The sequence below is a fragment of the Hippocampus bargibanti genome, linkage group LG12 (genome assembly GCF_051943395.1).
Source record: "Hippocampus bargibanti isolate YZ-2025 linkage group LG12, ASM5194339v1, whole genome shotgun sequence".
Classification (NCBI taxonomy): domain Eukaryota; kingdom Metazoa; phylum Chordata; class Actinopteri; order Syngnathiformes; family Syngnathidae; genus Hippocampus; species Hippocampus bargibanti.
In genome coordinates, this window is record NC_142745.1 from 19662459 (window position 1) to 19806637 (window position 144179).

Consider the following 144179-nt stretch of genomic DNA (forward strand, 5'->3'; position numbering starts at 1 on the left):
TACTCAACCCGAATAACTCAAATGAATAAAAAGCTAGTGAGCTAATAGGTAGTTAATAGCCAGCTAGTTAATCGTTAATAGATAGCCAGCAGGCTCGCCAGCTAATAGACAGCCACCCAGCCAGCTAGCTAATAGATCGCCAGTTTAATGGTGAGTATTGTCAGTTATTTAAAAAAAAATACATTCCGACATTTTGTTGAAATCATGTGCGTGCGTGCGCGCGTGTGGCTCACTTTTTTTCTCATTTGTCATTGTCATCCCTGCAAGGTTGAAAAAAAGACGTCAACTTGGAAAGTCCCTCGTTTGGCAACATCGAGATGGATTTTCCAAAACGCCGGTAGGGGGCAGTCGAACCTTGTTTCATTTTAGCGGATGGCCTCGCAAGTCGGTCTAAAATACCGGACGCGGTAACCTTTCTGCGTTAGCCTCATACAAAAAGTGTAAATGATAGTCTATATGTCGATGAAAAAACACTCGACCGTGTAGAGATCATGTAAGTTTATAAGTCTGCAACCTCCTGGCCAGATTCGTATTAAACGTGATCTGGCATTAACATAAACATGTTTTGTTACAGCCGCCGACACGCCCCCCCCAACACTTGTCGCTTCCCTGTTTAGGCCTGCCCGGCATCCTCTATGCAAATTCCCAATGCCACGAACCCATCTGGCTGACGGGCTCCTTTTTTTAAATACACAAACCTTTTGAAACCTCCTCAGGTGAATGAGCGACAGAACATACAGACCGGGGGGGGGGGGGGGGGGGGCTTCAGCTTCCCACAAAGCCTTTTGTTGTCATTCTGAGACCTCAGCTGAAGGACAGGTGGGCTTTCTAAATTGCATTGACACACGGATTTTTTTTGTTCTTTTGACTTTTGTTTATGTAGTCATTAGTAAGAAATAAGTCTATTCTCTTTGTCTTTTCTGTAATACCGTATCTATGAGCTGTCTATTAGCTAGCTTTCTATCTGAGTTACTTTCGGGTTGAGTGAAGGCCTAGCTAGCTATCTGCCTAGCTAGCTATCTGCCTAGCTAGCTATGTGTTAGCTATCTACAGTATTAGCTAGCTAGCTTTCTATACGAGTTACTGAGCTATCAAATTAGCTGTCTATTAGCTAGCTAGCTTTCTATCTGAGTTACTTCCGGGTTGAGTGAAGGCCTAGCTAGCTATCTGTTAGCTATCTACAGTATTAGCTAGCTAGCTTTCTATCCCACTTACTTTGCTATCAAATTAGCTGTCTATTAGCTCGCTAGCTTTCTATCGGAGTTACTTCCGGGTTGAGTGAAGGCCTAGACCTAGATAGCTATCTGTTAGCTATCTATTAGCTAGCTAGCTTTCTATCCATTTGAGGGAGGCCGGAGCTTGACACGAACCGGCGACCTCTGCACTGTGAAGCCGGTGTGCTAACCACCCGACTACCGGGCCTATTATTATTATTATTACTACTACTACTATTATTATAACATTGATCTGCTCCAAAGTGTACCTTTCGCAGTCCAGGTGGTTTATTTTGTTAATTCCCAGATGGTGTGATTGGCTTGCACCCCAGAACCCCCCCCCCCTCGTCCTCCCCATGCCACTGTGAAATTCAGCCACGAGGTGAGCTTCTTCACTTGTCCCTGTCACAGCCTGTGAACCTTGATGGCTCTTTTGGGGTTACCACAGGGCATTTGGTAAAGTATTTGAATTTCAAGTATGCTGACATGACAACTGTATATTGGAGGCATGCATGTATTTAGACAGAGAACGGTGACATCTTGATGGTTTTTAGCTCGCATAGCAAGACACATCACCTAATTTGGCCTTTTTGCTCTGTAGCAACTTTACCTCACCTTCCCTGTCAACTTCCACTTGACGATTGTTAATAGCATTGTGTTCATTGTGTGAAAAGCATCCTCTATTTGGGTGGTCATCCAGTAACTAGATTTGTTCATTGAATAATATGGAATTCATATGCTGATATAAATTTGGATTTTTGTACTAGTACAAAAATCCAAATTTATATCAGCATGGCCGATAAGTGTCGGGACCCAATGGCTCGCGAGACATATGGCCCTTTTGATGATTGCATCTGGCTCTCAGATAAAACTAAATACATGTACTGTACATTTTCTCGCTTTTTAGCTGTTCATTTCATGTTTGGGCGGCAGTTGGCGAAAAGCACAATTTTGATTGGATGATACTGACCTATGGCTGTTGATGTCGAAACAGGTAAACGCCCCCTTTTAAATAAGCCTGACTAGTATTAAAAAAAAAAAAGACAAATATCTACACTTCAGGTTGAATGGACGAAAGAATTCGCCTTTGTGGAGAGAAAAACAAATTGCCGTGATTCTAATTTGCATTGAAACTGCTTCCATTCGAAACAGAGGACTGTGTTTCTTTGTACTGATGGTTAATTCTTTAATGTGATTTCACACCACCGACACCACCACCGTAGAACTACAAACAAGTATAAAAATATAGCTATTATTTACACATAAACATTTGGACTTTACGTCAATGAAATAAAACTTGTGCAATAAAATCGTACAAACCACTTTGCCCACTTTCCGTCCGAAATGGAAGATTTGAGTTTCATCCTTTTTATCATTTCCTTGCTTAACACTACAGCGATAAAGCATGTCCATTCTCGCCGTCTTTTCAGTGAAAATAAAAGTTAAGTAACGAAGAGCGGAAAGTAAAACCTGTACCGGAAGTGACAACAACCCAACGTAATGTCAAGAAAAATAAAGCACAGCCATCTGCTGGTCAACTATGGGATAGCAGTTATAGACAAACGTATCAACAGCATTTACAGAAACAATATCATGAATGAAACAGTTGAATCTCAGTGGCACTTTGACAAGCCCAATGCTAACGTTAGCATCGATATGCTACTGTGAGAGACGGCAAAAGCAAGCGTGCAAGCTAATGAGCAGTGTGCTGGCTAGCTAGCAGTAGCTTCTTCTATGCATCCGGCAAGTTGACTTACATTCCGATCTTTTGGCTAGATTTTTTTACCCATCACAAGGAATGGAAAACTATTCATATTAATGATGAGTATTATCACAAAGTGATTTTAAATAATATATTCTGACATTTTGTTGAAATCACGCACGTGTGTGCATGCGTGAGTGGCTCTTACTGAAAAACATTTCTAAATATTTTACTTTTATGGCACTCTTAGTCAAAAAGGTTCCAGAACCCTGTACTACATAAATAAGTCGAGATGCCCTCCAACAAATGGAGCTTGATCATTATGCAACTTTATTGTGGAGAGATGAAGGATCCAAAAAAAGCTCAAGATCGAAACCATCCGGCATCACCTGCCAATGTTGTAAATCAGGGGTGTCAAACTATTTTATTTTTTATTTTTTGCCACAGACGGGCCACATTGTGGTTACGGTTTCCTCTCGGGAGGCCGTTACGAATTTGGGGAAGCCGTTAAAGTGCCGTTTGGCTTTTCCCTTCAGGGGTTTCCACAGCAAATCAACTAACCCGGTTTTGTGCATCCTCTTCTCTCACACCAGCTACCTTCATGTCCTCTTGGACCACATCCATAAACCTCCTCTTCGGTCCTCCTCTCGGTCTCCTGCCTGGCAGTTCAAGGCTCAGCATCCTTCTCCTGATATAGTCACTCTCTCTCCTCTGGACATGTCCAAACCATCTCAGTCTGGACTCTCTGACTTTCTCTCCAAAGCCTCTAATATGAGTTGTCCCTCTAATGTATTCATTCCTGATCCTATCCAAACTGGTCAGTCCCAAAGAAAACCTCAACATCTTCAGCTTTGCTACCTCCAGCTCTGCTTCCTGTCTTTTCAGTGGCACTGTCTCCAGTCCAAACATCATGGCTGGTCTGACCATGGTTTTATTCACCTTTCCTTTCATCTGAAAGCCTTCTATCACACTTCACACCTGACATTTTTCTGCAGCCTGCCTGGACACGCTTCTTCACCTCTATCCACAACCTCCATTGCTCTGGACTTACTTAAAAGCTTCCACCTTCTTTATCTATTCTCCCTGTAGCATCACTCTTGCACTTGGATCCCTCTCATTCACACGCATATCTTCTTGCTGTGACTGATTTTCATTCCTCTCCTTCCCAGGCCATACCTCCACCTCTAGTTTCTCCTCCATCTCTTCCCTGCTCTCACTACAGATCAAAATGTCATCTGCAAACATCATCGTCCAAACAGATTCTCATCTCATATAGTCTGTCATCCTGTCCATGTATTATTATTATTATTATTATTATTATTATTATTATTATTATTATTATTATTATTACAAACAGAATGCACAACAAATTACTGCATCACTAGTTTTCAAATCTGAAGTAAAAAATAATGACTGTTGTGGTTTATGTGGGACAACCTTGAGTTTTGAAAGTCACTTAGAAATGAAATGTATTATTATTGTTATTATCTGGCTATGCAGTTGTCTATCCAGCTAGCTAGCTATCTGACTATCTAGCTAGCAAGCTACCTAGATAGATAGCTACTTAGCTAGCTATTTGCTATCTACTTAGCTACCCAGCTAGCTATCTATTTGCTATCTGTCTAGCTGGCTATATATTAGCTGTCTAGCTAGCTATTAGCTATCTATCTGGCTAGCTATCTAGCTGGCTAGCTATTAGCTATATATTAGCTAGCTTTCTGACTATTTGAGTTACAATAAAATTAAGATGAATTAGAATTATGTGGCCTGTACTGTCTATAGCATTTTATGGTGAGTGTTTTCTCAACAGATGACTTTTTTACTTTGTTACTTCCGGGTTGAGTGAACGCTGCACGGGGGGCTGCCGCTGCTCACCCTCGGAAGATTAATGTTCGGTTTAAATTCTTGCTTCTTTCCTGGTTCGGTGTTCAAAGAAGTTCAGTGATAAAAATATCAGTAACGACGATAGATGGTGAACAAAAAACTACTTTATTCTAATGAGACAGAAAAAGCACTTCTCGTCTCGGTAGGGGCGAAGACATGAGCACACGGACAAAGATAGGAACAAAGAGAGCGAGCTCCCGCTCTGACAAGTTTTTGAATGTCCACAGCAGCGATCTGTTGTCCAATCAGCTACGGACAACTCAGTGTTGGGAGGGTCTTAGATTGAAGTTGGAGCCGTTGCTTCTTTGCAATGACTATTGAACTAATAAGATTGATAATGCTATTAGACTGAAATTAAACGTGCAATAATCATAATGTGTACTAAGCTAAACATGAAATAACATAATATGCTTACTAACATGCATAAAACACTCTATCAAAAAGTCTCCTTGAGAGTTTTGAAAGGCGCTTATAAATGAAATGTATTATTTTTATTATTACATTTTGAAATTTGGTTCGGACTTGAGCAAGCACCATGAGAGAATTTCCCAAGTTTGATTTGCTTTCGGTCCAAATGAAATGAGTTGGCGGGGCCAGATTTGGCCCCCGGGCTTTGACTTTGATACCTATGGCGTAAATGGAACTGCCTCACTTGTTATTTGATAGAATGGAACAAGCAGATCCAGCTAAAAGATCAAAAGAAAGAAATGATCATTTTTATCTGCCATTTCACTGGCATGTGTTGCAAATATTTGACTACTTCCAACGGCAATCATAATGAAGCTGGGACTTTGAGTTCAACATAAGAATCCTGTTTGTTTGTTTTTTTTTTATTTCGGCTGAACATAACGTCCCAGCTTGCTTGCAATTGGCGTTGTCGAAATCGACCTGTGCTCACGGCATCATCGTTCTGCGAAATGTTTTATGATGACGGTGTGATTTGGATGAGGACATCAAAGGCGCTTTATGCCGATTTTGATCCTCTAGGCACGTTTTTCATTCTAGGGAAAAAAAAGTAATCAGAAAGTCTAAAAGCTACCCCAAAAAATTGCACAAGTACAGTTATACCTTGGATTCCAAACTTAATTGGTTTACAGACAGTGTGTAAGGCGAAAAGTGTGTATACCAGAAATTAATTTGTCGTGGTCATGTCCGCATTCCTGTGTGGTTTTTCTTCCGGTACTCTGCTTTCCTCCCACATTCTAGAACAGGGGTCGGGAACCTTTTTGACTAAGAGAGCCATAAAAGTAAAATATATAGAAATATTTTTCAGTGAGACACACACACACACGCACATGCACACGCACATGCACACACACACACACGCACACACACACACACACACACACACACACACACACACACACACACACACACACACACACACACGCATGATTTCAACAAAATGTCGCAATATATTATTTAAAATAACTTTGTGATAATACTCACCATTAATATGCATCGTTTTCCGTTCCTTGTGATGGGTAAAAAAATCCAGCCATATGAATATCGGAATAAAAGTCAACTTGCCGGGTCCATAGGCGAAGTTACTGCTAGCTATCCTGCACACGGCTCATTAGCTTGCACGCTTGCTTTCTGCTGTCTCTCACAGGAGTATATTGATGCTAACGTTAGCATGGGGCTTGTCAAAGTGCCACTGATATTCAACTGTTTCATTCATGGTATTGTTTTATTGCAAATTAGAATAAAAAATAATAAAATTTCTCTCCACAAAGGCGAATCCTTCCGTCCATTCAACCTGAAGTGACGATACTCTTTTTTTTTACTCGTCAGGCTTATTTAAAAGGGGGTGTTTACCTATTTCGACATCAACGGCCATAAGTCAGTATCATCCAATCAAAATTGCGCTTTCCGCCAACTGCCACCCAAACAGGAAATGAACAGTGAAAAAGCGAAAATATGTATTTAGTTTTATTAGTCGTCAAAAGATCCAATTATGGCTCGCCAGCCATAGGTTCCCGACACCTGTTCTAGAAACATGGCCGGTAGGTTGACTGAACACTCTCAATTGTCCTTGGCCTTAAGTCTGAGCGCAAAGGCTCCTTCATCTACTGTGCCTCGCGATTGGCTGGCTAATTGTTTGGCGTACACACTCCGCCGACCCCGGGCTTTATTTGTACGAATAAAGCTACCCAGATTAATGACGGATAGATACCACCCACTACTCTGATTGTACAAGAAGTTGTGTCATTGTCCAACTAGTTGTGGAGTGAACCGCATGTACAGTGATAACTTGGCTTACGAACGCTTTAGCTAACAAACTTCTCACCTTACAAAATGTTAAATTCGCGAGAATATAATCTTGGCATACAAACTATTTTTTGGGAAACACACGTAGCGCCACAATGAGTGATGTGTCGTTCGCGAACGAGCCCGTTCTCCGAACAAGGAAATGGCAGCCGACTTTTTTTGTCCTCTATTCCCCGCCCCAAGTCCTCTGTTAAAGCCGCACGTGATTGGTCAAAAACGCAGAAGTGAGAGGGTGTGGGGGGGGGGGGGTGTTACAGAAACAACTTTGGATTTGTTTCAACTTTATTGATAGTTCAAATGCAGAATGTTGACTGCAAGGTTAAAATATCTCAGCAATCAGGCTCCACAAATAACCCACACAAGCCATCTGTACAATTTGAAGAGAAAGGACAACCAAGGGAATCAGCTATTAATGCAGTTTCCTGTGTGTCTGCCTGCATCTGTTGCTGTTGCAATATCACAACTTCCAAGATGTACAACCCAGAGCTCCTTGAGACACTTGATGCAAAAAGCTATCAGCCCAGCTAAACAGAACATGATTGATGATGAAATAGGTAAAATTATCGCAGAGAAAGCACGGTAACTTCACTCGGATATCGTCAAGAGGCAACCTGGAAGTTCGTCATCCATTGATGATTTCAAGGCTAGCCAGGAATTGTTCGAGAACTTTAAGCGTCGTACAGGGATTCATAGTGTCATTCGTCATGGTGAGGCAGCCATTTCTGACGATAAAGCTGCCGAAGCTTACAAGGAATCATTCCTCAAGATGGTGGAAGAAGAAGGCTACGTTCCTCATCAATTGTTTAATGCTGATGAAACCGGCCACTCCATTCCATCAAGCCATCAGCGACCATCACAAAAGTAAATAAAATGACTTTTTTATACAGTACAGTTTATTTCTTTACTTTCAATACCATAGCACATTTATTATACATAAAATAAGGTATATTTTGTGTAGTTTTAAGGCTTAGAAAATTAGAAAGTAGAAAATTATATTTTATCGGGACCTGGGAACGGATTATTCTCATTTTAATGGTTTCTTATGGGAAATTAACGTTTGGAATACACACTTTTCGCCTTACACACACTTTCTGGGAACCAATTAAGTTCGTAAGTATCACTGTACTTTATAGGTCTGTGTAAGCTCTCAGTCGTAGAGGAGTGGTCGATCGCTGAAAAGGTTTCTTCAGCTGTCATCTGTCCTTCTTTGAATGTGTCGGACGTTTCGCTTCTACCAGCAAAAGATTTTAGTTCGCTGACGAAGCCTCTTGGATAAGAAGCGAAACGTCCAACACCTTCAAAGAAGTCCAGATGATGGTTGAAGAAACCTTTTCATCGGTGGACTTTATAGCGCAGTCTTCTATGTTACTCTTGTACTTCCCCGTATCTCCTTGTAAGTCGAGGGAGAGGAGTGGGGTGTGTGTGTTGGGGCTTTCTGTTCTGCATAACTCTTTGTTTTGGACGCTTCGTCTCATTCTTTGGGGCATTTGCTCCTACCCTCCTCCAGCACTGTGTTCCCGAACAAGGACAGCGAGAACCTCACCAATAAACATCCTCACTCATACATACGAATGAGCACAAGCTAGCACAAGAGAGACGCACGCAGGCAAAGTGGGATTGAATGCGTCGTCGCTATTGACGGCTTGACCAAACACTTTGAGCGAATAGCGACTGCGTATGACACGAGGCTCTGTGCGGCGAGGGGTCGCGCCTGGCGGATTTGCCTTGTGCACAGAGTGCCTTTGTCTTCACGGCTGCTTCCACCACTCTGGTGTCACTGTTTGTCCTGGAGCAAAATGATTGTGGCTGCTCGTGTGCCAAAGCTTGAATGACCTTACAGTCAGTGTTTGAAATAACGCCTGCCCGGAGGCCCGGGGCGTCCAACTTTTACGACGGGCGTACAACTATTAAAACGTCTCGGCCCGGGTGGCCGACAACTTCTTCAAGAAAAAAAAGAAAGATTTTTTTCAAAACAAACGTTTGTTTTAGTCAATAAAGCAAAAGCTACAAGCAAACCGCTACAAGCCATGTGGACTCCTCTTTCTAAGCACCTTTCAAAACTTTAAAGTACACTTTACAGTCACGGTATAGTCCGAAGCGCGAAACAGGTTTCTGATTGGCTGCTGTGCCGAGTATGAAATTGCCAAACGAACGTTCGTTTGGCAATTTGTTTTGAAAGGTGCTTAGAAAGAGGAAGTCCACGTGGCCTTTAGCAGACAACGCAACGCAAACATTGCATTGTGCACCATGACGACAAACGACAACTGGAGCAAAATCCTCAACAAGGGATATGTACCATCAATTAAAGGACAAACGACACAATTTTTTTGTTTCCTAACTGACATCAGAAAAACGTTTTATAGCATCTAAAATACCCAAAACATACAGGATGATATTTTTAGTCAAATGCAAAACACCAATAAAAATGACTTAAAGTGTGCTAAAACAATGGCTTCGGATTCGGAGAAGATGCTTGCTTGTTACTCATCCAGTTATGAATATGATTCAAATAGTTCTGAAGAGGAAAGCATAAATGTTTGCAATCGATTAAACAAGTTCTTTCGGGTCATTTTGAGGCGTCAGGAATAATGTGTAGCGTCCCAGAAAATGCAGAAGATGGCGTCCAAGCTCCGTTTGAAATGGGCTGATTTTTCTGCTGGGAATTTGTGTCCGCGAATATCAAATAGTAATCTTGGTGCAACACACAACGATTCAGAATTGCGTTATGTGTTTTCCTTCTCATTTCGCCATCAACACGAAGGTTTCAGACCAAACAAAGTACCGCAAAATGCATTGTGTGTAGCTTTCTCGGTCAGGGGGCGGTCCTGTCATGACGTCACGTCAGGAATCGTCACCAATTCAAAAACAAGGCTTCCTAAATATTCAGAGCGAGTCTTAAAAGGTAAAATATAGCTATATGCGGTGGAATCTTTTTAAAATACGATCAGTAGAAGTCATTTGAAGTGATTTTACATATTATGGACGCAACTTGTCCGGAGGTGTCGGTTGTCCTTTAAGCAAGGGAGCATTTGTGGTAGGTACTTCCTTAATGAAAAAAAAATCCTTTATACTTCGAAACAATGTTGTTGTTTTTTATTGTGTTTCAAGTTGTGAAAAATGGGACAGGCAACTTTATGGCCGGGCAGGCAACTTTTCAGACTTGTCTGCCCTGGTGTCTGCTAACTTTTTGTCATGAGTTTCAGACACTGCTTACAGCCTTGCAAGGACAGACCAGCATAACACTCTGCCTTCCTTTCTTTTTACCTTTTTTGACTACCTTCCGTGGTTTTGAATGGCATTTGTTTCTCATTTACATGGCAGTTGATATCATTTGCATACAGCTCCACAATTTGGAAGCACTCATGCAAATGTTTTGTTGTTTTCCCTCTTCCAGTTGCAAAGGGAGCGACGCGCTCCATATCATTTGTCCATGTTCTGTTTCTGGAGCTTTAATGGCCAACACTTTCCTCCTTGTACTGTTACTATGGCGATGTACCGAATGGACATTGCCATTTTTTTTGCACAGAGCACTTACTGACTTGCCTTCTCAAGGAAGCGAACACTGCATTAAAAAAAAAAAAAAAAAAAAAACACCCACACACAACAGGTCATCTACCGTTGACAGCACAGGTGTCAAAGTCAAGGCCCGGGGGCCGAATCTGGCCCGCCACATCATTTTATTCAGTTCGCGAAAGAAAATCAACCATGTCAAGCGCCATGATGCTTGCTAAAGCTCCAAACAAAATGTAAAAAAATTGTATGTAAATCACAATAACAGTCTGAAACTCATGAGAAAAAGTTAGCGGACACCAGGGCAGGCACCTTTTCAGAGTTGTCGGCCATAAAGTTTTTTTTTTGAAAAACTTTTTTGAAACACAACAAGACATAGACTAATCACAAAAAAAAAAACATTGTTGCAAAGTATTAAGGATTTTTTTTTGGAAGGATGTGCCTACCACAAATGCTCCCTTGCTTAATTTATGGTAAATATCCCTTGTTGATGATTTTGCCCCAGTTGTCGTTTGTCCATACACTGTTCGGCATTTGCACAATGCAAAGTTTGCGTTGCATCGTCTGTTAGAAACCATGTGAACTTCTCTTTCCACGATGCTTTTAATAATAATAATAATAATAATAATAATAATAATAATAATAATAATAATACATTTAATTTACACTTTACAGTCACGAGATAATGTACGTTTAAGTTTTGTAGCGTCATAAATTTTGTTAGCTTCTTTTGAATCTTTCTTGTGGGGCTGAGGTTCTGTGCGTCTACTTTGGAAAATGATAAGCAAATGTACGACCTTATAACGCTCGGGAAAGTCCGGAAGCACGAAGCAGGCTTCTGATTGGCTGCCGTGCCAAGTATGCAAATTGCCGTTTAACTGCCACTGATTGGAACGACCAACACCTGTGAGCACCAGGCGGGGCCGAACAGTGCCACCCGTTGGTCGCCAACCAGATCGTGACAGTTTTGAGTGTGGAGAAGACCTGCGGTCACGCGAAATCAATGAGTCGGTCCTTTCTGAAGGATGGGGACGCTCGTGCCATGAGCCGGCTTTGGGGGAGGCCAATGACGTTGAGGAGGTTGAGGAGGATGCTCTTCCTGCAGGCAGATCAGCTGACTTGTCCAGTACAGTGATACCTCGGTTTACGAACGCCTTGGCTTACGAATGTTTCGGTTTACAAACATTACATTTATGAAAATTTTATCTTGGCGTACGAACTATTTTTCAGGACACACACGGAGCGCCACAATGAGTGATGTGTCGTTCGCGAACGGGCCTGTTCTCCTCACAAGAAAATGGCAGCCGACTGTTTTTATCCTCTACTCCCCGCACCCAGTCTTCGGTGAAAGCCACTTGATTGGTCAAGAACGCAGCTGTGAGGGGGAAGAGGGTGAGACATTAAAGAGACAGGCAGACGACAGAGAGAGAGTGATAAAATGGATAGAAAACAGTGAAATTTGGACTCGTTTCAACTTTGATAGTTCAATAGCAGAGTGTAGACTGCAAGGTTAAAATTCCCATCAATCAGGCTCCACAAATAACCCGCGCAAGCCATCTGTACACTTGATGCAAAAAGCTATCAACCTAGCTAAACAGAACACAATTGATGAGGAACCGAGTAAAATTATCGCAGAGAAAGCACCTACAAGGGATCATTCCTCAAGATGGTGAAAGAAGAAGGCTACGTTACTCATCAAGTGTTTAATGCTGATGAAACCGGTCACTCCATTCCATCAAGCCATCAACGACCATCACAAAGGTAAATAAAACAACTTTATTCTACTGTACAGTTTATTTATTTGATTATAATACAATATCACATTTATTATACATATAATACGTTATATTTTGTGTAGTTTTAAGGCTTAGAAAATTATAGAAAATAGAAAATTATGTCTTCCAGGGACCTGGGAATAGATTATTCTCATTTTAATGGTTTCCTATGGGAAAATAATTTTTGGGATACACAGTTTTCACCTTGCACACTCTGTCTGGGAACCAATTAAGTTCGTAAACCGAGGTATCACTGTATTGTGTACCACAAGATCCCTTCCCAGGCGTGCTCTCACAAAGCTTGTGTGTCATTGAAGAAAAGATACTTTTCTCACCACCCACCACCTCCATGTCATCCTCCCTCTCTCTTTTTTGTTCCCTCTGATCTGTTATTATCGGCGTCAATATTAGGCTGGCTCTTCCCTCGCTACGATGGAGAGGAAGGCCGCCCGCCCACACGGCAGTGCCGAATGAGAGAGGGGATGAAGACAAGAGGCCCAATAAAGTCCATCTAAATATAGACAGCGGGACCCTTTTTTCCTCTTTTCCTTATAAAGAGCTGGTGGTGAATCAGGGTGGACAACCCTCAGTGCACACTGCTCGCTCCCTCCAGAACTGCGTGGAAAGACACTCATACGCAGCAACGCACACAGGCTTACAACATTTTTACGAGTGAGACAGGACAGAGAGCTTCGTGAGAGCCCACCTCCCCACCACCACCAGCACGCCTGGGAGGGGATCTTGTGGTTGCCGGAACATACTAAATTAGGAGAGGTCAGAAGTAAACCCCAGAAAAGAAATGATGAGAATAGTGAGTGATGGGGGGAGCTTCCCGGCCCAAAAAGTCAAGATCAGTGCGAGAGATTAACAAGATTCAAATGACCAAGTGACTAAAATATCCATGGATGAAATTCATGCTAAAACGCTGTCTGACCTCTCTACATAGAGGGATACCCACTCCCACTATTGTTTTAGCTCTCATATAATAATAATAATAATAATAATAATAATAATACATTTGATTTTGAAGCGCCTTTCAAAACTCTCAAGGTCACTTTACAGTCACAGGATCATGCTGTCTCAATAATTGTGTACAGTGATACCTTGGCTTACGAACTTAATTGGTTCCCCGACAGAGTGTGATAGGCGAAAAGTGTGTATCCCAAAAATTAATTCCCCATAGGAAACCATTAAAATGAGAATAATCTGTTCCCAGGTCTTTTTCTAAGCCTTGTAACTACACAAAATATATTTTATTTTATGTATAATAAATGTGCTATGGTATTATAATTAAAGAGATACTGAACTGGATAATAAAGTTAAAGTTAAGATATATATTTTTTTCTCATTTTTTCTGCAAGACCTCACTTTGTCACAGTTTGCAGGGTGGTGATGGCGGGTGCGGATCCCAAAAAACAGGCAGGAGGGAGCAGGAGGTTGTTTGACAAATTGTATTAAAATAAAGGTCAGCAGGAACAAAATGTAATATGAACAGAAAAAAATACAAAGTATCAAAAGAAAATCAAGTGTAAAAGTCCGCCAAGGTTAAACAAACACATGCACAGCATACAATGCATGCGATTGCAGACAAAGCATGCAACAAACAATGAACCGACACCGGATGGTCGTGCCGGGAGTCCTTTTAAGTGTCACTGATTAAAACGACCAGCACCTGCGAGCTGCAGGCAAGGCTGACGTCGCTACCCGTTGGTCGCCAATCCGAACGTGGCAGTCCGCCACTGATCGGGACGACCAGCACCTGTGTAGGAGCAGGCGGGGCCGACAGCGCCACCCGTTGGTCGCCAACCAGATCATGACACACTTCAACCATTTCAACCCTTTCTTGTTGTTTTTGCATTACTACATTACCTCACTTTATATATGTCACTACCTCACTTTACATACGACACTTCCTCACTTTACATTCAGAAATTACATGTATTGTCTGTTGTCAATTGTATGTCTTTTTTAGCCACGTTATTAGTGCCTTGCATGCTGGGTCCGAGAGGACATTAATTTCATCTGTGCTGTATGTCATGCATATTAGCATATTTGACAATAAAGCTAACTTTGACTTTGACTTGACTTAAAGTGGTTTTATTTTTTCCTTTGTAATGATCGTTGTTGATGGCTTGATGGAATGGAGTGGCCCGTTTCATCAGTATTAAACACTTGATGAGGAACGTAGCCTTCTTCTTTCACCATCTTGAGGAATGATTTTGTAGGTGCTTTATCTAGTTCCTCATCAATTGTGTTTTGTTTAGCTGGGTTGATAGCTTTTTACATCAAGTGTACAGATGGCTTGCGCGGGTTGTTTGTGGAGCCTGATTGATGGGATATTTTAACCTTGCAGTCCACACTCTGCCTTTGAACTATCAAAGTTGAAACTCTCTCACTGTTGTCTGCCTGTCTCTTTAATGTTTAAAACACTTCCCCTCACTGCTGCGTTCTTGACCAATCACGTGGCTTTAACCGAAGACTGGGAACAGGGAATAGAGGACAACAACAGTCGACTGCCATTTTGTTGTTAGAAGAACGGGCTCGCGAGTGATGTGTCGTTCACCGAATGACACATCACTCATTGTGGCAGCTTCGTGTGTATCCCAAAAAAGTTTGTATGCCAAGGTAAAGTTTTCATAAATTTAATGTTCGTAAACCGAAAAGTTCGTAAACCAAGGGGTTCGTAAACCGACCTATCACTGTAATTATGCACACAATTACGTGCAACCAGAAGTGAAGAATGATCTTTTGGGGAAGCACATGAGTCTATTAAGAAATAACTAAGGGTGCAGAAAATCCTACTGGACCCTCCGCACCCTGCCTACCACCTTTTCCAGCTACTCCCCTCAGGCAGGCGCTACCGATCCATGTGCACCAAATCCAGCAGACATTTAAACAGCTTCATACCCCATGCCATTAACTCTCTAAACAGTAACCAAAATAGAACTGTGTCGGTAGTGCCTCCATTTTTCTCCATTTCTTTGATGATACTAGTGCAGCGTGTTCTACCGGAGACAAATTCCTTGTGTGTTCTACATACTTGGCAATAAAGATGATTCTAATTGAAGTAACTTATCATAATAATAATAATACATTTCATTTCTAAGCGCCTTTCAAAACTCTCAAGATTATGCCCCTACCAACATGGCCGCAACGTAGGCACGTCGGCAATTGGCCAAATAATTGACCGCGATGATCGTCTCTGCTCCTTCAAAATGAATCGGCCATACCTCGCTTGCTTTTTTCTGACTTGTGTAGCTTGTCACTTCTTCTTTTCCTTTCAAGGGGTCGCCACAGTGAATCAGTGTCCTCCATCTTGAGAGGTTTGATCCGCATGTTTGTTTCGGCCTTTACCTTGGATGCCCTTCCTGACACAACCCTCTGTATTTATCCAGGCTTGAGACCGGCACAAGAAGACTTATGTCCCTTTGTGGCTACAGAACAAGCAATACGCTCAGGAAAAGGCTCCCAAACACAAAATGGTCATCGGCACAGCAACATTCAAAAGAGTACTTTTGCTGAAATACTCACATTTTCAGGTTAGCCATGACACAGTTAGCCAGTTAGACCACGACTGCGCACGTGTCCCTTCACGGAGGCACGTGAAGGGGCACAGCGGTGGCAAAAATTGGTGTTGGTGATTCAATGGCGATGTTTGATTTGCAAAGCAATATATGGCTCGTGGCAGCGGCGCAGTTCGCCATATTGTCTGTACATGGAAGGTTCCTGTTTTCGTTAGATGTTATCCCTCTCATCCTCATTTCCACCTAAGAATGTCTATTTCATTATTTTGCGGATGACACCCGACGTCTCTCTTCCACCTTCTTCCCTTTCACTCTGCCTCTCTGAAATTAAATCTTAGTTTACCCATAACTTCCTCAAACTGAACGGCGAAAAAACAGAAATTCTCTACGTTGGTACCAAATCCACCTTGAGCAGAGCTAATAGTTTCTCTCTCACTATTGACAATTCGACCGTTTCTCCCTCCCATCAGGTCAAAAGCCTAGGTGTCATTCTTGACAGCACACCATCTTTCCACTCCCATATAAATTTACTTAACCCGATCTGCATACTTCCACCTGCGCAATATCAATCGTCGACGCCCGTCTCTCACTCCTCACACCGCTGCTATCCTCGTTCATAGTATTGCAATTCATTCTCCTTGGTGTCCCTCAGAAACTTCTCCACAAACTTCAACTAGTCCAGAATTCTTCAGCCCGGATCATCACCAGAACCACATCCTTTCACCACATCACCCCCGTCCGTCCTCCAAGAGCTCCACTGGCTCCCGGTCAAATATAGAATCTTCTTAATAGAATCTTTTAAATTTGTTTTTATATATTTAAAGCTATCCCTAACCTTGCCCCCCCATACCTATCTGACCTTCTTCAAATTTCTATTCCCCCAGATTCTCTTCCTCCCTCCACCTCTGTATGCCCCCCTGCCCGTCTCAGCACGATGGGGGACAGAGCTTTCAGCCGCTCCGCCCCCAAACTCTGGAACTCACTTCCTCCCAACATTCGTAACATCGATTCTCTTCCCACCTTCAAGTCCCATCTCACAACCCACCTATTTAAAGTGGCATTTTCTGTGTAGCTCTATCTCTTGTTTCTATTTATAATTGTATTTTATTTATTGTATTCTATTTTGTGATTGTGATTGTCAATACGATGTTTTCAGAGGAAAAAAAGTACCCAAAATGCATTGTGTGTCGCTTTCTCGGTCAGGGGCGTTCCAGACGTAACGTCACGTCAGGCATCATCACCAACTCGAAAACAAGACTTCCTGAATATTCAGTGTGGGTCTTAAAACGTAAAATATAGCTACATGCGGTGGAATCTTTGTAAAATGCGCTCAGTAGAAGTCATTTGAAGTGATTGTACAAATTATGAACACAACTTGTCCGGAGGCGTCGGTTGTCCTTTAAATAACTGTGAATGATAGACGGGTCATCTGGCGGTTTCTGTAGTGTCAATGTCTTGGCGGGTCACATGCAAGGCAGCTGTCATCTTTTGCCAGCATCGCTAGCAAAGTTCACGAGTTAACATGTTTTGGCGCACCTGTCGCCCACCCTCCCTGTGGTACGCTGATCACAGATGCTTCTGGGTGGCTTGTTTGACGAAACCGCGCACCCCAGGTGGGCTTTTCTATAACTCGGCGGGTTGGCAGAAAGGGAACTGGAGGGTCGATTGATCATCCACGCGGGACCATTTGGTTGTGCTCACAGCTGAATCGACTTTGCCGTTACGGCGTTAAGCGTTTGTGGTCGTGTGATTGGCTCCGAAAGAGGAAGCTCAGCTGTCAAGAGTCACGGAGCACCTCACTTGCGTCTCAGCTGTTGTTATTGCCTACAACAGCCCCGACCTGGCCCGTTTCCTTTCGTCTCTTTCCTTCTCTTTTCAGACCCTGCCCACAAACCCCCTCCTTTCCCCAACAATGCTGGCTGAGTCTCAGGTTGAGGTGGAGGCCATACTGCATGTTCGCCTGAGATAAGGAAATGAGGCACAGAGCCAACCCCCCTCCCCCTCCCTCCGACATCCAACCCCAACCCGACTTCTGGTGCTGCGTACGACACACATACTGACCAAACAAATGTTTTAGCGAATATTCAGGGAAAGCACTGCAAGTCTAACTGTTTAAATATATATATATATATATACACACACTTGTGCAAATTAATTGCACCACTCTGTTATTTTGGCATAAAATTTTATCACCTCAGCGATGCGTTTTGGCATGAATCGACCACATTTTGACAGTTGTTGATGATGGAAGGGACCCTGTACCAGGTCTTAATTATAGCACAAATTAGAGCTTTTTTGTTGTGCAATCTTGCTTACGCAGACGATTCTTGATTATTATTAATAATAATACATTTCATTTCTAAGCGCCTTTCAAAACTCTCAAGGTCTCTTTACAGTCACATGATTAGTTTTTCTGGGGGTGAGCAGCGGCAGCCACACTCGCCAGCGTTCACTCAACCCAGATGTAACTTAAATCGATAGAAAGCTAGCTAGCTAGCCAATCGATAGCCAATAGTTACCTCGTTAGATAGCTAGCCAGCTACATAGCTAATAGATAGCGACCTAGATAGCTAGCTCGCAAGCCAGATAGCTAATAGATAGCAAAGGATGATGATAATAATAATAATAATAATAATAATAAATGTCATTTATAAGCGCCTTTCAAAACTCTCAAGGTCTCTTTACAGTCACATGATTAGTTTTTCTGCGGGTGAGCAGCGGCAGCCACACGCGCCAGCGTTCACTCAACCCAGAAGTAACTTAAATCGATAGAATGCTAGCTAGCTCGCCAATCAATAGCCAATAGATACCTAGCTAGCTAGATAGCTAGCAAGCCAGCCAGTTTTACATGCCATTCAATTGGCAGACTGGCATGATGCGAATTTAATACGAGACCCAAAAAGCTAATTTTTCTCGTCCTCTTGAGATGCGGGGGAGAGAGTTTGTTGATGATGTGGGAGTGGGAGTGGGAGTGGGAGTGGGAGTGGGTTGACCATCCTTTCATTACAGTTCAACCTCCCCATGGAGTTCTGCTTGAGGGAGACAGACTTCAACTGCGTTCCCACCTTCTGTTCTGGGAAGCTTTTGTTCTTGGAACACGTATGAAAAGAGAAGCGGCTATATGGAGTAGTGATGTGTCGTTTGCAAACGAGCCGGTTCTTACAGACGGATATCGGAAGTGAACGAAGAGAGCCTGTTCCTAACAAGGAGCTGGAAATGGCAGCCAACTTTTTTTGCCCTCTATTCCCCACCCCCAGTCTTCGGTTAAAGCCGCATGTGATTGGTCGATATCCGTGGTAGAGGAGGGAGGGGAGAATTACAGACACACGCAGCTGTGAGGAGAAGGGGGAGGGGGGGCGTTAAGCTAGACAGGTGGACAAATATTATCACATTTTTTGTCCTAGTTGGTATGATGGCATTATTAATATGAACAGCAAATAGTAACAGCTGATCATCAGACCAGAGTAACCACAGGCTCTCTGTGCACATATAAATCAAGCCATATAACTAAAAATATTTGATATAGTGTATTTTTTACATAAATCTTTCATTCTTCACAGAATTGTAGATGATTTTTGGTAGTTAATTAATTTAAGCAACAACAAAACAAACAAACAGCGGAGCCATTTGGGAGCCAAAGAGCCGATTCTTTTTAGTGAGCCAAGCCAAAAGAACCGGCTCTCTGGAAAGAAATGGAATTGCCATCATCAACATGGAGACCTGAGTCAAAAGGTTGCCGGAGTCTCAAACTCGGCCCTTAAATCCAGCTTGTGCATTTTCTGGGCGCTACATTAGAATCCAGACGGCTCGAATTGATACGGAAGAACTTCTTTAATCAATTGCAAACATTTATGTTTTCCTTTTCACAACTACTACTACTACAGTAAAGTCTCGTTATATCGATATCGGATATATCGATAGTCCCGGTTATATCGATACTATTTCTATGCACGCACGGAGAAAATTACATGCAAACAGGGTCGGATATATCGATAGTCCCGGTTATATCGATATTTTTTCGGACTCCCTTGAATATCGATATAACGAGACTTTACTGTATTTGAATCACATTCGTAACTGGATGAGTAGCAAAAAAGCATTTCCTCCAAATCTGAACTCTCTGAAGCCATTGTTTTGATTCTGGAGTAAGGCAAGACGTCCTGGCGTGACGTCACAAACTGGGGGGGGACTTTCTGAAAATCCCCAATTCGCAGCTCGTTTTGTGGCAGTTTCGGGACACTTGTGCAGCGTGTTCTACCGGAAACAAATTCCTTGTGTGTTCTACATACTTGGCAATAAAGATGATTCTGATTCTGATTCTGATTGAAGTCATTTTTATTGGCGTTTTGCATTTGACTAAAAATAACAGCCTGCGTGTTTTGGGTATTTTAGATTCTATAAAACGTTTTTCTGATGTCAGTTAGGAAACAAAAAAATGGTGTTGGGTGTCCTTTCACTGGCGTCTGGCTCTGTCCAGGTTGTTACCATTCAAATGAACTCAAATGGAAGTCTGCACACACTTGCCACCATTTCAAGCGTTTCGAAGCCCAAATGAAGTTCTCACACGGCAGATTTCATTCAATTTGTCACCACCGCAAACTGTTATCGCGTCAACACCAGCATGTGAAGGAGAGAGACTGAAACTGGTAGGCCTCATAGTGACTCAGCATTCAAGGGGGCCTGCACAAGCTTTTTTTTTTTTTTTTTTTTTTTATCAAGCTGACACACTGCCAACTCAACTCGTCTCCTCTTTGGTGCGTCGTCACGCGACGAGCGACGGGTAAGGAGGACGAAGAGAAAGAGAAAACAAAAGGAGATGACTTGAAAGGGTAGACATAATCGGCAATGACGCGTGAGGAGAATCAATGCCGTGCTGGGACAAGTGGAAACGAGTGGCACAAATGTCAAGGAAAGAAAAACACCACTCACTGACAGCGAGTGAGGGAGTACAGCCATGGCACAGCGTAGCAGGAGAGCCAAAGATAACCAGTGACAGAAAGACACCAGTGGGGGTGGGGGTGGGGTGGTATGCTCAGGTAGAACCCGCAGAAACACACTGTCGACCCTGTCCGGATCTGTTTTGCCCACAGGTGTCAAAGTCAAGGCCCGCCACATAGTTAGCTATTTCTTATCTAATTGCTAGCTGTTAGCTATCTATTTGCTAGCTATTACCTGTCTATTCGCTAGTTATTAGCTGTCTATTCACTAGCTGATAGCTGTCTATTTGTTAACTATTAGCTATCTGTTCGCTAGCTATTAGCTATCTATTCACTAGCTAATAGCTATCTATTCGCTAGCTATTAGCTATCTGTTCGCTAGCTATTAGCTATCTATTTGCTAGATAGCTACCTTGCTATCTATTTGAGTTACTTCCGGGTTGAGTGAACGCTGGCGCGTGTGGCTGCCACTACTCACCCACAGAAAAATGTAGCCTGTGACTGTAAAGTGACCTTGAAAGTTTTGAAAGGCGCTTATAAATGACATTTATTATTATTATAATTTTATTCGGCTAGCGAAAGCAAATCAAACTTGTAAAATCCCATGCTCATCGATCAATCTAGCAGGCTAGCTAGCGATCGAGCTAGCTAGCAAGCGAGCTACATAGCCCTACTTTCTTACTCTCAAGGTCACTTTATAGTCACAGGATCAGTTTTTTCTGTGGGTCAGCAGCACTAGCCACACACGCTGATAGAAAGATAGCTGGCTAGCTAATAGACAGCTAATGGACAGCGAGGTAGATAGCCAGCTAGATAGCTAATAGATAGCAAATAGCTAGCTAGCTAGGTAGCCATCTAGATTGCAAGTTGTCTTCCCGTTGCAGGTTTTGCAAGCGCAAATTGAGGTATTCAGCTATCTGGCTAATCCCTTACATCTCAGTGTCAAGTCAAGGCCCGGGGGCCAAATCTGTCCCACCATATCATTTTATTCGGCCCGCAAAAGCAAATCAAGCATGTCAAGTTTGAGGATGCTTTCTCAAGTCTGAACCAAAATTTCAAATTGTCAAATGTAAACCACAATAACAGTCATTATTTTTTACTTCAAATTTGAAATAGTTATTCATTCATATTACTGTCGCGGCTTGGAAATGAAGCAGATTTACGTGGGACAGGAGATGTGAGACAATGTCTTTTCGTCAATGGATGCTACAGCTTCGTGTTTGCTTTCAACATTTAGCTTGTAGTCGTTGTGCACATTCCACCATGACGTCCCTGATCCACTGCTGAAAAGGACGCTTTCATCCTCTCCTCTTTCATCAGAACTGCTTCATGTCATAATGAGGGTATAGCAAGTGCTGAAGAATGAATGACTGTGTCTTTGTGTTGTCATATTATTTATTTAGTGTTTTTTTACTTCAAGATGGCGCCCCCAAGAGTGGCTGCCTTTCCAGCAGCTCCTGTATTTTGTTTTCTACTTCTTTCTTTCCTCTTCCTTTCATAACTTTGCTGCTGTGAAATGTAAATTTCTCCACTGCGAGACGAATAAAGATACAACCAATCCAATCCAATCCAATTATTATGTAATAGGTGGAGGAGAAGACGCATTCGAATGGCTTCCCCAAATTCATAACAAATCGCCATTTTGCCCATTGAATGTTTCGCAGGCAATTTTCAAAACTTTTGTCAGAGAGTGAAATGCTGGTGGCGAGAACACGCAGCAGCATGGCAGGTGTTGGTGTCGAGGACTGATAAGTCCAACTCCGAGGCCTCACACACCCCGACGCAGAGTGTGCGCACACGCACACATTTGACCGGATAACGAACACCCTTAAGTGAACCCCATGACCCCATCTTACCGCCACCAATGATGATGCACTCGTCAAGAGCGTCAACATTCTTTTTTTGTTTTTTTTTGGTGGAGATTTATGGCCCCTTAAGGGACAACCGACACCATTTTTTTGTTTCCTAACTGACATCAGAAAAACGTTTTATAGCATCTAAAATACCCAAAACACACAAACTGATATTTTTAGTCAAATGCAAAACAGCAATAAAAATGACTTAAAGTGTCCCAAAACTACTTCAAAATGACCCCGGAAGTGTCCAGTTTCAGAAGGTCCCGCCCCCTTGTTTGTGACGTCACGCCAGGACATCCTCGCTTTGCTCGAGAATCAAAACAATGGCTTCAGATTCAGAGAAGATGCTTTCTTGTTACTCATCCAGTTATGAATATGATTCAAATAGTTCTGAAGAGGAAAGCATAAATGTTTGCAATCGATAAAAGAAGTAGAAAGGGACCTTGGCTTACGAACTTAATTAATTCCCAGACAGAAAGTGTAAGGCAAAAAGTGTGTATCCCAAAAATTAATTTCCCATAGGAAACCATTAAAATGAGAATAATCCGTTCCCAGGTCCCCATAAAACATAATTTTCTTCTTTCTAATTTTCTAAGCCTTAAAACTACACAAAATATACCTTATTTTATGTATAATAAATGTGCTATAGCATTATGATTAAAGAAATAAACTGTACTGTACAATAAAGTCATTTTATTTACCTTTGTGATGGTCGTTAATGGCTTGATGGAATGGAATGGCCGGTTTCCTCAGCATCAAACAGTTGATGAGGAACATAGGATTATTTCATCATCTTGTAGGTGCTTTCTAGTCTAAATTTCAGTTTTCTATCCATTTTTTTTGTTTTATTCTTTTATTTTTCACTTGTTTTTTGGCTTAAAACTCTGTCATCTCCCTTTCGTGTGTGTGTGTGTGTGTGTGTTTTCTCTCACTCTCTGTCTGTCTGTCACTTTAATGTTTAAACCCCCCCCCCCCCCCCCCACTGCTGGGTTTTTGACCAATCACGTGGCTTTAACCGAAGACGCCATTTTGTTTTTTTGGAGAACGGCATCACTCTCTCTCTGTCTGTAACCCCCTCCCCCACTACTGCGTTCTTGACCGATCCCGTGGCTTTAACCGAATACTGGGGGGTGCGGAATAGAGGACAAAAACATTGGCCACCATTTTCTTGTTAGGGGAACGGGCTCGTTCGTGAACGACACATCACTTATTGTGGCAGCTCTGTGTGTATCCCGAAAAATAGTTCGTATGCCAAGGTAAAATGTTCATAAATTAAACGTTCGTAAACCGAAACGTTTGTAAACCAAGGGGTTCGTAAACCGAAGTATCACTGTACTTCCGTATCAATTGAGCCGTCAGGACTCAGATGTAGCATCCCAGAAAATGCACAACATAGCGCCCAAGCTCCGTTGGAAATGGGCTGATTTGTCTGCTGGGAATTTGTGTCAACTAGTATAAAATAGTAGTCTTGGTGCAACACACAACGATTCCCCATCGCGTTATTTATGTTTTCCTTCTAATTTCGCCATCAACACGGATCAACACGAAGTTTTCAGACCAAAATGCATTGTGTGTGGCTTTCTCGGTCAGGGACATTCCAAACGTGACATCATGTCAGGCATCGTTATCATCTCAAAAAGAAGACTTCCTGAATATCCAGTTCCAGTCTTAAAACGTAAAATATAGCTACGCGGTGGAATGTTTATAAAACGCGGTCAGTAGAAGTCATTTGAAGCGATTTTACAAATTATGGACACAACTTGTCCGGAGACGTCGGTTGTCTTTTAAAAGACTGACGTCAGAAAAACGTTTTATAGCATCTAAAATACCCAAAACATGCAGGCTGATATTTTTAATCAAGCGCAAAACACCAATAAAAATGACTTAAAGTTGTCCAAAACTGCCACTAATGAGCTCAAAACTGGAGATTCAGAAAGCCACGCCCCCCGTTTGTGACATCTCAAATAAATTGTTTTCTGATTCTCATTCGTCAAGATACTGCTTCACAAACTGACTTGCTCCAGAATCAAAACAATGGCGTCAGAGAGTTCAGATTCAGAAAAAGATCCTTTCTTGTTACTCATCCAGTTATTTAGAATTTAATCGCAGGGTGAAGAAAAGCATTCATGTTCGATTCAAAGAAAAGACTGACCGTCGAAATAATACTGTAACGTCCGGTGCTTGTGTTGTGCATGTCGCGCTGAGGGGCATGACAATACGTACCAGGTTTGACTGTCTTCGAAGCGTCCTTTCGGCTACACCAAAGAGCTCGGTCCCCGTTCTGAAGAATGTCAGCATCTTTGGCTTATATACGTTAAACAAAATAATTAAACGAGCTGGTTGATCAGACTCGAGAGGAGTTATCCATCGCTAACTTCGGTTAGCTCCTCGTTGTCCTTCGACTATGGTCTGTTGGAAATGGCTGATTTGTCCGCTGGGAATTTGTGTAAACTTACACCTTCTTGATGCATGTTACCGCAATTGGCTGCCACACAACAATTATTATTCACATTATTTATGTAGTTTTCCTTCTAATTTTGTCTTTTCAGAAGAAAAAAGTACCAAAAATGCATTGTGTATCGCTTTCTCGGTCAGGGGCATTCCCTTTGGCCATCGTCATCAACTCAAAAACAAGACTTCATGAATATTCAGCGCAAATTTTAAAAGGTAAAATATAGCTATATGCTATGGAATCTTTGTAAAATGCGGCCAGTAGAAGTCATTTGAAGTGATTTAACAAATTATGGATGCATCTTGTCCGGAGGTGTCAGTTCTCCTTTAAGTGAACCCCATGACCCCATCTTACCGCCAATTTCACATACCAATGATGACGCACTTGTCAAGAGTGTCAACATTCTTTTTTTGGGGGGGAGGTTGGTGGTCCCTCAAAGGACAACCGACATCACTTTTTTGTTTCCTAACTGACATCAGAAAAATGTTTTGTAGCATCTAAAATGCCCAAATCACGCAGTATGATATTTTTAGTCAAACGCAAAACACCAATAAAAATTACTTGAAGTGTCCAAAATTTGAAAAAAAAAAAGGAACCCGGAAGTGGCCATTTTCAGAAGTCCCGCCCCCTTTTTTGTGGTGTCACCCTAAGAAGTCTTGCCTTGCTGGAGAATCAAAAATATGGCTGTGTAAGTAATTAATCAGCCCGTTTCCACAGGCTGATGAATTCCTTACATGGAGCTTTGTCGCCCTCTTCTGCCTCTTTTTGGTGCAACACGAGGTTTTCAGACCAAAGAAGTACAGCAACATGCATTGACGTGATGGAAGGACTGCTACAATGTGTCTTTTTTCGGTCACCTTCAGTGACGTAACGTGAGGACTTGTCACCAACTCAAAAACAAGACTTCCGGAATATTCAGCGCGAGTCTTAAAACGTAAAATATAGCTATATGCGGTGGTATCTTTGTAAAATACGGTCACTAGAAGTCATTTGAAGCCATTTTACAAATTATGGACACAACTTGTCCGGAGACGTCGGTTGCCAAATCCAGCCCGCCACATCATTTTTTTGTGAAATTCCATGATGCTGGCTAAAATCCTAACCAAAATGTCATATTTTTGGGTGTAAACCACAATAACAGTCATTATTCTTGACTTCAGATTTGAAATCTAGTTTTACATTAATTTGTTGTACGCTCTATATGTACTATGTGGAGGGGATGAAACATTCTAACGGCTTCCCCAAATTCATAACAGCCCTCGAGAGGAAACCATAACTACAATGTGGCCCGGGGCAAAAAATGACTTTGACACCCTTGCTTTGGAGAGTAAAGGGGAACAAAATGGCGGCGCCACGCCCAAGTACAAATTCTTTATTCTCAATTTGTTGTATGGCTTTTTCTCAAAAGGACTAGAAACATCACTGGCTGACACAAGCAGAAAGTGATGTGAAATTAGGCCTCGTCCGGAGCGGCGCTGGCACAAAATGCCCCACCCCACATGGTGACAAAATCCATGCGGGCAGGTGGGCATGCGGGTGCCCGTGTGCTTCTCTGCAGGTTAATTGGCATCAGTGCTACAACTACAGTCAAGAGTAGAAAAAAAGAAAAAAACAAACACTTAAACAAAGTACCTCTTATAAATACCTAGTATATAAATAATGTCAACGTACTTGAGGACTGAAAATGTCTTGAATGCAGTGCTCGGACAAGTGGTGAGAGTGAGACAGGTAGGAGGGGGGCGGGGGGGGCAAAAGACACGAGCCGCTGGCTAGCGGATGCTAGCCGATGGCAACGCACTGCGATTGGTCATTTACCAGCCGCCTAAAACAACCAAGATCGATTGATTCAAAATGGAGACGTTACAAAAATCATCTGCACACCTGGCGAAATAAATTTGGGTGAACAGAGGGGGGGTGCAGGGGGGCAAGGGCAGACTATTCATGAAGTCCTCTTCAATAAAAAGAATAAAATGTCTTCCTGATATTGTTCAGGCAGAAAATAATGCAGCTCCATGTCTTGGATGTTGAGACAAAACATTCTGTCGTCCATTTTGGGAGCCAAAATGGCGTCCAAGGAGGGCGGTGTCCCTCTGCTCCAGCTGAGATACAAATCAAAATGTACCACAGGCGTCCACTGATTAAGCCAAGAGACATGAAAATAACAATGGTTTACAAAGAAACAATGACATCAATAAACATAATAATAAATGGCAATGGAAAGACTAATAATAATAATAATAATAATAATAATACATTTCATTTCTAAGCACCTTTCAAAACTCTCAAGGACACTTTACAGTCACAGGATAGGTTTATCTGCCGGTGAGCAGCCACATGCGCTAGCGTTCACTCATAGAAAGCTAACTAGCAAGCTAATAGATGGCTAATAGCTAGCTTGCTAGCCAGCGAGATGTCTAATAGATAGCTTGGTAGATAGCTAGCGAGCCAGCTACATAGCTGATAGATAGCAAATAGAAAATAATAATAAACAATAACAATAATAATAATAATAAAACTGTGTAAGCTCTTAGTCGTGCAGGAGTGGTCCATCGATGTTTCATCAGCCTTCATCTGTGTCCCTCCTTTCGAAGAAGTACAGATGACGGCTGAAGAAACCTTTTCATCGATGATAATAATAATAATTAATAAAGGGCAATGGTAACACCTGTGGCGTCACACGTGCGCATCGCAGCGCTGACGTGTGTACGCCTTTGAAGTGCGCCTTTCAACCCTTTGATGTGTTTCAAGTGAGCCTGACGCATTCCCACGCCGGCCAAGAGTAGCCAGCGTGGGACAGAGAGATTGGGGGAATCACGGGGCAGAATCATTCGGACTCAGACTCAGACACACACGCAACTCGCAGAGACCCGCTCAGCATCGGACGTTTCACAGCACGACTTGCTCGACTCCACGCCACGATCAAGCTCTGGGATACATCGACGTGTCACTTGTTTGGGAGATCTGACAACGAACCTACTTATGATTAATGAGAAACATCAAACTCTTTAGACGAACAATAATAATGATAGTAAAGTCTGTAGCTGGCTATTTATTAGCTATATGGCTATCTAGCTAGTTAGCTAACTGTCTAACTGGCTATCTATTAGCTATCTGTTAGCAAGCTAGCTAGATTTCTATCTATTTATAGAGTTACTTCTGGGTTGAGTGAACGCCGGCGCGTGTGGCTGCCGTTGCTCACCCACAGAAAAACTGATCATGTGACTGAAAAGTGACCTGGAGAGTTTTGAAAGGGCGATGACAAATGAAAATATTATATTATTATTACAAGCCCTTGGAAGCGACCCTGTACAGTTAAAGCGTCGCAGAAACCCCCCCACCCCACCCTGCCTCCGCCCATGAGCAACGGGGACATCCAGATACTGCGTCGAGTGAAAGAAACCCCCCCACCCCCATTTTCCTGAAAATGCCCTGAACACAGGGCGGCGGCCATTTTGCCATCCTTTTCTCGCCCCACCGCAGCTCATTGCATGCGGTCGGGCTGTATTTGCGGCTGCGGAGCGTAGTGCAGGAAGGCGGCGGCAGCGGCCGGTCCGGCGCCCGAGGGCAGGGCGGCGTGTACGCCGCTGGTCGCCGTGGCGGTAGCGGCCGGCCCTACACCGGCGGCCGGGCTTGCGGCGTAGCTGTAACCCAGGAAGCCAGCGGCGGGCGAGGCGGCGTAGGGGTATTGCTGCTCAAAGGCGGCCTGGGCGTACTGCGTGTAGGCCGCCCCGTAGTCCAGGTACGGGCTGCTGCCCGTCAGTGTCGACGGCAGCACCAGGCTGGGCTGCACGTAGGCTTGCTGGTAGAGGTAAGGCGGGGCCAACCTGCGCACAGCATGGCACAAAAAATAATCATCATAATAATCGTACATTTCATTTATAAGTGCCTTTCAAAACTCTCAAGGTCACTTTACAGGCACGGGATCGTTTTTTTTGTGGGTGAGCAGCGGCAGCCACACGTGCCAGCGTTCACTCAACCCGGAATAACTCAAATAAATAAAAAAACTAGCCAGCTTGCTATTAGAACGCTAATAATAATAATAATAATAATAATAATAGTAATACATTTCATCTATAAGCGCCTTTCAAAACTCAGTCACTTTACAGTCACAGGATCTGTTAATTTGTAGGTGAACAGCGGCAGCCACACGCGCCAGCGTTCATTCAACCCGGAATAGCTCAATTAGATAGAAAGCAAGCTAGCTAGCAAATAGATAGCAGATTGCTATCTATCTACACAGCTATCTAGATAATAGATAGATAGATCGATAGCTAACGAGCCAGCTAGATAGATAATAGATAGCTAGCCCGATAGCTAACGAGCCAGCTAGATAGCTAATAGATAGCAAATAAAGTGCTAGCTAGGTATTAGATAACCATCCAGCAAACTAGCCAGCCACTCGACAGCCAATGGATAGCCATCCAACTAGCTAGCTAGGTAATACAGGTAACATCCGACTTACGACCGAGTTCCGTTCTGACCAAAGGGTCGCAAGTCAAAATCCATTCAAAACGTTGAATAGAGACTCGGAGGCTAAATGACTCACAAACTCACTCTCTTAAAATGTTAAAAATAGGGTCTGGAGGTCGTGGTCGTAAGTACAGGAGGTCGTAAGTCGGATGTTACCTGTAAATAGCCAGCCAGCAAGATAGCTAATAGATAGCCAGACAGCTAGCTAGCTAATAGATATCTCATAGATAGCCAGCTAGCTGGATAGATAGCTAAAAGATAGCTAGCAGGTGAATAGCTTACCAGCAAGCTAGCCAACAGATAGCAAGCATCATGAAATTTCACAACTTTGATTGCGTTCAAAAAGACCAAACAGAGGCCGTTACGCCCTCATGGTCCGTGTTGACGGGAAACAAACGGTGGTGCTCGGGGACGCCAGTGCATGCAGAGGGGGGAGGGGGATGAGGGGATGTCCACTTTGAACGACAGAGTCAGCCGTTACAGGCAGCTTTTTAAGTTCAGGCACCAGCAGCGTAGTGATGGGAATTCCGGCTCTTTTCAGGGAACCGGTTCTTTTGGCTTGCTTGGCTCACTAAAAAGATCGGCTCTTTTGGCTCGCAGATGGCCCCTCAATTTTTTTTGTTGCTTAAATTAATTAACTACCCAAAAAAACCATGTACAATTATGTGAAAAACGAATGTAAAAAATACACTATATCAAATCTTTTTATTTATGGCTTGATTTATATGTGCACAGAGAGCATCCGCTAACTTTGACTTTCCCGGTTAGCCAACCACTCTGGTCTGATGATCAGCTGGCACTAATTTGCTTTTCACACAAGTAATGCTATCATACCAACTAGTAAAAGATATAATAATTGAATAATAATAACAGCATAATGCCGATGTGAAGGTTTCTTCAGCCGTCATCTGTACTTCTTTGAAGGTGTCGGACGTTTCGCTTCTTATCCAAGAGGCTTCGTCAACGAACTAAAATCTTTTGCTGGTAGTTTTAGGCCCTATATATATATCCCTACTGTCCAGACATGGCGGTGGCAGACTCTGCTATAATTGGTCCCTGCGCTCAGGTTGGGGGGAGCAGAGGACTAGTCCCTGCGGCCACACTGATTACTTCTATTGTCCTGACTGATTACTTCTATTGTCCTGCCTGAGTATGGGGTCTACGACTGGCCTGATTGCCCCATTTGATCTTGTATCACTTCATCAGCATAACTAAGCCTATGTTGCCTAAGAAATCAGTTGTAGGAACGATCCAAATTGAACCTCACCCCACCATGGCGATCTTGCTGTTTTATGAAAATAGGTTCTTTTACTCTCCTTTCAAACCATCTAACAGCATAATGTGATAACATTTGTCCACTGTACCTGTCGACACTGATCTCCAGTGACCTGCTCAAATGGCTCCAAAACAGTGCATGCGTCCTGCAGTACCTCACTGCGTGTGTCTGTAATTCTCCCATCCCGCCTCTGCCGCGGATCTTGACCAATCATGTGCGGCTTTAACCGAAGACGGGGGCGCGGAAAAGAGGCTCTTTGTTCACTTGAGAGATCCGGCTCTAAGAACCGGCTCGTTTGCCAACGACACATCACTACAGCAGAGTGTTTAAACAGCTGCCGTGCATGAACGCGCGCACCCCAGCTGCAGGTCGCTTATCAATGCTGCTGTCAGGTGCTGTACTTGCTCTTGGACAGCCGATAAAAGTTGTTTGGTGTGGGGCAGTGGTCCTCAACATTTTTTTGTAACTGTGGACCGCTCAATCCTTGACAATTATACCACAGATGAAGGGGTGGTGTTGTGTGAATCCACTGTATACTGTATTTTTTCATACAATGATACATGTCATTTATAAGCGCCTTTCAAAACTTAGTCACAGGATAAGTTTTTGTGTGGGTGAGCAGCGGCAGCCACACGCGCCAGCGTTCACTCAACACACTCATAGAAAGCCAACTCGCCAGCTAATAGATAGCTAATAGCTAGCTTGCTAGCCAGCCAGATATCTAATATATAGCTCGCTAGATAGCTAGTGAGCCAGCTACATAGCTAATAACTAGCAAATAGCTAGCTAATAAAGTCCCCTCGAGGACACTTAACAGTCACAGACAAGCATAGATACAATCCATCCATCCATTTTCTGTACCGCTTAATCCTCATTAGGGTCGCGGGGGTTGCTGGAGCCTATCTCAGCTGTCTTCGGGCACGAGGCGGGGGACACCCTGAATTGGTTGCCGGCCGATCGCAGGGCACACAAAGACATACAACAGTCACTCTCACTCACACCTAGGGACAATTTGGAGTCTTCAATCTGCCTGCCATGCATGTTTTTGGAATGTGGGAGGAAACCGGAGGACCCGGAGAAAACCCACGCGGGTCCATGGAGAACATGCAAACTCCACACAGGGAGGTCGGAGCGGGACGCGAACCGGCGACCTCTGCACTGTGAAGCCGACGTGTTAAACGGGCCGCTCTGCATAGATACAATAATAAATAAAATACAGTTATAAATAGAAACAAGAGATCAAGCTACACAGAAAACGCAATTTTAAATAGGTGGCTTTTGAGACGGGATTTGGAGGTGCTACGAATGTTGGCAGGAAGTGAGTTCCAGAGTTTGGGGGCAGAGCAGCTGAAAGCTATGTCTGAGACGGGCAGGAGGGGGCACAATGTTATTTTCGACGTAACCGAGAGTAGAATCCGGTCTTTTAAAACAAAGGTAATTTAGTTTAAAAAAACTGAAATAAATACCGGTAATTAAATTTTGTGTCCCGGTCTGCGACTCTGTATTGATTGATCCGCGGACTGGTAACGGTCTGTGGACCGGGGGTTGGGGACCAAAGGTCTCTGAAACCAAGTCCTCCATATGGAAGATGATTAGATCTAATGAGGAAGAAAAACGAGGTTGAAACCTGAAAGCGGGTGCCGAGTGATGGCATTTTCCGCCGCATTTTGTCACCATGATTGGACTGCAGAAAGGCTCAATGAAGCAAAGCTCGTGATGGCCTAAGACGTTTTCATTCCATTTGCTCACTTTTCCCCCCATGAAGAATGTCAAGTGTGCCTTGTAAAAAAAGGTTGCAGAACCCTTTTGCTTTCAAAACTTGACATTTTACTCTTTGAGTTGCTGAGCATTAAAGGAAAAAGCCAATTGGCGCTTGCTACAAATATCATTCACTGAGAAAAAAGAAGAAAAAAGCTTCCATCACATCAGTACAGCGAGGCCGCCGTGGAATCAATCGGGTAAGGCACAGGTGTCAAAGTCAAGACACGGGGGCCAAATATGGCCCGCCACATCATTTTATTCGGCTTGCGAAAACGAATCGAATTTGTGAAATTCTATGATTGCTAAAATCCGAACCCAAATTTCCAATTGCACCATGTAAACCACAACAACAGTCATTATTCTTGATTTTAAAATCTGAAAACTCGTTCTTTATTAATTTGTTGTGCGCTCTATATGCAGGGATGAGAATGACATCTCTCTCTCTCTCTCTCTCTCTCTCTCTCTCTCTCTCTCTCTCTCTCTCTCTCTCTCTCTCTCTCTCTCTCTCTCTCTCTCTCTCTCTCTCTCTCTCTCTCTCTCTCTCTCTCTCTCTCTCTCTCTCTATATATATATATATATATATATATATATATATATATTATTTCAACAAAATGTCAGAATGTATTATTTAAAATAACTTTGTGATCATACTCACCATTAATATGAATGGTTTTCTGTTCCCCATGATTGGCAAAAATCCAGCCAAACTATCGGAATTAAAGTCAACTTGCTGGGTACATACGCAAGGTTACTGCTAGATAGCCTGCACACTGCTCATTAGCTTGCACACTTGCTTTGCTTTCTGCTGCCTCTCACAGAGGTACATATATTGATGCTAACGTTAACATTCGACTGTTTCATCGATGGTATTGTTTCATTGCAAATTAGAATCTAACGCATTAGAACCTGTTCTCTCCACAAAGGCGAATCCTTCGGTCTATTCAACTTGAAGTGTAGATACCCGTCTTTTTTTTTTTTACTTGTCCGCTTATTTAAAAGGGGCGTTTACATGTTTCGACACCAAATCAAGATGATCCAATCAAAATGGTGCTTTCCGCCAACACAAGCCGAAACAGGAAATGAACAGCGAAAAAAAAAGAGTACATATTTAGTTTTATCTGGTCATTTTGGTCTGAAAAGGTCAGAAATCCGCAGATCGGCGGAAAATTCTCATCCCTGTATATGTCATATGTGGAAGGGGTTAAACATTCTAATCGCTTCCCCAAATTCATAACGGCCCCGAGTGGAAACCGTAATGACAATGTGGCCCTCGGCAAAAAAAAAGGACTTTGACACCCTTGGAGTATAAGAGATGGAAGCATGCAAGTATAGAGATGTAATCACGAGCCTGACACGCCCCCCCCCCCTCACCCATCCCCCAGTAACCACTGCAAAGGCCAAAGCATGCCATAATAGGGAAAGAGTCACACCGCAATCAGTGCAACCTCTTCACTTCATATCACTCGCACGCCAAACGGGAAAAGATAAAAAGGCACTCCAATCCGTCACAGCACACCGCACGCCACGCCACTCTCAAGCCATTCACTGGCACCTTGCGGAGAGACGAGATGGCAGGGGGTGGGACATTTGCTTCCTCGGAATAAGTCCTATATTTGGGCTGGGGGCATAAGGGCATGGGGGTCCTCTGATCGTCAGCTGCCAGAAAATTGGACACAATGAGGAATATCAAGAAAAAATACACATATGCCAACGTCAAGGTTTCAAAATCACAAAAACACACTTGATGCCGATGCGGGGGCAAAAATCTCAGAAAGAATCAAATCTGAGGAAGGGATGAAATGGATCCAAAATGGAGAACAAACTAACGACAGTGCTGTTGATACATTTGTCTATAACTGTAATACCATAGTTGACCAGGAAATGGCTGTGCTTTATTTTCTTGACATTCATTACGTTGGTTTGTTGTCACTTCCGGTACATGTTTTACTTTCCGCGCTACTTTTTAGTTTCATTTTCACTGAGAAGAAAGCGAGAATGGACATGCTTGATCGCTGTACTGTTTAGCAAGGAAAAGATAAAAAGGACGAAAATCAAATATTTCATTTCGGAGCGGAAAGCGGGCAAAGTGGTTAGTACGATTTTATTGCATACATTTTATTTCATTGATGTAAAGTCTTAGTGTTTATGTGTAAATAATAGCTATATTTTTATACTAGTTTGTAGTTCTACGGTGGTGACGTTGGTGATTCATGATGCAAGTGAAATCACATTAAAGAATTAACCATCAGTACAAACAACCGGGGTCCTCGCATGTTTCGAATGGAAGCACAGGCAGCCTCGGGACGAGAACGAGAAAATGCATGGAAAACTGAAATTTAGACTTGTTTCAACTTTGATACAAGGTTAAAATATCCCATCAATCAGGCTCCACAAATAACCCGCACGAGCCATCTGTACACTTGAAAAGCTATCAACCCAGCTAAACAGTACACAATTGATGAGGAATTAGGTAGAATTATCGCAGAGAAAGCACAGCAACTTCACTCGGATATCGTCAAGAGGCAACCTGGAACTTCATTATCCATTGATGATGTCAAGGCTAGCCACGAATTGTTCGAGAACTTTAAGCGTCATCAGAATCAGAATCAGAATACCTTTATTCGTCCCGCAATGGGGAAATTTGCAGTCCACAGCAGCAATTGAAGAGGGATGGGGTTGGGGTGGGAGTGAAAGGATAGAAAACAAGATATTCTAAGCATAACAAAATAAAAATGTCAACTGTATACTGTGCAAATGTAGATGTGCAAAAACCGTTCTATAAACAAGACTGTACATAGTGCAGAATCAAGAGATGCATTTAGATATATTGCAACAACCCATATTTACAAGTGTCCAGTTTTTTTTGTTTTTTTCACATGTGATCATTGGGAATTGTGAAGCCTGACAGCAGTCGGTAGGAACGAGCGGCGGTACCTCTCCTTCTTGCAGCGCGGGTGTAATAGTCTCTGGCTAAAGGAGCTACCCAGCGCTGTCAGGATGGGCAGGAGGGGGTGGGAGGGGCTGTCCGTCATAGCTTTTAGTTTAGCTAGCGTCCGTCTGTTGCCCACCTCCTCTAGAGAGTCCAGCGAGCAGCCCACGACAGAACTGGCCCGCTTGACAAAGCGCTCCAGTCTTTTTCTGTCCCGGGTGGTGATGCTGCCTGACCAGCAGACAATGCCATAGTGGATGGCTGATGCCACCACAGAGTCATAGAAAGTCTTTAGGAGTGACCCCTGAACTCCAAAAGACCTCAGTTTCCTGAGGAGGAAGAGGCGACTCTGTCCCTTTTTGATTAGGGCATCCGTGTTTGTTGTCCAGTCCAGTTTATTGTTGAGAGTAACACCCAGGTACTTGTAGGAGGTCACCCTCTCAATGTCCGAACCCTGGATGTTCAATGGTGCAGGAGAGGATTGTTTCCTGCAGAAGTCCACCACCAGCTCCTTGGTTTTGCCGGTGTTGATCTGGAGGTGATTCTGCTGGCACCAGTCCACAAAGTCCTTTGTCAGTCCCCTGTACTCCCTATCGTCTCCCTCTGTAATGAGGCCGACAATAGCTGAGTCGTCAGAGAACTTCTGAAGGTGGCAGGTTGGGGTGTTGTAGTTGAAGTCCGAGGTGTAGAGGGTGAAGAGGGTCTTGAGGAGTCGGGAACTGATGTCATCCGGACCTGCTGCCTTCCTCACCTTCATCCTCCTCAGTTGGTTCCTCACCTGCGCAGTTGTGACAGACAGGCAGGAACCAGGAGGCAGAGTGGCGGCTGAGGGTGTGGCAACGGTTGGGAGGGCAGATGTTGGTTGTGGAAAGCTGGTCGTGAGAGGGGGCAGGGAGGGTAAGGCCACAGTGAGAGTTGGTGCAGGTGCAGCTACAGGTGAAGTTGACGGTGGGCCGGGGGCGGCTGGCGTCTTGTCAAACCGATTGAAAAAGCGGTTGATTTCATCTGCCCAGTCCTTGTCTTTTTCGTTCAATGTCACTGGGCTTTTGTGGCCTGAGATGTTTTTCAGGCCCTTCCAGACACCAGCGACATTGCTGGCTTGCAGCTGCTCCTCCATTTTCATCCTGTAGGCCTTCTTCCCCTCTCTGATCTTCCTCCTCAGTTGGATCTGCACGGCCTTCAGTTCCTCTCTGTTGCCCGACACAAAAGCCCTTTTCTTCTCCTTCAGGAGGACTTTTATGTCGGGATTAATCCATGGTTTGTTGTTGGCAAAACACCGCACAGTCCTGGTGGGTACGGTGTTTTGTTCACAAAAGTTAATGTAGTCTGTGATGGTGTTGGTGAGTGAGTCAATGTCTTCCCCATGAATCTCAGTAAAGAGCTCCCACCTGGTTGAATCAAAACAGTCCCGCAGAGCTTCTTCAGCTTCTGTGGACCATCTTTTGATCGTGCGGGTCACAGCTGGTTGCCTCTGGACAAGGGGTTTGTACACAGGCTGGAGATAAACCATATTGTGGTCTGCTCTTCCGAGAGGGGGGAGGGGGGAGGGTTTGTATGCATCCTTGGCGTTTGAATAAAATAGGTCCAATATGTTATTGTCTCTGGTGGCACAAGTTACATACTGTGTGAATGTTGGGAGGGAGAATTTCAGGGAAATGTGATTGAAGTCCCCTGAGATGATAAACAAGGCGTTGGGGGACTGGGTTTGCAGCTTGTTTACAACAGATATGAGGGCATCGGAGGCAGCGCCGCCATTTGCCGTAGGGGGAATGTAAGTCGTCACGGCTATGACGTGTGAGAATTCCCGTGGCAGGTAATGCGGCCGAAGGCTAACGGCTAGCAGCTCGATGTCCCGAGTGCAAAGTTTTTCCTTCACCGTGATGTGCCCAGGATTGCACCATTTGTCATTCACAAATACAGCAATCCCCCCTCCTTTCTGCTTACCGCTGCCTTCATTTCTGTCCGCTCGTACGAGTTGGAAGCCCTCCAACTCTGCGTGGGCGTCCGGAGTGATTGCCGAAAGCCATGTCTCCGTGACGAGTAGCAAGCTGGCTTCCCGGTACTCCCTCTGATGTCGCGTTAGCGCCGCCAGCTCGTCCATTTTATTTGGGAGCGATCTCACGTTCCCCATGATGACGGACGGGAGAACGTGTCGGTATTTCCTCGTTCTTTTGCGGCGATCTTTCCCGGCCCGACATCCTCGTTTCCTCCTCTTCAATTCATCGGGGATGTCTGGTGCGGCGGCCGCTAGTCCGCTATTAGCCCGCCACGCTAGTAGCTGGTCTCGACTGTAAACAATGGGATTCCGCGTGCGCGTGGATTCCCCGTTCACAGGAGCGATGAAAAAGTAAAAAATAACGGCGATGAGCAAAAGAAAAGATGCCCATCTCCTCTCCGTAGGTTTATGGAACGAGATTAGGCAAAACAAAAACGGAAAAGTAAAGAAGTGAAAAAGTAGACAAGAAAGGGAAAGAGCTGCTGTGGAGGCAGCCACACAGGGGGGCGCCATCTTGAGGTCATACAGGGATTCATAGTGTCATTCGTCCTGGTGAGCCAGCCAGTTCTGACGATAAAGCTGCCGAAGCTTACAAGGAATCATTCCTCAAGATGGTGGAAGAAGAAGGCTACGTTCCTCATCAATTGTTTAATGCTGATGAAACCGGCCACTCCATTCCATCAAGCCATCAACAACCATCACAAAGGTAAATAAAACAACTTTATTATACAGTAAAGTTTATTTTTTTAATTACAATACAATATCACATTTTTATTATGCATAAAAGAAGGTATATTTTGTGTAGTTTTAAGGCTTAGAAAATTAGAAAGTAGAAAAGTATGTTTTATGGGAACCTACACGGGAACTGATTATTCTCATTTTAATGGTTTTCTATGGGAAATTAATGTTTGGGATACACACTTCGCCTTACACACTCTGTCTGGGAACCAATTAAGTTCGTAAGCCAAGGTATCACTGTACCTTACGATGGAATGCGGAGGATAAGACCGCACAAAAGCAACCAGTTCATTCAGACAATGCGGAGGCGTGAGCTTTCATTTTAACTTTTATCGAAAGAGAAAAGCAGCGAGAGGATGCCGGAGGGGTCGGCACAGAACCCGAGCCGGTGACAGGCCAAGGTGGACACGGGCCAGAATATCCGAGGTCGGACGCTTTTGTGCTGATGGCGAGCCAGCCATTTTGACACAATGGCCGCTGTGGGGGGAGCTTTCCTGACGCATACTCCAAGTATCACAAATACGGGCGGGAAAGGTCCAAAGGCTGCCTCACTTATAGGCAGGTCTAAAAGAATCTTTACGGGAAATTAAAAACGCTGAGGCGCCGTTCAACCAAGAAGGAATACAGGTAACATCCGACTTACGACCAGCTCCACTTACGACCTCCTGTACTTACAACCACGACCTCCATTTTAAGGCCGGCAACGTGTTCGACAATTTTGGCCAGCCAGCAAGCATCTCACTCTCGCACAGCAATCGATTTTGTGATGTCACCAGAGGGGGGAGTTTGCGAGTCATTTAGCCTCCGAGTCTCTATTCAACATTTTCAATGAATTTCAACTTACAACCATTTTGACTTACGACTGTTTGGTCGGAACGGAACTCGGTCGTAAGTCGGATGTTACCTGTATTTGATGTCTGTTCGTTTTTGCCTTTAACGCGTGAAAAAAAAAACAGAATAAACAATAAAAGCAAACCTCATTCCTCGCTTTGGTTAGCAAACCAGCCCCCACCTTATCTCCCACACAAAGCGTGTGAAATTTCTCTCTGGTCATAGCTAGGCAAGTGACTGAAAAAATAAATACAGTGATACCTCGGTTTACAAACCCCCTGGCTTACAAACTTTTCGGTTTACGAACGTTTAATTTATGAACATTTTACCTTGGCATACGAACTATTTTTCGGGATACACACGGAGCTGCCACAATGAGTGGTGTGTCGTTCGCGAACAAGCCCGTTCTTCTAACAAGAAAATGGCAGCTGGCTTGTTTTGGTCCTCTATACCCCTCCCCCGATCGTCGGTTAAAGCCACATGATTGGAGCAATGAGGGGAGGTGGTTTAAACATGAAAGAGACAGGCAGACGACAGAGAGAGCGTGACAAAATGGATAGAAAACAGTGAAATTTTGACTTGTTTCAACTTTGATAGTTAAAAGGCAGAGTGTAGCCTGCAAGGTTAACATTCCCATCAATCAGGCTCCACAAATAACCCGCACAAGCACACTTGATGCAAAAAGCTATCAACCCAGCTAAACAGAACACAATTGATGAAGAACTAGGTAAACTTATCGCAGAGAAAGCACCTATTAAGGCTTAGAAAATTAGAAAGTAGAAAACTATGTTTAATGGGGACCTGGGAATGGATTATTCTCATTTTAATGGTTTCCTATGGGAAATTAATTTTTGGGATACACACTTTTCACCTTACACACTGTCTGGGAACCAATTAACTTCATAAGCCAAGGTATCACTGTAACATATTTTCCGGTTTATACGGCGCACCGACCGGCATATAAGGCGCAGAGGGTCATCCTTTTAAGAAAAGCAAGGCTTTTGGGTGCAACTTATAAACAGGAACTACTCTCATTTAAATACAAAGAATACACTTCTAGAAATGAAAAGAAAGTGTGAGCAAATGTGGTGGGACTTGTGGTTATGAAAACAACGACACTTGCCTAAACTCCTCTGATCCTCACAGTCCAAAGCATCTGCTGACCACAGCCATAACACACATACACACACGCACACACACACACACACACACACACACACACACACACACACACACAGCGTATCCAACGCTTCAATTTCTGCTTATGATCCCACTTGAGCTCGCCATATGTTGTCAAGGAGGGGAGAAGAGGCTGAAAGAAAAGCCACTTGTCGGCCGCGCGTCTTAGGGAGGCCCGCGTCTGTCACTCAACATCTCCGAGACTCGGGGGTCCGCAGGACAGGTGCTTGGTGTGGCCTCCCCCCCCCGGGGTGGTGGCTTTGGGTGATTAAAAAGGCCGTAACGGGAGCCGGCACCTGCCGCCGACGTACCTAAAAACCGCACATTTCCTAACCCCGGGGGGGCTTTTGGTGTAGACCGCCATCGCCATGGTAACGGAAGTAGGGACACGAGACTCCAGAACAAGATGGGGCATATTCCCGACGGGTCATTAATACCCAATGTGGGTTGATTTCATGGTACATGAATAGACAATCACCGCCGTTTGAAGACTGGGGGATCGTTTGTTGGGTGGGTGGTATATAATTATTGTCACACACTACAGACACTCCCCAACTTACAAACATTATTGCGAGTATAGGATTGATGGAGGTTAGACAGAATAGAAGTTATCATATTTTATCATGCGGCTATATGCTTAGTGAACATGTGTGACTAGAATACACAATGGAAGCACAGAGAAACCTGGGGTCAATCTGAGGTAATCAGACACAGCCTGTTAACCTGTCATGTTCATCTAGGAGATCTGGCTTTGAACAGAATTTAGGACTTGAGAAATTCCTTCAAAGGATTAATTTAGGACTTGAAACTGCCTCACAGGAAGAGCAACAGTAGGTGTGAATTTATTTTACGACTGTTAGAGCATCTGTGTTTTATACATCCCCATTCAGTGTTTGACTTAAAGGACAACCGACACCCTTTTTTGGTTTCCTAACTGACATCAGAAAACCGTTTTAGTAGTCTTGGTACAACACACAACGATTCACCATTGCGTTATTTATGTATTTGCCTTCTAATTTTGCCATCAACACGGATCAACACAAAGTTTTCAGACCAAACAAAGAACCCGAAATGCATTGTGTGTCGCTTTCTCGGTCAGGGGCGTTCCAGACCTGACGTCAGGCATTGTCATCAACCTGAAAAGAAGACTTTCTGAATATTCAGCGAGAGTCTTAAAACGCAAAAATATAGCTATATGTGGCGGAATCTTTGTAAAATGCGCTCGGTCGAAGTCATTTGAAATGATTTTATAAATTATGGACGCAACTTGTTCGAAGGTGTCGGTTGTCCTTTAAACATACATGCCATCCAAAATATAGCACTGAAGCAACTTACGACAAAATTCACCTTACGAACGACCGCTCAAAACGTATCTCGTTCGTAAGTTGGGAAGCGTCTGTATTCTGGGTCCGCTTGCGGCGGCCGAGTCGACAAGCTTGTGACAAAACTTTGACGAGTCAGTCACGCGCGTACCTCCCCAATGCCCGCCGATTCCCGCCGAGGTGTGAGCGATCCCCCCCCCCCCGGCCTAGAAATTTCAAGTATGCTAATGCGCTCCCCTCTCCGGAGTTGCAAGCAAGTTCACAAACTGACAGATACTTCCCAGAGGGCCCCGTTTGTCCAAGAAACGACGACGGCCTCGTGCCACTGCACAAAAGCCTTTAACACAAGACCCCCACGCACGTAGGCAGCAAGCGCCCCCGCCCACTTTCACTTACCCATACTGCCTTTGGATGAATGCCGGGTGAATGGGCTGAACTCCGATGGATATGCCTGCAAGATACGAGGTGGACGGTCAGCCATTAGCATTTGCAGAGGAGGACCGGAGAACAATACACAGAGAAGACGGCGAGACAGAGCAGGGGCCTGTTCGTCTCTGCGGCCGCAAAACAATGCGCCATACAGTCGCATCGCTGCAATGTTGCCCATTTTCAAGTGAGCGCTTTTCCACGGAAAGGGCTGTCTGTCTCTCATTGTGGAAAGAAAATATGGGCCGCCATCGGTACCAAGCAGAGAAATCGGGACATGATGTAATAATAATAATAATAATAATACATGACATTTTAAAGGACAACCGACACCTCTGCATAAGTTGCGTCCATAATTTGTAAAATCACTTCAAATGACTCCGACTGAGCGCATTTTACAAAGATTCCTCCACATATAGCTATATTTTTGCGTTTTAAGACTCTCGCTGAATATTCAGAAAGTCTTCTTTTCAGGTTGATGACAATGCCTGACGTCAGGTCTGGAACGCCCCTGACCGAGAAAGCGACACACAATGCATTTCGGGTTCTTTGTTTGGTGTGAAAACTTCGTGTTGATGGCAAAATTAGAAGGAAAATACATAAATAACGCAATGGTGAATCATTGTGTGTTGTACCAAGACTACTACAGTAAAGTCTCGTTATATCGATATCGGTTATATCGATAGTACTGCTTATTACGATACTATTTCTATGAACGCAAGGAGAAAATTTACATGCCGCAGGATCGGATATATCGATAGTCCGGTTATATCGATATTTGTTCAGACTCCCGAGAATATCGATATAACGAGACTTTACTGCGTGTTTTGGGTATTTTAGCTGCTATAAAAGTTTTTTCTGATGTCAGTTAGGAAACAAAAAAATGGTGTCGGTTGTCCTTTAAGCGCCTTTCAAAGCTCTAAAGGACACTTTACAGTCACAGACAAGCAAAGGTACTATAAGAAATAAAATACAATCACAAACAGAATACCATATAATATAAATATATATAATATAAATGACCACGCAGTCGATGAGAAGACCAGAAGCAAAACCTGGTCAGGGGAGCAGATTTCATTCAGAGCTGATAATCGCCATCCAATTTGAGCTCATTCAAGTGGAAACGTTTAGACACGGAGCCTTTCCATTCCTTTTCTTAATAATAATAATAATAATAATAATAATAATAATAATAATACATTTCATTTATAAGTGCCTTTCAAAACTCTCAAGGTCACTTTACAGTCACAGGCTACGTTTTTCTGTGAGTGAGGAGCGGCAGCCACATGTGCCAGCGTTCACTCAACCCGGAATAACTCAAATAAACAAAAAAAACTAGCTAGCTAGCTATGAGATAGCTAATAGATAGCCATCTAGCCAGCTAGCTAGCCACTAGACAGTCAATAGATAGCTATAGTTAATGTATTATTATTATAAGTAGCTATCTCTTAGCTAGCTAGCTTTCTATCCATTCGAGTTACTTCCGGATTGAGTGAACGCTGGCGCGTGTGGCTGCCGCTGCTCACCCACAGAAAAACTGATCCTGTGACTGTAAAGTGACCTTGAAAGTTTTCCCTCGTCGTTCATAAACAAGTATGACGAATATTTGGCAAATATTGGCGTGCGAGAGAGTGAGGAATACTTTGCAATGTACAACTCGCACAAGAACTACGTTCACCAAAAAAAGAACAAACACATCCCACCTGTTTGGATGCTGCGAGGTTTGGCACCAAGGTAGGCCAGGTTGACGTTGGCCTTTCTACCGTCGATGATGGGGTTGGGATCCTTGCAGGCTCTCTCAGCTGACCCCCGGTCCGTCATCGTGACCTGACGAGCGACATTGTAAACGGTAACAATCACTTGGTTGAATTTGTGGTCTGTTATCAAATAAATAAATAAATTTCATAAATAAATAAATGCACAAATAAATAAATAAAACGATACCATAAAATAAATAATAAAATACAACAATAAAATGAATAAATAAAAAAATACTAAAATAATACGCACAGTATAATTAAATAATTACACAGTTAAATAATAACAATACCATAAAATAAACAATAAAATAAAACAATGAAATAATAAAATAAAAAAACTAAAATAATATGCACAGTACAAATAAATAAATACGATACCATAAAATAAGTACTAAAATAAAATAAAAGAATAAAAAAATAAAAGAATACTTACATAATATGCACAGTATAAACAAACAAACAAATAAATAAATAAATACCGATACCATAAAATAAATAATAAAATAAAACAAAAACATTAAAAATACAAAAATAATATGCGCAGTATAAATAAATAAATATAATAAATAAATAAAACCTGTCTTTTGGTGGGCTAAAAATGGTCATTTAAGCTGGAACAACTTTACAATATAAAGTGATGGCAATAATGTGATCACAACAAAGCAAGCCAGTCGCTTGCCCCAAATCAACTTGCCAAGTTGTTTTTTTTACAAAACGTTCCCTTCATTCTTTGGCCAAATTGCCCCAACAAAAATTACCTAATGCACTGTCGTTTTTTTCCACTTCACAGTGTATAAACTGAGGACCACGCTTATATATAAAGGTTACATCAGACCTACGACCAGGTTACGTTCTGACTAAACGGTCGTAAGTCAAAATGATCGTAAGTCGAAATTCATTCAAAATGTTGAATAGAGACTCTGAGTCGTAAGTCGAGTCAGTCGTATATCGGACGTTACCAGTATCTGGAAGCTGACATGTTGCCTTGTCCAAAATCTTCCTTTGAGAAAACAAACAACCCAAATCCCACGGCCGTTTGTTTGTTCTCATACACAATAGCAATGTGATTAGGTTTGTATTCATGGTTATCTCTGCCATGTTTTATTTAATTTTTTTAAGTGTAAAAGTGTCTCCATGGTATTACAACAAAGATGTCCACTCTGTCCTCTCAAATATCACAGAGGGTATCCTTTAAGTTTAAAGACACATTTGTGTGCTGTGAAAAATGGTGTGTGCAATTTACTGTTATTGTATTTTATCAAGTGGCTGCGTTCAGAGAATGGATTCAAATATGCTGTTTTTAGTTGCTGTACAGTATAGTCGACTAAAAATTGGACCCAGATCCTTTTACTTAATGGAGGCACTTGATTAAATTAAACGGAGTCAATTCAAAATTTTCCACCGGAATAAAGAATCGAAGCAAATTTACGTTGGACATGAGATTTGAACCCTGACGTTTCTGACCCTCTGCTGAAAGGACACTTTGAATCCCTCTTCGTTCGTCAGGAACTGCTTTGGCTAGCTACCTAGGTAGCTAGCTATTTGCTATATATTAGCTATCTTGCTGGCTGGCAATCTATGAGCTATCTAGGTGGCTGTCTATTAGCTTAATAGCTATCTAGCTAGCTGACTATTTGCTGAATAGCTATATATCTATCTAGGTAGCTATCTATTAGCTCGCTTGTTTTTTATCTGAGTTACTTCCGAGTTGAGTGAACGCACCGAAAGAAAAACTTATCCTGTGGCTGTAAAGTGACCTTGAGAGTTTTGAAAGGCGCTTATAAATTGAATGTATTATTATTATTGTTGTTGTTATTATTACAAACAAAGTCGACGCTTATTTCCCTACGGCGGCGGCAGCGGCACGCCTGTCAAAATATGAATGGAAGCGGGGTCGCCCCCACTCCCTCCTCTCTCACTCATGGCATTAGACGAACCCGCTCGCCCGTTTCGGTTCTGCCGACTCGATTCGGTGGCTTCGGTCAACTCAGCGAGTGGTGAAAAGTGCATTCGAATGAACGGAGGCCACTGCCATTGTTGTTTCTGGAGACAGGCAGGAGGGCATTTTCGACAACAGCAAGGTGAGCAACCCTCCCAACGTCTGGAACGAGGCTTTGTTGACACTCTGGAGCCTCACTGCGGGGGTCCCACTAATTCCCAATCCGACACGTGTTTGGATAAAAGGTGAACTCGGCTTGAGGGCAGCCCCCCTCCCCGTCGCCCCCCTCCCCCGACCAAAGCGAGCCGTTTGTCGGTCAACTAAACGTGCGCGCGGGTGACAGAAGGCGGCACATCCACCCGAACGAGCCTGTTGGACAAGTCTCACCGGTCCCCGCACTTCAACCGTTAGCAACAAGACTAGCAGGGCAGTTTTCGCCAGTTTGGTAACTGACGTGTAAACAACGAGCAATTGTCTCTCACACCGCCTGTAAACATACGGCGCGCGAGTGCGTACGGGCGCGCGCAAAACACTTTTCCATTCCTTCTTTGGCCCGACCAAACTAGCGCCGATGGGTAGTTCCACAGTTCTGGTAAATATTTGCATTGCTCACACGGCTTCTGTGCTTTGTGTCAAAGGGATAACGAAAGGCCGGTTTGATCTAGCAGGCGGGCGAGATAAGTCACCTATTAATTAGCGAGGCCCCAGAGAAGGCAACAAAACACTTTTTTGGTTCTCTGCCCTTTTTAAGCAATCCCACAGTGACTTATGAACGCGTGACGTTTTCGGGAGGCGAGTTAGTGCAAAACAAACATTCACGCGATAAAGACTTTAATTCTCTTCTCCAAAGCGGCCAAGTTGTGTCGTAAATCATGTGAGCAATGCGGGCGCTTCCGTCTGTGACAATGGAGGGCAACGCCGCGCAAGGTCAATCTTCTCCCGTCGCCGCTGCTCCATAGAAAGGAACGAGGGGGCTGCACTTAAGCCCCCCAACCGGCTTGTTCGGGGCTGAGTTTGGGGGGGGGGGTCTAGGGGGCGGACACGTGTGGAAATATAATCTACTTAGTTAACTTGTGTGATCCTCATCCTGGCGAGGATGGAAAGACACTCCAGTTCCGCAAGCGGGGCATAAAGTCGACTTGCGTGGCACAAGGACGAACGTGTTCACGCGGAAAGGCACTAATAAAAGATCCAACAGTATTTGGACGGCAAAAAACAAACGCGTGAAAGTGTGTGGGCGGCACGTGGACTGTTTTCCTTCACGGCGACTCGTCGTATCTCGTTCGTACTTACGAAGCCGTATCCTCGGGACTTGCCAGTCTGCCTGTCGGTGATCACCACGGCCTCGTCGATGTCCCCAAAGGCCTCGAAGTACTTTCGCAGCGAGGCGTCGTTGGTGTGGTAGGGCAGGCCGCCGACGAAGATTTTGGTAAAAGTGGTGTCCTTCTGGAGCGCCGCGGGGTGCTGCATGGCTTCCAGGGCTCCGTTCATAAACTGATGCAGAAGCATTGGCGAGCCGGCCAAACCTCCGGAGGCGCACATCGGCCGAATTGACTTCGCTCCGCTTCAACGGCGGCCCGGCATTCGTCAAAACCTTTTCGGGCGAGCGACGGCACACACACTCGACGTGCCTCGCTCGGGGAAAACCACCTCCAAGCGACGTTCTCGCTGATTTAAAAACGGGCGAGATCCGTCGTTCGCGTGCTCAATTCGTTGCCAGCGATTGGAGGCGAGAGCTGAATTTGTTTTTATATGGCGGAGACGTGGCCCCGCCCCCGAACAACTCTTAGCCAATCACGTTAGCGTCTGCGTGCCAACTCCACCCAGTTTCCGCCTCACGTCGTCCCGCCCACTCGGAACCCCCACTGCACCTGCCTTTGTCCTTCAGACTGGTCTCAGCTGACCCCCCCACACGGTGCCTTGACCCATTCTCCGTGAGGAAGTTACCATGCCCACGCCCCCCCCAAAAAACATTGAAGTTTAAAGTCACCTTCAAAAAACAAAAAGATATAGTTTTGTGAATGCAAAGAATGTTAGAATTACAAAAGGCCTTTTCAAAACAACGATAAGTTGTGAAGGGCCATATTCAGTCTCTTAGAGGACAACCGACGTCTTCAGACAAGTTGTGTCCATAATTTGTAAAATGGCTTCAAATGACTTCTACTGAGTGTATTTTACAAATATTCCACGGCATTAAGCTATATTTTACGTTTTAAGACCCTCACTAAATATTCCGGAAGTCTTGTTTTTAAGTTGGTGACGAGTCCGTACGTGACGTCACTGAAGGAACGCCCCTGACCGAAAAAAAAGGGACACATTGTAGCAGTCCTTCCATCACGTCAATGCATTTTGCTGTGCTTGTTTGGTCTGAAAACGTCATGTTGCACCAAAAAGAGCCAGAAGAGGGCGACCAAGCTCCATATAAGGAATTTATCAGCCTGTGGAAACGGGCTGATTAATTCCTCACAGAGAGCTTGGTCGCCATTTTCTGCCTCTTTTCTGGGACGCTACATTGCAGTCCAGATGCCTCAAAATGACACGGAAGGACTTCTTTAATCAATTGCAAACAGGTATGCTTTCCTCTTCAGAACTATTTGAATCATATTCATAACTGGATGTGTAACAAGAAAGCATATTCTCCGAATCTGAAGCCAATGTTTTGATTCTCCAGCAATGCAAGACGTCTTGGCGTGACGTCACGAAGTGGGGGCGGGACTTTCTAAAATTGCCCAATTCACAGCTAATTTTTTGCAGATTTTGGATACTTTAAGTCATTTTTATTGGTGTTTTGCATTTGAACAAAAATACCATACTGCATGTTTTAGTTGCATGTTTTAGATAAAGAAATAAAAAAGTGATGTCGGTTGTCCTTTAAGGGACAACCGACACCATTTTTTTGTTTCCTAACTGACATCAGTAAAACGTTTTATAGCATCGAAAATACCCAAAATACGCATTTAGTCAAGTGCAAAACAACAATAAAAATGACTTAAAGTGTCCCAAAACTACTTCAAAATGACCTCGGAGATGTCGAGTTTCAGAAGGTCCCGCCCATTGTTCGTGACGTCACTTTTGGTCACACACTGCCTTGCTCTAGAATCAAAACAATGGCTTCAGGTTCGGAGAAGATACTTTCTTGTTACTCATCCAGTTATGAATATGATTCAAATAGTTCTGAAGAGGAAAGCATAAATGTTTGCAATTGATTAAAGAAGTCCTTCCGTATCAATTCGAGCCGTCAGGACTCCAATGTAGCGTCCCAGAAAATGCACAAGATGGCGCCCAAGCTCAGTTGGAAAAGAGCTGATTTGTCTGCTGGGAATTTGTGTCAACTAGTATCCAATAGTAGTCTTGGTGCAACACACAACGATTCACCATCGCAATATTTGTGTTTTCCTTCTAAATTCGCCATCAACACGATGTTTTCAGACCAAACAAAGTACGCAAAATGCATTGTGTGTCTCTTTCTCGGTCAGGGGCGTTCCTGACGTGACATCACCAACTCAAAAACAAGACTTCCTGAATATTCAGCGTGAGTCTTAAAACGTAAAATATAGCTGTATGCGGTGGAATCTTTTTAAAATATGCTCAGTAGAAGTCATTTTTGGACACAACTTGTCCAGGGGCATCGGTTGTCCTTTAATAATAAAAATAATAACATATTTTAGTTCAAGCACATTTCAAAGCTCCCAAGGACACTTTACAGTCACAGACAAGCATAGGTACTATAATAAAATACAATCACAAAATAGAATACAATAAATAAAATACAATTATAAATAGACACAAGAGAAAGAGCTACACATAAAATGCAATTTTAAATAGGTGGGTTTTGAGATGGGATTTGAAGGTGGGAAGAGAATCCATATTACGAATGTTGGAAGTGAGTTCCAGAGTTCGGGGGCAGAGCAGCTGAAAGCTCTGCCCCCATTAGAGATCATTTTGGGAGAGGTGAGAGTCCAGCTGGGAGTACACAACTTTTTCTAGGAATTTAGAAATAAAAGGAAGGTGAGAAATGGGGCGAAGGTTCTTGAAGATGGCATCCCTTGGTACAACAGTTTTTCAGTACTTCAAAGACTTTGCTGAGGATGTTTAACACTAAACAGGCAAGGGATGTAAGAAAATGGATCCACTTGCTGGTGGCTTTTGAGAGGAGATGGTGAAGCGCAGCCGCAGAAAAATCTTCCCGCCCTTGGCCGCTTGGAGTCCCACTGCTAAGTACCAAAGGTCAGACTCACAGCGAGGTGATACACCAAGAACCTCAATAAAAGGGCATTTCAATTCGCGCCTTGCACTCAGTGACCCGGCTCATTTTGCCCCGCAGGGCCTCCATTGCTACCTGTGTGATATCTCTTATAAGCGTGTGGCAACACCCACCCACCCCTACGTGAAAAAAAAAAAACTATATGAAGAATCTTTGATCTCTTGGTCCTTATTAGGTCTTTGACCCGGGCTAACACTTTTGAGTTAAGAGCAAGACAGACAACACGCTCCACCTGCTGGACAACACACACACACACACATGCCTGTTTCAATGGTTTTGTGATGTCCGAATAACTACAGATAAGGAGTGAGGACCGCCGTTTCTGATAAGTTTAGAGAAGAACTAGTGTTACATTTGAATACTAAATGTCACCCATCTCCCACTTCAACTTCTTAAAAAAAATAGAAATAAAAAGTGGACTTTAAAGTGAAATAACAGCAGGAGTGAGGTTTCTGAATGGGTACATTCAAAGTCCTCACCCCTATAGTGAATTTGGTTAAAATATTGTTTTACTTTTTATAGCATGAACTTTTTCCTCTCATTAACCACGCACACACACACATAAAAACACACAGTGAGTCAAAAGTGTGTGTATCCAAGTTAAATGAAAATACACACCAAAAAATTCATTTTCGGTGAATTTGTGAGAAACTTTAACAGATGCATGTATAGGCCCTCTACAAGCCTTTAGAATGAAAAACTTGTGAGGACCGGCCAAAAGGTGCTCACTTGTCAAAAATGTCCACACTACGTATGGTATTAAATGTTAATGGTCCTCACAAGACTAATCATACAAACACACACACACACACACACACACACACACACACACACACACACACACACACACACACACACACACACACACACACACACAAACATTGGGATCAAACCATAGTGGGATTTATGTAGAGGTTAGGTGAACAAAAGCCTCAAACAATTTTTTTGCTGGAGGCCACATTGTAGTTCCGGTTTCCTCTCGAGGGCTGTTATGAACTTTGGGGGAGCCATTAGAATGTTTCTTCCTCTCCACATCTACAGTGCACAAAAAAGTAATGATAAACTAGTTTTCAAATTTGTAGTCAAGAATGACTGTTATTGTGGTTTACATGTAACACTTGTTTTGGAAATTTTGGTTGGGACTTTAGCAAGCATCATGGAATTTCAAAAGTCGGATTTGCTTTGGCGGGCCGAATAAAATCACATGGCGGGCCAGATTTGGCCCCCGGGCCTTGCCTATGACACCTGTGCTCTAAATTGTTCGCAGGTTTGAATGTGAGGCTAAGTGATTGTTCATGGAAACGCCCTCGACGTCTGGGGTAAAGTCGGCCAGGCTACAGGGCACCCGTGACCCCACTGAGGACAAGCTGTGCATAAAATACAAGGCATTCAAATCCAGGAGTCTTCACTTGTTTATTTTACATCAACATCATTCCATTTGGAAACAAACTACAGAGTTGCAGAAATTTAAAATGGACAGTTTTTGGAGAAATGTAAAAAAAGAAAAGCCAACCCAGATGTAAGCGAATGACCAACTTCCAAACGTATGCAAACTTATACAACCATTATTGTGTAGGGCTCTCTGATTGGTCCGTGAACAGGAAGTGGCACCACATCAACTGGTCCAGGTGTCAAAAAAAAGGAGTCTTTCTTAAGCGTCAGGCTGTCTGCGTTTCCCCACATCACATGTGACTTGGCAAGGAGAATCTAAAAAAAATAAGGTGGGGAGGCACTCAAGTGAAACACAACAATTTATTTCTTGAATCAACCATGTCCAATTTCGCACCGCATTAAAGGACAACTGACACCATTTTCTTGATATCAGAAAAATGTTTTATAGCATCTAAAATACCCAAAACACGCAGGCTGATATTTTCAGTCAAATGCAAAACACCAATGAAAATGACTTAAAGACTTAATTAAAGAACCGACGCTTCCAGACAAGTTGTGTCCATAATTTGTAAAATCACTTCAAATGACTTGTACTGAGCGTATTTTACAAAGATTCCACCGCATATAGCCTCACGCTGAATATTCAGGAAGTCTTGTTTTTGAGTTGGTGACGATACTGACCGTGTCGTCACGGTAGGTATCATCACTGACCGAGTAAGCGACACACAATGCATTTTGAGTACTTTGTTTGGTCTGAAACCTTCGTGTTGATGGCGACATTAGAAGTAAAACACATAAATAACGCGATGGTGAATCGTGTGATACTCGCAGACACAAATTCCCATCAGACAAATCAGCCCATTTCCAACGGAGCTTGGGCGCCATCTTGTGCATTTTCTGGGACGCTACATTGGTGTCATTCATTCCTCGAATTGATATGGGAGGACTTCTTTAATCGATTGCAAACATTTATGCTTTCCTCTTCAGAACGATTTGAATCATATTCATAACTGGATGAGTAAGAAGAAAGCATCTTCTCCGAATCTGAAGCCATTGTTTTGATTCTTGAGCAAGGCAGTTCGTGAAGGAGTATCCTGGCTTGACATCACGAACAAGGGGGCGGGACTTTCTGAATCTCAACAGTTCCAAGCTCATTTTGTGGCAGTTTTGGGACACTTTGTCATTTTTATTGGTGTTTTGCGTGTGACTAAAAATATCAGCCTGTGTGTTTTGGGTATTTTAGATGCTATAAAACGTTTTCCTGATGTCAGTTAGGAAACAAAAAAATGGTGTCGGTTGTCCTTTAAGGGGCCACGAATCTCCACCAAAAAAAAGTTAGTTTTGGGACACTAACTCCATCTCCCACTTCAAGTTCTTTAAAAACAAAGAAATAAAAAGTGGACTTGAAACTGAAATAACAGCAAGAGTGAGGTTTCTGAATGAGTACATTCAAAGTCCTCACCCTTATAGTGAATTTGGGTAAAATATTGTTTTACTTTTTGTGGCATGAACTTTTTTATTGGTGGTTTGCATTTGACTAAAAATATTAATCACCATTTTTGTTCCTAACTGACATAAGAAAAACGTTTTATAGCATCTAAAATACCCAAAACACGCAGGCTGATATTATTTGTCACACGCAAAACACCAATAAAAATGACTGAAAGTGTCCCAAAGCTGCCACAAAAGGAGCTCGGAACTGGGCAGATTCAGAAAGTCCCACCCCCTTGTTCGTGACGTCACTATTGGTCACACACTGCCTTGCTCCAGAATCAAAACAATGGCTTCAGAGAGTTCAGATTCGGAGAAGATGCTTTCTTGTTACTCATCAAGTTATGAATATGATTCAAATAGTTATGAAGAGGAAAGCATAAATGTTTGCAATCGATTAAAGAAGTCCTTCCGTATCAATTTGAGCCGTCTGGACTCCAATGTAGCGGCCAGAAAATGCACAAGATGGCGCACAAGCTCTGTTGGAAATGGGCTGATTTGTCCGCTGGGAATTTGTGTCAACTTACACCTTCTTTATGTGTGTTACTGCAATTGGCTGCGACGCCCAATGATTCACCATTGCGTTATTTATGTAGTTTTCCTTCTAATTTCGTGATCAATACAGTGTTTTCAGACGAAAAAAAGTATCCAAAATGCATTGTGTGTCGCTTTCTCGGTCAGGGACGTTCCCTCGTGACGTCACTTAGGGCATCGTCATCAACTCGAAAACAAGACTTCCTGAATAATCAGCGCGAGTCTTAAAAGGTAAAATATAGCTATATGCCGTGGAATCTTTGTAAAATGCGCTCAGTAGAAGTCATTTGAAGTGATTTTACAAATTATGGACGTAACTTGTCCGGAGGTGCCTTTAACAAAGCACTTAAAAGCTTAACAGCAGGATGACAGATCGCACACTACGCTCGGCCCGGCTACAAGGACAATTTTGGAAACCCGAAAGCTCCGCCATCAACCCGCTTTGTTGGAGATGTGCCAAAAGGCAGTTTGTACATGCTACATATGCAGAAAGCATGCAAGCCATCAAAGAGCCCAAGTCACTCGGGTAAAGCGTTTGATCAAACGTCTACTTGTCGAAGATATGCTAACTTCCCTCCACGCACGCCACGGGCTACAGTCCAGGGGTTTCAAACTCCGGTCCTCAAGGGCCGTAATCCTACATGTTTTCCAAGTCTCCCTGTTTCAACGCACCTGAGGCTGTGTTGCAACAGGTGTGTTGCAACAGGGAGACTTGGAAAACATGTAGGATTACGGCCCTCGAGGACCGGAGTTTGACACCCCTGGGCTCCATGGTGGTCGGCGAGGCCCAAACGTCCGTAGAGGAAGTCATGGTCCCAAACGGGCTTCAGCGGCCTCTCACCATTTCTTGTTTCGAGGCTTCAGCTCCTCCGCCGCGTTCCTCAAGAAAATGTAGTTCTTCTTCTGGGGATTGTAGTACTCGTAACCCTGAAGGACCAAGCACCAAAGATGAACACGTTGACAACGTTTTTGGTTGGGGTCATCTTACCTTTGACCAGTCATAGCTGGACGCATAGGCAAAGATGTTGCCGTTGTGGTTGAAGCAGCAGGCGGTGATTGGCTGGTCCAGCTGCTCCGATGTCTTCAACTTGATACGGGCATCTTTGTCCCAAAAACTGAAGCGACCATCCGAGCCGACGGTAGCCAAAGTTCCGTGAACGGGGTGGAAGAAAATGGCGTTGACCTGGTTCAGAAGGAACCACCCCACCCCGACATATTCTTGGTTGTCGTTTCATCTTCGCCACAGTGGTATTTTCAAGTTAAAGGACAACCGACACCTCCGGACAAGATGCGTTCATAATTTGTAAAATCACTTCAAATGCCCCTCCCATGCCCTCCTGCCCACCCTGACAGCACTGGGTAGCTCCCTCAGCCAGAGACTGTTACACCTGTGCTGCAAGGAGAGGTCCCGCCGCTCGTTCCTACCGACTGCTGTCAGGCTTCGCAATTCTTAATAATCACATGTGAAGAAAAAAAAAACCAAACAAACTGGACACTTGTACTGTAAATATGGGTTGATGCAGTACAGCTACATATATCAATATGCCTTTCTTGATACTTGCACTATGTAAAGGTTTTTTATGAAACGGTTTTGCACATTTACAGTATACAGTTGACATTCTCATTTTACTTTGCTTAGAATATCTTGTTTTTCTATCCTTTCACCCTCCCCCACCCCCCCCTTTCAAATTGCTGCTATGGACTGCAAATTTCCCCATTGTGAGACGAATTAATATTTTCTGATCTGATGACTTCTACTGAGTGCATTTTACAAAGATTCCACCGCATTTAGCTATATTTTACATTTAGGACTCGCGCTGAATATTCCGGAAGTCTTGTGTTCGAGTTGGTGACGAGTCCTCACCCTATGTCACTGAAGGAACGCCCCTGACCAAAAAAAGGACACATTGTAGCAGTCCTTCAATCACGTCAGTGCATTTTGCTGTACTTGTTTGGTCTGAAAACTTCGCGTTGCACCAAAAAGAGGCTGAAGAGGGCGACAAAGCTCAGTGTAAGGAATTAATCAGCCTGTGGAAACGGGCTGATTAATTCCTTACACGGAGCTTTGTCACCATTTTCTGCTTCATTTTTAGTGCTACACTCCCCCCCTATTGCCTGAAAATGGGCCGAAATAAATTCTCGATTGCAAACATGTAGGCTTTCCTCTTCAGAACTATTTGAATCATATTCATAACTAGATGAGTAACAAGAAAGCATCTTCTCTGAATCTGAAGCCATTGTTTTGATTCTCCAGCAAGGCAAGACATCTTAGGGTGACGCCACGGACAAGGGGGCGGGACCTTCTGAAACTGGCCACTTCCGGGTTAATTTTTTTTGCAGATTTTGGACACTAAGTCATTTTTAATTGTGTTTTGCATTTGACTAAAAATATCCTACTGCATGTTTTGGGTATTTTAGATGCGATAAAACGTTTTTCTGATGTCAGTTAGGAAACAAACAAGTGATGTCGGTTGTCCCTTTAAGTCATTTTATTGGTGTTTTGCATTTGACTAAAAATATCAGCCTGCGTGTTTTGGGTATTTTAGATGCTATAAAATGTTTTTTTTAATGTCAGTTAGGAAACAAAAAAAATAGTGTCGATTGTCCTTTAAATGGTGGAATGTCAAAATGGAAAACGGAGGCCTTACAGCGTAGATGTCCTGTGGCGTGGCTGTGTTGGTTCCGTTCGACCTGTGGCACTTGAAGGTGAAGTTGTCTTTGGCTCTAAATGACAACGGACAAACACGCGTTAGACGGCGACAGAAATCCAATGAAAGGAAAACGGAAAGATGTTAGCTGTCGTTGAGGAGCTGCTGCTCCAAAACCAAAACAAGAGGTTGATGCTTACGGGTTGGGAGGGTTGATATAGTGGATGGCGACACGTCCCTCAATGCTTCCCAGCGCAAAGCCGGTGGGTTTGTTCTGCTTGTCCTTGAAAATGGCCACGCAGCGGTGCTGCAAGCCGCAGTCGCTAGATTACATTTCCGAGTGGCCGAAAAGTTGCGGGGAGCAAATGCTTTTCTTCATGAAGAAAAGGACTCGCCTGATGCTTCAGAGGTGACTCAAGTCTGCGGAACTCAGAGGGTTGGTTCTCCAACTGGTATACGATCAGGCCTCGCTCCGCCGTGGCCACCACCGCCATGGGATACACCTGCAGGGCCGCATCACACATTTTGAGGTGCTCTCAGAAAAGCCAGACGTTGGCTAAAAAGACAGACATCGATATACAGTGATCCCTTGGCTTACGAATTTAATTTGTTTATATATGATTATTCTCATTTTAATGGTTTCCTGTGGGAAATTAATTTTTGGGATACACACTTTTGGCCTTACACACTGTCTGGGATATATATATAATATATATATATATATGGCTGTGTTGGTATATATATATATATATATATATATATATATATATATATATATATATATATATATATATATATATATATATATATATATATATATATATGAAACGAAGATGAAACGACAAAAGTGTGTATCCCAAAATCTAATTTCCCACAGGAAACCATTAAAATGAGAACAATCCGTTCCCACGTCTCCATAAGACATAATTTTCCACTTTCTAATTATCTAAGCCTTAAAACTACGCAAAATATACCTTATTTTATGTATAATAAATGTGCTATAGTATCAAAATTAAAGAAATAAACTGTACTGTATAATAGTCGTTTTATTGACCTTTGTGGTGGTCGTTGATGGCTTGATGGAGTGGCCGGTTTCATCAGCATTTAACACTTGATGAGGAACGTAGCCTTCTTCTTTCACCACCTTGATGAATGATCCCTTGTAGGTGCTTTCTCTGTGATAATTTTACCTTGTTCATCATCAATTGTGTTTTGTTTAGCTGGGTTGATAGCTTTTTGCATAAAGTGTACAAATGGCTTGTGCGGGTTATTTGTGGAGCCTGATTGGATTGGATATGCCTTTATTAGTCTCACAGTGGAGAAATTTACATTTCACAGCAGCAAAGTGATTGATGTGATATTTCAACCTTGCAGTCTATACTCTGCTGTTGAAATATCAAAGTTAAAACGAGTCCAAATTTCACTGTTTTCTATCCATTTTATCACTCTCTCTCTCTCTCTCTCTATGCCGTCTGCCTGTCTCTTTAATGTTTAACCCTCCCCCCCTCACTGCTGCGTTCTTGACCAATCACGGGGCTTTAACCGAAGACTGGGGGCGGGGAATAGAGGACCAAAACAAGCCGGCTGTCATTTTCTTGTTAGGAGAACGGGCTTGTTCGCGAATGACACATCACTCATTGTGGCAGATCCGTGTGTATCCCGAAAAATAGTTCGGATGCCAAGGTAAAATTTTCATAAATGTAACGTCCGTAAACCGAAAGGTTCGTGAGCCAAGGGCTTTGTAAACCGAGGTATCACTGTATTGCAGAATTCTTCACGTTCACGTACAACATCGGCACAGTAACATCTTTCAGGCATCTGCAGAGACATCATAGGATTGGGAGAGCGGGTGTCCCAAAACTGGAAGGCAAAACGACAACAGGCTTTCATGTAGGAAAGGTTGGATGGAAAATAAATCGAGTGTGTTTTGACATGCAGATGCAGGTTAGCACACCTTTAGTGTTTTGTCCCAGCTCCCGGTCATGACGCAGCTGTAGTTGGGCGCTTTGATCCAGTGAATCGACTTTATCGGGCCATCGTGCTGTTAAGAGCACAGGAGGTGAGTGAGAAAAGAGGACATTTGTGGCTGACTAGACACCAAAGGTCCAGGGGACCAATTCCAATTGAATGCAGATTTGATCCAAATAAAGTGACCTGGGCAATTTGCATCGCTTGATTGCTATTGAGATCCCACATTTTGGCGGTCTTGTCACAGGAAGCAGTGAACACTTTACTCCCATCCTGGATAAAAAATCAAGTATGTTGAACATTTTCCTCTTTGTCTGCAAGTGTACGTTACGTGTGGTTAGACTTACATCACTCCAGCAGGTATCAAGCACAGGACCCGTGTGCATCTGTTGGGCTTTGGGAACAGTTTGACCATTGTCCTGCACCTCCCAGCACCGAACCTCATGGCAAACAATACAAAACATATTTTTCTCTTATTTTCTGTATCACACACTATTGACAGATAAACGGTGCCCGTGGCTAACGTTCGCCTCAAAACACTCTGCAACAGCCGCAGTCACTCACATCATTCGCCCAGGAACCACCGATGAGAAAATTGCCAGGCATGGTTGGGGGGCTGAAAGCCAGACAGCTGATGCTGTCATCGGGTGGGGAAGTCACTTCAACATCCTTAGAAATAAAAATAAAAAAGACATTCTTTGATAGTCGAACAAAACAACGGATAGCCAGTTTATTGTTTACCTTCATAGGATTGTGCGTGTCCGCCGTCGAGCTTCCAAAGACGCCAGTTCCCGTTGTTCCAAAACTGGAATTTGTGCCAAATAAACTCATGGCGCATTACCGTTATCCTTGATCTGGCCTGACCTCGTAAGAAAAGTAAACACAGCCTCTCACCATCCACACTGCAACATTTCCCAAGCAAATAGACTGGAAGCAAAGCCTACGCCTAGTTACATTACAAACTACAATACATAATTAACGATTAGATGACAAAGGACGACGATTCTCACCAAAACTATTCCACCAGTTTTGGGAGCAATAGCACAAAATACGGGTCTGCCGTTACTACTAATCCAATAAGACGATTGAGAGAAGAGGAGACTGCGAAGAGGAGACTGCAAAGTGTAACAAATTCCTGAGCTCGCTAACGTTAGCTTAGTCCATGTTACAAATTTCCCCCTTCAGACCGGTGATCGTTATCGCGAGCAACAGCGGGAAACGTCGAAACGGAATACGGACAGCCCTGAACCGTAACTACACGTACCTCAAATTCGTCACGCTCCGACCCCACCGTGGACTGGAGTTTAACCGAATAGAACGAATTTATTCGGCGCAACAACCCCACAAAATGTGGCGCTTGTTTTGCACCGTGTCGCGGTGTGATGACGTGAGAGTGCAAGGAATCCGGCGCTGCGCCGTGGAGTTTTCACGCCACGGGGGCAGTGTCTGACAAAAACGTGCCTTCTGGTTTGTCGTTGTCTATTCGCAGATGCATTTTGTTTGCCTGTATATGTCAAAACCTTAATTGAGATATTTTCAAAGCGAGATTACCCGTTAAACGTATGCGTTGCTGACATTTAAAAACGCTGGTCACCGAAAAATATCTAGCTGGCTAACTATTTATTAGATACCTATTAGCCAGCTAGCTAGCTTGCCTTCCATCTATTTGAGTTATTCGGGGTTGAGTGAACGCTGGCGCGTGTGGCTGCCGCTGCTCACCCACAGAAAAAAAACAACCTGCGACTGTAAAGTGACCTCGAGAGTTTTGAAATGCAATGTATTATTATTATTATATTTGAAAGTGCTCTTTAAAAATGAGGTCTCAGGGAAAAAAATGAAAGTGTTGCTGATCTTAACCCTTAAAGGACAACCGACACATCCGGACAAGTTGTGTTCATAATTTGTAAAATCACTTAAAATGACTTCTACTGAGCGTATTATGCAAAGATTCCACCGCATATAGCTATATTTTACGTTTTAAGACTTGTGCTGAATATTCAGGAAGTCTTGTTTTCGAGTTGGTGACGATTCCTGACATGACGTCACGTCAGGAACGCACCTGACCGAGAAAACGACACATAATGCATTTTGGGTACTTTGTTTGGTCTGAAAACATCGTGTTGATCCGTGTTGATGGCGAAATTAGAAGGAAAACACATAAATAACGTGAGGGTGAATCTTTGTGTGTTGCACCAAGACTACTATTGCAGTACAGACGCCTCAACGTGATACGGAAGGACTTCTTTAATCAATTGCAAACATTTATGCTTTCCTCTACATAACTATTTGAATCATATTCCTAACTGGATGAGTAAAAAGAGAGCATCTAGAGCAAGGCAAGACGTCCTGGCGTGACGTCACGAAACACTACAACCCAATTTATTAACTGTCTTTCAAATGTGAAAAATATCCCTGAGCAGTTAATAAATTTGTCTCAAGGAATATGCAAGATATGGCATTTACAAACTATTTCGCAGATACTTGGAGGAGGAAATGGAAATAGATTAAAATAACATATGCACTGTGATTTATCAAGATTGCGTCTGTTTTTAAGTTTCCATCGAAGGGGCAAAGAAATCAACATTTATTGAAAAATGGAATCACTTTCAACATTCAAAACATATTATTACACAACGAAATATTCAAGCTCAATAATACCTACTTGTGTTAAATTCCGCCAAATCATAGATGGTTTGTCCTGACCGCGCGCTCAACAAACTCCTCACTGACGCTCTCGCCTTCACGCGCTAACAAAACACGTGTACCGTCGCCGAGCACACAAACATAGACTACCTGCAGTTGAAATTTGCATACTCGGCTCGGCAGCCAATCAGAAGCCTGCTTCTTTCTTCCGGACTTTCGAACAAGGCGGTGGGACCTTCCGAAACTCGCCATTTCCGATGTCATTTTGAAGTAGTTTTGGGACACTAAGTAATTTTTAGTGGTGTTTTGCATTTGACTAAAAATATCCGCTTGCATGTTTTGGGTATTTTAGATGCTATAAAACGTTTTTCTGATGTCAGTTAGGAAACCAAAAAAATGGTGTCGGTTGTCCTTTAATAAATACGACCAAATGCATCCGATGATTATTATTATTACCAGTGAAATCGCCTTTAACGACACCGTACATACGTCGTACACCTTTTGTTGACTTCACGTGGCGTTTTATTTGATGGTTATAAAAAAATCGTCGTTGCACAAATCGCTGGGGCTTTTGTGAAGCAAGTCATTGAAGTGTATTCATGGCGTGTAATAAATAGTGTCTGATCATCCGTTCGAGTAGAACCCCCAAATGGTGAGAGTAGGACCGACCTGGCCGTCTCAGTTTAAAGAAATGTGTGTTGTGTTGAGGGAGATTGTTGGGTGGGGGGTAAAGGGGCCTTCGCCTCTTGAATACAATTCACTAAATTGTCATGACACTGCCGGTTAGCCCCCCTGCGTGGACATCAACGTATAAACACTTCTTTAAAGGACACTGTTAAGTTCATCTCGCCTTTTCACTGTAGTTAGAATGAGCACAGCCCCCCCCGTCCCTCCCCGCTTTACACGGACGGGATCTACAAACGCGCTCCACAATTCCCATAAGAAAGGAACTCGCAGCATTGCAACGCACAGAAGAACACCAAGTTGGATCCGAGCCTCGCAGATATGTTCGAGAAGATTATCGCGTACGATTGATTTTTGATCCGGGAACATTTGCCAAGCGATCAATTCCCTCTACTTTTTCCCGAGACGCGCGTAACAAGATGGTTCGGACCACGACAAGCGCCTTGGGGACAGTGATTTTTTTCCTGACTGGAAATTGCGGCGTCTGGTCCGTCAAGACGTCGTTCGCCAACTTCTCGGTGGAGCACGAGGTGCGCTCCAGCTTCATCCGGGGCCGACTGAAGAGCCAGTATCGTCGGGACATGCAGCAGGAGATCCTCTCCATCCTGGGGCTGCCTCGTCGCCCCCGCCCCGCGCACGTCGGCTCGAGGCTGGACGCCGCGCCGTTGTTCATGCTGGATTTGTACAACACCGCCTTGACGGACGCACCGCCCGCGACCTATTCGAGCGACGACCGCCATCTGCAACCCCAGACTCCCAACCTGCTCAGCCCGCAGGACAACCGCTTCCTGGATGATGCCGATATGGTCATGAGTTTTCTCAATCTGGGTAAATTGACCCTTGAGTCCAACTGCTTTCTTTTCCTGCATTTGCTAGGTTCGTCGTGGCCCTCAACTATGATCCTGTGAAAGTTTGCCTGCCGCAAGATAGCAATAAGATTCTTTGCAAATGTTGATACTGAAGACTGCAGTCGCCATTATTCAATTCACATCAAGGGAATATGCCCCCCTCAATTCATAACATCTAATTTCCGGTATCAGTTTTAGGGCCACTACGAGTCATTTCTTAGTTTTTTTTTTTTGTGTGCGAGGAAACTGGCACAGCGCTCTTTGGCGTTTGACTCAGCATTACTCAGACCAGTTTTTGATTTTACTCCCTGGTGCTTACTCATGGTACAGTGATACTTTGGCTTACGAACTTAATTGGTTCCCAGACAGAGTGTGTAAGGTGAAAAGTGTGTATCCCCAAGATTAATTTCCTATAGGAAACCATTAAAATGAGAATAATCCGTTCCCAGGTCCCCATAAAACATATTTTCTACATTCTAATTTTCTTAAAACTACACAAAATATACCTTATTTTATGTATAATAAATGTGCTACGGTACGATAATTAAAGAAATATACTGTGCTGTATAATAAAGTCATTTTATTTACCTTTGTGATGGTCGTTGATGGCTTGTGAGGGTTATTTGTGGAGCCTGATTGATGGGAATTTTAACCTTGCAGTCTACACTCTGCCTTTGAACTATCAAAGTTGAAACAAGTCCAAATGTCATTGTTTTCTATCCATTTTGTCACTCTCTGTCATCTGCCAGTCTCTTTAATGTTTAAACCACCTCCCCTCACTGCTGCATTCTTGACCAATCATGTGGCTTTAACCGAAGACTGGGGGTGGGGAGATGACCAAAACAAGCCGGCTGCCATTTTCTTGTTAGGAGAACGGCCTTGTTTGCGAATGACACATCACTCATCGTGGCAGCTCCGTGTGCATCCCGAAAAATAGTTCGTATGCCAAGGTAAAATTGTCATAAATTTAACGTTCGTAAACCAAAAAGTTTGTAAGCGTTCGTAAACCGAGGTATCACTGTACAACTACTTTTTTTGTTCTAATTGGGGCCCCTCATTGTGTTGGAGCTGCACATTTGTCCACGGGTGTTGGCTTTCCAGTGTCAAACAGACTACAGTATTTCCTCTGTAAAGATCACAACACATTGCCAATGAAGTTGAATCCTGCAGGTGGACAAAGTGTTTGCTAGTTTTGGGGGGAGTTCTTGGTGTAGTTGCATATTCAAAGTCACAGGTGTCCAAGTCAATGCCCAGGGGCCAAATCTGGCACGCTACCTCATTTAATTGGGTCTGCGAAAGCAAATCAATCATCTCACCTTCTTCAAATTTCTATTCCCTCTCGCCCCCTCAGATCCTCTTCCTCCTTCCACCTCTGTTTGCCCCCCCTGCCTGTCTCAGCACAATGGGGGACAGGGCTTTCAGCAGCTTGTCTGTGACTGTAAAGTGTCCTTGGGAGCTTTGAAAGGCGCTTAAAATGAAATTTATTATTATTATCTCATCTCATTTTCCGTACCGCTTATTCCTCATTAGGGTCGCGGGGGTTGCTGGAGCCTATCTCAGCTGTCTTCGGGCACGAGGCGGGGGACACCCTGAATTGGTTGCCAGCCAATCGCAGGGCACACAAAGACATACAACAGTCACTCTCACACTCACACTTAGGGACAATTTGGAGTGTTCAATCTGCCTGCCATGCATGTTTTTGGAGTGTGGGAGGAAACCGGAGGACCCGGAGAAAACCCACGCAGGTCCGGGGAGAACATGCAAACTCCACACAGGGAGGCCGGACCGGGACACGAACCGGCGACCTCTGCACTGTGAAGCCGTTGTGCTAACCACTCGACTACCGGGCCGCCCTATTATTATTATTATTATTATTATTATTATTATTATTATTATTATTATTATTATTATTATTATTATTATTATTATTATTATTATTATTATTATCAAGTTCCATGATTCTTGCTATAGTCCAAACCAACATTTCAAATTTTCCCATGTAAACCACAATAACAGTCATTATTTTTGACTTTAAATTTGAAAACTAGTTATTTGTTCATTTATTGTTCTGTATGTAATAGGGGATGAAACATTCTCATGGTTTCCCCAAATTCATAACAGCCCCCAAGAGGAAACTGTAACTACAATGTGGCCCGCCGCAAAAAATGACTTTGACACCCCTGCTCAAAGTACTTCTAGGTGGCTTGGGAATGTGTTTTGATTAATATCATGCACCTTGGAGATCTCCACTACACATGTCATTCCGAATCTACACAAGTGCAGTAATGGCATCCAGTTTTTTCTTTTGAGGTGGGGGTTGTTTCGGGATGATGTCAAAGCTCACATAAGGGGGGTTATTTGACGCCACTTACGATTATAATAATAATAATGAGACAGTGATACCTCGGTTTACAAACCTCTTGGCTTACGAACTTTTCGGTTTACGAACGTTAAATGTATGAAAATTTTGCCTTGGCATACAAACTTTACCTTGGCATACGAACATTTTTGTACACGGAGCTGCCTCAATGAGTGATGTGTCGTTCGCGAACAGGCCCGTTCTTCTAACAACAAAATGGCAGCCGACTGTTTTTGTCCTCTATTCCCCGCCCCTAGTCTTCGGTTAAAGCCAACTGATTGGTCAAGAACGCAGCAGTGAGGGGAGGTGGTATAAATATTAAGGAGACAGGCAGACGACAGTGAGAGAGTTTCAACTTTGATAGTTCAAAGACAGAGTGTAGACTGCAAGGTTAAAATAGCTAATCAATCAGGCTCCACAAACAACCCGCACAAGACATCTCTACACTTGATGCAAAAAACTGTCAACCCAGCTAAACAGAACAAAATTGATGAGGAACTAGATAAAATTATCACAGAGAAAGCACCTACAAGGGATCATTGCTCAAGATGGTGAATGAAGGTTACATTCCTCATCAAGTGTTTAATACCAATGAAACCGGCCACTCCATTCCATCAAGCCATCAACGACCATCACAAAGGTAAATAAAATGACTTTATTATACAGTACGGTTTATTTCTTTAATTATAATACCATAGCACATTTATTATACATAGAATAAGGTATATTTTGTGTAGTTTTAAGGCTTAGAAAATTATAAAGTAGAAAATTACGTTTTATGGGGACCTGGGAACGGATTATTCTTATTTTAATGGTTTCCTACGGGAAATTTATTTTTGGGATACACACTTTTCGCCTTACTCTGTCTGGGAACCAATTAAGTTTGTAAGTCAAGGTATCACTGTACATTTTATTTCAAGCACCCTTCAAAGCTCTCAATGACACTTTACAGTCACAGACACAATAATAAATAAAATACAGTTATAAATAGGTACACTCACTGTTGAAATAAGCACATGCAGGTTTCCATGCCTGGTATCGTTTTGTAGATTCAACACGGCGAATGCACCGATTGTCAAACTTCATGAATGTGTGCAAAGTCCTAAAACAACAGGCACCGTCGGAAGCAGAAGGATTCATACGGGGAAGGTTTGTTTTGACAAAGTCCTCTCGGTAACTGTGATAATCTGTAAGAAAACAGTTTGGAGTCTGTGCGCTCGCTGTCCAACTTGTCAACACACGCAGGCCTTAAATGGCGTGATTGGGCCTAAGGTGTTCTCTCTCGAGTAAGAGACGTTGTGAAAAGCTAAGCTTCAAGTGTGTCAGTTGATACTTGAAAGACTAGCTAGCTGTATAGCTAGATAGCTATGTCGCTGGCTAGCTGTATATCTTTGTAGTTGGTTGGCTAGCTATCTAGCTAGTTATCTATTGGCTATCTTTTAGCTAGATAGCTAGTTTTCTATTTGAGTTACTTCCAGGTTGAGTGAACGCTGGCGCATGTGGCTGCCGCTGCTCACCCACAGTAAAAAAACGTATCCTGTGACTGTAAAGAGATTTGGAAGGCGCTTAAAAATGAAATGTATTGTTATTATTATTATTTCCCACTCACGTTTTTGGTCTTTTATTTCGCTACTGCTCTGAAAGACACAAATGCTGTTTCTTCCCCCCGCCCCACAAAAAAAAACAAGTCTCCCCAAAAAATTACAAACTAGTTAATGGAAGCTTCACGTCTGTGGGGCCCCCGCAGTGTCAGGGGCAAAGTAAAGTGTCGAAATCCCTCCCAGAGGGAAGTTTGCATATCTGAGGTCTGATCTTTGCAGCTAATGGTCCCTAACGTAAACACGCCAAGTCCTTACAAGCAATTATTGCTTTCATAAAAATAACTGCCCCCCATTCCCTTCAAGTGTTTAATTGCGGTCACACACAGATGACTAGCAGGGTTCAGAATGCGCAGCTCGAATGAGCGAGTGGGCTGTGTGCGCGTTTGCGGTGTTCAAAGTGTTTTTAAAAAAAGCCCACGTCAATATGTGTGAGGCCTTTCCGGGCTTTGACAATAAAAATTTGCGGTGGCGCAGACTTTTAGGATTGTGACGATAGCGCAAAGCGGCGCAGGCTTTTCAAAGCTGCTGATGACTCGCGCTGAATATTCAGGAGGTCTTGTTTTCGAGTTGATGACGATGCCCTAAGTGACGTCACGGAGGGAACGCCCCTGACCGAGAAAGCGACACACGATGCATTTTAGGTACTTTTTTCATCTGAAAACAACGTGTTTATTGCGACATTAGGAGGAAAACTACATAAATAGCGAGATGGTGAATCGTTGTGTGTCGCAGCCAATTATGGTAATACGCATAAAGATGGTGTAAGCTTACACAAATTCCCAGCGGACAAATCATCCCATTTCCAACAGCGCTTGTGCTCCATCTTGTGGATTTTCTGGGCGCTACATTGGAGTCCAGATGGCTCGAATTGATACGGAAGGATTTCTTTCATCGATTGCAAACATTTATGTTTTCCTATTCAGAACGATTTGAATCATATTCATAACAGGATGGCTTTCTGAAGCCATTGTTTTGATTCTGGAGCCATGCAGTTTGTGAAGGAGTTTGTGAAGGAGTATCCTGGCGTGACGTCACGAACAAGGGGGCTGGACTTTCTGAATCTGTGCAGTTCCGAGCTCATTTTGTGGCAGTTTTGGGACACTTTAAGTCATTTTTATTGGTGTTTTGCATTTGACTAAAAATATCAGCCTGCATGTTTTGGGTATTTTAGATGCTAGACAACGTTTTTCTGATGTCAGTTAGGAAGCAAAAAAATGGTGTCGATTGTCCTTTAATGCTGTGCGAAATTGGACATGCAAAGAATCTTCTCCGAATCTGAACTCTCTGAAGCCATTGTTTTGATTCTGGAGCAAGGCATTGTGTGACCGTGCAAGACAGATCTTCGCCGTAGAGTCTACGGCGAAGATCTGTCGCTGCTCTTTCCAAGGACGAACACGCTGCGTAATGCTGCAAAAAGTCTCAGGAAGCTTTTCTGACCGTCGTTCTTTTGGGAATCCGGAACGGGCTTTCATCTGGCAAGGGAAGAAAAGCCACAAGACCGCCGTCACCACCGCCGAGGCTAACTTGGTGTCCCTCATAAACTTCTCCACAAACTTCAACTCGTCCAGAATTATTCAGCGCGGATCAGCACCAGAACCTCATCCTTTCACCACATCACCCCCATCCTCCAAGAGCTCCACTGGCTCCCGGTCAAATGTAGAATCAACTTTAAAATTCTTCTTTATACATTTAAAGCTATCCATAACCTTGCCCCCTCATACCTATCTGACCTTCAAATTTCTATTCCCTCTCGTTCCCTCAGATTCTGTTCCTCCCTCCACCTGTGTGCCCCCCTGCCCGCCTCAGCACGATGGGTGACAGAGCTTTCAGCCGCTCTGCCCCGAAACTCTGGAACTCACTTCCTCCCAACATTTGTAATATGGATTCTCTTCCCACCTTCAAGTCCCATCTCAAAACCCACCTTTTTAAAATTGCATTTTCTGTGTAGCTCTCTCTCGTTTCTATTTATAATTATAATTTATTTATTATTGTATCTATGCTTGTCTGTGACTGTAAAGTGTCCTTGAGAACTTTGAAAGACGCTTAAAATAAAATATTATTATTATTATTATTATTATTATTATTATTATTATTATTATTATTATGGTGGAACCTCGGTTTTCGAACGACTCATAGTTCGAACAAATCAGAGTCCGAACAAAATATTCGAGAAATTCTTGCTTCGTAGTTCAAACAACAATCGGAGTTCGAACGGCGGTACGACGCGTGAGTGCGTACGCGAGGGTGGGATGCTGAGCGGCGCACGGGTGTATCGCTCTCTTCGTGACCAACTGTTGTCACTAGCGGACGTGCTGTGTTTTGCTCTAGCGTTTAATATAGGTGTACGAAGAGTTTTAGCCCCTAATCACGCCTCCAAAGAAAGTAAGTGCTGCTACAAGTGAAAAAAGAAAAGTAGTGCGTACAACTATTGTATTTAAGAAAGAAATTCTCGTTATATCGATATTCTCTGGAGTTGGAAAAAATATCGATATAACCGGGACTATCGATATATCCGACCCTGCGCGCATGTAATTTTCTCCTTGCGTTCATAGAAATAGTATCGTAATAAGCGGTACTATCGATATAACCGATATCAATATAACGAGACTTTACTGTAATAGCAAAATATGAAGGAGGTGTGCGAGTGTCTGATCTGGCTAGGGCAGGGGTGCTCACATTTTTTTCAGCAAGGGAGCTACTTTTGAAATGACCAAGTCAAAATGATCTCCTCATTATATTTATTGAGAAATATAGTGAAGATTATTGAACTTTATGTTGATGTATATCCGCATATGTTGCACAACACAACATAATTATGTCAATTGTTTGCCATTACCTGAGTTCACTCTGATAACTTGCAGACGAGACAACCGCATTTGAAAATGTCATCGTGAAAAAAAGTCATTGTCTCATTCTGTATGAAAGTGATATGTTTTTTTCTTTTTACTTGGTCCAGCTCTTCCATTTTTTTATACTCTATCTTACGTTTAAGGGGAAAACCGTGTGAAAAATTAGGATGTAACTAACGACATCCTTGTTCGCTTTGCAACGAAGGGGCGTTGTTTGAGCTCGCAGTGAGTCTCTTAATGAGATGTCATTTGATTGGTTCTCCGGTGTATCAATTAAATAAAGGGATGGCTGATTGGCTGACGTAGAGTTTTTTTTTCAAAAGAACTGCACTTGATTTGTTAAACGTCAGTTACTGACAATCTACCAATAGTACCATGGAGATCGATTGGTCGATCCCGATCGACGTATTGAGCATGGCGAAATCTACGATCAGTACGATATTAAAGAATAAGGAGGCTGTGAAATCTAGTGATGTGGCTATGGGAGTGAGAGCAAGTGTCATTGGATAGATATTTGAAGAGAAAAGAACATCCTGTAGCCGAGTCATCCGTAGCAAAGAGATTTAAACGTATGAGCACCCCTCAGAGAGAAGAGCTCCCCAAAGTTTTTATGGAAGTGGACTCTCCTTCCAAACAATAAATTTCCTTCCTCCGTCCACCTGCGCCTTTTTCTGACCACCACAAAGGTAAAAAATCCTATTCATAATTCTTTTCTTTACGAACGTACAATTAGCCTGGGTTACATTTATGTTTGTTATTTCTGTCTCTGCCATTTTGCTTCACATTGTCTGAGATATACATTGCTTTTTATGTGATGGTCAGCATTTTAATGTGCAATTTCATGCCTAAAATAATGTATAAAATACTGTACTAAAAAGGTAAACATTCAGGGTGATGGAACGGATTAAAACGATTTACATTATTTGTAATGGGGAAAATCGTTTCGGTGTTCGAACAAATCGCTTTTTGAACAGGGTTCTAGAACGGATTATGGTCGAGAACCGAGGTATCATTGTATTATTATTATTATTATTATTATTATCCTCAATGATCGGGGATAGTGACAGATGGGAATCGGATCAGGGCGGTGCGGGTGCCGCACAATCTGGCAACGACACCAGTTGTGTGGACTTGGATAGGTCACGCGGACGCGTTTGTAAAAGCAGACTGGCAGCTGTGGTTTTCCGGGCCGGGCCAGCCCTTAATGGGCCTTTTCTTGTGGCGCGCACATGTGGGAGCCAAATTGGGTGCTGGTTGCGTTTTGATCCTTTGTATTGGCACCAAGGACCAACTTCAAGGACAACCAACACCATTTTTTTGTTTCCTAAATGACATCAGAAAAACGTTTTATAGCATCTAAAATACCCCAAACACACAGGCTGATAATTTTAGTCAAATGCAAAACACCAATAAAAAATGACTAAAAGTGTCCCAAAACTGCCACAAAATGAGCTCGGAACTGGGCAGATTCAGAAAGTCCCGCCCCTTGTTTGTGATGTCACTATTGGTCACACACTTCCTTGCTCCATATTCAAAACAATGGCTTCAGAGAGTTCAGATTCGGAGAAGATGCTTTCTTGTTTCTCATCTGGTTATGAATATGATTCAAATATTTCTGAAGAGGAAAGCATAAATGTTTGCAATCGATTGAAGAAGTCCTTCCGTATCAATTTGGGCCGTCTGGACTACAATGTAGCGCCCAGAAAATGCACAAGATGGTGCACAAGCTCTTTTCGAAATGGGCTGATTTGGGAATTTGTGTAAACTTACACCTTCTTTATGCGTGTTACCGCAATTGGCTGCGACACACAACGATTCACCATTGCGTTATTTATGTAGTTTTCCTTCTAATTTCGCGATCAACACGGTGTTTTCAGACAAAAACAAGTATCCAAAATGCATTGTGTGTCGCTTTCTCGGTCAGTGGCGTTCCCTCTATAACGTCACGTAGGGCATCGTTATCAACTCGAAAACAAGACTTCCTGAATAATCAGCACGGGTCTTGACACGTAAAATATAGCTATATGTGGCGGAATCTTTGTAAAATGCGCTCAGTAGAAGTCATTTGAAGTGATTTGACAAATTATGGACGCAACTTGTCCGGAGGTGTCGTGATCCTTCAATCGATGTTTAGTTCAATGGTGTCGCAGACCGAGGCGAGGGTTTTGCTATTTCTGTTGCGGCGTTTCCGAGATGTGGCAAGAGGGCGACGCCCATCAGAGAACTTTGATGGAGTCTCCATTGCTTTGGTTACAACTTGACATCACCGTCTGCTCTCGCACCTCATGGCAGCTCAACTTGTGCTCCCGAGGGGAGAAACGTTTATCTTTGAGTGCCCGACATTGCAGTTTTAAAATCCTAAACCACCAATAATAATAATAATAATAATAATAATAATAATAATAATAATAATAATAATAATAATAATAATAATAATAATAATAATAATAATAATAATACATTTCATTTCTACGTCCCTTTCAAAACTCTCAAGGTCACTTTACAGTCACAGGATCATTTTTTAAAGTGGGTGTGCGGCGGCAGCCACACGCGCTAGCGTTCACTCAACCCGGAAGTAACTCAAATAGATAGAAAGCTAGCTAGCCAATCGTTATCCAACAGATACCTAGCTAGATACTACTACTACTACAACAACAACTACTACTACTACTACTACTACTACTAATAATAATAATAATACATTTCATTTATAAGCACCTTTCAAAACTCTCAAGGACACTTTACAGTCACAGGATATTTGTTCTGTGGGTAAGCAGCGGCAGCCACACGCGCCAGCGTTCACTCAACCCGGAAGTAACTCAAATAGACAAAAAGCTAGCTAGCTAGCTAGCTAATAGATAGCTAATAATAATAATAATAATAATAATAATAATAATAATGCACATTTTTATCTTATATTTTGTAAAAATAAGAAGTTACTCAGCAGTTACTCAAGTAGTTTTCTTTCACTGGATATTTCCACACTTTTTATTATAGTAATTATTTGAGGGAAGGACTACTTGCACTTGAATATTATTCTAGTACCAGTACTACTACTTGAGTACAATTTATGGCTACTCTACCCATCACTGTCACCAAAATGGCCTCATTCCTCATCCACAACTTCATCACCTCTCAAAATGATCTCCGTAACTCTTCTGTGTGCCTACTGTGTTCCACTTTGACACCTGTGTTGTTCGGGATTAGCCAGCTAGCTGAATAGAAAGAGAGCTAGCTACCTTGCACGCTACCTTGATAGATGAGCACATAATTCCACAAGCTTCATTTGCTTTTGCAGGCCGAATAAAGTGAAGTGGCCAGCCAGATTTGGCCCCCTGGCCTTGACTTTGACTCCTGTGAACTAAGCTTTTCCCCTTCATCTATTTTTCTTTTCCAAACAGTTGATCAGGATCAAGAACATCTGTACCAGAAGCACCGGAGGGAATTCCGATTTGATCTTTCCAGTATTCCAGAGGGAGAAGCTGTCACAGCGGCAGAGTTGAGAATTTTTAAGGACCTGGTACAGGGACGCCCAGAGAATGAGACGTTCCGAATCAACATCTACCAGGTCTTGCAGAAGCTGGCCGACGGGTAAGCGGCAATGTCTGTCTTGGTACCCATCGAAGCAAGACATCGAGATAGCCGTCTAGCTCGCTGTTCATCCTTCGCAGTTTGTTATTTTTCACAGTGTGCAGCCAAGATTGGATAAAACTGTGACTCGTCAATTTGAAGATAACACGATTTATGATTACAGTGATATCTCGGCTTCCAAATGCTTTAGCTAATGAACTTTTTGCCTTACGAACGTTAAATTCGCGAGAATGTAATCTTGGCATACAAACTATTTTTCGGGAAACACACGGAGCGCCATAATGAGTGATGTGTCATTCGCGAACGAGCCGTTTCTTGGAGCTCCTGAAATGGCAGCCGGCTTTTTTTCCCTCTATTCCCCGCTCCCAGTCTTCGGTTAAACACAGCACACACGCAGCAGTGAGCGGGGGGTGGTGGTGGTTACAGAAACAGAAACACACACACCGACGAAAGGGAGAAGACAGAGCTTGAAACAAAAAAAACAAAAGTGAAAAAAAACAAAAAAACAAAAGTGAAATGGCGAGATAATAGAACCAGCTATTAATGAAGTTTCTCGTGTTTCTGCCTGCATCTGTTGCTGTTGCAATATCACAACTTCTAAGATGTACGCCCCAGAGCTCCTTGAGACACTTTATGCAAAAAGCTATCCATTCCATCAAGCTATCAACAACCATCACAAAGGTAAATAAAACGACCTTTTTATATAGTACAGTTTATTTCTTTAATTACAATAACGCACATTTATTATACATAAAATAAGGTACTATATTGAGTTTATGTCTGTGTAAGCTCTCATTCGTACAGGAGTGGTCCATCGATGAAAAGGTTTCTTCAGCCGTCGTCATCTGTACATCTTTGAAGGTGTCGGACGTTTCGCTTCTTATCCAAGATGCTTTGTCAGCAAACTAAGCTAAACTTTAGTTTGCCGAAGCATTTTGGATGAATGTAGGAACAATGAGTGGGGCCACAGGGAGTGGTCCTCTGCTCCCCCCAACCTGAGAGGAGGGACCTATCATAGCTGTGTCCGGCGCCGCCATGTCTGGACATTAGGGATATATAAATAGGGCCGATACGACCAGTCAGACTTTAGTTCGCTGACGAAGCCTCTTGGATAGGAGGCGAAACGTCCGAAACCTTCAAATTTGTACAGATGACGGCTGAAGAAACCTTCTCATCGATGGACCACTCCTGTACGACTGAGAGCTCACACAGACGTATAGATATATTGAGTTTACTTTTAAGGCTTATTTAGTTGAAAGTTATGTTTTATGGGGACCTGGGAATGGATTATTCTCATTTTAATGGTTTCCTATGGGAAATTAATGTTTGGAATACACACTTTTCATCTTACACGCACTTTCTGGGAAGCAATGTTTTCAATTTTGTGACACAATGATGGCAAAGGGCCGCTTTGACGCATTTTAAAGTCAGCCTGCTCGACTTGTTTCTCTCGGAGTGTTGGAAGCAAACAGCGGAGGATGGGGAGGGGCGGGGTCTTTCATCGGTGACAGTGGGGCTGACGAGGCCAAGACCATTGTCATTATTCGCAGGCGGCGGGGACTGACCTAAAGGCCACTTGGCACAGACAAGCAGGCGTCGAGACAAAAGACAGACGTCTTCTTGAGGGTCGAAAAACCACTCGGTCAATGACACTATTGTTTGTGAAATCCGCTTTGATGAGGATACGTTGGTTGTCGCAGAGCAGTTTTGCTCAAGTAGCGGCTCTGAGTCTTCCATTCAAAGTGATGAGGAAAGCCATCATGATGTATGAATCATCAGAATCAGAATCCTTTTTATTGGCCAAATACAGACGCTCCCCAACTAACGAACATTCGAGTTACGAATAACGATACATACAAACATATTTGTGGGTAGAGTACAGTGATACTTTGGCTTACGAACTTAATTTGTTCCCAAACAGAGTGTGTAAGCCGAAAAGTGTGTATCCCAAAACTTAATTTCCCATAGGAAACCATTAATATCAGAATAATCCGTTCCCGGGTCCCCATAAAATATAATTTTCTACTTTCTAATTTTCTAAGCCTTAAAACTACACAAAATATACCTCATTTTATGTATAATAAATGTCCTATGGTATTATAATTAACAAAATAAACTGTACTGTATAATAAAGTCATTTTATTTAGCTTTATGATGGTCGTTGATGGCTTGATGGAATGGAGTGGCCGGTTTCATCAGCATTAAACACTTGATGAGGAACGTAGCCTTCTTCCTTCAACATCTTGAGGAATGATCTCGTGTAGGTGCTTTCTCTGCGATAATTTTACGGAGTACCTCATCAATTGTGTTTAGCTGGGTTGGTAGCTTTTTGCATCAAGTGTACAGATGGCTTGCGGAAGTTATTAGTGGAGCCTGATTGATGGGAATTTTAACCTTGCAGTCTACACCCTGCCTTTGAACTATCAAAGTTGAGTAAATCCCTCTTCCCAGTTGATGATCGAGGAGGACGCGATGCTAAACAATAAGTAATGGCTGCTGGCACGTAATTCAGTAATGTAATGGCTTACTGAAGACCCAAGGATATATGTCATTGTACTACAGTCGGTGTGAATTTATTTTAAGACTTTTAGAGCGTCTGTGTTTTATACCTCCCCGTTCAGTGTTTGACTTAAACATACATTCCAGAGAAAATATAGCACTGAAGCAACTTACAAACAAATCCAGCTTACGAACGACCGCTTGGAACGTATCTTGTTCATAAGGTGGGAAGCGTCTGTATGTAGAACATACAAGGAATTTGATGCGCATGGATCGGTAGCACCTGCCTGAGGGGAGGATCTGAAAAAGGTGGTGAGCAGGGTACAGAGGGTCCAGTAGCATTTTCTGTGTCCTTGTCTTGGCACTCGTGTTCAAATCCTCGAGATTGTGTAGGGTGGTGTCAATGATTTTTTTTTTCCCCGCCGTCTTAGCTGTCCGTTGAAGTCATATTTTGTCCATTTTTGTGGCGGCCCCGAACCAAACCGTTATTGTAAGATGTAAGAACACGGGATTGATTTAAAGACTCTCCATGTAAAATGTCGCCGTGGTGGTCTTTTCACCCATTCCTCACAGCAAAGTGGATCTGTTGCTTGTGGACCAGCGAGAGGTCTGGGCCGCCGAGGAAGGCTGGCTCATCTTTGACCTGACCACCACCAGTAATCTTTGGCTGGCCAACCCTGAGCACAACCTAGGCCTTCAACTGGTTCTGGAAGACAACCACGGTCAGTCAACTTCAGACATTATTTCCCCACACAGAAAGTTTGTTGACCGCGTCGTACGATGTTTGTGCGCGGTCCGGCCCGGTAGTCATCAACATACCTGTCAACCTTGGCTAATAGCTGCCCTTATAAATGATGACAATTCCCGTATAAAAGTTGTAGTACGCCGTACATGATTTGAAATGATAAAAAAACCCTAACACAAGCGGAAATGCAGTTTACCGCGCATGCGCACTTTATGCTTTCATAATCGTAATGCTTTCATAATTCATAATGCAGCGATAAAAAATATATACATATGATCGAGTATTATTTTTGCTCCCCTTATTAATGATTGCAATTCCCCTTATTACGCGATAATAAACCTTGCAAACCCTGCAAAATATAGACCATTCTGTTATAATAATAATAATAATAATAATAATAATAATAATAATAATAATAATAATAATAATAATAATAATAATCATAATCATCATCATCATCATCATCATCATCATCATAATAATGATAATAATAATAATAATAATAATAATAATAATAATAATAATAATAATAATAATAATAATCTTCTTTTCCTTTCGGCTTTTCCCCTCAGGGGTCGCCACAGCGAATCAATGTCCTCCATCTATCCCGGACTCAATAATAATAGGCTTACATTAAAAATACCACCATAATCATGTATTATTCCGTAAGCTTTTAATCTATTTACATAATATACTGCCACAGTTGATGATTCTGTTTTTTGCCATTAAACAGCCAAAAATGTCCTTATCTTGAAATAAACAAATATTTTTCATTCATTATAACTGGTAAATATTTATATTTAATACAGACAAAATAATTATTAAGAAATAAAAAAGGAAAAAAAAATGATAGAAAAAAACATGGCAACAGCAATAAAATGAGTGAATTAAAAAAAACTTTATGCAATGTCGATAAATAATTAGGATAAATATTAAAAAAATACCTTAGCTGTCTCTGAATCCGGGAACATTGATTTTACTAAATCAGAGAAGTGATCCGCAGCCATAAACGGGTTGTTGTGCTCCGCAAGAAAATGGCAGAAGCGAATTTCAGCATTTGTGACTTTGTGGGATGCTGCTGGATCAGCACTAGATACGAAGTGTTTGGTCAATGGAACATGAGACTTGCTTTTGGCTACATTTCCCACGTGTCCGGCAGTTTTAAAATGGCTCTTTAGATCGTAAAATCCACTTGCAGCAACGTTTACGTCCTTTTTACATGGAACACAGATCGAAAACTGAGGACCTTTTGTCGACGATCTTATCCATCCAGCGTATTCACCTTGGAGACTCTCCCATTCTTTAATAATAATAATAATAATAATAATAATAATAATAATAATAATAATAATTACATTACATTTTAAGCGCCTTTCAAAGCTCTGAAGTACACTTTACAGTCACAGACAAGCATAGGTACTATAATAAATAAAATATAATCACAAATACAATGCAATACATAAAATTCAATTATAAATAGAAACACGAGAGAGAGTGACACAGAAAATGCAATTTTAAATAGGTGGGTTTTGAGATGGGACGTGAAGGTGGGAAGAGAATCGATGTTACAAATGTTGGGAGGAATTGAGTTCCAGGGTTTGGGGGCAGAGCGGCTGAAAGCTCTGTCCCCCATCGTGCTGAGTCGGGCAGGGGGGCATACAGAGGCAGAGGGAGGAAGAGGATCTGAGGGAACGAGATATAAATTTGAAGAAGGTCAGATAGGTATGGGGGGCAAGGTTATGGATAGCTTTGAATGTATAAAGAAGAATTTTAAAGTTGATTCTATATTTAATCGGGAGCCAGTGGAGCTCTTGGAGGATGGAGGTGATGTGGTGAAAGGATGAGGTTCTGGTGATGATCTGGGCTGAAGAATTCTGGACGAGTTGAAGTTTGTGGAGAAGTTTCTGAGGGACACCAAGGAGAATAAATTACAATACTCAATCCGGTAGGTGACAAGACTATGAAGGAGGATAGCAGTGGTGTGAGGAGTGAGAGATGGGCGAAGACGATTGATACTGCGTAGGTGGAAGTACGCTGACCGGATTAAGTTATTTATATGGGAGTGGAAAGATAGTGTGATGTCAAGAATGACACCTAGGCTTTTGACCTGATGGGAGGGAGAAACGGTCTAATTGTCAATAGTGAGAGAGAAACTATTAGCTTTGCTCAAGGTGGATTTGGTACCAACGAGGAGAATTTCAGTTTTTTCGCTGTTAAGTTTGAGGAAGTTATGGGTAAACCAGGATTTAATTTCAGAAAGGCACAGTGAAAGGGAAGAAGGTGCAAGAGAGGCGTCTGGTTTTTCTCTTCTTACTTGGCGGTTCTCCCATGCTTACTTCTACGTTATAACCAGTTGATTCCTCGATTGCAACACAAACGCCGGACTTCAAAAACGGAAACGGAAATACAAGATCAAACGAAAACAACGCATGTTAATATCATGCTATCATCGACAAAGACTCGATAACCACCGAACCTTTTTTTTATATTTTCAAAGTTGTTATACGGCGTACACAATTCAAAATGATGAAAAAACGTATAAAACACAGGGAAAACTTATAAATTGACAGGTATGCATCAACCCTGTCCTCTGCCCGTCCATACGGACAATGAATTTGGGGGAAAAAAAAAACATTATTCCCCCGCCCCCCAGTTGCTCACTCCATTCCACCGCAGGCTTTAGGAGCACCCCCCGACTGGCCGAGTTATTAACTGGCAGCGGGGTGCAAGCCAAGCAAGCCTTTCTAGTGGCCTTCTTCAAAACCAGCCAAGTTCGCTTTCGCCACATCCGCTCGGCCCACGGCCACAGGGGGCGCCAGTCCAGCCGTTCCAAGCCGCACAAGACGGTCCAAGATGCACTGAAGGCCGTCGAAACCGCAACAGGTATCCACTTCACGCATGCTCAATTTCAACAGTAAGACAAAAACATCTTTCCGAAAAGTCATTTGACAGTATCATGTCATCATTTTAGGTTCCTTCACTGGCAATTTTCCAAACAACGAAATGACATTCACTCTATACCAGGGGTCGGGAACCTTTTTGACTAAGAGAGCCATAAAAGTAAAATCTTTAGAAATGTTTCTCAGTGAGACCAACACACAAACACGTGCGCGCACACACACACGCAAACACGCGATTCCAACAAAATGTCAGAATGTATTATTGAAAATAATTGTGTGATAATACTCACCATTAATATGAATACTTTTCCGTTTCTCATGATTGGTAAAAAAAATCCAGCCAAACTATTGGATAGTTTGGACACAAAGTTACTGCTAGCTAGCCTGCACACTGCTCATTAGCTTGCACGCTTGCTTTCTGCTGTCTCTCACAGACGAATATTGATGCTAACGTTAGCATTCAAAAGGGAGTGTTTACCAGCTTTTTCCACCAAGTCAGTATCATCCAATCAAAATAGCGCTTTTGGTCAGTGGACACGTTGCAAAATCATGCATGGCAGGGTGATTGAACACACTAAATTAACTAATTGGATATTTAGCGAGCTATCTGGCTGGCTATCTAGCTAGTTATTTGCTATATGTTAGCTATCTAGCTGGCTGGCTGGCTATCGTGCTTGCTATCTATTAGCTATCGAGCTGGCTAACTATCTAGCTGGCTATGGGTTAGCTATCTAGCTGGCTATGTGTTAGCTATCTAGCTGGCTAGCTATCTAGCTGGCTATTTATCAAGCTAGCTATTCTAGAGTGAACGCTAGCGCGAATGGCTGCCGCTGCTCACCCACACAAAAAAAATCCTGTGACTGTAGGGTGTCCTTGAGAGTTTTGAAAGGTGGTTAGAAATTAATGTATAATAATAATAATAATAATAATAATAATAATAATAATAATAATATTATTATAATATTATTATTATTATTATTATTTTAGGCAACCGCTCGGTCAATATCATCCAATCAAAAGTGCGCCTTCAGCCAACTCCAGTCCGAACAGTAAATGAACAGCGAAAAAGCAAGAATATGTATTTAGTTTTATCGGCGAGCCAGGTGCAATCATCAAAAGAGTCAAATTTGGCTCACAAGCCATAGGTTCCCCACCCCGGCTCTAAACACTTGAACCTCTCTTCAATGTTTACATTTCCACCAGTGTATCTTCAGTGATGACAGGGTGAAATATTTTATGGGTGTAGTTTTTAAAGGACAACCGACACCCCCGGCAAGTCGCGTCCATAATATGTAAAATGGCTACAAATGACTTCTACTGAGCGCATTTTACAAAGATTCCACCGCATATAGCTAGATTTTACGTTTTAAGACTCGCGCTGAATATTCAGGAAGTCTTGATTTTGAGTTGATGACGATTCCGTACGTGACGTCACTGAAGGAACGCCCCTGACCGAGAAAGTGACACACAATGCATTTTGGGTACTTTTTTTCATCTAAAAACACCGTGTTGATCGCGAAATTAGAAGGAAAACTATATACATAACGCAATGGTGAATCGTTGTGTGTCGCAGCCAATTGCGGTAACACGCATAAAGAAGGTGTAAGTTGACACAAATTCCCAGCCGACAAACCAGCCATTTCCAACGGAGCAGAGGAGTCGAGCACCAGCGGAGGCGAACGAGGAAGGTAACCGGAGTTAGCGATTCACTGCTTGGATAGTGGACGTTTGATGGATGTTTACTCATTTAGTCACACAACATGCTAACTGTGAGCTCACCTGGTGAAAGAGAGCCATTGCCATATTAGTGGAGCAAACCGATTGGACAAACATCCACCTTCCACCGTGTCATTTGTTACTCTGGAGCGCTGTCGAGCTCTCTCTCGTCTCAACATCTCTCCTGTTCATGTGATGCTCAAAGTGTGCCGCTATTTCTAACCCTTCTCCTTTTGTGTGTGTGCGTAAAGCCCACCCCTGTGTCTTCTACCACGGATTTTAACCAATCACGGGCAGCTTTACCCAAAGGTCGGCTCTTATTAGCGGCTCCATATACTGGACAAAACGCCGCTTGTGCGCCATCTTTCGCATTTTCTGGGCTGCTACATCGGAGTCCAGATCTCCTTCACCGGTTTCATTGCTTGCAGACGGCTCAAATTGATACGGAACCGATCACAAAGATTAATGCTTTCCCCTTCAGAACTATTTGAATCATATTTATAACTGGATGAGGAACAAGAAAGCAAAAAAAAAAAAAAATGGTGTCCATTAATAGGCTCTGTTAAAGGACAATCAACACCATTTTTTTTTTCCTAACTGACATCAGAAAAAACGTTTTATAGCATCGAAAATACCAAAACACACAGGCTGATATTTGTAGTCAAATGCAAAACACCAATAAAAATGACTTAAAGTGTGATAAAACTGCAACAAAATGATCTGGGAATTGGGGATTTTCAGAAGGTCCCGCCCCCTTGTTCGTGACGTCACGCCAATACGTCTTGCCTTGCTCGAGAATCAAAACAATGGCTTCAGATTTGGAGAAGATGCTTTCTTGTTACTCATCCAGTTATGACGAGGATTCAAATAGTTCTGAAGAGGAAAGCATAAATGTTTGCAATCGATTAAAGAAGTCCTTCCGTATCAATTCGAGCCCTCTGGACTCCAATGTAGCGTCCCGGAAAATGCACAAGGTGGCGCCCAAGCTCCGTTGGAAATGGGCTGATTTGTCTGCTGGGAATTTGTGTCAACTAGTATCAAATAGTAGTCTTGGTGCAACACACAACGATTCACCATCTCGTTATTTATGTGTTCTTCCTCCTAATTTCGGCATCAACATTGTGTGTCACTTTCTCGGTCAGGGGCGTTGCTTTCGTGACGTCATGTACGGACTCGTCATCAACTCGAAAACAAGACTTCCTGAATATTCAGCGTGAGTCTTAAAATGTAAAATATAGCTATATGCGGTGGAATCTTTGTAAAATACGCTCAGTAGAAGTCATTTTTACAAAGATTTTTTTTTAAGATTTTACAAATTATGGACGCAAGTCGTCCGGAGGTGTCGGTTGTCCTTTTAGGTATAATTTTGCTGCTACTACCATAGAGCCCGCATCAATTCCCCCTGTATTTTCATGTAAAAAAATGTGTGGTTGTTCATATGTTAACATTTTCAATGTTAGATCTCGGCATATCTAAAGATGGATGTAAGAAACGCGAGCTGTATGTCAGTTTCAGGGATCTGGGATGGCAGGTAAAGTGGACGTTTATTTATTTTTTTAAACTTGGACTTATGCTCTGTTTGATGTATTCCTTCTCGCTATATAACAGTATATTTCTCTGTCATTGCCTCAAGGACTGGATCATTGCACCAGAGGGCTACGCGGCGTACTACTGTGAGGGGGAGTGCGCCTTCCCACTCAATTCCTACATGAACGCCACCAATCACGCCATCGTGCAAACTCTGGTCAGTCTTAGACCGTCGTGACTATGGCGGCCCAAGTCATGCTCGGTGCTATCTATCAGCTAGCTATTTGAGTTACTTCCTGGTTTAGTGAACGCTGGCACGTGTGACTGCCACTGCTCACCCACAGAAAAAATGATCCTGTGACTGTAAAGTGAACTTGAGAGTTTTGAAAAGCGCTTAGAAATGAAATGGGTTATTATTCTTATTATTATTAGCTATTTATCAGCTAGCTAGTTAGCTTTCTATCTATTTGAGTTACTTCCTGGTTGAGTGAATGCTGCCGCGTGTGACTGCCGCTGCTCACCCACAGAAAAACTGATCCTGTGACTGTAAAGTGAGCTTGAGAGTTTTGAAAAGCGCTTAGAAATGAAATGGGTTATTATTCTTATTATTATTAGCTATTTATCAGCTAGCTAGTTAGCTTTCTATCTATTTGAGTTACTTCCTGGTTGAGTGAATGCTGCCGCGTGTGACTGCCGCTGCTCACCCACAGAAAAACTGATCCTGTGACTGTAAAGTGAGCTTGAGAGTTTTGAAAAGCGCTTAGAAATGAAATAGATTATTATTCTTATTATTATTAGCTAATTATCAGCTAGCTAGTTAGCTTTCTATCTATTTGAGTTACTTCCTATCTATTTGAGTTACTTCCTGGTTGAGTGAACGCTGCCGCGTGTGACTGCCGCTGCTCACCCACAGAAAAACTGATCCTGTGACTGTAAAGTGAACTTGAGAGTTTTGAAAAGCGCTTAGAAATGAAATGGGTTATTATTCTTATTATTATTAGCTATTTATCAGCTAGCTAGTTAGCTTTCTATCTATTTGAGTTACTTCCTGGTTGAGTGAATGCTGCCGCGTGTGACTGCCGCTGCTCACCCACAGAAAAACTGATCCTGTGACTGTAAAGTGAACATGAGAGTTTTGAAAAGCGCTTAGAAATGAAACGGATTATTATTCTTATTATTATTAGCTAATTATCAGCTAGCTAGTTAGCTTTCTATCTATTTGAGTTACTTCCTGGTTGAGTGAATGCTGCCGCGTGTGACTACCGTTGCTCACCCACAGAAAAACTGATCCTGTGACTGTAAAGTGACCTTGAGGGTTTTGAAAAGCACTTAGAAATGAAATGGATTATTATTATTATTAGCTATCTATCAGCTAGCTAGTTAGCTTTCTATCTATTTGAGTTACTTCCTGGTTGAGTGAACACTGGCACGTGTGGCTGTCGCTGCTTACCCACAGAAAAACTGATCCTGTGACTGTAAAGTGACCTTGAGAGTTTTGAAAAGCGCTTATAAATCAAATGTATTATGATTATGATTATTATTATTATTATTATTACTATCCAATCGCCATGTCTTCTCAACACAGGTGCACTTTATCAACCCGGGAACCGTGCCCAAGCCCTGCTGCGCTCCGACACAACTCCATGGCATCTCCGTCCTCTACTTTGACGACAGCTCCAATGTCATCCTCAAGAAGTACCGCAACATGGTGGTCAGAGCCTGCGGCTGCCACTGACCGCTGACTATCTATTAGTGAGTTCATTTAGGAGGGATGTTTACAACACACAAAAAAGGGAAGGAAGCAAGTTTACTGTCCATGTCACGGAGGAGGCTTTTATCTTTGGGACTGTATTTATGACCAGCAGCTGACCACCGGTTACACAAAAAAGGGGATTTTGGACTGCGCTGTAATGGACTGTTTGAATCGGCTGTTGTTGATGGGAGTAACACCGCGCATTGTGCTTTGGAAGGACTGTGAGCAAAGTAATGGTTGGCAACATGACGACTTATTCACTTTTCCATGAAGGGCGTCTTGGATCACATTTATCCCATAATTGATAGACATGCTTTTTTTTCATGTCTTGCTGGCTTTTTTTTCCATTCAGGACATGTACAGTGATACCTCTGTTTATGAACCCCTTGGCTTACGAACGTTAAATGTATGAAAATGTATGACAATTTTACCTTGGCATATGAACTATTTTTCGGGATGCACACGGAGCTGCCACAATGAGTGATGTCATTCGCGAACGAGCCCGTTCCAACAAGAAAATGGCAGCCGGCTTGTTTTGCTCCTCTATTCCCTGCCCCCAGTCTTCGGTTAAAGCCTCGTGATTGGTCAAGAACGCAGCAGCGATGGGAGGTGGTTTAAACATTAAAGAGACAGGCAGACGACAGAGAGCGAGAAAATGGATAGAAAATAGTGAAATTTGGACTGGTTTCAACTTTGATAGTTCAAAGGCAGAGTGTAGACTGCAAGGTTAAAATATCCCATCAATCAGGCTCCACAAGTAACCTGCACAAGCCATCTGTACACTTGATGCAAAAAGCTATCAACCCAGCTAAACAGAACACAATTGATGAGGAACTAGGTCAAGTTATTGCAGAGAAAGCACCTACAAGGTATCATTCCTCAAGATGGTCAAAGAAGAAGGCTACGTTCCTCATCAAGTGTTTAATGCCGATGAAACGGGCCACTCCATTCCATCAAGCCATCACAAAGGTAAATATGTAAAATGACTTCATTATATAGTACAGTTTTTCTTTAATTATAATACTATAGCACATTTGTGACGAATAAAATAAGATATATTTTCTGTAGTTTTAAGGCTTAGAACATTAGAAAGTAGAACATTGTTTTATGGGGACCTGGGAACAGATTATTCTCGTTTTAATAGTTTCCTTTAGGAAATTAATGTTTGGGACACACACTTTTCACCTTACACACTGGGAACCAATTAAGTTTGTAAGCCAAGGTATCACTGTATGACAAAGTGTATGTGTGGAAGACAAAGTGTATTGTGCACAGTGATTTCAAAACAAACATGCAGCTTTATCCCATTTAATTGCAACTGCTATTCTTGATTGTTTCACAAACATTCTCGGAAGGAGAAAACAAAGTACACTTAACTGTCCATTCAAATTTGGATGGCTGCGGACAGTCAAGCGCAGGGAAAAAAAATTCCTAACAAAATTAAATTTCACGCATGTTGCAGGACACGTCTGGCATTGCATGCTCAACTACAAATGAACATATTTCCTTGGTATACGGCTGCTGGAATAAAAAAAACTAACTTCTCTCCCATTTTACATGACAGAAAATGTACAGTATTCCCATAAATGCACAGCAAAGAAAAAAAAACATTGAATATGGGGGAGGCAATTCGTAACTAAGTTAGAAAACGACAACATCTATCTATTTACAGAACCGAAATGTCCACACTTTTCCCGCTACCACCCTCGATTTTGGAGAAGGGTCGCTGTTCAGCTTTGCGGCCCCGCCCCCGGAATCCTCTGCCGCTTAGGAAACGGCCCTGCACCCCGAACGTCTCCAAGTTCAACTTTTTCTCCTCTGCCCACGTGGTCCTCCTGATGGTGCTCACAAATGATGACCACATTAATTTCATACGTGGTGCTAGGGGGGAAATGAGGGGGGGGGTGACCTCATCCTCACCTGGGCTTTGAGTCAGCTGAGACGTTGTCAAAGAAGCCCTTATTCTTGTCGTAGTACTTCTCAGCAGGCGTCTCCTCCTGCGTACATGGGCTTGTAGGAGCTTCCAACAAGGAGGCTTGAACTGTGGCGAGGAGATCGAAACGGATCAACATTAGCTTTGTCAACGATAAACACTTGAAGGCAAAAATGAGTGCATACAAAAGATAGGCTGCCAAATGAAAATCAAAGTCATGTAATTTATTCAATACAGTGATACCTCGGTTTACGAACCCCTTGGCTTACAAGCTTTTCGGTTTACGAACGTTACATTTATGAAAATTTTACCTTGGCATATGAACTTTTTTTCATACACGGAGCTGCCTCGACAACAAAATGGCAGCCGACTGTTTTTCTCCTCTATTTCCCGCCCCCAGTCTTTGGTTAAAGCCACGTGATTGGTCAAGAATGCAGCAGTGAGGGGAAGGAGTTTAAACATTAAAGAGACAGTCAGACGACAGTGAGAGAGTTTCAACTTTGATAGTTCGAAGGCAGAGTGTAGACTGCAAGGTTAAAACATCCCATCAATCAGGCTCCACAAATAACCCGCACAAGCCATCTGTACACTTGATGCAAAAAGCTACCAACCCAGCTAAACAGAACACAATTGATGAGGAACCAGATAAAATTATGGCAGAGAAAGCACCTACCTACAAGGGATCATTCATCAAGGTGGTCAAAGAAGAAGGCTACGTTCCTCATCAAGTGTTTAATGCTGATGAAACCGGTCACTCCATTCCATCAAGCCATCAACGACCATCAAATAAAACGATTTTATTATACAGTACAGTTAATTGTTTAATTATAATACAATAGCACATTAATTATACATTAAATAAGGTATATTTTGTGTAGTTTTAAGGGTTAGAAAATTAGAAAGTCGAAACTTAGGTTTTATGAGGACCTGGGAACAGATTCATATTTTAATGGTTTCCTATGGGAAATTATTTTTTGGGATACACACTTTTCGCCTTACACACTCTGTCTGGGAACCAATTAAGTTCGTAAGTCAAGGTATCACTGTACGATGTAAAACAAAGTTGCATGCGCCGAAGCGCATATGTGTGGAAGTCATGAAATGAACCCACCTACAACCTCCTTCGTGAGATCGTCTTTAAACTGAGCATTTGCCAGCTCAAAATCAAAATCCGACTCAAACTTTAGAGTGTTTGATTTGGAATTCTTCACAAGTAATTGCCCCCTGCTCCAGTTCCTGGACTTCCGGCTTCCTGCACAGGAACACACACACAAATAATCATTTGGTATTGTTTGGAACTATGACTTGCCTAAATGTTGCAAATAGTCCAGATGCAGTAGTTCAATCTTCAGATACAGTGATACCTCGGTTTACGAACCCCTTGGCTTACAAACTTTTCTCGTTACGAACGTTAAATTTATGAACATTTTACCTTGGCATACGAACTTTTTTTTCGGGATATACACGCAGCGCCACAATGAGTGATGTGGCGTTCGCAAACGGCTCGTTCTAACAGGTAGCTGACTTTTTTTGTCCTCCATTTCCCGCCCCCAGTCTTAAAGCCGCACGTGATTGGTCAAGAACGCAGCACTGAATGTTTACAGACAGAGAGTGAAGCCCTTCTCCAAAAAAGAAAATGGCAGCCGACTCATTTTTGTCCTCTATTCCCCGCCCCCAGTCTTCGGTTAAAGCCACATGATTGGTCAAGAACGCAGCAGGGGGGGGGGGGGGGGGGGTTAAACATCAAAGAGACAGTCAGACGACAGAGAGAGAGAGTGACAAAATGGATAGAAAAAGTGAAATTCGGACCCGTTGATAGTTCAAAAGCAAAGTGTAGACTGCAAGGTTAAAATATCCCATCAATCAGGCTCCACACATAACCCGCACAAGCCATCTGTACACTTGATGCAAAAAGCTATCAACCCAGATAAACAGAAGACAATTGATGAAGAAGAAGGTAAAATTATCGCAGAGAACGCACCTATAAGGGATCATTCCTCAACATGGTGAAAGAAGAAGGTTACATTCCTCATCAAGTGTTTCATGCTGAGGAAATCGGCCACTCCATTCCATTAAGCCATCAACGACCATCACAAAGGTCAATAAAACCACTTCATTATGTAGTACAGTTTATTTCTTTAATTATCATACCATAGTACATTTATTATACATAAAATAAGATATATTTTATGTAGTTTTAAGGCTTAGAAAATTAGAAAGTAGAAAATTATGTTTTATGGGGACGTGGGAACGGTTTATTCTCATTTTAATGGTTTCCTATGGGAAATTAATTTTTGGGAAACACACTTTTCGCCTTACACGTCTAGGAATCAATTAAGTTTGTAAGCCAAGGTATCACTGTAGTCCAGATACAGTAGTTGATTCTTCGGATACCTTGTTTTCGCCTTTGTTTTTTATTCTCAGTGCTTTGGCCTTGCGTTTTGCTTTCACTTGGCTGGGATGCGGTTTCATCACCAAGAAAAGCATTTGACTGACCTGAAGATGACAAGAAATGGGGCTTCAGACGAGTCAGCTCTCCAAAACAAACAAAAAGAATCTAAAATAATCTTACTGTTGGGGACATTCTCTTTCTGAATCTGGGACACCGCGTGCTGGCCTGGACGCAGAGTCTGTCTGGGCTGTCTGGCTCAGTTGAGGATTTCCCCTTCCTCTGAGCACTGCTGGCCAAAGGAACTGTCTGAACAGCTTGCTCCACCATCGGTGTTCTTCTGGCGTGGATCCCGAGGAACCCTGGAACTGCACGAGAAAAATTGAGACACCGGCGGACGGTAGAAAGCCGCGCAACTGGATGACGACCGTACAGAGACCTTGCACTGTGCTGTACTGCTGTTTGAGGAGAGAGCTGGTTGCCAGTTGATTGGAAGCGGCCATCGCATCTTGGGAAGGGCTCCAGTGTGGCCGATATCCACCAGGAGTGCTTCCCACAGACGACTTTAACAGTAAAAGAGGAGACAGGGGGAAAGCATAACGTTTATACATGATAAGGCATGAAAATAGCGAATTGTTTAAAGGACCTATTTCCCGCCCCCAGTCTTAAAGCCGCACTAACTGACATCAGAAAAACGTTTTATAGCCTCTAAAATACCCAAAACTGCTGATATTTTTCGTCACATGCAAAACACCAATAAAAATGACTGAAAGTGTCACAAAATTACCACAAACTCAAAACTGGGGAGATTCAGAAAGTCCCGCCCCCTTGTTCGTTATGTCACGCCAGGATACTCCTTCACAAACTGCCTTGCTCCAGAATCAAAACAATGGCGTCAGAGTTCAGATTCGGAGAAGATGCTTTCTTGTTACTCATCCAGTTATGAATATGATTCAAAGAGTTCTGAAGAGGAAAGCATAAATGTTTGCAATCGATTAAAGAAGTCCTTCCGTATCAATTCGAGCCGTCTGGACTCCAATGTAGCGACCCGAAAATGCACAAGATGGCGAACAAGCTCCATTGGAAATGGGCTGATTTGTCCGCTGGGAATTTGTGTGAACTCACACCTCCTTTATGCGTGTTAGCGCAATTGGTTGCGACACACAACAATCCACCATCGCGTTATATAGTTTTCCTTCTAATTTCACAATCAACACCAAGTTTTCAGACGAAAAAAGTACCCAAAATGCATTGTGTGTCGCTTTCTCGGTCAGGGGCGTTCCAAATGGGACGTCACTTAGGGCATCGTCATCGACTCGAAAACAAGACTTCATGAATGTTCAGCGCGGGTCTTAAAAGGTAAAATATAGCTATATGTGGTGGAATCTTTGTAAAATGCACTCAGTAGAAGTCAATTGAAGTGATTTTTCAAATTATGGTGGCAAATTGTCCAGGGGTGTGCACTTTTTGGTTTCCTAACTGACGTCAGAAAAATGTTTTATAGCATCTGAAATAACCAAAACATGCAGTATGATATTTTTAGTCAAATGCAAAAAAAAAAAACAATACAAATGACTTAAAGTGTCTAAAAAGTACTTCAATTTGAAACCGGAAGTGGCCAGTTTCAGAAGGTCCCGCCCCCATGTTTGTGGTGTCACGCACGGCAAGACGTCTTGCCTTGCTCGAGAATCAAAACAATGGCTTCAGATTCGGAGAATATGCTTTCTTGTTACTCATCCAGTTATGAATATGATTCAAATAGTTCTGAAGAAGAAAGCATACATGTTTGCAATCGATCAAAGAATTTATTCTGTGTCATTTTGAGGCATCAGGGATGGGAAACCAAAAAAAAAGAACACATTGTAGCAGTCCTTCCATCACGTCAATGCTTTTTGCTGTACTTTAGTCTGAAAACGTCGTGTAGGACCACAAAAGGGCAGACATGGCGACAAAGCCTGTAAGGAATTAATCAGCCCGTTTCCACGGGCTGATTAATTCCTTATATGGAGCTTTGTCGCCCTCTTCTGCCTATTTGTGGTCCTACACGACATTTTCAGACCAAAGTACAGCAAGGACTGCTACAAAGTGTCCTTTTTTCGATCAGGGGCGTTCCTTCAGTGACGTAACGTTCGGACTCGTCACCAACTCAAAAAAAATAGTCTTAAAACGTAAAATATAGCTATATGCGGTGGAATCTTTGTAAAATACGGTCAGTAGAAGTCATTTGAATACATTTTACAAATTATGGACACAACTTGTCCGGAGACGTCGGTTGTCCTTTAAATACATTTTTCTTAATGTCGTCGTCATCATCAACGCTACTTCTTTCCACCTCTCATCAGCCGATTTAGTCCCCTCTTCGGGAGGGCAAGAAACGCGCACGCAATCAGATTCTGCACGTTGGGGGTGGGATGGGGGGTGCACCGCTTTGTACGGCGTCATGTGGCGACCAAACGTCGTTTTGCACAATTGTCGTCATTGTTAGGAATAACAACAACAATTATGATTATTATTATTAATAATAAATAATAATAATACATTTATAAGCGCCTGTCAAAACTCTCAGGCAAACTTCACAGTCACAGGATATTTTTGTCTGCTATCGTTCACTCAACACGGAAGTTGTTTACCCCCTAATAGAGGGCATACATGTTACATCTCACGATTTGGTCGAGACATTTTGAACACAATACTCACAATAATTTGTATGGTAACAAAAAAAGTAAAAAAAAATATCCTAATTGAATGTAAAAAGTAAACAAAGCATTGTTGTCTTTTTGTGACAGGTTAAAAAGTACCTTATTTAGTATTTTGGGTTACAGTTAAAGCAAATCGCATAGTTACATTGGTTTACAAATGATATACATATATCTAAAATGTTTATTTAAACAAGCAACACCTGCTTCGGTTAGTGTTTCATGTCGGACCGATTTACATTGTTGGACAGGAAGTTGTGCGCATTCATTTGTATTACCTCTGGGCTTTCGAAGTAAACCACGGTTGAGTCGAGACATACACCACTGCTTGTCTTGTGTTTTTTTTCTGAATCCTACAACACCGTATCTCCCCCGATTACCAGAGTGGAGAGCGCAACATTTTATTTACTTCTAATTTACACTTTTGTAACGCTCAAACTATTTTAACTCGCACCACAGAGTCACGAGTACGAAAATCTCCCGATTTATGATTTCTGAAACTTAACATGTATGAGAGGGCAAGAGAATCCCGTGAACGCACCTGTACAATAGCAGGATCTCGAGGCAGTCCGTGATGCGTTTTGGTTGGCTCGGACACGGTGATTTCTTTTATGTCACTTCCTCGAAATATGATGTACTCGTAGACTTCATCTTTGGGCGGAACTGGGCTGTCAGCGTGCCGGTCTTCGGTCCCGTACGACTTGACTGTGACAAAGGCTCATAGTCATGCGGTTTGTTCTCGAGGATCCCGGCCGGCTGAGCGACGCGAACGAGGTAACGACGACGAGCTCACCTTTGGCCAAGGCAACTGTGTACCTCTCCGTGTCCACGTAGGATAAAACCCCTTCGTAACGAATCTGCATCTTCGAAATCAGGCTGATTTTGCTGCCGATATAAGGAGTTCCGCCTCGTCCGCTCATGCTTGCATCAGGTCAAGGATCAACGAGAGAAAGACGCCAGCAGCGGCGAGACACGCACTCATCAAGGACGAACCAAACGAGCGGCACCTGCGTCGTTTATAAGATCGGCAGTGACGCAACTCGGTTGGCCGACAACCTTCAGTCCAGCTGGGCTACTTTGAGTCCTTCATCGGCACGCTCGCTCCATATTCAGACAATAAAATATTTATTCGCAACACCCAGGCCCGGGGAAAAAAACAAAACAAAACTATATTTTCTTTTGCTGAAGTCGTTGGTTGGAAAAAGAACTCGTACTCCATGAGGATAACGCACACACACACGCACACGCACACGCACACGCACACACACACACACGCGCGCGCACGCACACACACACACACACACACACACACACACACACACACACACACACACACACACACACACACACACACACACACACACACACACACACACACACACACACACAACACACATTCCTGTTTCAATTTGTGAGGTTCGGATAACTCCAGATAAGGATCACCGTTGCTGATAAGTTTAGAAAAGAACTAGTATTACATTTGAACACTAAATGTCACCCCATTTCCCATTTCAACTTCTTTAAAAATAAAGAAATAAAAAGTGGACTTGAAACTGTAATAACAGAAGGAGTGAGGTTTCTGAATGGGCACATTCAAAGTCCTCACCCCTGTAGTGAATTTGGTTAAACTATTTTACTTTTTGTCGCATGAACTTTTTCCTCTCATTAACTACACACACACACACACACACACACACACACACACACACACACACACACACACACACACACACACACACACACACACACACACACACACACACACACACACATAAACACACACAGTGAGTTAAAAGTGTGTATCCAAGTGAAATGAAAATACACACCAAAAATCATTTTGGGTGAATTTGTGAGGACCTCTCTGAAACTTTAACAGGTGCCTATATAGACCCTCTAAAAGCCTTTAGAATGAAAAACTTGTGAGGACCGGCCAAAAGGTCCTCACTACGTATGGTATAAAATGTTAGTGGTCCTCATAAGACAAGTCATACAAACACACACACACGAATATATATCTCATGTCATTTTCCGTACCGCTTATTCCTCATTAGGGTCGCGGGGGTTGCTGGAGCCTATCTCAGCTGTCTTCGGGCACGAGGCGGGGGACACCCTGATCTGATCAATCTGCCTGCCATGCATGTTTTGGGAGTGTGGGAGGAAACCGGAGGACCCGGAGAAAACCCACGCAGGACCGGGGAGAACATGCAAGCTCCACACAGGGAGGCCGGACCTGGACGCGAACCGGCGACCTCTGCACTGTGAAGCCGGTGTGCTAACCACTCAACTTCGGCCGCCCCATATATATATATATATATATATATATATATATATATATATATATATATATATATATATATATATATATATATATATATATATATATGATAGGGTGACATTTAGTTTTTTGACAAGTGAGGACCTTTATTCTTATTCTTGTTATTATTAGTCGTCAAACCCAAGTCCATCAAGTAAGTCAAAATCTGCTACAGTTTGGCTTGTAGTGATGTGTCGTTCGCGAACGAGCCGGTTCTTAGAGTGGATCTTTGAAGTGAACAAAGAGGATCCGGAACAAGGAGCCGAAAATGAGAGCCGACATTTTTCCCTCTATTCCCCACCCCGGGTCACATTGTGCTGTTATTATTATTCAATTACAGTATACAGTAAAGTCTCGTTATATCGATATCGGTTATATCGATAGTACCGCTTATTACGATACTATTTCTATGAACGCAAGGAGAAAATTACATGCGCGCAGGGTCGGATATATCGATAGTCCCGGTTATATCGATATTTTTCGGACTCCCGGGAATTCTCGATATAACGAGACTTTACTGTATTTTTTACTAGTTGGTATGATAGCATTATTAATATGAAAAGCAAATTAGTGACAGCTGATCATTAGACCAGAGTAACCACAGGGAAAGTCAAAGTTAGTGGATGCTCTCTGTGCACATATAAACCTTCTTCTTCTTTTCCTTTCGGCTTTTCCCCTCAGGGGTCGCCACAGTGATTCAATGTCCTCCATCTATCCCGGTTTTGTGCATGCGCTTCCCTCACACCAGCTACCTTCATGTCCTTTTTGACAACATCCATAAACCTCCTCTTCGGTCTTCGGTCTCCTGCATGGAAGTTCAAGGCTCAGCATCCTTTTCCCGATATAGTCACTCTCTCTCCTCTGGACATGTCCAAACCATCTCAGTCTGGCCTCTCTGACTTTCTCTCCAAAGCTTCTAATATGAGTTGTCCCTCTAATGTACTCATTCCTGATCCTATCCAACCTGGTCACTCCCAAAGAAAACATCAACATCTTCAGCTCTGCTTCCTGTCTTTTCTTCAGTGGCACTGTCTCCAGTCCAAACATTATGGCTGGTCTCACCATTGTTTTATACACTTTTCCTTTCATCCTAGCTGAAACCCTTCTATCACACATCACACCTGACATTTTTCTCCAGCCGCTCCAACCTGCCTGGACACGCTTCTTCACCTCTTTTCCACACTCTCCATTGCTCTGGACAGTTGACCCCAAGTACTTAAAAACCTCCACCTTCTTTATCTCTTCTCTCTGTAGCATCACTCTTGCACTAGGATCCATCACATTCACACACACTGTGCACATATAAACCAAGCCATATAAATAAAAATATTTGATTTTGTGTATTTTTTACATGAGTAATTCGTTTTTCACATAATTTTACATGATTTTTTGGTAGTTAATTAATTTAAGCAACAAAAAAACTGAGGTGCCATTTGGGAACCAAAAGAACCGAATCTTTTTTTACTGAACCGATCCAAAAGAACCGGCTCTCTGAAATGAGCCGGAATTCCCATCACTCTTGGCTTTAGCCACTTGTTTCTTTCGCCTCAGGGAGTTCGTTTAACCCGCTGGTCGCGTGGAAACACATTTGGCTGTAGCAAAATTGTGGCATGGGTTTTCTTGGGGTGGTGGTGGTTGATTTTACACTCCCTTCGTCAGCAGTGACGTGCGGAATCAAGGAACATTTACGAAATGAGGCACCAGATAAAACAATCAAGGTGCATGATCACTTTTTTTCCCATCAGTGGGGAATAACTTTTTGCATGAATTTTGAAAATTATGATCTTCGGTTATTTTCTGGGAAGTAAGCGGTACTGTTTAAATATTTTTTGAGGTTATAAGACAATGTTTGTGCATGACTATTGTCATCTGACTCTCAATTGACTGGTAGGGTCAGGTAGGGGATCCAGCAGCGCTTTGTTTTCTTGCGTTATTTATGCAAGAGAAACTCTCATTTCAAAAAGCTAACATTTTCAAAACAGCAATAATGTAGGGCAGCACACACGGTCCCGCTCGAGGGTGACGGAGACAGCAGCGAATTTCCTCTTGGGCGGGTGCGACGCCCACTGCGCCTCTTCACCACCGCAACGTAACGCAGCGGTCGAGCCATCTTGCACCACGTCTGCTCAGTGCTTCAAACTCGAAAAAGGAGCGTTCCTCTTTTTTGTAAAACATAGTGTCAACTCACTAAAAGTCACACTCGGCAACTTTGAATGGGGACGGCGAGGGGAAGCCTACAAACGAGCAGTCTGGGCCGCGTAATTTGGGGAAAACCACTTGGAGACGGCGACGGTTATTGTTTAGTGCTCTGAGAGTATCCTCTGGAATGACAGTTGAAGACATTGAGACCGCCTTTTACACCATCGAGCAACCAATCACAGTTGTTATTGCGCGCATGCGCATCACACTCCGTAAATCCTAGTGATGGGAATTCCGACTCTTTTCAGAAAGCCTGTTCTTTTGGCCCGGCTCACTAAAAAGATCCGGCTCTATGACTCCCAAATGGCTCCTCAGTTTGTTTTTTTGTTGCTTCAAAAAATCATGTAAAATTAGGTGAAAAACGATTTACTTATGTAAAAAATACACCATCAAATATTTTTATTTATATTGCTTGATTTATATGTGTACAGGGAGCATCCACTAACTTTCACTTTCCCTGTGATGATCAGATGCCACTAATTTGCTTTTCATATTCATAATGCTATCATACCAATTTGTAAAAAATATCATACTTGAATAATAATAACAACAGCATAATGTAATAACATTTGTCTACCTGTCTACCCTACCCCCACCCCCTTCTCCTAACTGTTGTGTGTGTCTGTAATTCTCCCCTCACTCCTCTACAACAGATATCGACCAATCACGTGGAGCTATAACCGAAGACCGGGGGCGGGGAATAGGTGACAAAAAAGTCGGCTCCCATTTCCGGCTCCATGTTAGGAACCGGTGCTCTTCGTTCACTTGAGATCCGGCTCTAAGAACCGGCTCGTTCGCGAACGACACATCACTCGTCAGTCCAGTTATCGCTTGCTTCACTTCTCGCTATCTCGCCGGAGAGTAAAGATGGCGTCTGTCGCTGGTCTCCCGGACGGTCTTAAATCATACACGGAGGTGAATAATCCCGTAATCTGTCACTCCGAACGCTCCGGAAACACACCGTTGTTGCACTTGTCGCATAACAAGCACCAGGGAAGGCGCGAAACACTTGACCATTAAATGTTGCTCCACTTGGCACTTGGCTCAACACGATACTTCGGGACGTACACTGTACTGTAACGTCTACTAATGTGTCGCTCTCCGTGTTAAGGCAGGATCACGCTGGCAAGGAAGATATGTAGATACGCAAGAGCCTAGTTCCGTCACTTTTGTCGTCATTTGTACCCTCAACAAGTTGGAAGTGCATGAGGCGTCAGCATAATCACGTCCCCATGGTCACTTGGCGGACTTTGCCACGGCACACGAAGCTGGCACAACACCCATTGTCAGTGCCGGTGTGACTTGTCATCTTCACTCGTCAGGAGGAAGTGGGCTCATTCTCTGCACCGACATTCAATGTCCAACCATGAACTGCCACACTTCAGGAAGTGCTGTACCTCCCGTGGGGAAGACGATAACGAACTGTCAGGTGACATCCATCAGTCGCACTGGACAGTTGCTGTCCAAGGCGGCAAACACGGTCATCCACACCCCTCTGCCAAACCCGCACCCGCAGACAGTCATGACCTCAGGTCCCACCGTGACCCTCGTCAGGCCTCCGATGCACAGCGTGCACTTGGGTCCTGGTTTGAACGGGAAAGGCGATGGGATGCGTGCTCCGGTGCCCCTGATCAAGCCGCAGAACCCCACCACCAACATGGCGGTTGTACCGCAGCAGTCCGGCACTTCTGATGTCGCCGGTGGCCTTCCCGCTCCCGGTCCAGTGGGCATGCAAACGCCGACGCGCCAGATATTGTCACCCAGGTTTCCTCTGACATCCACCGGACATCCCAGTATACATAACATCCAGCTTCCCCCTGGTGAGTGTACCGTGCATTAAGTATGGTAGCAAAGTGCATAATATTTGCTATTTCCTACTTTTGATCTTAGAAAACTGGGCTAAAATGGGGGTTCCTCCCCTTCCCCCCCACCACAAATATAAAAAGTTTTGAAAAATATCTATGACTAGGCAAATTATCAGGACTATTTATTCATAGCATGAGGGCGGTGTCATCCGCCTGTAGTTACGAGTAAAAACCATCTTGAATACAGTACAGTGATACCTTGGCTTACAAACTTAAAGGACAACCGACGTCACTTTTTTGTTTTTTTTTAACTGACACCAGAAAAACATTTTATACCATCTAAAATACCCAAAACATGCAGTAAGATATTTTAGGTCAAAGGCAAAACACCAATAAAAAATGACTTAAAGTGTCCAAAATCTGCAAAAAAATGAGCTGCGAATTGGGCATTTTCAGAAAGTCCCGCCGCCATTTCATGGGGCGACGTCTTGGCGTGACGTCACGCCAAGACGTCTTGCATTGCCTGTTAATCAAAACAATGGCTTCAGATTCGGACAATATGCTTTCTTGTTACACATCCAGTTATGAATATGATTCAAATAGTTCTGAAGAGCAAAGCATACATGTTTGCAATCGATTAAAGAATTTATTTGGGCCATTTTGAGGCAACAATCTCACAAAAAAAAGAGGCACAAAATTGCGACATCCTGTGGCCACCTCCGTTTCCACAGGCTGATAAATTCTTAAATGGCGTTTGGACACCCTCTGGCGGCTTTTGGGTGCAACACGAGGTCCCCAGACCAAACAACTACAGCACAAGTCAAGGCCCGCGGGCCAAATCAGGCCCGCGGGCCAAATCCGGCCCGCCACATCATTTTTTTCGGCCTGCGAAAGCAAATCAAACTTGTTAAATTCCATGATGATTGCTAAAATCTGAGCCAAAATTTCATATTTTTGGATGTCAACCACAATAAAAGTCATTATTCTTGACTGCGTCCTTTTCACGGTCAGTGGGTGGTCCTTTCGTGACGCCACGTACGGACTCGTCACCAACTCAAAAACAAGACTTCCTGAATATTCAGCATGAGTCTTAAAACGTAAAATATAGCTATTAAAATAGCTTCTTAAAATACGCTCAGTAGAAGTCATTTCCCTTGCACATTTCTAGTCTTTTTATGTATAATTAGTACCGTTTAGTACGATACCCGGTTATTACGAGAATCCGGTTATTACGGTGCTCCTTTTCATCCCCCGCCGGCCATTTTTGTTGTTTATATCGATATATCCGTCGCGCCATTGGCCAACTTGGTCACGTGTCTTGTTACGTGAGCCGCCATCGGTCGCGCCATTGGTCGACTTGGTCACATGAGCCGCCATCGGTCGCGCTATTGGTCGACTTGGCCGTGTGACTTTGCCATCGATCGCGCCATTGGTCAACTTGGTCACGTGTCTTGGTTACGTGTCACGCCATCAGTTGCGCCATTGGTAGACTTGGTCAGGTGACTTGGTTACGTGCCCGGCACCCGTGTAGCAGAGCCATTTTCATTTTCAGACGCTAGCTCGTGTGTAGCAGACGAGATTGAAGTGTTTGTGTTAAAAGGTAAAAATGGGAAGCAGAAGAAGATTGATGACTTTTTTAAATTGTATACATAATACAGTAAGATGTAAGCGTTGCAGTTTCCCTGTTGTGTTATGTACATGCCCACTGTACTGTATATGAATGCAATCGTTTTTTGCAACAATGTTTCTTGTTTTGTCTGCTGAAGTGATTTTACAAATTATGGACACAACTTGTCCGGGGACGTCGGTTGTCCTTTAATTGGTTCCCAGACAGAGTATGTAAGGGGAAAAGTGTGTATACCAAAAATTAATTTCCCATCGGAAACCATTAAAATGAGAAGAATCCGTTCCCAGGTCCCCATAAAACATAATTTTCTACTTTCAAATTTTCTCAGTCTTAAAAGTACACAAAATATACCACATTTTATGTACAATAAATGTGCTATGGTGTTATAATTAAAGAAATAAACTGTACTTTATAATAAAGTCATTTTATTTACCTTTGTGATGGTCGTTGATGGCTTGATGGAATGGAGTGAACTGGTTCCATCAGCATTAAACACTTGATGAGGAACGTAGCCTTCTTCTTTCACCATCTTGAGGAATGATCCCTTGTAGGTGTGTCAGAGATATGACAGTCAGACACCGTGGACAGAGACTCGGAACCAGAAAGATTGTCCCTACTGCCGGCAGGAGACGCAGTCATCAATGACATACGTCTGAATTCTGCCCCCCTCTGCCAAGCTATTTATTGAGAGTATATGTAAATTAAAGTGATACATTAGTAAAACAGTTTCCTTGATTAGAATACCACGCCTCTGGACGTTCTGGGCACCACAGCTGTAAGCAATAAAACATTGTGTTTTCCCATGAACTGATAAGTTTGTAATCTGGCGCTTGTGCAGGATGTTCAAGCCGTAAATAACTGGTGATAAAGGAGTATCCCAAGTCAAAGGCGGATCTCCTAGATGAAGCTGACGGTTTACCTTGCTGTGTCTGTGTCACTCAGATTTACTGTGGCCATCTGCGCCTTGACTGTGGGTCTATTGTTTAGTTGGCCAGCAAAGCACGGCACTTTTAAACATGATTTCTTATTCTCCATCAAGGTGCTTTCTCTGCGATAATTTTACCTTGTTCCTCATCAATTGTGTTCTGTTTAGCTGGGTCGATAGCCTTTTGCATCAAGTGTACAGATGGCTTGTGCAGGTTATTTGTGGAGCCTGATTGATGGGATATTTTAACACTTGAGTCTACACTCTGCTTTTGAACTATCAAAGTTGAAACGAGTCCACATTTCACTATTTTCTATCCATTTTCTCACTCTCTCTCTGTCGCCTGCCTGTCTCTTTAATGTTTAACCCCCCTCATCCTTTCACTGCTGCGTTCTTGACCAATGCTTTAACCAAAGACTGGGGGCGGGTCGTAGAGGACAAAAACAGTCGGCTGCCCTTTTCTTTTTTTCTTTTTTTTTCGCAAACGACACATTACTCATTGTGGTGCTCCATGTGTATCCCGAAAAATAGTTCGTATGCCAAGGTAAAATTTCAATAAATTTAACGTCCGTAAACCGAAAAGTTCTTTAGCCGAGGGGTTCGTAAACCGAGGTATCACTGTACCTATATTCGCCGACCTTTTTTTCCAGGGATGGTGCTCGTCCGTAGTGAGAGTGGACAGCTGCTGATGATTCCTCAACAGGCCCTGGCCCAGATGCAGGCACAGGCGCTAGGTGGAAGCGCACCCCAAACTGCTGCACCCAGCATGACGCTTGGCCAGGTCATATTGCAAATTTAAGTTTGATCACACAATGGACCATAGAGCATAGGTGTCAAAGTCAAGGTCCGGGGGCCAAATCTGCCCCGCCGCATCATTTTATTGGGCTCGCGAAAGCAAATCCATCATGCCAAGTGCCATGATGCTTGCTAAAGTCTGAAGTAAATTTTCAATTGTCGTATGTAAAACACAATAATAGTCATTATTCTAGACTTCGCCGGCCCGGTAGTCAAGTGGTTAGCACATCGGCTTCACAGTGCACGGTTCGCGTCCCGGTCCGGCCTCCCTATGTGGCGTTTGCATGTTCTCCTCATGTGGGTTTTCTCCGGGTCCTCCGGTTTCCTCCCACACTCCAAAAACATGCATGGCAGGCAGATTGACCACTCCAAATTGTCTCTACGTGTGAGTGTGAGAGTGACTGTTGTACGTCTTTGTGTGCCCTGCGATTAGCTGGCAACCAATTCAGGGTGTCCCCCGCCTCGTGCCCGAAAACAGCTGAGATAGCCTCCAGCACCCCCTGCGACCCGAATGAGGAATAAGCGGTACGGAAAATGAATGAATGAATAAATGAATTCTAGACTTCAGATTTTAAAATGAGTTTAATTCATTTGATGTGCGCTCTATATGTAAAATGTGGAGGGGATTAAACATTCTAATGTCTCCCCCAAATTCATAATGACCTCCAAGGGCGAAGACAGAGCCGGAATCTAACCCTGCACCTAGTTAACGGCAGGTTGATGTGCTAACCAGTTGTCCACTGTGCCCGCGCCGATAACGTCACACAAATACAGGTAACATCTGACTTACGACCATCTCGACTTAACAACCACCCATACTTACGACCATGACCTCCAGACCCAATATTTTACTACTTTAATTCTACACTTGGCACTGCGCTAGCAGGCAGGCAACGTGTACGACAATTTTGGCCAGACAGCCAGAATCTCACTCTCGCACAGCAATCAACCGTGTGATGGCACCAGAGGTGGGAGTTTGCGTGTCATTCAGCCTCAGAGTCACTATTCAACATTTTTAATTGATTTTGACTTACGACCATTTCGACTTACGACTGTTTGGTCGGAACGGAACTCGGTCGTAAATCGGATGTTACCTGTATTTGTCTGCTGTTTTGAGTGAAAAACCGAGCCCATGTGTTGTTATTTCTGCCCTATTTCCAGGTTCCCGGAAACGCAGTCAGCAGACAAACCTCTCCGAGCGCCATTACTCGCCAGGGCTGTCCAATTCCAGCATCGTTGCCTTCCACCACCGCTCTTCATAGACCGCCTGTCCTGCAGGTGCTCTCGTCCGACTCTTTGAAAGTGTTTCGGTTATTGACATTAGAATCTGAATCTTGACAAAATGAAACAATCTGATCAGCGCTTTTCTCTCTGTCTCCTCCTGCCCTTAGAGTTCAGTAGGGACGGCAATTACAGCAATGCCCCAGAGATGCCAAACGCCTGTTGCCACGGTTACGCCAGTCACAATGAGCAAAGTGAGTTCTGTCTTTGGAAAGTGAGAACTTTTTTTTTTTAAAGCCCTGGAAGTGTATCCTCCAGGGCAAGGGTGTCAGTTATTTTTTTCGGTGGGCCACATTGTAGTTACAGTTTCCTCTCGGGGGGCCGTTATGAATTTGGGAATTCCACATAATAATAATAATAATAATAATAATAATAATAATAATACATTTCATTTCTAAGCGCCTTTCAAAACTCTCAAGGACACTTTACAGTCACAGGATCGTACATACAGTGATACCTCGGTTTACAAACCCCTTGGCTTACAAACTTTTCAGTTTACGAACGTTAAATTCATGAAAATTTTACCCTGGCATACAAACTATTTTTCGGGATACACACGGAACTGCCACAATGAGTGATGTGTCGTTCGCGAACGAGCCCGTTCTCCTATCATCAAGTGTTTTATGCTGATGAAACCGGCCACTCCATTCCATCAAGCCATCAATAACCATCACAAAGGTAAATATAACGACTTTATTATACAGTACAGTTTATTTCTTTAATTATAATACCATAGCACTTTTATTATACATAAAATAAGGTATATTTTGTGTAGTTTTATGGCTTAGAAAATTAGAAAGTAGAAAATTTGTTTTATTGCAACCTAGGAATGGATTATTCTCATTTTAATGGTTTCCTATGGGAAATTAATTTTTGGGATACACACTTTTCGCCTTACATACTCTGTCTGGGAACCAATTAAGTTCGTAAGCCAATGTATCACTGTATTACATAAGAGCGGACAACAAATGTATTAATAATAACTAGTTTTCAAATCTGAAGTAAAAAATAATGACTGTTATTGTGCTTTATTTATTGTGCTTTTTATGGGACAATTTGAAATGTTGGTTTGGACTTTAGCAAGAATCATGGCACTTGACATGCTAAATTTACTTTCGCTGGCCGAATAAAATGATGTGGCGGGCCAGATTTGGGCCCCAGGCCTTGACTTTGACACCTGTGTTCCAGGGTCACTCGGATTATCCACCTGAAACATGTATCATTCATTGATTTGTTGGTTGATTCTGCCAAGTATCAAATATGCTCAAATGTGTCCCATGTGTACATGTGAGTGCATCCTTTCCACCCAACAGGAAACGATGGAAAATGTGAAGAAATGTCGGAACTTCTTGTCGACTCTGATCAAGCTGACTTGCACCGGCAAGCGATTCACCGAAGCTGTCAGTGTGAAACAGCTGGTTAAAGACCTGCTGGTGAGTGGAGACGCCGGCGGTCGATTCCTAGTGTGCGCGGCTTCGACATCCGCATTCATGTCAGCTTTGCCGCCAGGAGAATAAACTGGAAGCAGAGGAATTCACCAGCAGACTTTACAAAGAGCTCAACTCATCACCCCAGCCGTACCTTGTGCCTTTCCTGGAGGTAAGGTGCCTAAAAGGACAACCGACACCATTTTTTTGTTTCCTGACATCAGAAAAACGTTTTATGTCATCTAAAATACCCAAAACACGCAGGCTGATATTTTTAGTCAAATGAAAAACACCAATACAAATGAGTTAAAGTGTCCCAAAACTACTTCAAAATGACTCCGGAGATGCCGAGTTTCAGATGGTCCCGCCCCCTACTTCCTGACGTCCAGGACGTCTTGCCTTGCTCTAGAATCAAAACAATGGCTTCAGATTTGGAGAAGATGCTTTCTTGTTCCTCATCCAGGAATGAATATCATCCAGGAAAGCATAAATGTTTGCAATCGATTAAAGAACTCCTTCCGTATCATTTTGAGGCGTCTGGCAGCCAATGTAGCGGCCAGAAAATGCACAAGATGCCGCCCAAGCTCTGTTGGAAATGGGCTGATTTGTCTGCGGGGAATTTGTGTCAACTAGTATCAAATAGTCTTGGTGCAACACACGATTCACCATCGCGTTTTCCGTCTAATTTCACCATCAACACGGATCAACACCATGTTTTCAGACCAAACAAAGTACCCAAAATGCATTTTGTGTCACTTTCTCGGTCAGGGGCGTTCCTGACGTGACATCACGTCTGGAATCGTCACCAAGTCGAAAACAAGACTTCCTGAATATTCAGCGCAAGTCCTAAAACGTACAATATAGCTATATGCGGTGGAATCTTTGTAAAATACGCTCAGTAGAAGTCATTTGAAGTTATTTTACAAATTATGGACACAACTTGTCCGGAGGAGTCGGTTGTCCTTTAAAATACATGCATAAAGAAGGTGTAATGTAAGTTTACACAAATTCCCAGCGGACAAATCGGCCCAATTCCAACGGAGCTTGTGCGCCATCTTGTGCATTTTCCGGGCACTACATTGGAGTCTAGATGGCTCGAATTGATACGGAAGGACTTCTTTAATCGATTGCAACCATTTATGATTTCCTCTTCAGAACTATTTGAATCATCTTCATAACTGGATGAGTGACAAGAAAGCATGTTCTCCGAATCTGAACTCTCTGAAGCCATTGTTTTGATTCTGGAGCAAGGCAGTTTGTGAAGGAGTATGCTGGCGTGACGACTCTCACACTCACACGCTCATTTTGTGGCAGTTTTGGGACACTTTAAGTCCTTTTTATTGGTGTTTTGCATTTGACTAAAATATCGGCCTGCGTGTTTTGGGTATTTCAGATGCTATAAAAAGTTTTTCTGATGTCAGTTAGGAAACAAAAAAATGGTGTCGGTTGTTCTTTAAGGCCTCATGCCACTCTTTGTATGCGGCTTTGCGCAAGCAGACGGACGGATAACGTTTGGCACCTTGCATGCAGAAAAACCTTCCCGCCTTGAGGCAACTCACCCCGGACTCGGCGGCATTCATCCAGCAGAGTCAGCTGGCCCAGCCGGCTTCCGCCTCACCGAGGCCCACCGCACTTGTCCCGGGTCGCCCGGCTCCTCTCCCACCCGCCCCGATTCACAGACCCCAGCTGCAGCCGAATGTTAGCGAGCCCGGACACGCCCCATCGCTGGTAAATATCGGCCTCCCGCGCGGGTGTCAACGGCTTCAAAGCGAAAAGCGCCCATCTGGCAGCTTTGTGGCTTCTAAGTGTTAAAAGTCTCTGCATCAGGTCCTGCAGCCTCAGCAGTCGAGAGCCGCGCTCAGACCTCAGGTCCCTTTATCCGCGTCCTCTGCGGTGCATCTCAGGAATCAGGCTCCTGGCGGTGTCGTGCTGGGACAGCCGCAAGCCTGTGAGCGTAGCACACACTGACTCAACCGTCACGCTGCTCTTTGTCTCTTGCTCATCGACGCCATCCGTCTCTTGCAGTCCCCGTGAAGTCGGAGGCTCCGGCTGTTTCTAGACAAAACTCTGCTGCGTTCTTGACTTTAGCGCAAAAGGATCGACTGAAAGAAGCAGGCGCTACCTTCAAGTGAGATGATGATTGGATTGGATTAGCCTTTATTAGTCTCGCAGTGGAGAAATTTACATTTCACAGCAGCAAAGTGATGAAAGTGAAAGGAAAGGAAGAAGTAGAAAAACAAAATACAGGACCTGCTGTAAAAGCAGCCACTCTTGCAACGCCATCTTGAAGTAAAAACAAAAAGTAAAACAACTAAATAAATAATGTGACACAGCACAAAAGAAAGACAAAGACAGTTATTCAATCTTAAACCATTTTCTGCACCCTCTTTGTTGTATGAAGCAGTTCTACATGAAAGAGGAGAGGATCAAAACATCTTTTTCACCAGTGGATAACGGACGTCATGGTGAAATGTGCAAGTCAGCTGCAAGCTAGATCTGGCTGGCTGGCTAGCACCATTGATGAAATGAGACTGTGTCATATCTCCTGCCCCACGTAAATCCGCTTCAATTCCAAGCTAACAACAATCAGTTAACAATCGCTGAATAATTGCACCCATGGTCACTTGCGGTTGTCATTTACATCAGTAGGGAGGGACTTTTATATAATAATAATAATAATAATAATAATAATAATAATAATAATAATACACGTATAAGCGCCTTTCAAAACGCTCAATGTCACTTTACAGTCACAGTATCAGTTTTTCTGTGGGTGAGCAGCAGCAGCCACACGCGCCAAAATTGACTCACCCCGGAAGTAACTCGGATAAAAAGCTAGCTAGCTAGCTAATATATTGTTAGCTAGCTATCTAGCTATATAGCCAATAGTTAGCTAGCTTGATAGCTATCTCGCTAGCAATATAGCTCATAGTTAGCTAGATAGATAGCTACTTAGCTAGCTTTCGAAAAAAAAAACCACTTTGGGTTACTACAGTGGATACGTCTGTGTAAGCTCTCAGTCGTACAGGAGTGGTCCATTGATGAGAAGGTTTCTTCAGCCGTCATCTGTACAAAAGTGAAGGTTTCGGACGTTTCGCCTCCTATCCAAGAGGCTTCGTCAGCGAACTAAAGTCTGACTGGTCGTATCGGCCCCATTTATATATCCCTAATGTCCAGACATGGTCGCGCCGGACACAGCTATGATAGGTCCCTACTCTGCTGGAGGGTTCTGATAGCATAGGGCTAAACTAATACCAACTAGCACTGAAGGTAGAGAAAAGGAGTCTAAACATATCAGGAGAGCACTCACTAACTGTGGGTACCCTCAGTGGTCATTCGACAAATGTCAGAAAGAAAGAATAGGGAATGAAACCAATAATTCTCAAGATTCAAAAAGGAGAGGAGTAGCAGTACCGTACATTGCAGGAGTTTCTGAAAAATTACAAAGAGTCCTTTGGCAACATAAAATTCCTACTTATTTCAAACCGATAAACACGTTAAGGCAAAAATTAGTGCATCCAAAAGATAGGCTACCAAATGAAAAACAAAGTAATGTAGTTTATTCCATACATTGTAAGAATGAAAATTGTAAAGAGCGGTACATTGGGGAGACTCAACAAATTCTCAAAAAAAGACTTTATCAACATCGCAGGGATAATACTAGTGGGCCTCAATCGGCAGTACATTTGCACCTAAAAGCTAGCAACCACTCATTTGACGACAATGAGGTTAAAATCTTAGCGAAAGAACATAGATGGTTTGAAAGGGGGGTAAAAGAAACGATTCTTATAAAACAACAAAATCCTTCATTAAACCGGTCTGGTGGGGTGAGGTTCAATTTGGATCGTTCATACAATAGCCTGCTTAGGCAAAACAGGTTAGGCAACTTTCGCAATGCTGATGAGGGTCGTTATGCTGATGAGGTGATACCGGGGGGAGTGGGGGTAATAGGCCAGTCGTTAGTCAGGAATGTAGGAACAATCAGTGGGGCCACAGGGAGGGGTCCCCTGCCCCCCCCCCCCCCCAACCTGAGAGTAGGGACCTATCATAGCTGTGTCCGGCGCCACCATGTCTGGACATTAGGGATATATAAATGGGGCCGATACGACCCGTCAGACTTTAGTTCGCTGACGAAGCCTCTTGGATAGGAGGCGAAACGTCCGAAACCTTCACTTTTGTACAGATGACGGCTGAAGAAACCTTCTCATCGATACAGTGGATACGGTAAGATGTTACACATTATCATGGACGCACGGAAGGGTTAACTAGAGTTAAATAAAATATTCAAATGAACACAATTGTTTTGAAAAAGCCTCCGCTTTGATACAGAAGTGGGCACATCAGCAAATTTGGACGCTCCATCATTCTTACGGTCGACACCGTCAACTGTCAGTCCTTGTTATTGTTTTGAACCGTGCCAATCAAACCAAAATGACATCACATGACTTTCTCTCAACCTGGGTTTTGGACCATAATCCGTTCCAGAAAGCAGTTTGAAAACACATTGCTTGGAAAAGCAAAACATTTCACGTTTGATTTCACGGAGATTACCGTTAGTGTCGGGAAAAAAAACGACCGGCATCCATCTATGCGTTTTTCCCAGTTTTTCAAAATGCCCACCTCTGTCTCGCCAAATGTCGATATTCACCTGACGGCGCTCAATCGCTCACATGCTTTTAATCAAACTCAATTTAGTTAATTTAAAAAATAAATAAAATAAAAGACAAAATATCCTGTTATCTCTGGAGAATATCCAATATTTTCCTGAAAAAAAAAATTGAATTGTATGTTTTCTCTTGAAAAAAAGGGTAATTATGAAAGCCAACATTAAGGAAACTGAAAGCCAACATTTAAAGGACAACCGACATCATTTTTTTTGTTTCCTAACTGACATCAGGAAAACGTTTTATAGCATCTAAAATACCCAAAACACACAGCCTGATATTTTTAGTCACACGCAAAACACCAATAAAAATGACTGTCCCAAAACTGCCACAAAATGAGCTCGGAACTGTTGCTATTCAGAAAGTCCCGCCCCCTTGTTCGTGATGTCAAGCCAGGATACTCCTTCACGAACTGCCTTGCTCTAGAATCAAAACAATAGCTTCAGATTCGGAGAAGATGCTTTCTTGTTACTCATCCAGTGATGAATATGATTGAAATAGTTCTGAAGAGGAAAGCATAAATGTTTGCAATCGATTGAAGAAGTCCTTCCGTATCAATTCAAGCCGTCTGGACTCCAATGTAGCGCCCAGAAAATGCACAAGATGGTGCATAAGCTCCATTGGAAATATTATGATTTGTCCGCTGGGAATTTGTATCAACTTACACCTTCTTTATGCGTGTTACCGCAATTAGCTGCCACACAACGATTCACCATCACGTTATTTATGTAGTTTTGCTTCTAATTTTGCGATCAACACGGTGTTTTCAGATGAACAAAAGTACCCAAAATGCATTGTGTGTCGCTTTCTCGGTCAGGGGCGTTCCCTCCGTGATGTCATTTAGGGCATCGTCATCAACTCGAAAACAAGACTTCCTGAATATTCAGCGCAAATCTTAAAATGTAAAATATAGCTATATGTGGCGGAATCTTTGCGCTCAGTCGAAGTCATTTGAAGTGATTTTTACAAATTATGGACGCAACTTCTCCGGGGATGTCGGTTGTCCTTTAAATATCTAAGACAACTGCAACCAAATGAAGTCCAGACTAGAATGCTGCACGCCAAATCTCCACCCACCTCACATTTTCACTGGCCAACGTCTCAACTTTCACTTTCAATCTGCTCTTGTAGAGATCGACGGTATTCCAATTTACTGAGTGAGACTGAAAAGAAAAACAATAACAGACTCAAAAAATAAAAGTCCCCCTAAAAAGTTCACTCCATTTTGTTACCGACTTCTTAGAATCAGGACCACGACGCTGTCCTCGGTCTTCTGCACCTGAGATACGAAGCTATCTTTTCGCTAGCTATTAGCTATCTATTCGCTAGCTATTAGCTATCTATTCACTAGCTATTAGCTATCTATTTGCTAGTTAGCTTGCTCTCTATTTAAGTTACTTCCGGGTTGACTGAACGCTGGCGCGTGTGGCTGCCGCTGCTCACCCACAGAAAAAAATGTATCCTCTGACTGTAAAGTGACCTTGAGAGTTTTGAAAGGCGCTTATAAATTGCATGTATTATTATTATTATTATCATCGTGACTGTGCGATGAAGTGATTGAAGCACCATCGCACCTGCTTATAAATAAAATGCATTACCATCAAATGGTGAGTATAGTTTTGCTTTTTTGATTGTTGCTGTGCTGATGATGATTTTGTGTTTGGGAGCCTTTTACTGAGCGAGTTGCTTGTTCTGTAGCCACAAAGGGACATATGTCTTCTTGTGCTTGTCCCAAGCCCGGATAAATACAGAGGGTTGTGTCAGGAAGGGCATCCGACGTAAAAGCTTGGCCAAAACAAACATGCGTATCATACCTCTGAAGATGGAGGTTACTGATTCGCTGTGGCGACCCATTGAAGGGAAAAGCCAAAAGGAAAAGAAGAGATTACTATTATTATTATTATTATTATTATTATTTTCATAGAGACGACGACGACATCAACGATGTGGCCTCCATGGCTGGAGTCAACTTATCAGAGGAAAGTGCCAACATCCTGGCCACCAATTCCGGACTGGTGGGAGCAGTGACGCGTTCCTGTAAGGATGAGACTTTTCTTTCCTGCGCCATGTTACAGAGAAGAATACTGGACATTGGTGAGATACGAGAGCTCTTCCAATCATCTGCTCCCCTGTTTGTGAATTACAATTCCTGGTCAGCAGAATTTCACATGGCGCTTTTTAACTCCATTCTTAAAGGACAATCGACACCTCCGGATAATTTTCGTCTGAAAACACAGTGTTGATGGCGAAATTAGAAGGAAAACTACGTAAATAACGCGATGGTCAATCGTTGTGTGTCACATCCAATTGCGGTAACACACAGAAAGAAGGTGTAAGTTTACACAAATTCCCAGCGGACAAATCAGCCCATTTTCAACGGCGCTTGTGCGCCATCTTGTGCATTTTCTGGCCGCTACATTGGAATCCAGACGGCTCGAATTGATACGGAAGGACTTCTTTAATCGATTGCAAACATTTATGCTTTCCTCTTCAGAACGATTTGAATCATATTCATAATTGGATGAGTAACAAGAAAGCATCTTCTCCGAATCTGAACTCTGAAGCTATTGTTTTGATTCTGGAGCAAGGCAGTTTGTGAACTGCCTTGCATCACGAACAAGGGGGCGGGACTTTCTGAATCTGCCCAGTTTCGAGCTCACTTCGTGGCAGTTTTGGGACACTTTAAGTCATTTTTATTCATGTTTCGCATTTGACTAAAATATCAGCCTCCGTGTTTTGGGTATTTCAGATGCTATAAAATGTTTTTCTGATGTCAGTTAGGAAACAAAAAAATGTTGTCGGTTGTCCTTTAAATTTATTCGGGAATTGAAAAGTGTGACATGGAGTGCCATTTCCGAATTTGTTCGCATTTAGGGTTTTCTTGCGGGGGATGCCAATAAAGCGCTAGTCAGACATCTGGATATATTTGTCCCTTACACGAGGGGTGAGATTGTGCTTTTTGTCCAGGTTAGGACTTTGTTACAGCTTCAGCTCTTGTTAAATCGCTATATAAATCAACATGTATGTATTGTATTTTATACAGCCGTCCCCAGTTCAAGTTTAGATAACTCCAGACCCATACACCTTAGGAATTAACTTAAGGTTTCTTACACTTAATTGAATGTTTATGATAGAGATTTGACAGAATAGACGTTATATTTAAAAATTTCATGTTGGTATATGTTATATGCTGACTCGATTACGCAATGACGGCGCAGATGGCCTGGGGTCAATCTAAATTAAACAGTCACAGCCTGTTAACCTGTCATCTTCATCTAGGAGATCTGACCTTGGACAGAATTTAAGACTTCGTAAAACTCCTTCGTCACATGAGTAATTTAGGTCTTGAAACTCCCTCACAGGAAGAGCTCATTAGCCAGGGTACAAATTTATCAGTTCATGGAAAAGACAACCAATTAAAATATCTATCAAAGTCAAAGTCAGCTTTATTGTCAAATATGCTAATATGCATGACATACAACACAGATGAAATTACTGCCCTCTTGGACCCAGCTATGTTTTATTGCTGACAGCTGTTGGTGCTTAGAACGTCCAGGGGCATTGTATTCTCATCAAGAAAACTGTTTTACTAATGTACCACTTTAATTTGCATATATCCATTGATCCATCCATTTTCCGTACCGCTTATTCCTCATTAGGGTCGCGGGGGTGCTGGAGCCTATCTCAGCTGTCTTCGGGCACGAGGCGGGGGACACCCTGAATTGGTTGCCAGCCAATCGCAGGGCACACAAAGACATACAACAGTCACTCTCACACTCACACCTAGGGACAATTTGGAGTGGTCAATCTGCCTGCCATGCATGTTTTTTGGAGTGTGGGAGGAAACCGGCTTTGTGTTGTCATATTATTTGTTATTTAGTTTTATTTTGTTCTTTTGATTTTTGTTTATGTAGACATTAGAAAGAAATATTGTGCGAAGTCTATGCTCTTGGTCTTTTCTGTAATACTGTACAATCGCTACTGGGAACAACTTTTGAAACTGGATTGGAGGTATAAAAATAAAATTTTAAAACCTTAGGAATTGCTTGCACTTTTTTACCAAACAAATTACGGTTTGCACTCAATTAAATTGAAAAAATTTTTTGTCTGGAAAAAAACGCTTTTCCTTTTAAACCCCAATCGATTTAAAATTTATTAAAAAAAAAAAAAAAACTGACATTTCAAAAAAAAATATTTTTAAAAAAGGATAACATAGAAAACATTAAGACTTTTTTTTTCAGAAATTTAAACCAAACTTTTAAACAAAAACCAAACAAAGATTAACCCCCCTTACGCTACTAAAAATTGATTTTCATAATAGAAAATTATAACTCATACGCACCAAAAGACTGAATTTCGGATTATCTTTTCATCATCTTTTTTTATTTAGTTTAAAACCAAATTTGGGGTCCCTTGGAAAAATCATAATAAAAAAGGATTATTATTTTAATGATCGGGGTCTTAAAAACAAACACAACCCCTTTGCAATTTTATGTCATTAAAAAAAAAAAAAAAAACCCCAAAATCTTTTCTTAGCCGTCATTTTTTTTTTTTTTATTCGGTAGGCCCAAAAAAACAACTTTTAAGTAATTTTTTATACCTAAAAATCAAGTTTTGCTTTTTTGATTGTTGCTGTGCTGATGATGATTTTGTGTTTGGGAGCCTTTTACTGAGCGAGTTGCTTGTTCTGTAGCCACAAAGGGACATATGTCTTCTTGTGCTTGTCCCAAGCCCGGATAAATACAGGGGTTGTGTCAGGAAGGGCATCCGACGTAAAAGCTTGGCCAAAACAAACATGCGTATCATACCTCTGAAGATGGAGGTTACTGATTCGCTGTGGCGACCCATTGAAGGGAAAAGCCAAAAGGAAAAGAAGAGATTACTATTATTATTATTATTATTATTATTTTCATAGAGACGACGACGACATCAACGATGTGGCCTCCATGGCTGGAGTCAACTTATCAGAGGAAAGTGCCAACATCCTGGCCACCAATTCCGGACTGGTGGGAGCAGTGACGCGTTCCTGTAAGGATGAGACTTTTCTTTCCTGCGCCATGTTACAGAGAAGAATACTGGACATTGGTGAGATACGAGAGCTCTTCCAATCATCTGCTCCCCTGTTTGTGAATTACAATTCCTGGTCAGCAGAATTTCACATGGCGCTTTTTAACTCCATTCTTAAAGGACAATCGACACCTCCGGATAATTTTCGTCTGAAAAACAGTGTTGATGGCGAAATTAGAAGGAAAACTACGTAAATAACGCATGGTCAATCGTTGTGTGTCACATCCAATTGCGGTAACACACAGAAAGAAGGTGTAAGTTTACACAAATTCCCAGCGGACAAATCAGCCCATTTTCAACGGCGCTTCTTTTGCTGACGATGAGTTTATAATTTTCTATTATATGAAAATCAAATTTTTGAGTTACTAAGGGGGGTTACCTTTGTTTGGTTATTTTTTTTTAAACCTTTGGTTAAATTTTTGAAAAAAAATGTCTTAATTTGGATAAAGCTTCATTTTTGGTTTTGGGGATTGTAATCAAGAAAACTGTTTTACTAATGTCTCACTTTAATTTGCATATATCCATCCATCCATCCATTTTCCGTACCGCTTATTCCTCATTAGGGTCGTGGGGGGTGCTGATGCCTATCCCAGCTGTCTTCGGGCACGAGGCGGGGGACACCCTGAATTGGTTGCCAGCCAATCGCAGGGCACACAAAGACATACAACAGTCACTCTCACACTCACAATTTGGAGTGGTCAATCTGCCTGCCATGCATGTTTTTTGGAGTGTGGGAGGAAACCGGAGGACCCGGAGAAAACCCACGCGGGTCCGGGGAGAACATGCAAACTCCACACAGGGAGGCCGGACCGGGATGCGAACCGGCGACCTCTGCACTGTGAAGCCGGTGTGCTAATCACTCGACTACCGGGCCGCCCTTAATTTGCATATACTCTCAATAAATAGTTTGGCAGAGGGCTGCAGAATTCGGGCATCTGCCTTGTATGGCTACGTCCCCTGCCGGCAGTAAAAGACGATCTTACGGTGTTCGAGCCTTTGTCCACATTGTCCGATCAAACATCTCTGACAGTAGCCCTAAAATTCAATCTTCTGTGGGTCCTGCAATTTAAGTGAAAATGACAAAAACCCTGGCACTGGAGTGGACACATTTTTGCACATCTGGCAGTGAATGAGTTAATTCTGCCACGATATTGGACACCTGTACCAAGTTTGTGGTACAGCACTCAAAAAGAGACTCATACGATAACACGGGCGGCTCGTGCCGCCTTGTTGGCCGCCGCGAGGAGTGAAGCCGCCGGCGGCCATCTTATGTTGCCACTCACAAGTCGAGTGGTTAGCACACCGGCTTCACAGTGCAGAGGTCGCCGGTTCGCGTCCCGGTCCGGCCTCCCTGTGTGGAGTTTGCATGTTCTCCCCGGACCCGCGTGGGTTTTCTCCGGGTCCTCCGGTTTCCTCCCACACTCCAAAAAACATGCATGGCAGGCAGATTGACCACTCCAAATTGTCCCTAGGTGTGAGTGTGAGAGTGACTGACTGTTGTATGTCTTTGTGTGCCCTGTGATTGGCTGGCAACCAATTCCGGGTGTCCCCCGCCTCGTGCCCGAAGACAGCTGAGATAGGCTCCAGCAACCCCCGCAACCCTAATGAGAAATAAGCGGTACGGAAAATGAGATGAGATTATTATTATTATTATTATTTGTGCGTGATGTTTTCACATTTTCTTGTGTACAATGCGTATGGTCCGCTTTCATTGAATTTGGAAGAAGCTCTAATGCATGCGTCATACAGAAGGACAAAGGCAGCGCAAAATGGCCGTCCTCAGCTTTCGGCGACGGCGAAATGAGGCAACAAATAAAAAAATTGCACTCGCTGAATCATTTTTTTCCTTCCATTTTTACGATTGCCCAGTTCCTTTTATTTGATTCCGCGGCAGGCTTTGCACCGTGTACACCCTGCTGCAAATGCCGCTCAAGGTATAACGACGCCATTCTTTCTGCTTTAGGCCGCCGGCATGGAGTGACAGATCTCGGTCCGGAAGTGATCAATTATGTCTCACATGCGGCACAGCAGCGTCTCCGCGATCTGCTGGAAAGGGTTTCCCTCGTGGCGCAGCAGAAAAACGGCAATTTCAAGGTTTGCTTCACACACCGTCACAATGGACCACTGGTTCTCTCTATCCTTTACAATTCGCACTGTGTTGCTCGTATCCATCCATTCATCCATCCATTGTCTGCTGCTTATCCGGCTTATCGGGACGCGGGGGCAACAGCTTCAGTCTGGAAGCCCAGACTTCTTTCTCCCCAGCCACTTCTTCCAGCTCTTCTTGGCGGATCCCAAGGCGTTCCCAGGCCTTTTTGTTTTTTTTAGCATTCATTTGTTCACTGATTGCGAAAAATTACAAGGTTCTGTGGTGATAGTGATGGTGTAAAAACGGTATAGGGCGTGAGTTGTTGGGGAATAATATAACAAAAAAATTAATTACAGTGATACCTTGGCTTACGAACTAAATTGGTTCCCAGACAGTGTGTAAGGCAAAAAGTTTGTATCCCAAAAAATAATTTCCCATAGGAAACCATTAAAATGAGAATCATCCGTTCCCAGGACCCCATAAAACAATGTTCTACTTTCTAATTTTCTAAGCCTTAAAACACACAAAATATACCTTATTTTATGTATAATAAATGTGCTATGGTATTATAATTAAAGAAATAAACTACTGTATAATAAAGTGGTTTTATTTACCTTTATGATGGTCGTTGATGGCTTGATGGAATGCATAGCTTTTTGCATAAAGTGTCTCATTGAGCTCTGAGTTGTACATCTTGGAAGTTGTGATATTGCAACAGCAACAGATGCTAGCAGACACACTAAAAACATCATTAATAGCTATTTCCCTTGCTTGTCTTTTCATTTCAAATTGAACTGATTGCTAGTGCGGCTTATTTGTGGAGCCTGATTGATGGGAATTTTAACCTTGCAGTCTACACTCTGCCTTTGAACTATCAAAGTTGAAACAAGTCCAAATTTCACTGTTTTCTATCCATTTTTTCACTCTCTATCTGTTGTCTCCCTGTCTCTTTCATGTTTGAACCACCTCCCCTCACTGCTGCGTTCTTGACCAATCACGTGGCTTTAACCGAAGACTGGGGGCGGGGAATAGAGGACCAAAACAAGCCGGCTTCCATTTTCTTTTAGAACGGGCTCGTTCGCGAATGACACATCACTCATTGTGGCGCTCCGTGTGTATCCTGAAAAATAGTTTGGATGTTAAGGTAAAATTTTCATAAATTTAACGTTTGTAAACCGAAAGGTTCGTAAGCCAAGGGGTTCATAATCCGAGGTATCACTGTATAATAAAAAAAAAGTTTAATTACATTTAATTATTTATTTTTATCCGAACAAATAATGACAACCTGTAATCTGTCGTAACCGCTGTTCCCAAAAGAGTAAAAAAAAAGTTATAGTACATTAACGTATTATTATTATGAATACTACTACTACTACTACTACTACTACTACTACTACTACTACTACTACTACTACTAATAATAATAATAATAATAATAATAATAATAATAATAATCATACATTTCATTTATAAGCGCCTTTCAAAACTCTCAAGGGCACTTTACAGTCACAGGATATTTTTTCTGCGGGTGAGCGGCGGCAGCGTTCACTCAACCCGGAAGTAATAAAGTAAAAAAAGAAAACGGAATAACAAACAATGACAACACAAAGACACAGAGTAATTCTTTCTTCAGCACTTTATGTACCCTCTTTGTGACATGAAGCAGTTCTGGATGAAAGTGGAGAGGGCTAAAGCGTCCTTTTCACCGGTGGATCAGGCACGCTATGCTGAAAATAAGCACACATTTGCTACAAGCTAAATTTTGAAAGCAAAGTCGAAGTTCTATTCACTGCCATTCCCGAATTATTCGGGAGTGTATTGTATTTTAGACAGCCTCCCCCATTTCAAGATCAGATAACTCCAGACCCATATAATTTAGGAATTAACTCTGTTTTTTTCTGATGAAAGAAGCGAGTCTAAGGTTTCTTACATCGCATTGAATGTTTATGTAGTCCTAAAACTCAATAATCGGTGGGTCCTGCAATTGGAGTGAAAATGACAAAAACACTGGCACTGCAGTAGACACATTTTGCTCCATCTGCGTGTTTGCTTTCAACACTTAGCTGGTAGTAGACATGCACATTCCACCATTGTGTCCCTGATCCACTGCTGAAAAGGACACTGATCCTCTCCTCTTTCATCTAGAACTGCTTCATATCACAAAGAGGGTACAGCAAGTGCTGAAGAATGAATGACTCTGAGTTGTACATCTTGGAAGTTGTGATATTGCAACAGCAACAGATGCTAGCAGACACACTAAAAACATCATTAATAGCTATTTCCCTTGCTTGTCTTTTCATTTCAAATTGAACTGATTGCTAGTGCGGCTTATTTGTGGAGCCTGATTGATGGGAATTTTAACCTTGCAGTCTACACTCTGCCTTTGAACTATCAAAGTTGAAACAAGTCCAAATTTCACTGTTTTCTATCCATTTTTTCACTCTCTATCTGTTGTCTTCCTGTCTCTTTCATGTTTGAACCACCTCCCCTCACTGCTGCGTTCTTGACCAATCACGTGGCTTTAACCGAAGACGGGCGGGGAATAGACGACCAAAACAAGCCGGCTTCCATTTTCTTTTAGAACGGGCTCGTTCGCGAATGACACATCACTCATTGTGGCGTTCTGTGTGTATCCTGAAAAATAGTTTGGATGCTAAGGTAAAATTTTCATAAATTTAACGTTTGTAAACCGAAAGGTTCGTAAGCCAAGGGGTTCATAATCCGAGGTATCACTGTATAGTAAAAAAAAAAAGTTCATTTAATTATTTATTTTTATCCGAACAAATAATGACAACCTGTAATCTGTCGTAACCGCATTTCCCAAAAGAGTAAAAAAAAGTTATAGTACATTAACGTATTATTATTATGAATACTACTACTACTACTACTACTACTACTACTACTACTACTACTACTAATAATAATAATCATACATTTCATTTACAAGCGCCTTTCAAAACTCTCAAGGGCACTTTACAGTCACAGGATATTTTTTCTGCGGGTGAGCAGCGGCAGTCACACGCGCCAGCGTTCACTCAACCCGGAAGTAATAAAGTAAAAAAAACAAAACGGAATAACAAATAATATGACAACACAAAGACACAGAGTCATTCTTTCTTCAGCACTTTATGTACCCTCTTTGTGACATGAAGCAGTTCTGGATGAAAGTGGAGAGGGCTAAAGCGTCCTTTTCACCAGTGGATCAGGCACGCTATGCTGCTATGCTATGTTTTTTTTCTGATGAAAGAAGCGAGTCTAAGGTTTCTTACATTGCATTGAATGTTTATGTAGTCCTAAAACTCAATAATCGGTGGGTCCTGCAATTGGAGTGAAAATGACAAAAACACTGGCACTGCAGTAGACACATTTTGCTCCATCTGCGTGTTTGCTTTCAACACTTAGCTGGTAGTAGACATGCACATTCCACCATGATGTCCCTGATCCACTGCTGAAAAGGACACTGATCCTCTCCTCTTTCATCTAGAACTGCTTCATGTCACAAAGAGGGTACAGCAAGTGCTGAAGAATGAATGACTCTATGTGTCTTTGTCTTGTCATATTATGTTGTATTTGTTATTTTGTTTTATTTTGTTCTTTTGACTTTTTTTATGTAGACATTAGTAAGAAATATTGTGCTATGTCTATTCTGTTGGTATTTTCTGTAAAACCGTACAATCGCTTGCTGGCTGGCTGGTGAGCTATCTAGCTGGCTAACTATTAGCTATCTATTGGCTTGCTAGCTAGCTTTCTATCTATTTGTCCTACTATTCTATTTGAGTTACTTCCGGGTTGAGTGACTGCTGGCGCGTGTGGCTACTGCTGCTCACCCACAGAAAAGCTTATCCTGTGACTGTAAAGTGACCTTTAGAGTTTTTAAAGGCGCTTATAAATGAATTTTATTATTATTATTATTATTGTAGTCTCTGCAGCGTGTCCAGGTTCATCCCCGGGTTGTCAGGCCCGGGACACCTCACCAGGGACTGCAGGAGGCATCCTAATCAGATGCCTGAGCCAACTCATCTGGCTATTACCAGTGTCTGAATATCATGACAAAAAGTTACTGAACACCAGGGCAGACAACTCTGAAAAGCTGCCTGCCCGGCCATAAAGCTGCCTGCCCCATATTTCACAACTTGAAACACAATAAGACGACTAATTGCATAAAAACCCATTGTTGCAAAGTATTAAGGATTTTTTTTAGGATGTACAGTGATACCTCGGTTTACGAACCCCTTGGCTTACGAACCTTTCGGTTTACGAAGGTTACATTTATTTATTTTTCGGGACACATACGGAGCTGCCACAATGAGTGATGTGTCGTTCGCGAACGAGCCCGTTCTCCTAACAAGAAAATGGTGGCCACTGTTGTTGTCCTCTATTCCCCGCCCCGAGTCTTTGGTTAAAGCCACGTGATTGGTCAAGAACGCAGCAGTGGTGGATGGGGTTACAGACAGAGAGAGAGTGAGGCCGTTCTCCAAAAAAACAAAATTGTGTCTTCGGTTAAAGTCACGTGAAGAACCCAGCAGTGGGGGAGGGGGGGGGGGTTAAACATTAAAGCGACAAGCAGACAGAGAGAGAGTGAGAAAACACACACGAAAGGGAGATGACAGAGCTTGAAACAAAAAAAAAAAAAGTGAGAGTGTGAGAATAGTGAGAAAATGGATAGAAAACAGTTAAAATATCCCATCAATCAGGCTCCACAAATAACCAGCATAAGTCTTCTGTACACTTGATGCAAAAAGATATCAACCCAGCTAAACAGAACACAACTGATGAGGAAGTAGGTAAAATTATTACAGAGAAAGCACCTACAAGGGATCATTCCTTAAGATGGTGAAAGAAGCCCATGTTCCTCATCAAGTGTTTAATGCTGAGGAAACCGGACACTCCATTCCATCAAGCCATCAACGACCATCACAAAGGTAAATAAAATGACTTTATTGTCATTACAGTTTATTGACAGTACAGTTTATTTCTTTAATCATAATACTATAGCACATGTATTATACATAAAATAAGGTATATTTTGTGTAGTTTTAAGGCTTAAAAAATTAGGAAGTAGAAAATTATGTTTTATGGGGACCTGAGAACGGATTATTCTCATTTTAATGGTTTCCTATGGGAAATTAATTTCTGGGAACCAATTAAGTTTGTAATCCAAAGTCCGACTGTACCACCAATGCTCCCATGCGTCGTCTGCTCCAAGCCACGTGAACTCTTTCCACAATGCTTTTAATAATGATACATTTCATTTATAAGCGCCTTTCAAAACTCTCAAGGACACTTTACAGTCACAGGATAATGTACGTTTACGTTTTGTAGCGTCATCAATTTTGGTAGCTTCTTTTGAATCTTTCTTCTGGGGCTGAGATTCTGTGCATCGGTAAAGTCCGGATACACAAAGCAGGCTTCTGATTGGCTGGCGTGCCAAGTATGCAAATTGACAAACGAACAGAAATTCCAAAATTTCCAAACCGAACGAAGATTTTAAAATTGGAATAATTTATTCAGATTTCGAAATCTTCGTTCAAACGCTTTCTTTGTTGAATAAAGCAAACGTTTGATTTAAAAAAAAAAATCTAGTTTTTTTTTCTTCTTTTTTTCTTGAAGTTGTCGGCCACCCAGGCTGAGACGTTCTGGAAGTTGTACGTCCGACGGAAAAATTGCACGCCCCGGGCATCTCGGCAGGCATTGTTTCAGACACTGCTATTACTAGCAATTTCATATACAGTGAACCCTCGTGAAATCCGCGAAGTACAATGAAGTAATTTTTTTTACACTGCAAAACTGTAAAACAAAAAATAAAACCTATTTTTTTAATAGTTTAAAGAACGGTGTTGTAAAACAATACTTTGCTCCTGTGCCTATTCGTCCTGACTCCGCTGCGCTGTAGGAGTCTACTGAAGGAGTCTTTCTCCGTGAGAAGAACATTGTTATCGCTAGTTGTTGGCACTCATTCTTTTTTTTAAGCAAGAATATTTTTATAAACCAACATTGCCCGATTTCTCGAAGCAGAATGCTCCATGAGCTGTTCAAAGCCAGTGTGTTTGATTTTATTCTGCTTTGTTTGTAGTGTTGTTTGCAGTGTTGTTTCTTTTTACTTTGTTTGTTTGTACATTTGCATGCCATTGAAAAAAAAACAAAGAAAAATCCCCCTGAAAAAAAACACGCGATGTACTAAAGCCGCGATAAGTGAACCGCCAAGTAGCAAGGATCACTGTCTGTGTAAGCTCTCAGTCGTACAGGAGTGGTCCATCGATGAAAAGGTTTCTTCAGCCGTCAGCTATACTTCTTTGAAGGTGTCGGATGTTTCGCTTCTTATCCAAGAAACTTCGTCAGAAAACTAAAGTCTTACTGGTAGTTGAGGCCCTATTCATATCCCTACTGTCCAGACATGGCGGTGCCGGACTCTGCTATGATAGGTCCCTGCTCTCAGGTTGGGGGGAGTAGAGTCCTCTGCTCCCCCAACCTGAGAGCACAGACTTTAGTTTGCTGACGAAGTTTCTTGGATAAGAGGCGAAACATCCGACACCTTCAAAGTAGTCCAGATGACGGCTGAAGAAACCTTTTCATCGAAGGGATCACTGTATATTTTTATTTGGCACAAAAGTGATATGTGTAGCTTCAAATGCTTCCGTGCTTTTTGTCAGAATTACTGGTGATTTTTTTTCCAAAACACAGACAAAATATAAAACTCAAAAAAATTTTCCTCACTAAATGAACTTGGACATTTCTCTGCTGTCAGGATGAAGACAACCACGAACAGAGCAGTGATGTTCGTTCTCAGCTGAAGTTCTTTGAGCAACTGGATCAGTTGGAGAAACAGCGCAAGGAGGAACAGGAGAGGGAGATTCTCCTAAAGGCAGCTAAGGTCCATCAAAAGTGGCCTCGACGCATCTGAAACATGGCCTCTGGGGTCAGTCATTTCTGTTGATCAACACTTTTTTTTGTCAATCCAGTCTCGAGCTCGTCAAGAAGACCCAGAGCAACTCCGTCTGAAACAGAAAGCCAAAGAGGCAAGAGGAGTTGATCATTCTGTTTTAATGATTAACGTCTATCTTGGTGGTGTTACTTTTTTCCCCTTCCCCCTTTCAGATGCAGCAACAGGAGCTTGCTCAGATGAGACACAGGGAGGCCAATCAGACCGCTCTGGCCGCCATTGGTCCTCGAAAGAAGAGGAAGATTCCCGATTTGCCATTTTCCACGGCTGTCACAGAGGTAAAAATGACTATGCAGCACTTTTATTTTAGCCACAAGACCGCCAAGAAACATGGCTGAGTGATGACAATTTGTCGACTTTGCCATTCTCAGCTAAATCGCCAAACTGCCATTTGTCTTGCTCCTTCCTGTTGGTCCCCAACCACAGCTGTTGGTTGAAAATTAATGTACAGTAAAGTATCATTATATTGATATCGGTTATATTGATAATACTGCTTATTACGATCCTATTTTCATTTCCCGTGCAAATTTCTAGTCTTTTTATGTATAATTAGTTCCGTTTAATACGATTCATGGTTATTACGATAATCCGGTTACTACGGTGCTCTTTTTCATCTCCCGCCGGCCATTTTGCTATGTTTATATCGATACAAAAGCAGTTTAAGGTGAATCGATATTTGCTTAGGGGTTTCTATACAGTACCACCATTATCAAAATCTGTATCTGCTCCTGTGTCTTGCGCAGTGTAGCAGACACCATTTTCTACCAGCTTCCGTGTTTTGAACTGTCATACGCGAGCACAATAAAAAAGGCGTAGCAGAGCTTATATACAGTACTGTTGTTCAACACCAATTTAAACCATGGGGAAACGTAAGATTTATGATCTCGGAACGAAGTACAAGGCATTAGTGGCTGTCGAGGAGAATCCAACAAGGAGCAAATCCTCCATCGCGAAAGAGTTCGACGTGCCGCAGAATACTTCATCAACTTAAGTAATGTAAATGTTGCAGTTTGTGTTTTCCATTCATGTATTTAATTGTGTTGTATTCAGATATCTTTATCGCTTGCAACAATCACTGTTTTTCATATGTTTGTACTTGCTGCCGTTCGTGGTTTTGTGTGTATAGAATAACGTGAGGATTTTGCATTGTTTGCATTTTTGAAAGGAAATAGTCATTAAAAAAGTGTAAAGACGTTTTTATTTTATGCATAAGTTTATTTTTCACTTCACGACTGTACAAAAAGCATGCTAGATACGCAAACCATGAACCCAGTGATAAAATTACATGCCATATCAAAGATCCCCCATTTACATATTGCCCCCCTCCCCCTTTTAATGCAGTTCGGTGATATATCGATAGTACGGTTATATCGACATTTTCTCCGACTCCCGAGAATATCGATATAAGGAGACCTTACTGTACCATATTTTCCGGTGTATAAGGTGCACCCAAAAGCTTCGATTTTCTTTACTATGCGCCTTTACGCTGGTGCGTGTTATATGTGAAGTCACAACAGGTCTTGCAGAGACCGTCAGCAGCCACTTACTTCATTCTTCCCCCTTGTCGAGGACGTGCACGGTCCATGGTGGGATGTATGAAACAGTGTTTAATTTCACTAATTACTTAAAGGACAACCGACACAATGTTTTTGTTTCCTAGCTGACATCAGAACAACGTTTTATAGCACCTAAAATACCCAAAACACGCAGGCTGTTATTTTTAGTCAACTGCAAAACACCAATAAAAATGACCGAAGTGTCCCAAAACTGCCACAAAATGAGCTCGCAACTGGGGAGATTCAGAAAGTCCCGCCCCCTTGTTCGTGACGTCACACCCAGGCATACTATTCTCCTTCACAAACTGCCTTGCTCCAGAATCAAAACAATCGCTTCAGAGAGTTCAGATCATAGAAATAGATAGGTTTAGAAGTGGCGTAGAGACGAGGTTGATTGCAAACCCGGAAGTGACGGCACGAGTTGTAGCGTCCATAGTAACGTGGCTTGGTTTGGCATAGAAATAGGATAGTTTTGAGCGTATTTAGGGCTCTTTAACGTATGGATGCTGTAAAAAGGAACAACAGTTGGGGGCCGCAAAGTTTCGCTTACAGATGCTTCAACTACAAGCTGAAAAACAAAGGAATTTCGTTCTTCAAGTGAGTGAAAATGAAATTTCTATAAAAAGAAAAAAAAAATTCGTTTTGCGATGTTTTAGCGACTAATTTTCGTCCTGTTTTCGATCTTCGACCGTGTATAAGTACGTTCTAGCTGTTCTTCATTAGTATGAAATTGAATTGACTCTGCCTCCTCAAGCATGTAACTAATTCGACACTAAATTTGAACTGCAGGGGTGTGCGTTTCACTAAACATTGCTAACTTAGCAATATTGCTAATATATTGCTAAGTTCATTGTTAACGCTAAAAACGTGTCTCACTAAACATCATTTATCAATATTGTTAACGCTTAGCAATATTGCTAAATAGCAAAGTTTAGTGAAACGCGCCCCAGGTTAGCCGACTCTGCTCATACAACATACTAATAATTACTTCTTGATCTTTTTGATCCGTTGTAGATTTCACACATATATACACTATACACAGTGTTACCTAATCCTCTACAATTCCTGATTTAGTCCAATTCCGATCACCAATTAAGTATGATCATTCTTTATGAATGTTATTTTTTTCACGTTTGAAGATTGGTTACAATCACACTCAAAAGATAATTATACTATGTATTTGAATTTTCATTCTTAAAGAGCTGTCATTTCTATTATTCATAACATTTTTAGACTCTGAATAAATATACATCAATAGTGGTGTATTTAATTGCAATTGTATGTTTTGGATTATAAAAAAATTATAATCCAAAGCATATCTGATCTTGAAAGTTGAGGTTTTTGGACTTGTCCGACTTCACATCGCGTCGAAAGACGACGTGAGAGTGAAGTAGTTGTCTTCTAAAACATATTTAGCCACAAAGTATTAGAATTTCGTCGAATACCGGAAGAAAATCGCCGAAAAACGAGCAAAAATTATTCATATGGTACGGAACTGTGTCAGAGGCTACAACTCGTGACGTCATCAGTGACGTCACGACCTGGTGTCCGCGGGGCGCAATGCTATTGCCTCCTTTGGGCACTTCTAAACCTATCTATTTCTATGGTTGAGATTCGGAGAAGATGCTTTCTTGATACTCATCCAGTTATGAATATGATTCAAATAGTTCTGAAGAGGAAAGCATAAATGTTTGCAATCAATTAAAGAAGTCCTTCCATATTAATTCGAGCCATGTAAGCACAGTGACGAAACTGGTGAAGGACACGCAATATGGCGTCAACTTCGGTGATATGTGGCATATAAGGACATGAATAACAAATAATAAGTTACAAGATGTCAACATCAATGCAGATTGTTTAATGGTTTTGCATGTAAAACGTTTAAACTCAGGTTAGCTCCTCGTTCCAGAAGCTGAATGTTTGTCCGATAGGTTTGCTCCACTATTATGACGATTGCTTTCTTTCACCACTGGAAGCAACTTTCTACCCATTGTCAAGCTCAGAGGATGACAGCGGTTATCCAAGCGGGGATTCGCGCACTTCGGAGAGCTCCTCGGCTGGCGCTATACTGCTCTGGTCCGTTGGAAATGGCTGGTTTGTCCGCTGGGAATTTGTGTAAACGTACACCTTCTTCATACGTGGTACCGCAATCGGCTGCCACACAACGATTCACCATCGCGTTATGTATGTAGTTTTCCTTCTAATTTTGCGATCAACATGGTGTTTTCAGATGAAAAAAAGTACCCAAAATGCATTGTGTGTCGCTTTCTCGGTCAGGCACGTTCCCTCCGTGATGTCTCTTAGGGCATCGTCATCAACTCGAAAACAAGACTTCATGAATATTCATCGCGAGTCTTAAAACGTAAAATATAGCTACTTGCGGTGGAATCTTTGTAAAAAGCGCTCAGTAGAAGTCATTTGAAGTGATTTTACAAATCCTTAAATACATCATTCATTGGGGGGTGCTCCTTATACACTGGAAAATACGGTACTTTAAGGAACCGTGCTGTCTGTGAATGTGTGTAATTGATAATGGCTACCTGTTCAATCAAATAATCAGAACATAGGATAGCATCACATGTTCATACATTCACAAATAACATCACTGTCTAATGCAGGGATGAAAAATTTCCGGTGATTGGCGACCCAAATGACCAATCTTGAGATGGGCCTAACATTATCATTAGCTGATGCTAAATTGGCCCGGAAAACACATACGCAGGTTTGCGCTGGCACGAAAACAGTCTCAGAGTCCTTGTGGCCCATTTGTGTTGTCCCCTTCCCAGGGATCATGCTCCAATCTTTCCGGGAGCGCCGGCACGGCGTGCTCCAGGTCGACGCGGCAACGCATCACGCGCGTCAATCTCAGGGACTTGCTCTTCTGTTTGGAGAACGAGAGATGCACCAGGAGCGCCAGTTTCCTCTACAAAGGCTTTCTGAAATAAGCTCCACGCCCGCAGCGAAAGAGAGGGAGGCCATCAGTGTGCGCAGAGGGCAAGCGCTTCCTTCGGGTAAGCTGAAACCATACAAGGCTCCTGAAAACGTAGTCTCTGAAATGCTGTTTTTTTCACTCGGTCGGATAGGTGGACCGAAAACGTACATACTGTGTCACTATATACAGTGATACCTCGGTTTACGAACCCCTTGGCTTCCGAACTTTTCGGTTTACGAACGTTAAATTTATGAAAAGTTTACCTTGGCAGACAAACTTTTCAGGATATAGACAGAGCGCCACAATGATTGATGTGTCATTTGCGAACAAGCCCGTTCTCCTAACGACCTAACGGCTGACCGTTTGTGTCTTCTATTCCCGCACTCAGTCTTCGTTTACAGCCACGTGATTGGTCAAGAATGCAGCAGTGAGGGGTGGGGGTTACAGACAGAGAGAGACAGAGAGAGAGTGAGGCCGTTAAACATTAAACAGACGACAGAGAATGAGAAAATGGATAGAGAACAGTGAAATTTTGACTCGTTTCAACTTTAATAGTTGAACGTCTGTGTAAGCTCTCAGTCGTACAGGAGTGGTCCATCGATGAAAAGGTTTCTTCAGCCGTCATCTGTACTTCTTTGAAGGTGTCGGACGTTTCGCTTCTTATCCAAGAAACGTCGTCAGCAAACTAAAGTCTTACTGGTAGTTTAGGCCCTATATATATCCCTACTGTCCAGACATGGCGGTGCCGGACTCTGCTATGATAGGTCCCTGCTCTCAGGTTGGGGGGAGCAGAGGACTACTCCCTGCCACTCCACTGATAGTTCCTATTGGTCTGACTAACCACTGGCCTGAATGCCCCACTTCCACTGGTATCACCTCATCAGTATTCCTAATCCTATTTTGCCAAATAGATGTTGTACGAATGATCCAAATTGAACCTCACGCCACCCAACCGGTTTAATGAAGGATTTTGTTTTATGAAAATGGCTTCTTTTACTCCCCTTTCAAACCATCTATCTTCTTTCGCTAAGATTTTAACCTCATTATATATATTGTGCAAATATAGGGCCTAAACTACCAGTGAGACTTTAGTTTGCTGACGAAGTTTCTTGGATAAGAAGCGAAACGTCCGACACCTTCAAAGAAGTACAGATGACGGCTGAAGAAACCTTTTCATCGTTTGATAGTTGAAAGGCAGAGTGTAGACTGCAAGGTTAAAATATCCCATCAATCAGGCTAGACAAATAACCCGCACAAGCACATTTGATGCAAAAAGCTATCAACCCAGCTAAACAGAACACAATTGATGAGGAACAAGGTAAAATGATCACAGAGAAAGCACCGACAAGGGATCATTCCTCAAGATGGTGAAAGAAGGCTACGTTCCTCATCAAGTGTTTAATGCTGATGAAACGGGCCACTCCATTCCATCAAGCCATCGACAATCACAAAGATAAATTAAACGACTTTATTATACTGTACAGTTTATTTCTTTAATTACAATACCATGGCACATTTATTATACATAAAATAAGGTATATTTTGTGTAGTTTTAAGGCTTAAAAAATTAGGAAGTAGAAAATTATGTTTTATGGGGACCTGAGAACTGATTATTCTCATTTTAATGGTTTCCTATGGGAAATTAATTTTTGGGATACACACTTTTCACCTTACACACTCTGTCTGGCAACCAATTAAGTTCATAAGCCAAGGTATCACTGTATTCAATTACCTTTCTACCTCCTCCTATAAAGGCGCATTTCTTTCCTGAACTGCAGGGGACACTGCAGCTTTATTGCTCAATTTTCTGATTCTCTTATTTTTTGGGGGGATAGATTTTCCAATAATGCAAATATGCACTCACGGGTTGATTGTGCGCATTACAATTTCAAGCACTGAAAAAAAACTATTTTTGCTTTGACGGCGGAATCACAATCTTATTTTTAAATGCACCTTTACAAAGCGTGACCTACTGAAATTGCCTTTCTAACGGTAAGCCATAGATAGCATCCTCTGTTGTAACCCTGAAAGCGGTGAAGATCCAGCTCCCTCTGACTTATACTTAATCTTCTCGGACCCATATTTATTTACCAAATTGGCATTGACTTATTGTTTAGCTATTTATTTTATTTGTTTAATTGTGTGTCGTGTCGCTTGAATTGTAACCCCACCCTCCCAACTCCTCTTCCATGTATAGATTTAAGCGTGAAGAGTGCTTCTAATAATCACTTTTGTCTGGGTTGAAATCATGCTCAAGTTGAAGTTTATTAATATTTGCGTTGGTTATTTTAGCTACTTCATTTTGACTTATTTTTAATAGCCATGAGAATGTACCTGTATTAAAACAAATGTTTTCTCCAATGAACATTTTAAATAAATGAATATTTTACACTGACCCTCATTCCCCTTCTGAACGTCGTTTCTCATAGCTGTTGTTAAAGGAGTCCAAGATGGCGCCCGAGTAGGCAGTCGTCAGCAAGTGCTCTCATGAGCCTTGCTTTTTTTGGTTTGTTTTTGTCTTGTTTTATGTTTTCTTTTGTCACTTTGTGTTGTTGTGCGTCGTGTGGAATGGAGACCGATTGTTTCTTAGCATTTTTGGCCACGACATTCATCAAGGAGGAGACTGTGCTGAGCGGTTGCGCCTTTTAGGCAGCATGAATATGCCAGTACTGTTTTTGAATGGGAGGAATGTCGGTGCCATTCGACTGTCATCGCTGCACAGCTCTGGGGCCATTGTGCTTTTTTGCGCCTGTAATGGGCAGCATCTTCACAGCCCCGCTTAGTTCAGCGGAAAGTTCAGTGCTGTTGGACAGTCTGCGGCTGGATGGATGCATGGCTTGAGGAGCCCACGATGAGAAGAAAGGAGCGTCAGCGCAGAGCGCCGATGCGTATGAGGAACTGTCGCGGCTTGAAATTGAAGCGGATTTATGTCGGACAGGAGATGTGAGCCAATCTCTTTTGGTCAATGGATGCTATAGCTTTGTGTTTGCTTTCAACATTTAGCTTGTAGTCGACGTGCACATTCCACCATGATGTTCCTAATCCACTGGTGGAAAGACGCTTTGATCCCCCCTCTTTCATCTAGAACTGCTTCATGTAACAAAGAGGGTACAGAAAGTGCCTAAGAATGACTCTCTGTGTCTTTGTATTGTCTTTGTCTTGTCATATCATTTGTTATTTGTTTTTTTTTGTTATTGTTTTGATTTCAAGACGGCGCCGCGAGAGTGTTTGCCGTTCCAGCAGCTCATGTATTTTGTTTTTCAACTTTCATTCCTTTCATCACTTTGCTGCTGTGAAATGTAAATGTTTCCGACCGCCGATGCGCACGACCCGCCACCTCGCCCCAAAGCAGAACAAACTCCACCTCTCAAAATGGGCCTGACGTGGCGTTCTCATCGCGGTGAACCCGCACGCCCGAGCCCCGACGCCCAACCCGGCTCGGCTTTAGTCCTGGCCGTGCCACAGCCAGGCGTAGAATTACAATAAAAAAAAAATAGGGCAGAGCGCTCGTGGTCGTAAGTCGCGCTGATCCTAAATCGGATGTTACCTGTATAGAGTTAGCGATTGTACTTTTCAGCAGTGGATCAGGGACGTCATGGTGGAATGTACACGCCTACTATAAGCTAAATGTTGAAAGCAAACATGCATCTGGAGCAAAATGTGTCACCTGCAGTGCCAGGGTTTTTGTCATTTTCACTCCAATTGCAGGACCCACAGAATATTGAGTTTTAGGACTACATAAACATCAATGCGTAAGAAACCTTAGACTCGCTTCTTTCATCCGAAAAAAAGATGTTGTAAGTTATATGGGTCTAGAGCAGACTACGGGCAAACTACGGCCCGCGGGCCACATACGGCCCGTTAGGCTTTTTAATCCGGCCCGCCGAATTTGCCCAAATTATAGTAAAAACAGCGTCTGAAACTCATTACAAAAAGTTAGCGGACAACAGGGCAGATAACTGAAAAGTTGCCTGCCCCATCTTTCACAACCTGAAGCACAATGAGATAACTAATCACATTAAAAAACATTGTCAACATTGTACCTACTACAAATGCTACCTTGCTTAATTTACGGCAAATGTGCATGGCTGTAGATTTTGCTGCAGTAGTCGATTGTCATTGTAGTGCACAATGCAACGTTTGCATTGCTTCCTACGAGCCACTCAGCCCTTTCATGAGTCTCACGTACACTTTACAGTCACGGTTTAATGTAAATTTACGTTTTGTAGCGTCACATATGTTGTTAGCTTCTTTTGAATCTTTCTTCTGGGCTGAGGTTCTGTGCATCTATTTTGGAAAATGATATGCAATTGCACGACTTTATAACGCTTGCGAAAGTCCGGAAGAAAGCAGCATGCTTCTGATTGGCTGCCGTGCCGAGTATGCAAATTTCAACTGCAGGTAGTCTATGTCTGTGTGCTCGGCGACGGTACACGTGTATTGTTTGCGCGTGAAGGCGAGGGCGTCAGTGAGGAGTTTGTTGAGCGCGCGGTCAGGACAAACCATCTATGATTTGGCGGAATTTAACACAAGTAGGTATTATTGAGCCTGCATATTTCGTTGTGTAATAATATGTTTTGAATGTTGAAAGTGATTCCATTTTTCAATAAATGTTGATTTCTTTAACTTTGCCCCTTCAATGAAAACTTATTAAAAACAGACGCAATCTTGATAAATCACAGTGCATGTTATTTTAATCTATTTCCATTTCCTCCTCCAAGTATCTGCGAAATAGTCTGTAAATGCCATATCTTGCATATTCCTTGAGACAAATGTATTAACTGATCAGGGATATTTTTCACATTTGAAAGACAGTTAATAAATTGGGTTTTTACTGTGCTATGAGGTTTGTACACACTACATTTAAAGGACAACCGGCACCATTTTTTTGTGTTTCCCACTGACATTATAAAAACGTTTTATAGCATCTAAAATACCCAAAACAGGCAGGCTGATATTTTTAGTTAAATGAAAAACACCAATAAAAATGACTTCAAAATGAATCCGGAAATGGCCAGTTTCAGAAGGTCCCACCCCTTTGTTCGTGACGTCACGCCATGACGTCTTGCCTTGCTCGAGAATCAAAACAATGGCTTCAGAGAGTTCAGATTCGGAGAAGATGCTTTCTTGTTACTCATCCAGTTATCAATATGATTCAAATAGTTCTGAAGAGGAAAGCATAAATGTTTGCAAATGATTCAAGGAGTCCTCCCATATCAATTCGAGCCGCCAATGACAGCAATGTAGCACCCAGAAAATGCGGAAGATTGCGCCCAAGCTCCGTTGGAAATGGGCTGATTTGTCAGCTGGGAATTTGTGTCAGCGAATATCAAATACAGTAAAGTCTCGTTATATCGATATTCAAGGGAGTCCGAAAAAATATCGATATAACCGGGACTATCGATATATCCGACCCTGTTTGCATGTAATTTTCTCCGTGCGTGCATAGAAATAGTATCGATATATCCGATATCGATATAACGAGACTTTACTGTAGTTGTCTTGGTGCAACACACAACGATTCACCATGGCGTTATTTATGTGTTTTCCTTCTAATTTCGCCATCAACACGAAGTTTTCAGACCAAACAAAGTACCCAAAATGCATTGTGTGTCGCTTTCTCTGTCAGGGGCGGTCCAAACGTGACGTCACATGGGAATCGTCATCAACTCGAAAACAAGACTTAGTGAATATTCAGCACAAGTCTTAGAACGTAAACTATAGCTATATGCTGTGGAATCTTTGTAAAATACGCTCAGTCGAAGTCATTTGAAGTGATTTTATAAATTATGGACACAACTTGTCCAGAGACGTCGGTTGTCCTTCAATGCTTTAGTATATCTGGCCCAAACATTCCCTCCAAATGCTCCTGGCCCGGCCCCTCTGTCAAATTTTAGAAACCAATGCGGCCCGCGAGTTAAAAAGTTTGCCCACCCCTGGTCTAGAGTTATCTGAGCTTGAAATAGGGGCTGCTGTCCAAAATACAATACATACTGTAACAAAGCACTAACATGGACAAAAGACACATGCTGCCCCCTAGCTAGCTTTCTATCTATTTGTCTTACTAATGTATTTTAGTTTTTTTCCGGGTTGAGTGAACGCTGGCGCTTGCAGCTCCCGCTGCTCACCCACAGAAAAATGTATCCTGTGACTGTAAAGTGACCTTGAGAGTTTTGAAAGGCGCTTGGAAATGAAATGTACAGTGAGACCTTGATTTACGAACCCCTTGCCTTACGAACTTTTCGGTTTACGAACATGAAATTTCTGAAAATTAAACCTTGGGATACACAGTACTTTTCGGGATACACACGGAGCGCTGCCCCACCATGGCTGGCGGAGTAATTTCCGGCGGAGGAACACCAAACCACACGACCGAACAGCGCCACAGCCGGCCTACCTTTCCACACCCTCTTTCTCTGAGTGCTCACGTCGTTCGTCTTCAAGTATTTATCACGGACACTTTTGCTGTTATGGGACGGAAAAAGACCCCAGCACAGGCTCGTGTCAGCCGAAGAAGATACAAAACAAAATTACAGTCGAGGAGGAAAAGGAGATCATTGAGAAACACGAACGAGGTGTGCGTTTGTCTGACTTAACGGCCCAGTACCAGTCTGCTAAGTCCACCATTGCTACCATCCTTCGGAACAAAGAAGCTATTAAAGGTGCGTGTGTTGCTAAAGGTGTTTCCGTGATGTCAAAGTAACGGTTTCGGTGAAGAATAAGGTATGTTGTGTGTAGTTTTAAGGCTTATTTAGTTGAAAATTATATTTCATGGAGACCTGGGAACAAATTATTTTCATTTTAATGGTTTCCTATGGGAAATTCATTTTTGGGGTACACACTTTTCGCCTTACACACTCTGTCTGGGAGCCATTTAAGTGCGTAAGCCGAGGCTCCACTGTATTATTATTATGATAGTTGTCATTTAAAAAAATAGTAGCACTCATTGAAACTACAAGATGGCGCCAGCGGTCATTGCACGACACTTATTCCAGACATCTCCAGACTGAAACATGAAGTTGATAAAAGGCTAAAAGCATCCATTTGAAGGGACCACTCACTCTGGGAGGAGGCCGAGGCCGATTAAAAGGCTTTTTCGTTGCCCCCCCCACGAACGAGTCTTTGATGACGACATTGTATATCACCACTCCACCCGATCAGCTATTTTTTGTGGCGTTCCCTCTCCCACTCATCACCGCCGCCGCTCTTTCAGACTGAAGTCCACATAAGCTCCCGCAGGAGTGCCGGAGGCTGAGCAGCAGCGGGGGATGATGAGGTTGCCTAGCTACGTCTCAGCCACCGCACCTGAGGGTGTTGGCTGAACGCACGCGGCTCGCCAGAGGGAATCAGAGTCAAATCGCAATCCGCTTTTCTTACTTTTGCATATTCAGGGATGAGAATTTTCAGACCAAAATGACCAGATAAAACTAAATATGTATTCTCACTTTTTTACTGTTCATTTCCTGTTTCGGCTTGTGTTAGCGGAAAGCGGAATTTTGATTGGATGATACTGATGCAGGTTGGCGGAAAGCGCTAACAGTTTCTCTCTCATTATTGACAATTCGACCGTTTCTCTCTCCCATCAGGTAAAAAGCCTCGGTGTCATCCTTGACATCACACTATCTTTCCACTCCCATATAAATGTACTTAACCCGATCTGCGTACTTCCACCTACGCAATATCAATCGTCTTTGCTCGTCTCTCACTCCTCACACCACTGCTATCCTCGTTCATAGTCTTGTCACCTCCCGCACTGACTATTGCAATTCACTTCTCCTTGGTGTCCCTCAGAAACCTCTCCACAAACGTCAACCCATCCACAATTCTTCAGCCCAGATCATCACCAGAATCTCATCCTTTCACCACATCACCCCCGTCCGTCCTCCAAGAGCTCCACTGGCTCCCGATTAAATATAGAATCAACTTTAAAATTCTTCTTTCAAAGCTATCCATAACCTTGCCCCCCATACCTATCTGACCTTCTTCAAATTTATATTCCCTCTCGTTCCCTCAGATCCTCTTCCTCCCTCTGCCTCTGTGTGCCCCTCCCCCCCTGCCCGTCTCAGCACGATGGGTTACAGAGCCTTCAGCTGCTTTGCCCCCAAACTTTGGAACTCACTTCCTCCCAACATTCGTAACATCGATTCTCTTCCCACCTTCAAGTCCCATCTCACAACCAACCTATTAAAAATTGCATTTTCTGTGTAGCTCTCTCTCTTCTTTCTATTCATAATTGTCCTTATGAATAGACACAAACACACACGTACGCAAGCACGCATGTACGTGATTTCAACAAAATGTCAGAATATATTATTTAAAATAACTTTGTGATAATACTCACCGTTAATATGAATAGTTTTCCGTGATTGGTAAGAACAATTCATCCAAACAATTGGAATGAAAGTCAATTTGCCGGGTCCATAGGCGAAGCTACTGCTAGCTAGCACTGCTCATTAGCTTGCACGCTTGCGTTCTGCTGTCTCTCACAAAAGTATATTGATGCTAACATTAGCATGGGGCTTGTCAAAGTGCCACTGATATTCAACTGTTTCATTTATGGTATTGTTTTATTGCATCCGTCCATTCAATATTATTTTTTTAACTCATCAGGCTTATTTAAAAGGGGGCGTTTACCTGTTCCGACATCAACGGCCTTAGGTCAGTATCATCCAATCAAAATTGCCCTTTGCGCCAACTGACGCCCTAACAGGAAATGAACAGCGAAAAAGCGATAATATGTATTTAGTTTTATAGGCAAGCCAGATGCAATCATCAAAAGAGCCATATATGGCTCGCGAGCTCTGGCTTAGCAGATTGATTCAGATTGAGGAGGTCGCTTTTTAAGGTTCACGCATCAGCAGTTTTCGTCTGGCTCGCAGCTTCTAATAACTCCATCTCCTACATTTGTGTCCTTGACCTTGTGGCGCTGGGGCGAATGCTGACTTGAGGACTCTTTTGTTACAAGGTCGAGTGGGGCGCTTTACTTTGGCCCGCGGATGTTATTATAGGAGCGCTATTTATGACTGCTGTTGAAATGGCTTTGCAGGTACGGTGTGCACCTGCAAGGTATTGATGTGGGAGGGGGGTTAATAGTCCCTTGCCCTCTTTAATGGGACTACACGGTGTCTGGCGGGGGCCAGCAGCGTCCTAGTTGACAAAGTCGCGGCCTTTCCAGCACCCAAATGTGTTGCGGTCGTGAACGCGTTTGCGACTCGTGCTTGGACCTCTTTCACTGGAGGGGATCCAAGTCAAAGTCAGCTTTATTGTCAAATATGCTAATATGCATGACATACAGCACAGATGAAATTAATGTACTTTCGTACCCGGCGTCCAAGGCGCTTATAATGTGGCTTAAAATGACAGACAATTGACAACAGACAATACAAAGGAGTCCAAGATGGCGCCCGAGTAGGCAGCCCTCAGCAAGTGCTCTGATGAGCCTTGCTTTTTTTTGTTGTTTTTGTCTTGTTTTTGTGTTTTCTTTTGTCACTTTGTGATGTTGTGCGTCGTGTGGAATCGATACGAATTGTTTTTCAGCATTTTTGACCACGACATTCACCAAGGAGGAGACTGTGCTGAGCGGTTGCGCCTTTTCGGCGGCATGAATATGCCAGTACTGTTTTTGAAATGGAGGAATGTCGGTGCCATTCGACTGTCATCGCTGCACAGCTCTGGGGCCATTGTGTTTTTTTGCGCCTGTAATGGGCAGGATCCTCACAGCCCCGCCTTGTTCAATGGACAGGCCGGTGCTGTTGGACAGTCTGCGGCTGGATGGATGCATGGCTTGAGGAGCCCGCGATGAGAAGAAAGAAGCGTCAGCGCAGAGCGCCGATGCATCTGTGGAACTGTCGCGGCTTGGAATTGAAGCGGATTTATGGGGGACAGGAGATGTGAGACAATCTCTTTTCGTCAATGGATGCTACAGCTGCGTGTTTGCTTTCAACATTTAGCTTGTAGTCGACGTGCACATTCCACCATGATGTCCCTGATCCACTGGTGAAGAGACGCTTTGATCCTCTCCTCTTTCATGTGGAACTGCTTTATGTAACAAAGAGGGTAGAGAAAGTGCTTAAGAATGAATGTCTCTCTGTGTCTTTGTGTTGTCATGTTATTTGTTATTTAGTTTTTTTTGTTCTTTTGACTTCAAGACGGCGCCGCGAGAGTGGCTGCCTTTCCAGCAGCTACTATGTTTTGCTTTTCTACTTTCATTTCTTTCATAACTTTGCTGCTGTGAAATTTAAATTTCTCCACTGCGAGACTAATAAAGGCAAATCCAATCCAATCCAACATGTAATTTCTGAACGTAAAGTGAGGTAGTGACGTATGTAGAGTGAGGTAGTGTCCATGTAAAGTGACATAGTGTAGTAATGCAAAAATAAAGGATGAAGTGAGGTCTTGCAGAAAAAAAAGAGTTCAGGATGTGTCAGAGATGTTCGATCGGACACTGGACAAAGACTTGAACTCAGAAAGATTGTCTTTACTGCCGGCAGGAGACATAGCCATTCATGACAGACGCCTGAATTCGGCAGCCCTCTGCCCAGCTATTTATTGAGAGTATATGCAAATTTAAGCGATGCATTAGTAAAACATAGTTTTCTTGATTAGAATACCACACCCCTGGAACGTTCTGAGCCCCAACAGCTGTCATGAACTGATAAATTTGTAACCTGGCTAATGAGCTCTTCCCGTGAAGGAGTTTCAAGTCGTAAATTGCGTCGGTGATAAAGGAGTTTCCCAAGTCCTAAATTCTGTCCTAGGCCAGATCACCCAGATGAAGATGACAGTCTAACTTGCTGTGTCTGTTGACCTCAGATTGACCCAGGTTGTTTGTGCTTCAATTGTGTATTCGAGTCACACATGTTGAGTAAGCATATAACAGCATGAAACTTTTAAATATAACTTCTTATTCTGTCTAATCTCTATCAGGATGATAGTACAACGTGTAGCGTGTACTCAGAGTTCAGTGAGTGTGGCAGTGGGAGGGGGCAGGGCTGGGAGGGAGTCGTCACCAAGCGCGGTATTGTTCCCCGTCGCGTTGATGTCATATCATCGTACTGTTTGCAATAATAATCCCTGGCATGTGCGCCACTCAATTATTTATTTGCGCTAATGACTTTGTGAGCCATCTTTTATTCATCCCGGGGTCCGCTACAGGAGTGAGGCTGACAGGAATGAGGCTGACAGGGGGAAACGGAGCTTGATTGTACCCCGAAGGACATCCGAGTCCAACCAGTTGAACTTAGCAGGTTGGCTTTAGGGTTTGAGTATGATGCCAGATGAAGATTCTTCCGCTACTCGGCTGTGTCGCGTTTCTGCATCCAGCATCGCAACCGACGCCTCGTGGCGTTCGATCGCTGCCAAGACGCAAACCCCAAGAGACTCAACAATGCACAAAGTAAAACGTGGACTGGCGTAAGTGAGAACTTGATTGATAAGGCGCGCATGCGAGGCCCCAGGACGTCTGACAGTAGCCAAATCTCAGCCCACGTATAGTGATACCTTGGCTTACAAACTTAATTGGTTCCCAGACAGAGTGTGTAAGGCGAAAAGTGTATCCCCAAAATTAATTTCCCATAGGAAACCATTAAAATGAGAATAATCCATTCCCAGGTCCCCATAAAAATAATTTTCTACTTCCCAATTTTCTAAACCTTAAAACTATACAAAATATACCTTATTTTATGTATAATCAATGTGTTATGGTATTATAATTAAAGAAGTAAACTGTACTCTATAATAAAGTCGTTTTATTTACCTTAGTGATGGTCATACAATGAAACTCTGGGAAAGAGTAGTTGAAGCTAGACTAAGAGCAGAAGTGAACATTTGTGAGCAGCAGTATGGCTTCATGCCAAAAATGAGTACGACAGATGCAGTGTTTGCTTTAAGAATGCTGATAGTGAAGTACAGAGAAGGTCAGAAGGAATTGCATTGTGTCTTTGTAGATCTGGAGAAAGTGTACGACAGGGTGCCCAGAGAAGAGCTGTAGCATTGCATGAGGAAGTCTGGAAAAGTATGTCAGAGCGGTACAAGACATGTATCATGACTGTAAGACAGTTGTGAGGTGTGCTGTCGGTATGATCGAGGAATTCAAGGTGGAGGTGGGACTCCACCAGGGGTCAGCTCTGAGCCCCTTCTTGTTTGCTATGGTGATGGACAGGCTGACAGACGATGTTAGACAAGAATCTCCTTGGACCATGATGTTTGCAGATGACATTGTGATCTGTAGCGAGAACGGGGAACAGGTGGCGGAGAAACTAGAGATGTGGAGATATGCCCTGGAAAGGAGAGGAATGAAGATCAGTCGCAGCAAGACGGAATATATGTGTGTGAATGAGAGGGATGCAAGTGCAAGAGTGATGCTACAGGGAGAAGAGATATAGAAGGTGGAGGATTTTAAGTGCTTGGGGTCAACTGTCCAGAGCAACGAAGAGTGTGCAAAAGAGGTGAAGAAGCGTGTCCAGGCAGGCTGGAGCGGCTGGAGAAAAATGTCAGGTGTGATGTGTGATACAAGGGTTTCAGCTAGGATGAAAGGAAAAGTATATAAAACCGTGGTCAGACCAGCCATGATGTTTGGACTGGAGACAGTGCCACTGAAGAAAAGACAGGAAGCAGAGCTGGAGGTAGCAAAGCTGAAGATGTTGCGGTTTTCTTTGGGAGTGACCAGGTTGGATAGGATCAGGAATGAGTACATTAGAGGGACAATTCATGTTAGAGGCTTTGCAGAGAAAGTCAGAGAGGCCAGACTGAGATGGTTTGGACATGTCCAGAGGAGAGAGAGTGACTATATCGGGAGAAGGATGCTGAGCCTTGAACTGCCAGGCAGGAGACCGAGAGGAAGACCGAAGAGGAGGTTTATGGATGTGGTCAAAGAGGACATGAAGGTAGCTGGTGTGAGAGAAGAGGATGCACAAAACCGGGATAGATGGAGGACATTGATTCGCTGTGGCGACCCCTGAGGGGAAAAGCCGAAAGGAAAAGAAGAAGAAGAAGATTTACCTTAGTGATGGTCGTTGATGGCTTGATGGAATGGAGTGGGCGGTTTCATCAGCATTAAACACTTGATGCAGAACGTAGCCTTCTTCTTTCACCATCTTGAGGAATGATCCCTTGTAGGTGCATTCTCTGCGATAATTTTACCTAGTTCTTCATCAATTGTGTTCTGTTTAGCTGAGTTGATAGCTTTTTGCATCAAGTCTACAGATAGCTTGTGCGGGTTATTTCTGGGGCCTGATTGATGGGATATTTTAACCTTGCAGTCTACACTCTGCCTTTGAACTATCAAAGTTGAAACAAGTCCAAATTACACTGTTTTCTATCCATTTTCTCATTGTCTCAATGTCGTCTGCCTGTCTCTTTAATGTTTAACGGCCTCACTCTCTCTCTGTCTGCAACCACCTCCCCACTGCTGCCTTCTTGACCAATCACGTGACTTTAACCGAAGACTGAGGGCGGGAAATAGAGGACAGAAACAGTCTGCTGCCATTTTGTTGTTAGGAGAACAGGCTCGTTCGCGAACGACACATCACTCATTGTGGATATCCGTGTGTATCCCGAAAAAATGTTCGTATGCTAAGGTAAAATTTTCATAAATTTAACATTCGTAAACCGAAAAGTTCGTAAGCCTTGGGGCTCGTAAACCGAGGTAGCACTGTACTCGCCATTGTAATTTAACTCGTTACTTTCTTCTGAGCTCATCTCGGCCGCCGTCTTCAAATACGCTCCCATGAAAGCCGATTAATGTCTCAATAACTTTTCCACCGACATAATGAACTTTTTCAACATCAACATGAAGCTGTGTTGAATCGACACGCACGCGCACGCACCCCCATTGCGACCAATTCTCCAATCAGTGGGCTCATTCTCATATATTCTTGCAAAGACTCGTTAACTACACTCGATAGCGATCTTTTGCAAACATTCAACTTTTACTTTTACACAATTTAAGATTTTTCCATTATCTGATGAACATTATAGACCAGGTTTCGGGAATCTATGGCTCTTTTGACGACTGCATCTGGCTCGCCGATACAACTAAATACATACATTTTCTCGCTTATTCGCTGTTCATTTTATGTTGCAAGGGCGGAGAGAAGACAAGGAAAGAGTTTTGTCGGGATGATGGCTCGCATCGCAGATGCGGCGTATTTTCTGGAAAAAAATTGTCCGGCTGCGAGTTTGCTTTCAACATTTAGCTTGTGGTAGACATGCACATTCCACCATGACATCGCCGATCCACTGCTGAGAAGGACACTGATCCTCTCCTCTTTCATCTAGAACTGCTTCATGTCACAAAGAGGGTACAGCAAGTGCTGAAGATTGAATGACTCGATGTGTCTGTGTTGTCATATTTGTTATTTAGTTTTATTTTGTTCTTTTGACTTTTGTTTACGTCGACATTAATAAGAAATATTGTGCTAAGTCTATTCTCTTGGTCGTTTCTGTAATGCCGTACAATCGCTAACTGGCTGGCTGTCTAGCTGGCTAACTATTAGCTATCCATTGGCTTGCTTGCTAGCTATCTATTTGTCCTACTATTCTATTTGAGTTATTTCCGGGTTGAGTGAATGCTCGCACGTGTGGCTGCCGCTGCTCACCCACAGAAAAACGTATCCTGTGACTGTAACCTTAAGAGTTTTGAAAGGCGCTTATAAATGAGGAATCAAGGCTACCTAGTGGCTACCTAGCTGGTTATATATTTGCTGTCTATTAGCTAGATATCTGGCTGGCTGGCTATCTAGCTAGCTATCTATTAGCTATCTAGCTATCTATTAAATATCTCGTTAGCTATCTATAAGCTATCTAGCTAGCTTTCGATCTATTTGAGGTATTCCGGGTTGAGTGAATGCTGGCGTGTGTGGCTGCCGCTGCTCACCCATAGAAAAAAGAAAAATCCTATGACTCTAAAGTGACCTTGAGAGTTTTGAAAGGCGCTTAGAAATTAAATTGATTATTAGTATTATTAATATTGCATCAATGGCCATCACAAAGGTAAATAAAATGACGTTATTATATAGTACAGTGTAGCAGTTGAGTAGCAGTTGAGGAATGAGAACACACGGTCGATTGGAGTACGTCTTTATTCCAACTGCTAACAAGTAGAAAGAGACAAAACGGAAACTGCAGAGCAAGATATGTGATATCAGAATCAGAATCAGAATCAGAATCATCTTTATTGCCAAGTATGTAGAACACACAAGGAATTTGTTTCCGGTAGAACACGCTGCACTAGTATCGTTGTCAAAAAAAAAACTGCTAAGTGGCACTATACAGTTCCATTTTGGCTACTGTTGAAAAAAACCCGCCCCCTCCCGTACACCTGCTGGGTGAGATGTCTGGTCCTAGTGCCCGCCACACAGCCCCCCCCAGAACACCCAGAAGGACAGTCAAGGCGAAAATCTTGCAGGGGGCTTGACCAGCCTGCCACAACGACTATGCAGTCCGTCGTTCGGTGGTGAAGGTGAAATTGCTCGGGCAGGTGATCCGGGTGAGAACTGAGTGGGGGAACGACACTCAACCCTGGCATGCCGCGGAGAGGCTGGAGGTTTTGGAGGGCGTCCGCGACGTGGGACCTGGGCCGGCGAAACGTCCTCGCCTGCAATTATGTGAGCCGGCTTGAGTCTGTCTATTGAAATGCCCTCCCTTCTCCCACCCATATCGAGCACAAAACTCTTTTTCCCGTGTTCGAGCACTCTAAACGGGCCATCATACGGCGGCCGGAGGGGAGAGAGGTGGGCATCATGACGCACAAAGACGAAACGGGCTGACCTAAGAGCAGACGGAACGAATATTTTGGGGCCGCCCTGGTGAAATGGTGCTGGAGCCAGGGGCTCCCCTGGCAAAAGGGGGAAAGAAGGTTCACCCGAAGCTTCAGGCAGAAATTCACCAGGGATGCGGAGTGGCTGACCGAGTACTAACTCTGCCGGAGCGGCGTTAAGGTCTTCTTTAGGAGCTGAACGTAACCTGAGCAGGACCCACGGAAGCCGCTCAACCCAGTTACCGTCCGATAGTGCGGCCCGTAGCGCGGCTTTAAGTGACCGGTGGAAACGTTCACACATCCCGTTAGCCTGTCGGTGGTAGGCCATAGTGCGGTGTACCTGCACACCCAAGGACTGCGCCATGGCCGACCAGAGCTCGGACACAAACTGGGGGCCTCTGTCCGAAGTGATATCGGACGGCGTGCCGAAACGTGCGACCCAGGATGACAGAAATGCGCGGGCAATGTCTGTCGAGGTTGTGGAGGACAGGGGGACAGCTTCCGGCCACCTAGTGGTCCGATCGACCATAGTGAGGAGATGTGTGCAACCCTGCGAAGGAGGGAGGGGCCCAACCAGGTCCACATGGACGTGGTCAAATCTCCTGGCCGGAATTGGAAAAGTTTCTAGGTTCGCCCGGGTGTGCCTGTGGACTTTGGCGCGCTGACATGCCACGCATGCAGCTGCCCACTTCCTGACGTCCTTTCTTAACCCAGGCCAGACAAACTTGGCCCCAAGTAGTTTGACTGACGCCCGGACGCCAGGGTGTGAAAGGGAATGAATTGAATCAAAAATTCGCCGACGCCACTCCTGCGGAACCACGGGACGAGTGCGACCCGTAGACACATCGCAGAGGAGAGCGGGACCCCCTTCACACAGTGCCACCTCCTCCAGTTTCAGAGCCGTGCCTGCTGCCTTGAGTTCGTGGATGTCCGGATCCTCAGATTGGGCCGTGGCCATCTCTGAAAAATCCACCCCGAGCTGGACTGGACAAACGATCGTGCGTGACAGGCAATCGGCCACAAGGTTACATTTGCCGGCCACATGCCGAATGTCTGTTGTGAATTCGGAAATAGCCGCTAGATGCCGTTGCTGTCGGGCCGACCACGGTTCGGTCACCTTGGACATGGCGAATGTAAGGGGTTTATGATCTACGTAGGCGGTGAACCGGCGCCCCTCGAGGAGGAAACGAAAATGGCGCGTTGCAAGATAGAGTGCTAACAACTCTGTCGAAAACACTATACTTGCGTTCGTTATCTTGCAGCTTCCGACTGAAAAATGCAAGGGGCTGCCATTCGTTCTGCACAAGCTGCTCAACCACCGCCCCTACGGCAACATCAGACGCGTCGGTAGTCAAGGCCACCTGTGCGGTTGAGATCGGGTGGACCACAAGAGTTGCACCCGCAAGAGCTTCCTTGGCTCGTTCAAAGGACTGCACTCGTTGCGGGGCCCACTCGACGGGTTCATTAGCCTTCTTTTTTCTCAAGGCGCCGTAGAGGGGTTGTAGGAGGTCGGCTGCGTGAGGAAGAAAACGGTTGTAAAAATTTATCATGCCCAAAAACTCCTGCAAAGCTTTAACTGTGGCTGGGCGGGGGAAATTCACCACAGCCTGCACTTTGGCGGGTAAGGGGATGGCACCCTGTGGAGAAATGCGGTGCCCCAAGAAATCGATCTTGGGCAAACAAATTGGCACTTCACAGGGTTGACGATAAGGCCATGCGCATCAAGACGCTTGAAAACCATCCTTAAGTGCAACAGGTGTTCCTCTGGTGAAGGGCTGGCCACAAGAATGTCGTTGAGGTAGACAAACACAAAATCTAGGCCTCGCAAGACTGAGTCCATCAGTCTCTGAAAGGTCTGTGCCGCCCCCTTCAGGCCAAAAGGCATACGGAGGAATTCAAAGAGGCCAAAAGGGGTTATTACTGCAGTTTTTGGCACATCTTCTGCCTGTACCGGAACCTGGTGATAACCGCGAACGAGATCAACTTTGGAAAAGATCACGGCTCCGGCCAAACGTGCGG

At 42.9% G+C, this 144179-nt stretch overlaps 5 protein-coding genes across 7 annotated transcripts; 2 read left to right on the top strand and 3 right to left on the bottom strand.

Moving 5' to 3' along the window:
- Positions 1–26482: 26482 nt before the first annotated feature.
- Positions 26483–47482, bottom strand: LOC148890835 (RNA-binding protein 38-like). Its single transcript, XM_089009557.1, has 4 exons — positions 47046–47482; positions 43757–43880; positions 42024–42078; positions 26483–28949 (listed from the first exon to the last, which is right to left on the bottom strand). Exons 1-4 carry the CDS (start codon positions 47292–47294, stop codon positions 28607–28609), a joined length of 771 nt encoding a protein of 256 aa, XP_088865683.1. The 5' UTR covers positions 47295–47482; the 3' UTR covers positions 26483–28606.
- Positions 47483–51410: 3928 nt separating this feature from the next.
- On the bottom strand, positions 51411–59441 carry rae1 (ribonucleic acid export 1). Of its 3 annotated transcripts, XM_089009556.1 has the most exons (13): positions 59314–59441; positions 58791–58908; positions 58614–58718; positions 58397–58489; positions 58236–58322; positions 58036–58122; positions 57870–57941; positions 56477–56584; positions 56282–56388; positions 56082–56157; positions 54422–54616; positions 54275–54360; positions 51411–51723 (listed from the first exon to the last, which is right to left on the bottom strand). In XM_089009556.1, coding segments are annotated over exons 2-13 (1107 nt in total). In that variant the 5' UTR covers positions 58881–58908; positions 59314–59441; the 3' UTR covers positions 51411–51722. The 3 variants fall into 3 exon arrangements, with proteins under 3 accessions (XP_088865682.1, XP_088865680.1, XP_088865681.1); XM_089009554.1 differs by lacking the exon at positions 51411–51723 and having other exon boundaries at positions 54271–54360; XM_089009555.1 differs by lacking the exon at positions 51411–51723 and having other exon boundaries at positions 54271–54360; positions 58791–58913; positions 59314–59431.
- A 2110-nt stretch (positions 59442–61551) lies between these two features.
- On the top strand, positions 61552–84800 carry LOC148890837 (bone morphogenetic protein 7-like). Its single transcript, XM_089009854.1, has 7 exons — positions 61552–62204; positions 72435–72624; positions 75697–75845; positions 78545–78751; positions 81945–82015; positions 82118–82228; positions 83597–84800. The coding sequence occupies exons 1-7, from the start codon at positions 61796–61798 to the stop codon at positions 83744–83746; spliced, it is 1287 nt and encodes a 428-aa protein (XP_088865980.1). The 5' UTR covers positions 61552–61795; the 3' UTR covers positions 83747–84800.
- A 202-nt stretch (positions 84801–85002) lies between these two features.
- LOC148890838 (protein LSM14 homolog B-like) lies at positions 85003–91709 on the bottom strand. The gene is given in 9 exon segments (XM_089009858.1): positions 85003–85599; positions 85685–85805; positions 86809–86949; positions 88092–88193; positions 88270–88324; positions 88327–88454; positions 88526–88649; positions 91324–91487; positions 91576–91709. Coding segments are annotated over 9 exon segments (1131 nt in total). The 5' UTR covers positions 91703–91709; the 3' UTR covers positions 85003–85430.
- Positions 91710–95742: 4033 nt separating this feature from the next.
- On the top strand, positions 95743–127461 carry taf4a (TAF4A RNA polymerase II, TATA box binding protein (TBP)-associated factor). The gene is made up of 15 exons (XM_089010862.1): positions 95743–97115; positions 100303–100433; positions 101609–101725; positions 101839–101922; positions 103042–103161; positions 103238–103327; positions 104686–104883; positions 104983–105103; positions 105181–105283; positions 109744–109913; positions 114850–114980; positions 121721–121846; positions 121935–121991; positions 122071–122193; positions 126258–127461. Exons 1-15 carry the CDS (start codon positions 96662–96664, stop codon positions 126414–126416), a joined length of 2184 nt encoding a protein of 727 aa, XP_088866988.1. The 5' UTR covers positions 95743–96661; the 3' UTR covers positions 126417–127461.
- The last annotated feature ends 16718 nt before the right edge of the window (positions 127462–144179 follow it).

Bases quoted from the DNA above. Each gene is read 5' to 3' on its own strand.
- LOC148890835 (XM_089009557.1), bottom strand. From the start codon at position 47,294: ATGTGCGCCTCCGGAGGTTTGGCCGGCTCGCCAATGCTTCTGCATCAG. The intron at 43,881-47,045 runs GTAAGTACGAAC...GTCGCTCGTCAG, and splicing joins AGTCCCGAGGATACGGCTTC to GTCACGATGACGGACCGGGG. The intron at 28,950-42,023 runs GTAAGTGAAAGT...TGCTGTGCGCAG, and splicing joins TTCATCCAAAGGCAGTATGG to GTTGGCCCCGCCTTACCTCT.
- rae1 (XM_089009554.1), bottom strand. From the start codon at position 58,880: ATGAGTTTATTTGGCACAAATTCCAGTTTTGGAACAACGGGAACTGGC. The intron at 58,719-58,790 runs GTAAACAATAAA...TTTATTTCTAAG, and splicing joins ACACGCACAATCCTATGAAG to GATGTTGAAGTGACTTCCCC. The intron at 56,585-57,869 runs GTACGTGAACGT...GCGGCCCTGCAG, and splicing joins GATGTTACTGTGCCGATGTT to GTGTATCCCATGGCGGTGGT.
- LOC148890837 (XM_089009854.1), top strand. From the start codon at position 61,796: ATGGTTCGGACCACGACAAGCGCCTTGGGGACAGTGATTTTTTTCCTG. The intron at 75,846-78,544 runs GTCAGTCAACTT...ATTCCACCGCAG, and splicing joins GGTTCTGGAAGACAACCACG to GCTTTAGGAGCACCCCCCGA. The intron at 82,016-82,117 runs GTAAAGTGGACG...CATTGCCTCAAG, and splicing joins TCAGGGATCTGGGATGGCAG to GACTGGATCATTGCACCAGA.
- taf4a (XM_089010862.1), top strand. From the start codon at position 96,662: ATGAACTGCCACACTTCAGGAAGTGCTGTACCTCCCGTGGGGAAGACG. The intron at 101,726-101,838 runs GTGCTCTCGTCC...TCCTGCCCTTAG, and splicing joins ATAGACCGCCTGTCCTGCAG to AGTTCAGTAGGGACGGCAAT. The intron at 101,923-103,041 runs GTGAGTTCTGTC...TCCACCCAACAG, and splicing joins CGCCAGTCACAATGAGCAAA to GAAACGATGGAAAATGTGAA.